A 136,873-nucleotide genomic window follows, 5' to 3' on the forward strand; every position below is an offset into this window, starting at 1 on the left:
ATGTAAATAAAAAGAGGAAACAATGATGTGCAAATTTCATAAACCCATATTTTATTCACAATTAAAAATATCACACACATCTAGATGTTCATATTTTAGGCTAAATCATATTCAGAATTCTTACAAATATTACAAAAATAAGTAATGGTAAAAATGTTGTTTTCTGTAATCCACACAAAACAAGAATCAGCAAAGTATTCTAATAATAAATCTAACCCAGTTGTCAGTCTTAACGCTGTCAGTCTGCCTGCCCTGGACTGAAAAGCATGCACCCACACCGGACTTTCCTGACTCTGTTGATCACGTGATACACTCACTGGTCACTTTATTGCTAGTACCGGGTTGGATCCATTTTTGTCTTCAGAACGGCCTTAATCCTTCGTGCCGTAGATTCAACAAGGTACTGGAAACATTCATCAGAGAGTCTGGTCCATATTGACATGATAGCATCACATAGCTGCTGCTGATTTGTCGGCTGCTCATCCATGATGCTAATATCCCGTTCCACCACACCATTGCACCACCAGCCTGAACCGCTGATACGAGGCAGGACGGATCCATGCTTTCATGTTGTTGATGCCAAATCCTGACCCTACCATCCGAACGTCGCAGCAGAAATCGAGACTCATCAGACCAGGTAACGTTTTCTTCTATTGTACAATTCTGGAGAGCCTGTGTGAACTGTCGCCTCAGTTTCCTGTTCTTAGCTGCAGGAGCGGCACCCGGTGTGATCTTCTGCTGCTGTAGCCCATTCTGCTCAGGGTTGGACGTGTTGTGGTTCAGAGATGCTCTTCTGCAGACCTTGGTTGTAACGAGTGGTTATTTGAGTTACTGTTGTCGTTCTTTCAGCTGGAACCAGTCTGGCCAGTCTTTTCTGATCTCTGGCATCAACAAGGCATTTTCCTCCACAGAACTGCAGCTCACAGGATATTTTCTCTTTTACTGATCATTCTCTGTAAACCCTAGAGATAGTTGTGCGTGAAAATTTCTGAAATATTCAGACCAGCCCGTCTGGCACCAACCACAATGCCACGTTCAAAGTCATTTAAATCACATTTCTTCCCCAATCTGATGCTCGGTTTGAACTGCAGTAGATCATCTTGGCTCTGTCTTTATGACTAAATGTGTTAAGTTGCTGCCATGTGATTGGCTGATTCTACATTTGTGTAAATGAGCACTTGGACAGGTGTAACTAATAAAGTGGCCGGTGAGTGTAAATACCCTTCTGTTTCTGTTCCTTCTTGCTGACTATTGAATCTAGTTACTAGCTTCTCTACCTCATTTTTGTTGTTGTTTTCTTCTGTTACCGACCCGTTTTTGTATTTTTGACTACTCTTTTGCCTTGTCCTAGTACTTATTGTTTATTTTTCCTTTTTTTCTGTTTTTGACTTTTCTTTTTCCTCTAGTTAGTATATCCCGTGTATGATCCCTTTCGTCTGCTCTCTTCCTGGTATGTTGTTTACTATTGCTGCCATTTTGTTACTGACCCTGCCTGTCTCCGACTGTCCCTGTAAGTTTGATCCCTTTATTAATAAATTGTGTGTTTGGTATCTGTGTGTGTTTTTCGCTTGTCAGGCCAACGTGACAACAATGCAAATTCTAAATGTTAAAATATTTTATTTTTTTATGTCCTTTGCATTGGAAACCTTTGTTTAAAATTGTTACTTTCATAACTGATATTGACCTCATTACTTCCCAAATCGTTATTAAACCATAAAAATAACTTGATAAAATAAAGTGTTCTAAAATAGATCAAATAAATAAAAATAAGCCCTAACAATTACTCCTTGGCTAGAGTGCAGCCATGACACACTACAGCTGTTGTTTTCCAGTTTGTGGGGTCAAGCTACTGTTTCATTGGCTGGAATACTGTTTCATTGGCTTGTAAATGTCTTTTTTTGATGAAATACAGGTCTCAATCAGTGTAATAATCTGACTAATAGCACAATCAAAATAGAGCAAGTCCATGTAAACACCTAATTTGGAACAGAGTAGTCCGATAGAGGACATATTTAATAATTTTTTTTTAAAATAATCCGATACATAGAAGAATAATATCCTTATAAACATCTGTACCCGATTAGACCCCCAATCGGAATGTTCAAGTATGTATGGCACATGTACATGTGCAGCACGGCGGTAGTTTACAAAGCTGAACATTACTCTTCACTTTAATCCACTGGTTCCTAATCACGGGCAGTGGGATTTGGAATGTCATATGTGATCGGATTACTTGTAGCATGAATTTAAACAGAGACTTTAATCAGACTATTGTAGAAAGTGTACATTTAAACACCTCTTTAAGATTCTAGAATCGGAAAAAATTCATTCGGATTGAAGGAAAACTTTGCATGTAAACTAGTGCTGGGCGATTTTCACGATTAATACGAATTACAGTTTTAATGTGATTTTAAAATAGAGTAATCCATTGCAGTAATGACATGCAGCCGCTGCCACTCCTAGCTGGTCTGCATCAGGTATGATTGAGCAGCCAGCTGTTCAATAGGTAGCACAACTTGACAGAACACCGGAATACAGACTCAAAGAGAGACGCTACAGATGAGAGGAAGGCTGAGGCAGAACAGACCCTTAAAAGACACAAGTCACAAGTTAAGCGACTAGAGCCCCACTGGGTCAGCAGAGTTATGTTTTGAGTTGTTTTTGGGTGTTGGTGGAGGGCATTTAAACCTAAATAAAGTAATGTTTTGAGTTCACGCAATCCTTGTGTCCGTGTGCCTCCCACAGACTTAATGCGGGCATATTTTTCTAAAAATTAAGCTTGGAGGACTGAGCTCGTACTGAAAAATACACCAGCACTGTTTCAACACCTCCGACACAAACTCACAGTGGGATAAAGCATTTATTTAGTCATCGCTCTCCAGCACTTAGACTAAGTCCTTTAGAGGAAATAAAATATTCTGCACATTTTAGACTTGCGTTTTGTTTATTTGGGTGATTCTTAGAATTTGTGCACTTTTAGAGTCCCGGGTCATATTTAAAAAAAAAATTGCAATTTTGGACAAATACCTCTTTCTATAGAAAAATGGTGATAAAAAACTCTTATAAAAAATTTACCACCTTTTAAATATGATTTTTCAATACTTTTTATCCACCTGGAAGTTCCAAAATCACTATTTTCTCCTTGTCTCACCCCCAGCGTTTCAAACTTCCACAATGAAAAAAAAGGTTAAAATATAATTTATATGAGAATTGTTAATGCAGCTGTAGTAAGGAATACTGAAATAAATAAAATATATAAAAATATTTGATTTGAGTCCACTGTCAATATTATTTTTTATATAAAATATACCTGTCTCACAGCATTGGCGTCATTTCCACCACAATGCCTACTTTCCCTTTAAAAACGTTCTGGTGAAAGATTGTTTAGGTTGTTTCCATGGAAATGTAAAGTGACATCAGAGCACATGTTGGAGATGGAAGCCACTTAATTTTCCACTCACAACTGTTGCAGAAAAAACAAGGTAAATATTGCTTGATCAGCAAATATATTTAAATAATAATAAATATGCTGTAGTTCCATTGTTGTTTTGAAAAAGAAAATTTAACATGAAAAGCTTTATTTTGCATTCATGAAATGCTACCAATCAATTCAAAGCTAATCAGTGAAGCCATCATCCATTTTTTATTAAACATAAGTAGAAATGTCATTTCCACCTCTGTGGTGGAAATGACTGCATGTGGTGGAAATGGCATTTCAGATTATAGATATGAGTGATATAGATTGTTTTAAGTAAATAAATTCATTTAATAGGCCCTATACTTTTACTATATACTATATATACTTTATGCATTTACAATGTACTTTAATAATTGTATTTTATCTGTTTTTAAGATGGCACCAAAGACAAAAAATAAAGCCCTAAATGGGAACAAAACACACACACACACACAGCTGTCTATGACACTACAGTTACTATATAGTTCTTTGTATATTCAAGTTCAGTGTTCATTAAAGAGAGACTCTCTATTGACTCTCAAAAAGAATTAATAATTTATTTGAAGTATTCTTGCCAAACCCTCAGTTTTTGGGTTGTTTTTCACATGTACTGTTACAGTTCTGTGAGAGTTTGAAGATTTTGCCAGGTGTGGTTGGTTTTCACATGGTGTTGTAAATGAATTTGAATAATTTATGTTTTTTCAAATAAATATATCTATGTTTTCTCTATGTGTTTAGTCCATGTCATTTCCACAACACCTTGTCATTTCCATCACCGCACATATTTTTCACAAAATTACCAAAAAAATTAGTCAGCTCATATTAAAATCATATTTACATTTATTGATGACTTGCATTACTTTATGTAACAAAACAAATTATTTATTATTTAAAAGTACCTACCCAAAGTAATACTGCATTCCACACTGTGAAAATGTACAGTTCAGCATTTTGATCCTTAGGACAGTTAAATTAGGTCATTCAGAAATGAATTATTGTTGTAAATAGTAGTTACTGGTACAAATAGTTAAGCTAATGGTTCTAGAAAATTCTAGGATGTTTAAATTATTGCACTGTTTATTAATATGTGTTAAATGAAATGTGGTGGAAATGACATTTGTTTATTCCGGGTCAGATAAAATAACAATTAGTCTAAATTTAGTTTGAAATCTAATGAATCTCAATACTACAATGGTGATTTAAGCATATGAAGCTGTGTGAGTTGAATTTGTATAATGTTTTTTTCACTCAACTTCACAAGGCAAAAGGTGCACATAATCTAAGAATCACCCATTTACAGATTTTTATCATAAAAATAAATATATACAATGTGCCTTAACTTTGCATGTTACATATGGTTTAGTCCAGTAAACAAGCAGTAATTGTGCTTTGGAAGCCTCTGTTAAGGGAACATACACTAGGTGTCCAAAGGTTTGGATGCATTCAGATACATTTTATGCTGCACTAACTGCTGAAACATATGTACATATGTTTGTCTTATTCCTTCCAATAGAATAGGAATTCCTGAGGCAGAAAACGTAATCTTATGATGTCAGAGGAATTCCCTGTAAGTGGTAACGTAATAGAATTCTGGCTGTATTAAAATAGCTCTGTCACATATTTTTATTTTTTGAGATGCCGAAGAAGATTCAGAACGTTTTTTCTTTTTTTAGTAGGTAAAAAAAAACTGTATTAACCAAATACTCATTTTAGGGTATATTTAATCAGTCATGACTACTAATGCCCCATGAAAACAGAGCCATCCCTCTTTTTCACTCATAAGCTTTAACCCAAGACATTCATGCCATCATAGTGTGGAAGGATTTTTAGCGAGCATGTGATAAAGAGATGACACATCCGGAGTGGGGGGGTTATGCTAAGCGGCTCTATTTTCAGTGAGTGACATCTCTGATTGATGCAGCGATAGGCCTCTCATCTAGCACCTCTGATGCACTGAGCAGTCAGAGTGATGACGGCAGCCGGTAAAAGAGTGAAAGTGCAGCTTTTATAAGAAGGCTGGTGCTTCTTCTTCTGACCATGAAAAACAGGCAAAAGCCGAATGTTCCCAGCTTTTCAATCTCAACCACTTCATCCCTCCTCCTAAGTGATCTGTGGGCCTCCACTCCTCTCCTCTCCACTCACACCCCCCCCACTCCACCTCCCCCTTCTCTTATCCAGGCCTCTTTTATCTTCCTCTCTCGCTGTTAACCCTGGCTTTCTCTTAATCGGTCTTATCTTCCTCTCTTCTCAGAGCCCCTTCCCTATCCTTTTCTCAGTTCTCTTCATTTTGGCTGCACTTTCTCTCGATTCATCTCCATCACAACTCAGTGAAGCTCTCTGTTGGTAGATTCTCTTTCACCATCCTCATTGTGATTCATACTGTTTGAGGCAGACTTGTCACCAAAGTAAGCGGTTAATGACAAACCATCAACAGGAGGGGTCTGGCAACGCATTTAGCCCTGCAGTTTTACAGCTTTTTTGTCCGAGGATGATTGTTCCCACCCCCGAGGCTCACGCTCAAGAGCACACTCACTCAGCCTGACAGATTGCCATGTTGGAGTTGCATGATAAGCTAGCAACAAAGGATTCACTGCGTCAAGGGAAAAGAGCTATGAATGTGTGCTTGGTATCTGCACTATAGTAGCTCTATGGCATCTCCTCTCCTCATTTTAACATAAGCTTTCCTGTTCTTTCTGTTTAGTCTTAGTCATAGATGTAAATAATGAATGGAAAAATTGCACCCATTCAAACTTCATCCACATTTTGACTTCCAATATTTTAAACTTGAAATAGGGTTGCGCAGATATGTTTTATTTGAATAACTACTTAATTATTGTCTGCACTAGAAATGATCAACTTTAGCAAACATCAAAAATTCCAACCCTGCTTATGGAAATCCTTTTGTTACCACCCACAACAAATGATAATAGAAAACTTTATTTCCAGGTTTTCATTTTATTTCATTTCATTTTATATTATCGTCCCTATATACAGTGCCTTCCAACCCGCCCCCCCCCCCCTGACCTTTTCAACCTTTTGCCACATTTCAGGCTTCAAACATAAGATATGAAATTGTATTTTTTTGTGAAGAATCAAGATAATACCCATTAATCTAATATATGGGGTGCTGCATCAGATTGAGCATTATCTCATTATGTATTGCTGATAAAGAATTATGTGGTGCACAATATACTGATAAGATCTTGTTTACTGTGTTGCCGCTTAAGGTGGAGTCTTAAACGCTTACATGTTATCGCTCACCATCTCCCTTAAGTAAGTCCATAGTAAAGATTATGAGGCCTTATATTATTAAACTTTATATCTCTAGAGTTTGATCTAGCAGACCTGGTCAAACACCTGGTTTTTAACATTTAACACTTAAAAACAGATGTTTTTTATCATCTTTAATCCTTACCCTACTTTAAGGAACAGTTTGTGTTGAGTGTTGACCTCATCATCAGGAGATATTCCTCTGCATTAAACTTTAGAAAAGTATAAAATCACTTGCTCTTTATGATTTAGTTGGATGGCTTTTTATCCTCTACTACTTGGTGTGAAGTGAAGCCAATCCAGATGTTTGTCAATGTATCCAAGATAATTAGAACATGTGCACTGTAATTAGTGCCATACTTAGAGATACAAATATTATAATTTTTTATAAATAATCAGAGGTTCTTAATCTTTTTTTACGTTGCAAACACATTTTAAGACCCACTATATTGTGAGCAACCCCCATCCGTTGTCAACTAAATATCCATTTTCGTAAAAATATTATGTGATTTATATTTGACCAAAATTGTGGCACAATTAAACCTCATTCACACGTTTTCCTGCAGCACCGAGATACATTTTAGAGACTATAAGAAAAATGCTGGGAAAATGAGTAATGAGTAAATCTTTCCGAAGATGATGTCACTGTGCATCATTCAGCTATTCACTTTACACAAGGAGAGGCTGTATGGTAGAGTAATGCAGAAGAAGCCTTTTCTGAGCACACGCCACAAACAGAGTAACCTAAGGTATGCTAAAGCACATTTGAACAAGCCTGCTTCAATTTGGAATAAGGTTTTGTGGACTGATAAAAGTAAAATTTAGTTATTTGGAGGGCGGAATGGAGGAAAAAGAACACAGCATTCCAAGAGAAAAACGTGTTAAATTTGAGATCATGAGATGGGCATGGATTCCACTCAATATCAGCAATGGTCAAGAATCAGTGAGAAAGTTAAAGTTTCACTGGGGCTGGATACTTCAACAAGACAACGACCCTAAACACTGCTCAAAATCTACTAAAGCATTCATACAGAGGAACAAGTACAACATTAAGGAATGATCATCTCAGTCCCCAGACCTGAATATTATTCAAATCTGTGGTGTGATTTAAAGCAGGCTCTTCATGCTCAAAAACCACCAAACCTGACTGAACTGGAGATGATTTGTAAAGAAGAATGATGGAAACACTCAATCGACTGGGTATTAGAGTTTTGAAACCAGACATTGTCCCACATATGCCCCCCATGTTTGGTAAGTGGAGAGAGCAGTGTAAAGACATTTTAAAGAAGTGTAAATATGTTATGTGTTGTTGGAGCTAATAGTTTTAACATGGTAAATGACACCAATCTGTGAGACAACAGCACATATTGTTATGGTGCACAACCTTCAGGCACATCCACAGAAGCTTGTTGACCTATGATGTTCCTCAGTCACTGTGCTGAGCTAATAGACACGCCTGGAATTGTTTGACTGACGTTTTGTAGTGAAATGATGATTGCATGCAATTATTTTCACATGTTTATTTTGGATGAAAACAAAGAGATACAATAGTCACGTGGCCAACAGAATTAATGTTAAAGCACAGTTTTAAAAATTAATGTTCAGATAATGCATCTAAATAACCAAGACATAACATATTGCAAAAATCAATAAAAATCAATGTTAAATTCAGTAAATAATCTGAAATATGAAACATTTTGTGTGTGTGTGTGTGTGTGTGTGTGTGTGAGTGTGAGTGTGCACACACTTAATGATAAGGGGTGAAGTCCATTATGGAAAAGGTTTCTGTCTTATTCTTTTCATTCTTCTCCTCTCTTATCAGCATTTGCGGCAGGCAAGAACTGCAAAAGAGTCTTGAGAGCAAATCCTTCAAGTGGTATCTGGACAACGTCTGTACAGAAAGCCAAGGAAGTGTGTGTGTGTGTGTGTGTGTGTGTGTGTGTGTGTGTGTGTGTGTGTGCGCTCCTGCGTGTGAATCTTATTATTGTACATTTAAAAAACATTTGCTTCAATTTATTTTCAGTTTGTACAAATATGCATTTGTTTTGGACTATACCATTAACACAATTTGGGTTGTCACAGGTTCCTAAAATGCTTATATTTCTGCAGTAAGACGCAAAGAGGGGAATGTGTGTTTACAAAAACACTGAATGGTGTAATGATGTGATACTATTAAGAAACTAGATGCCAGTTTTTGCATTCTGGTGTAATTTTAACAGTGTTAAACACCTATTTTAGATTATTATTTTGGGCTCTTCAGAAACAATGTCTGCATCATATTTGTGCACAATTAAGCTTAGCTAAGGAATCTAACAGTTAGTTGGTTTATAATGGTAACTGCTGGGCCACAGTGTAATAGGAGAAAGCAATTTCCCAGTTTTTTTTACAGTAAAGTGTAACTTGCTTAGAACTGCAGTGCAGTAACTTTGTGCTGTTTTGTCCCATATAATCAGTAAATATGGAAGCAGGGTGATTTTGTTTTTTAAAATCCTGTATTAAATACAAAACATAAGTTTAACTCCCCTGAAGCAACTGTTAGTCACACCACACTCCAGGAAAAAAAAGTGTTATTAGCAGTCATATTTCTTATATGAAGATTAACTGAATAGACCTGGTCGACAAAACTACACACTAATGATGAGTTACAGGCGGAAGACATGGCCATTATGCAAATAAATGATGAAGAGGTACCTCATTTATTGAGTAAAATCTATAGACTCTGTTTTAGCGATCTATAGGCGAGCCCATAAATGCATACCGCACAGCTGGACTTAGTGTGTGTCGTTGTGTCTTTGGTATCACAAGGGCACAAAAACTACACCTTGCACAGCTGGAAATGCTCAAAAGGCAGGAACTAATCAGTGTGTCACTTGTCAATTCATTTAAGGGACAGATGCACTCTGACTTTGGCGCATTGGCATCTTAACAGTGCAACTGTGTGCGTCTCAGCAGAGGAAACTCATTTGCAGGTTCATGTTCAACGCTAGTGCATTTAAGTAAACAGCAATGTTATTTTATTCTTTATTCTGTTTATTGTTGAGTTAAATGTCAGGTTTGCTCTCTGCAGCGCGTCTGTGTGTGGGTTTAATGAGAGGGCGTGTATGTGCGCTGGGCGGGTGAAGTGCAGATGGCGCAGTCATAGGAATACACTGTGATGATTGACTGTTGTCTAGCTTCATTTCAGTCAGTGGCGCACTTGTGTTTTCCACAGCCAAAATAGCAACACGCCAGAAATTTACCTGAACACACCTCACTTTTAGACCATCACATTCAACAGAGTAACATTATTACTTAACTCTGACGCTATTTTAACAGCGCAGGAGCAAGATGTTTAAATAGACAGCTGACAGGTTGTAAGATACTGTAGGTATGAGCATCACAATGCACCCTACGCAGGGTGTACAATAGGGCCTATGAGTTGTTTTTACATTGTATTTAACAAAATGAAATTAAGTTACACAAAACATCTTATGTCACTCAGATTCATATGGAGTGTAATTAAATTAAAGTGAATGTAAGTATGATTTGTTTCTTTTAAATTTGTTTTACATCAAAGCGTTGGATGCATTGCATAAAAAGCTTTCATGTTTGATGAGGAACATTACTGAAAAGCATAATTGTAATTGTAATAGAAAGTATAGAAAAATAATCAAGTAAAACTTCATTTTAAAATCAGTATTTTCTTGAATACAAATCAAACAGTTCATGTCCCCCAAACCTTTCATTTCATTATGTTTGTCTAGTTGTTATGTCTATTTTCAAACATGCAGGATTTGGGTTGATTCCTGTTTCTGATCTGGAATTATTAAGTGAAGTAAACAGACAACTTCTCTAGTGTTCTGTATGAGATTTTAAAGCCCTCAATTTTTCAGAATGTAAATAACTTATTTTACTGCAGAGAATAAGGGTTTTGTATCACCTACACCTGTAGCCTATATATGGGAAAAGGTATGTCAATAGGTTAATAAAATGTTGTAGAACTTTATTCAACAATATGATCATGTTTTTTCTACTTGTAAAAACTCAGAACTACACTGGAGTTCAGTCAGTTCTGTACAATGACCAAATGTTTGTAAAAGCTGACTTTATGATTTGAACTTTAATTTTATATGCCTGTGTCAATAAGAATGAATAAAACACCCTTATTGAATGGTTAAGAGGTGTGTACAAATAAGTACAGATATTTTCATCCATACTTGTACATGCGATACAGTATGAGTGAACATATAGGTAGATGTAAATAATAAACTTTCATTCAATATACTTTGAAAAAATATCCTTTGGGTATAAATGCATGGAAAATTACCAGCCTTTACAGTCACCCCCGTTTACTGCAGGCTCTTTTATTCTATCCTTAACAGTGGAGCAACTGGAGCGACTGCATGAGTCTATCCTTCCTCTGCCCTCTACACAGGCAGCTACTGAACAAACATGCTTAAGCCCCTCTTTCTCATCTGTCCATTCTGTTTGAGTGCGCTTTTCTCCCCTGTCTTTACAGTTCAGAAGGCTCGCCAAGCCATTGCTCACATGGTCACACCTCCTTTACTAACAGAGGACCATGTGCAAAAATGAAGCAATTCTTTACATTCTTCCCTGTAAGAATGTAATCCTTCTATAAATCAGAGGTACAGTACAGAGGTGCACCATTTTGCATTTTAAGCATTATGTTAATTTTATTGAATGTTAGATAAAATGAATGCTCAGTCCCTCTAAAAAACAAACAAAAAAATCAAAAGAGGCTATTTTACCTACAAATATATCAACATTAACTGTAAGTAGTGCTAAGTATATTTTGACTAATCTGTTCACAAATATAGCACGGCTTGAAAACAGAATAAAGAAAATAGCTTGTTTTGCTTTAATCAAACACATGTTTTTTGCCTTCTACACAAAAATATAATGTATTCACATAAAAATACTATATGCATAACTTCTGTACTCTATAGGGCCCTATCTTACACCCTGCACAAGGCATGTTGCGATCCTTATTGCAATCTTACACCCCGCAAATAGTCTATTTTCATGCCTTGCAATGCGCCTCTAAATAACAAAGAAGTGAGCTCTGGAAGTGAGGTGTGCTCAGATACATTTCTGGCATGTTGCTATTGTGGCAAAAGAAAAAACAGGTGCATCACTGACTGATTTGAACACTATGTACAGTCAATGGTCAGATGTTCATTGCTATCTTGGGAACGCAGGCGCACCACACACTCAATGCACGCACACCCCCGCTCTTTACACACACAACGACACGCAGCAGAGAACAAACCTAACTTTTTCATCAACACTAAATAGAATACAAAGTATAATAATGTGCTGTTCCCATAAAAGACCTGCTCACGCACATTCACACATGAAAACGCAAGTCAGATTTCTCTGCTAAGAATCGCAGAAGCGCTGCATCGTTAAAATACCAATCTACCAAACTCAGAGTGCATTTGACACACCCATGATTAATTAAGAGAATTAGTTTATGCCTTTTGCGCATTTGTATCTGCGCACAGCATATTTTTTATGCCCGCATGATACCAAACACACACTGACACGGCCTAAATCAGTTATTGTGCCTAAATTGTTTTTCATAATTTTTTTGTCAATTGCTTTGCACACAAATTAAATACAAATATGCTGAAATACAAATCTATAAACTAGTAACAGTAATAGGACTTTTTGATTTATTTAAGCAAAATATAGCCTTTGAAATTGGATGAAGGATGAACATATGATAGAATGAAAATTGTTGCACACAGCCAACAGAGAGTTAGCAGCTCAGAAAATGATGCTTGCTCTTACAGCCTAGATCATTGAGGAGAGGATGCTAAACACAATGTAGGATCTTCAAGTTAACCCTTGGGTAGTCTGGGGGTAACCTTTAAACACTGATGGTGAGTGACAGAAACTGGGAGGCACAACCAATATGCAAATATATTGTGTCAAAGTGGTCGATTGCAACAGCCTAAACTTGTTACTTAAACACAAAGATCTCAATCTGAATGTTCCCACAAAATAGTTGAATAATGTTTGGAAATATCCAATTATATTTAAAAACAGACCTGATTTATTTAAGTACAAACTAATTGTGTGTTTACAGTGCAGATTACACCCCATGCAATTATCACGCACCCTATTGTTTATGTTGAGAAACATATTACTTTCATTTACTTTCTAGCATCCATAAACTGTAGAATGAATCAATGAGCGAGTGTTGGGGGCACGCCTATTATGTGAATAAATTATGTCAATAAGAATGTTGTTTATTTTGTGTAATCTAGACATTTATCATAACTAAACTGTACCAATGTTTTTAGTGTGTCTCAGCGATTTAGTGTTGATAACTCTGCCCAAATAGAGTGCATTTACCTATTTATTTTTTAAGCATAAAGTGCACAATGTCTACTAGTATTTAATGGCTTTCCTCAAGTATGTTTTACTGCTGAAAATAAGGTAACAGTGGACACGTGTCCACTAAATGTGACTATTTATTATATATATCACATTTACAGGGCCTATGTCTAGACCATGCCAAAACACTTACAGAATCCACACCAGACCATAAATGTATGTGCACTGCACTATGTATGTATGGTGTCCGTCCTTTATCACAAATTAACTTCATTTATTGTGTATGAGACAACATGTCATAGTGTCATACATGAGTCACCATATCATGTTCCTTTAATACATTAATTATTTAAGGCCCATTTATCGTTTTTTGTTATATTTTTTTTACTCTTCAGAGACCCTCAAACGTAACAGACCCCCTGAACTGAAGCTTTCATGCTCAAATAAAAAAAATAAAAAAATTATAATTTGTAAAAAACAATGTGAATATTCTGTGTATCAAAGTAATTTTATTAGTTGTTAGCAAATAAGGGCAAATATGGCAATATGGCAAATATGACTATAAACTGCATAAACTGTAAACTGCATAATAAAAGAACTACAACTATTATGCAGTTTGCAGTGATAATGTTTCTGGTGTTAATATATCATTAACATTAAGTCTAATGTAACACACTGTAAGACATTCTTTAGTTTGAATATCTAGTTTCAAGTTTGTGGATAAGACAGGTTTGTGGGTTAAACAAACAAAAAAACTGTAAAGCTAAATGACTGCATTTTTACCTGTGTTTTATCTAGCTTTTCTGATTTGTTTGCTGACATGAGAAAACCTCAGATGATTTTCTGGTCTAACTGATGTACTTTCCATTTGGGTATCATTTTCTTATTTAGTGAGTGTAAGGTAAGTATTTTCTAAAGATTAGGTTACCCGCTCTTTTCACTGTTGGCCTTCTGCTTGACAGAACAGGCCCACTGTGGTAACATTATCCTTAATCTTCTTTCTGCACATCTGATCCACCTGTCTAATGCCTGCCAGCAGGAGGCATGCACTTCCTGCAATATTTAGTTACTTATCCACATCTTTATTCATCAGCGAGGAACAGGGAGTACACTGCTCCACATAATCATACTCGTTCTGGCTTTAAGATGTTAGAACAATCATCTAATAGCTGTACAGAAATTGTTTCGAACTATTTTGGTTGCAAATGTAACGTTAGAATTAGCACAAAACTAGTTCTGTCAAGTGATTTAATAAACATTAGTCAGTAACAGCTGCTGTAAAAATGTTATGTTTACTTAGTAAAGTCCAAATAAAATAAAAAAGTATTTTATTTGGAAGTATTTACAGCTGGATCTGATACAGTTTAGAAGATAGCACCCTTTGTCTGAACCCACTGATTCTTCTGTTGAGTAAAAGATTTAGAACATGTGACAGGTGTCAGGTGTGTTTTGTTGCCCATGTGTGTTCTCATACATTGATTTTTCAAACAATAAACAGCGCTCAGTGTCTATGTTCCATTCCAGATTTGGGTTTTATCTGTGCAAAAGTTATATCTTTGTGTCAGAGACTTGATGTAGTTCAAGTAAAGGATTTGCACCTTTATATAATGTCTTGTTCATTTTAATCTATTTTAAAGTTATCTGTTCCAGACCTTTGCTCATAGAAACATTGGCGGGTTCAGACATCAGCTTCAGATATAAATGTTGATCTTTTGTCTCATAATCATCTTTTAATGTCAAATATTTTCAATCAACAGCAGAAATAAAAGGATTAGTCCCACTGTACAATACTGGGGACTTTTATTATGAAGCCCTACAGCTGGCCCTAAAGCTGCTAACTATTTGTAAGTTGAATTAATAGCTGGTGTTTCATAACAGATTTATGTTACTCTGTTGGGTAGATTAGTGGGTTCTGTGGTTTGATATGATATGTAAATTAGGGCTGTAAAGTCTTTAGTCATTGAGCTCAGAACACCAGCAGTCAGCACTTAGCAGTAAAGATCGGAGAATGTTTGAATCAATGTTAATTTTGAACCAATGTTTTCCGAGATTAACTAATTGCTGATTTTGAGATCAGAATGATGGTGCTGGTACTGCTGCTCAGATATGATAAGTTTTATCAGATATGTGTTTGATGTCTGTACATTATTCTGGTCTTCAATTATGAAGGTCAGAAAATTGGCGGAAGCAGAGCCGCTTCATTCACCTCCATCAGGTTACAGTGAGCAGAACTTTAGCACTGGGCCAAAGCTCACCAAAAACAGCAGTTCAACAACCTTAATTTATTTTAAATGCTATTTTTATTTGATTAATTCATCTAAATGAATGCACTAAATTGAAAGCCCTACACAAAACAAATCTATTTTGCATGAAAATATGTTTAGAATAACAGAACATTATGAATGTGTTTATTTGCATTTACTTAAATGTCTGTGGGCATGTACTGCTCTTGCAAATAAATTTACATGTCACTGTTTGCACTGCACCCTATTTGTTTATGTGTGTGTAATAACCTACATGTAATAAAACTGTATAACCTATATATTTTTGGTCCCATTAAGATATGAATGTGAAAAAGAGATGAACATGCAAGCAACTCCAAAACTACCATACTCTGCTCCACCTCACAAAATACAAGTAAGAGCTTGTTCCTCATCAGAACACCGAAATCATCTCCTTCCTGCTGTCACGGCTGCACATAACCAAAGGAGAGTGAAAATGTATCTGACACTTCATAAATCCAATTTCACATCGATGCAGTTAGAGCTCCCATGAGGATGTCCCTGAGATTGGACTGATAAGTATCATCCTAAGTATCATCTTTTAAATTGGGTCTTTACTTGTCAACAGTATCTGCCTCTTTTTCTCCCAAACCCTAGATATATCAACCAAAGTAGTGAATAGTTGACTTTGTGAGTTGTCCTCATAATGTTAATCGTGAACAGTGAACACTAAATAAAGCCCTAATTTCTCGCTTGTCTAGGGCCTCTGTGAGTACCAGCAAGGAAGCAAAGTCTCATGCTCCTGTGCAGGAACGTCCTCGGGTTAACCTCCTCCTGTAAGAAGACTCCCTGAGCAGCATGTTCAACCTCTGGCACACAGCAAGAGAGCTAATTAGAACTATGCTAATTTGTTCCCGCAGGCCCAGCAACCAAAGAATAAAGCAACAATGTGCTTTTATATCTCCTGTGATTCGACAGACGCTGAAGAAGGATAACTCAGAGGCACCGCAGGCTTCGCATGTTAATGCAATATACAGTGGATAACGTTTTTTTTATTCTAATTTGAATTAAAAATGGTGTCAGTCAGGGATACATACAGTGCCATCCATACAGTCAACAGGGGATCAAAACATAATATTCACAAAGCCTAACAGTTATTACTACTGCAAACCCAGACATGTGTGGAAGATTAAGAGGAGGAAAACGCAAACACATTCTTGCATGGACCTGCCTTAACCAAGTAGCTGCAGATGGCATATGCTTAGACCTTCACCTGGTGAAGACATCAAATCTTGTGTGTGTCTGGTGTGGTATGTGCCTGGTCTTATTCTATTTCTGACAATGTGTTGTTCAGCTTGCACTGCCCTTTTGCGTAATTTGGGGTACATCGGTACATATGTCTAAATTTCTCCAAATTTAACACAAAATAACACTTTTAATGACTACTATAATAATCTAAACTGCAGCACATAGAGTGGGTTCATAGTATAAGGAAATGCTAAACCTTAAAATCCTGCTGAAGCTGAAGTTTGAGCATCAATAAATCTCCCAATAAGGAAATAATTTCAATAAGAAAATAATTTCAAGCAATTTTAAACATTTCAGAAAAATTCTAAAAGAATGCTCTACTAATTATAACTATTCTTGCTATGAATGGGATGAGTAATTCTGAAACTGCAGTAGTCATAGTGGTATTGTGTGTTGATTTTGGATAAACCATTAGTTATATTAGTTGTTATATTACTATTTAAACTATTGTTGTTATTGTGTTATAATGAATAGAATAGCCTCTCTAAACTAAAGCTTTTCTATATGTGGAGACTGACCAAACTGGAGGCAATGGGGAAGACAGAGGAAGGGGCAAAAATTTAGAATCTAAAACAGGTGTGTAAGGCTTTTAAATGAGGGTGGCGATGGGTTGCTATGTAAGTGACGTAGCATCAGATTCCTCTAGCAGAACTTTTGATGGAGTTTTTATTTTGCTGGGAAAAAAACTAAAACAATTGTGCTTGGACGAGAAGAAAGTAAAAGTTGATGACAAGCAACAGGTTGATAGAACATAATAGAAATTATAATTAAACCTGAGGATTCAAACACAGATCCTGAAACTTTAGAAATACTATTCTTCTTCTTATTTTTTTTTTTAGCAAAAAACATTTCTCTCCTCACATGACTTCCAAGGTGATGTCGGTCAGCACAGGCATCTGCTAGTTAAATTATAAACGCTTTCCTGTGTTTTTTATGCTAAATTGCAAAAGTATTCAACCTCAAATTTGTGGATTGTATGTCTTATAATTGTCCTGTGGAAAGAATCTCCCACCTGAGCTGTGGATTTCTGCAGCTTCTCCAGAGTGACCATGGGCCTCTTGGCTGTTTCTCTGATCAGTGCTCTCCATGCTCGATCTGTTAGTTTGGGTGGATGGCCATGTCTTGGTATGTTTGCAGTTGTAGGATTCTTTTTATATTTTTGGATGATCGATTAAACAGTGCTCTTTGGCATGCTTAAAGGATGAGATGTTTTATAACCTAACTCTGCTTTAAACTTCTCTACAACTGTATCTCTGACCTGTCTGGTGAGTTCTTTGGACTTCATGATGCTGTTTGTTCACTAGTGTTCTCTAAACAAACCACTGAGGCCTTCACAGAACATGAGTAGTTATACTGAGACTAAATTACACACAGATGGATTCTATTAACTAAGTGACTCCTGAATGCAATTAATTGCACTAGATTTTATTAAGGGGGTTCAGATTAAAATGGGAGGAATATTTTTTAATGCCCCCTTTGTTTTTAAAATTTATATTTAATTAAAATTTTAACAAACATTTTTATTTGACTTCACAATTATGTGCTTTTTTGTGTTGGTCTATCACTTAAAATCTCTATAAAATACATTTACGTTTGTGATTGTAAGAAGATAAAATGGGAAAATTCAAGGGGAATGAATACATTTACAAGCTTCTGTACATCAATGGGAGCTGGAAATAACACAGTGGATGACTTCACATTTGTCAGGGGACATGTGCTATTCTTCACCCTCCTAGTGCTGGGAGCATTGTCAGTAATAAGGGGAGAACTAATGGGTGTCTTGGGTACCTAGTCATCCAAAATGGGGAGAAAACTGTATAAAACAAGGAATAAATAAAAATATAGAAATAATAAAAAAGTAAAACTGATTGAACAATTGTTTGTGTTGAAGGAAACATATGTAGGTATTTAAATTATTGTGCAGCTTTTTCATTGCTTTAGTGAGTAAATCCTGTTCTTGCTAAATGAAAAAAAGTGATTAAATCAAGAGAAGAAAAAGATACCATATTAATTGTGAAGTAAAATCAGCATGAAAAAGTGGGATCTTATAAAGTTTCATGTGACACTATATATATCATCATTTCAGCAATAGATATATCCAATCTAATTTATAAAATAAACATAACTCGTTTTAATGGCACATCTAAGAACTAATTCTTTAATAAAACGTTAAAAACATGGTAATGAAGTTTAATGAAGGTGTTGGGTGTTTGGTAGCGGACAGTGTGGAAGGTGCAGTGTGTGGTAAAGGTGTTTTTACTGTGTTTGTGTTTAGGTACCTGGGCTGAGTTGATGTATGAGCTCATTATGCTCTCCGCGGCTGGTCCGCTGTGTGAGGGGAGGATGAGGGCGGTGGAGGTGCGGAGCTGAGAGAGGAGAAGTTAGTGTGGAGAGGGAAAGAGGGAAAAAGCGCAGGCGTGTGCAGATCAGTCCGCGGTAGGTGGTGCTAAACTCATTCACATTTGGCTGTTACCTCCGCGGGGGGACGGGATGATTTTAATCAAGCCGGACGACGCGGTTCACCGTCAGCCTCCGCGAGTCCTCTCTCAGCTCGGGGAGGTTTCGGGGGGCGAGCGAGAGAAAGCCTCTCAGACAGACAGACAGAGCCTCGCGCTGCCGGGGGAAGATGTAGCTTAGCTTAAACAGGCGACTGGAAACAAGCAACACCAACAAACAGCATGAGGAGGCTGTGGCGGAGGCTGAGTCTAGCTGTGGCCGCGCTCTTCTGGCTGGCGGCGCTGCTGTATTTCATCCTCCTCAACAGCCGCAAATTCACACCTGAGCAGAGACCCGAGCGGCACAGGGACACGGAGGTAAGAGAGAGAGAGTGTGTGTGTGTGTGTATAGAGGTTGTGAGTGTGAGGTGGGCTGAGGTTTATCGTCAGTCCGGACAGGTGTGAGGTGTTAGTGAGGTGTGTGTTTCAGTCTCGCTCGCTCGCTCGTGTTTTGTGGTGTTTTATCGTGTCAGAGACACACCGTTTTTTCCCTCTGTGTGAAAATGAACTGTGGGCTCTAACAGCGACTTTTTATCTCCGTCCAGTCTCTTTAATGTGACTCCAGTTCAAGGGGAAACTTTATTAAAGCTCCTCTCTGTGCCAAACCCGTATCTCCCCATCCTGGAGTTTAGAATGTGGCTTTACCTGTAAATCCCGAGTTTAGATATTATTGAAGCCCCTCTTAATTTACCTTTATCCTATAACCTGTCCGGCGGTCTGCTGATCTCTGCGCACCTTTCCTAGTTGGCTACTTTGTTAAACAGGATCCCTCAGCTCCACATGTGTTTAGACACCTATAGCGTGAAGGTGTGATTTGTAGAGTGGAGCACGGCTATAAGAAGGAAGACAGGATTTGCTTCAGAATACTCTACTGCCTGTGTTTGCAGGTCTGTAACTGACAGAGGGAAAGACTGCTCCCCACAGAAACCCTTCTGAATCGATGTAAAGGGTGTTAGCTACCCGTCACACTGTTTTATCTCAGAACAGAAGCTAAATAAAGGGATCTTATGGTATATGTAGATTTTTTTCAAGATTTATGCCTGTACTCCGTATGACCTAAATCAATTAAAATAAATCTGAAGTAAAATATTGAGGTATTTCAATTTTATTTAATCATCTTTACTGTACCGATTAAACATGACAAAAAAGTAAAAAAAAAATTGTTGTTGTTTTTTGGAAAGCAGGTAAAAGGGTCAAAAGGCATGTTGATTTATGCACCTATTAGAAACCTTTTAACCTGCACATCATATAAATAAAATAACAAAAAATATGTTGAATAACTGTAAAGCTTTTACAGTGTCACACTGTTTAATCAGGTTAACATTGTGTGAGCAGGAACATTAGATCGTTGGTGTGGGTAATACTGGGATGATTACCATACACCCAATGACCCTCATTGCCACCCTACAGTTTTCGTCCTTTTTTGTCTCCTGCGCAGGTTCTTTATGGTGGTAGATGCTGTACTTTGGCATCAACCGTAGCAGGAGCTATTCTATTTATTTAGCAGTCCTGCTCTTTGGTCTAGACTTGCTAAGACAGCCCAACCTGGCCACGGTGGCAATCACATCACAGCAAAAAACATAGTAATTTATGTTAATCTCATTGTTATGGCAATAATCGATTAAATTACATTTCTTTTGTTCTATTGACAAAATGCATACTGTTAAAAGGTAGAGGTAGAGTATATTTGCTCAGTATTATTTGTTTGGATCATTGGCTTTTGACTTGTGGTGAAAAGTCCTGTTTTTTGTTTTTTAATATTGCAATATATATTGTAAAATAACAGAATACCATAGTGTCAGTTTTTTCTAATATCATGCAGCACTACACTGAGATCACACTGTGTATATCAGGTGAAATGAGCTGTTTCCAGCTAAATGATCGTAACATTTGTGTGACATTCACAGTTCTGTTCTTTATTCCTAAAAGTGACAATTTCATAACCAGATGAAAGATAGCAGTGCACAGCAACCACAGCTTGTACTGAATTGTACATTTATGGTGTTCTTTTATTTGACATAGCTGTTTACCACACAGTTCTTCTGGGCTATCAATAATATTATTAGAAGTGTTATCTCTGTGTTTCATCTATTACTTCTGGAGAATTACGTTTCACACCTAAATAAATAATAAATATTGTAATAATCAGAGCACCTTTGTATTAAGGGCAGTTACACACATTAAATAATCAAATGATGGCACTAAATCTGATATTGTCAGTAAACTGATTAATTTGTTTACATGCATTTGGAAATATTTACATTGGTGAGGCTGTAATCAGATATTTACTTTGCAACCAGTCAATCATTTCCGAACTATGTGGCGTAAAGTTCCTGCTGTGGAACACAACACTGTCCATCCTACAATGTTCTCTATATTGCTGCAAAGACAGATTTTTTAATCAGTGTCTCTTGTGTCCGGTTATGTTTGTGTACATGCACAGACTAAGAGAAGTAATCAAAGTAAGCGTATATGTGTGCTGAACATTTTAATTACTGAGCTAAATTTCAGTTCTTTTATGATGCATTATTGGTTTATTTCATAATCATATTTCATGCTGTTTACATGCCCGCTTAAACAACCAGACAGCTGCAGAAATCTGATTACGATTATATTATTGAGTGCATGTCAACGCACTGATGCACATTCCCCCACTGAAGACTACTGCCACTCCTACTCACTCTGCTTTTTTCACCCACACTTTCTCTTAGTCCTGTGCCAACAGGCTCTCAAGAATAGCAGGCTCTAAATCCTTGAATCAGTTGTGGTACTTCTCTCACTGAAATGATATACATCTTATACTTTTCTTATTCTCTGTATTCTACAGAGCCTCTTCTGATCAGGCTCTATTTGTAATTGCACAGTGAATGTCGAAAAAAGCTGTCTTGCTATTAGATAACAGCTCTCATATCAATTAATCATGTATATGCTAAGGTGAAAAGAGTGAACATAAGTATGGGTATTGAAAAGATTATATTATTTATTCTCTTTATCTATGAAAAATGTTACATTTCTAAAAAAAACAAAACAGATTTTTTTTCTAGCTCTGGAAAAATTTGAGACCACTTCAAATGAATCAGTTTCTCTGATCTACAGGTGTATGTTTTGAGTTAAATATACCTTTGATTCTATAAACTACTCACATTTCTCCCAAATTCAAAATAGAAATATTGTAATTTATAGCATTATAGCAGAAATTGAGAAATGGTCAAATTAATAAAAAAAGATGCAGAGCTTTCAAACCTCAAATAATGCAATGTTTTATCTAAGGAAGAGTTCAGAATCAATAATTGGTGGAATTATTATCCAGATTTTGGGTGACCTGATTCGACTACTGGCTCAAGTAGTTCAGCTTTGTTTGATGGCTTGTGACCATTTGTCTTCTTCTTGATTATATTCCAGAGGTTTTTAATGGGGTCAGGAGATTGGGCTGGCCATGACACTGTTTTGATTGGGTGGTCCTTCAATCACACGTTAATTGATGTAGCTGTGTGGAATTGAGCATTGTCCTGCTGGAAAAACAGTCCTCAGAGTTGGGGAACATTGAAAGAGCAGAAGGAAGGAAGTTTTCTTCCAGGATAAACTTGTATGGGGCTTGATTTATGCATCTTTTGCAAAGACCAAACTGCCCAATTCCAGCTTTGCTGAAGTGTCCCCAGATCATCACCGATCATAGTGGGTGCAAGTACACCTCTGCAGGTCTCCATCTAAACATTTTATGGCCAGGTGTTGAGCAAAGCTGAACATTGAACTCATCAGAGAAGATGATTCAACTTCAGTTCTCTATGGTCCGATTCTTTATGATCTTTTGCAAACTTCAGCCTGGCTCTTCTTTGCTTCTCACTGAAGTAGGTCCTTTTTCTAGCTTGAATTCTGCCTCTAAGAGATTGTTTTGACCTGTTCTTTTCATTCACTTCACCCCAGTTGCCATTTGCCATTTTTTTTATAGGTCACTTGATGTTATTCTGCAGTTGCTAACTCAAATAAGCTCATTCAAATAATCAATGATCAATCTTCAGACCTGAACCCCATTGTTAAACCATTGAATGTAATCATGTAAGATGTAAAACAAAGCTGATCTGCTTAGAATAAGATCACCCAAAAGCAGTGTGAAAGACTTGTGACGAGCATGTAAAGATGCACGAAAGCTGTGATACAAATCAGGGTAATTCCACCAAATATACATTTCTGAACATTTAAAACATTAACATTGTTGTTTCCAAATGTACCTTTTTCATTATTTTGACCATTTTCTGCAAATAACTGCTCTAAAAGACAATATTTGTATTTGTGATTTAGGTGAAATGTTGTCAGTGGTTTATCGAATAAAACCGCAATGTCCATTTTACTTAAATATATATCTATAAATAATAAAATTAGAGAAACTGATGTTTTTGTTCTTATTTTTTTCCAGAGCTGTATATATACAGCAAACCTGAATACCATATTTAAATCACTGCAGGAAATATCAACAACTGTGGAGAGTGACAAACAATCAATGTGGCCTTGAAAGTTGCGGCAGAAGCCGTCCGAAATATTTTCCTGCACTTCTTTGCAGAACACCAAGCTGCAGATGGAATATAAAGGAAGTGTCTTTTTCAAATTGCTTGCTGAACATCATGTTTTCCAGTGCTGTCTCTCTGCTGCTTACAGCAATCAAACTGTTTACACCAATAAACCTGACATGGCAGACCAATACTGAAGCAGCTGTAATTGGCAAGATGCAACATGAAATAAGGTGGCCTTGATAGATCAGGCCTGTGTTGATGTGTGCTGCCATGTTGAGGTGTAAATGTTACAATGGAGGGTTGCCAGTGTGTTCAACCCATTCATCAAAGAGTGGTGACATCACAGCCTTATTAGACCTGAAGCTGCGCCTGTAGTACCATTTGTTAAATGATACATTGTCATTATTTAGCAAAGGAAAACTGATTCATGCTGTTAATCTGATTCATGGCGCACATGCTGTGCAGTATATATTACACAAACAAGCTGCCTTATTGCCCTATGCATCCATGTTACTGGTGTCAGATGACATAAATTTGATTTCCTTGTCCTCATGGGTGGCTATAGGCTCTTTGGCACCGGTTCTGAACGATTATGTGCACTTCTGAGCTTCTGGAAACTGGAGTGATATATGAGCTTCCATTTCTGCTGATGGAACTGGTTCAGCCCCCTGAAGACAGAAGTTCAATTCCCTGATTTCATAACTGTAGGTTCAGTCATGTGATCTGGATGTGGTATTATATTACAACTTTATTGCTCTGCGTGGCAGCTGCAGTATGGCACACATCAATATTCATATTTCAGTATGATACAGAACAAAATATACCTACAGAATAATCGACAGGAACATTTTATATTTATGTGCTATGAATTTGCACATTGTAAAATTAATTCCGTTTACGTGTGTGATTGTTGAGATTTGATATCTACTTTAGAAATATATTTATTCCAGCATATTAAATGTGCATAAGAATGAAGAATTGTATTGTTTGAGGGATATTTGAAAAATGAGAGCTTTGCAAATGGTCTCTTCATTGAATAAAAATCCAGCATAATTTAAACAGGACTATAAAAAGTCTGAAACAAAGAATCGTCCTGTATTTACTGTCTTGCTCTGCTCCCTACAGCTCTGACCAGTATGTATGTATTTTGTTTTACCTGTTATTTACAAGTCAAACCAAGGGGGAAAATGTTCCAAGTAAACAAACTAAAATTACCGGAGGACCACAGAGTTCAGGTAATTCAGTCTGTAATTTTCTCAGAGGACGTCTGAGAAAAACACGTACATGGACAGTCCGGACAGGAATTAAATCACAGAGGACCCCCCGTAAAAAAGAGAAAATGACGCCCTGAGAACAGGACCCCCCGAGAAACTAATCCCGACCGGATAGGGCTGAAGACAGTATTCTGTATAAAACCATGACATCTCAGAGAAACAATTTTTAGGTTCTTTTATTAGAAAATATTGTGTAGGCTGTGCTTTTAAGAGGGTTTTACACAGAACCAAAAGCTTCTCTTATTCAAACCTGTAATGTATCACAGTCACAGACTAATATTTTAGAATCGTTTTCCGTGCTTGTTTGCAGCTAATTTGTGATATGTGATGGATAACATTGTTTCCACACTTTTAAACTGCATTCACATGCCTCATCAGGACTTCACTGATTGGAAGATGTTTATCACAGACTCTAATAACTGAATTAAAGTGCTCTGAATCTGTGAAGCATGAGAGTGAGAGTAACTATGAGAGTGAAATTTAGAAAATTGGACCTGCTTGCAAGCTCTCTGAGTTTGTGGGGTTAATGTGTAGTGCTTTGTGCCTTCTATGCAGTTCACCAGTTACTGTTGCTGCATGTGCAGTTTCTTCATGCTGCCGGAAACCAGAAGCTGTGAGTTGCCCATAAAACTATAAAAAGGACATGGTCAGAGCGCAGATGACAGAACAGGGAATATCCAATTACCACTTCCTCAGTCTGTCCTCCTACCCTCATTAGCAGCCAGTGGGAGAGTGCTAAGCCCCAAACGTGGCACAGCTCAGACGGCCCTATCCGTGGGTTTGGAGCAACACCAAGTTAATTATTTCACCAGGGAATGTGAAGCGGGACTGTTTTGGCCCCTCAGGGAAATACATGTATGCTGTAGTCTACAAGTTTTCTGCACATCATGCAAAATGGAAGTTTTTACTCCGTGGATCGATTCACCAAGTGCAGTGTTTTTTTTCTCGTTCATGTCTTGTAAAAGGCAGATTTAGGTGACAACCATCTCTGAATACGTAATGGGATTTTCACAGGTATGAGCATCACTTCCCTTTCTCAATTATAAATGTATCACAACATTCAAAGTGAGTGGTATGGTACCCTATGGTTAAAACCTGAATCTTTGTCACAACATTTAAAACTTAATACAATCACAGTTCTTTTGTACTGCACTGAATAACAAGGCCGCTGAGTCATGATGGCATATTATAATGGAAATATCATATTTGATCCTCATTTTGCTGCCGTTTCGCACAGGCCTTCAGCTGATTTTATGCATAGACAGCCTGGACTGGAAGCCTGGCCATTGTCATGCTTAGCAGTCTATCTTAAGAAACAGACATTTGCAATTACCCACCTCTATTACTGGCTGTAAAGATGCTGTTGTGGCTCTTGTAAAGCAACGGGCTGTGACACATCCTCACTAGGCTGACAGCTCTGCAAAAAAGAGTGCAAGTGAGAGGGAAGCAGTGGGGGACAGGCATCTGCACCACATAGCCCCAGAGTCCCCTGTCTCATTAAAGGGACAGTTCAATTAAAAATTATAGGTTTATTACATAAGGTTAATGAGATTGTGGTATAATGATTTTAAACATTTCATTAATATTGAAAAGAAAAAAAAGACAGATTTTAGGTTTTAAAATTTCAATAACCTTTCATGAGAACTGCCACTCACTGCTACAGTATAGGTGCATGCAGAGGCATCATCAGCCCCCATACTTTCTCTGGGGTGAAATGAGCAAAGTAGTGGCACAGGTAATCACCAACAACAGCCAAACAACCTTCAGGAATCAGGAATTCTAATGTTCTGACTTCAGCAAAAAGAGAAAAATCACCCCCTGAAAAATAATAAACGTGAAAGAATGCTGTTGGTGCAAAATATGAAGGTTTATTAAACTATGATTGATAAGCCTTCATGAATGCTGAAATATAGTCTGTTCAACTGCCTGCATGGGAGGCTGCTTTGCTTCAGTATGCTGAGATATGAATTCATTTTGATTGAGCGTGTGGCTCACTGCAACTTCGGTTCTTGTTCTGCACGGTTGAAAATGTAGGTTGTCAAATGTATCTAATGGTAACATCATGTACATTGATTAAGAGTGCAATACATGTCTGAAGCTAATATTTAATTTAAATACAAAATTAAGTAAATATCAATTATTCCTCCCTTTTGGAAACCTTATTTCAGCATCGTCATGGCAATATATTCGTATGCAACCTTCACATCGCTGGGTGTGCAATAACGTGTAATCATACTACAACTTTTTAGACTCCTTAATAGAAAATGAATATTTATTAGCATTTTTCATTTTCCACAATCTATTTTTCAGAGGCAGACTATGTTTATGTTGTTGTATTACAATGTAATTTTTTTTTTCCGAATAACAGAAAATGGCAAAGCAGGACAGGTGTTTGACCAGAGGACATTTAAATGTGGAATGTGCAGATATTTAGTGAGAAAACATGTGTTGTGTTAGGGTAGCCAGATTCACTGAGACTAAGAGCTGGAGCCTTTTGCCTTTTCTGGCCCAGAAAATATAGCAGCATATTTGGATCAAGTTGATTTTAATTGCATTGCACAGCTGTAACTTATGTTTGTGGATTGCACGGTGAACTGTGTTTACAGACAGTAATTTCTGTGAGTGTTCCTGAGCCCGTGCAGCATTTTTTTTAGTACAGAGTCATGTATGATTTTAAAGCAGTGCCAGCTGAGGGCTTTATGTGTTAAATGTGTTACATTCACCTATTTTACATGTCTGTAAATAAAGGCTTTGGGTATGTAAAATGTTGACAGAAAATCTTGTTTAAAGTAAGAGTAAAGTTATAATTTTTCTGTGTATGTTAAATAATTGCATGAACAATGTATTTTCAGTTAGTATTATCAGCCTTCAGTTTTTTTGTCAGTGCATCCCTAAAATTAATGTATAATTTGATTGTTCCAGATTTCAGACACTGATTGGGATGATCTATTGGAAGAGTTTGAAGAGAAGAACTACCTCACCGCTCACAGATGGAAGCCAGGACAAGATCCGTACAGCCTGTATGCCTTCAATCAGAGAGAGAGTGAGCGGATCCCCAGCAACAGAGCACTGAGAGACACTAGACACTACAGGTAAGGCCTGCATGTGCACCTGGGGATTTCCCGCTGCTTGTTTCTCTGTATTGCCTGAGACGTTTTCTGTGGAGGAGGATGTGTTTCTTATTGAATGACTGGGTTTATATCTCAGACAAGAGTCTACAGCTATTGCAGCTGCTGCTTATGCATTCTTGTATGGATCCTGTTAAGATTTCCTATTATAGCAACTCATCTTCAACTCATTCAGGATTAGAGACGAGGTGATAATCCTGCTCCACTTAAAGAAGCCCTTAAAAAGCACACTAATACTAAATGAATACAGATATTTTCATTGTTTTCAGAAACGCTACAACTAGGCATTTGCTGAGAATGTGATGAGGTTCTTATAGCAAACCAGATTATGAATTTTGCATTTTTTTAGTCCAGCATGAAATGAGCTCAGTGCTCATTCGGTAGAAATTTTCCACTGCTCAGTATTTATATTGTATCCCCATCTAACTACAGCACTAATTATTTTATTTTTCCCTTTTCGCTTGAGGAAATGTAGTATATGGCTTACAAAAGTATTATTACCCCTTGAACTTTTTTACATTTGGTCATTTTACAACCACAAAATTAAATGTATTTTATTGAGAAGTGATGAACCACATAATTGTGAAGTGGAACGATGGAACGATGGAAAAGATACACGGTTTCCAAATAAATTCCAGTGCAATCAGTTGCCTTCAGAAGTCATGTAATTAGTTAGTCCAGCTGTGTAATACACCTGTTCTGTGAAAAACATATGCAAATATTTGAGTATCTCAAGGAGGGTTAGGTTACAAAACATATCCCACAAACTGAGCATCCCAATGAGCACTGTTCAATCCATCATACAAAAAAGAAAAAAATATTGCAACTGCAAACCCATCAAAACATGGCCATCCACCCAATCTGACAGATCCAGCAAACAGAGCACTGATCAGAGGAGCAGGCTTGAGGCCCATGGTCACTCTGAAGGAGCTGCAGAAATCCACAGCTCAGGTGGATGAATCTGTATACAGGACAATTATAAGTTGTGCACTCCACAAATCTGGCCCTTATGGAAGAGTGGCAAGAACAAAACCACTGTTGAAAGATAGACATAAGGAGCAGACATGTGGAAGAAGGTTCAGTGGTCAGTTTAGTCCAAAGTTGAACTTTTTAGAATAAATGCAAAACACTATGTGTGGCAGAAAAGTAACACTGCACATCACCCTGAACACACCATCCCCACTGTGAAACATGGTGGTGGCAGCATCATGCTGTGGGGATGCTTTTCTTCAGCAGAAACAGATAAGCTGGTCAGAGTTGATGGGAAGATGGATGGAACTATATACAGGACAATCCTGGAAGAAAACCTGTTGGAGGCTGCAAAAGACTTGAGACTGGGGAGGAGATTCACCTTCCAGCAAGACAATGACTCTAAACATACAGCCAGAGCTACAGTGAAACAGTTTTATTTGGTAAGGAGACAAAACATGGGGTATGAATACTTTTTTGAGCCACTAAATATATGATTAATTTATCAGAGTTCATTCTAATCAGAATCACATGAGGAATGTAGTTGTTTTTATGTAATTTAGCTTGAGCACCAGAGATGCATTCTTTAGTTGCTTTATTCTGATCTGAGACCATGGCAGTCCACAGGAACATAGCCACATGTCCTCTCTCTGCTAGTAGTTTTGGAGGTCAGATAGTCTAGCTATTCCAGAAACAGCTCAACAGAGGATCCCCCAGCCACTGTTTGCCCATGTAAGTTTCCTGTTTGAGTCTACTGCTTAAAGATGGATTCTGTTTTAGGCATGTGGTGTTGTTCATTAATTGCATCAATTGCAAAAAAACATTGTTGGAAATATTGTATGAATATATTTTTTATATAGAAGCACCTAAAAAAATCATGTATGCATAACCATCATTCAATGCAATTCAATTCAATATTCTTTTCTCTTGTATCACCTTTTTGCCCACTTTTCTCTAATATTTGATGAATAAATAAATAAATATTTATTTATTTCCCGTTGGCAAGATGTCTTATTTTCATAAGTTCTTTGTGATTACCACCTTTCTCAGCTGTTGCAAAGCTAATGCTGTTAGTGATGAACTTTGATGCTAAACACATAGAAAGGGCTGTGATAACGCTGCGAACAACACACACCCAAATTGCTTTACCTGTGTACAACAAGAGAGCTCTTAATACTACAGACCGTGTTCACGTGACAGCATGGTAGAGTGAGGTTAGAGGTCCACAGTAAAAAAGGAGAGATTATTTGGAATTTATTTTGTATATATACAAATATGAATTCTTTATTTGCAGGTAAAACCACAGGCGAGTTGTAAAGTGAAAATGTGCTGTTTTCAGGCTGTGTGTAGGAGATGATAGACCAGTCAGAGGCCTCTGTCGAGGTGCAGTATTAGGCAAAATGTCTGCATTTCTAATGAAATAATTCATGCAGAGTCTGTGTGACAATAGAGAGAATCTCAGATGAAAGGTGAGGAGGCGGCTGATTATGCAGCTCCAGCGTCCCGCTGTTACACTACACTGGCACACAGTGAATCCCGGCGGTGAGGCATCCTGGAGCTTTTCAAGTCAGCTTTCTCATTTTGGAGTGTCTTGTGTGGCTACGTGTCTGTGGGAGAGCATGGCATACTCGTGCTGCCTCTAATTAACTTACACCGAAGTTGGATAAACAATGCACAACTTTCTCTTCAGTTTTTAGGGCTCGGGAGATTACACGACTTGCTTGTTGCTGTCAGTTTAGTTTACTGTACGCTGTTCCTTGGTTCAGTTGTGTACTAGTGAGTTATTTTTCAAGTGGATATTAAGTATCAACATTGAGGAAAAGGGTATGGAAATCCTTGCTAAAATAAGAACACTATAAATTATGACAATAGAAATTACTCATATACAGCATATAATACATAGATTATTACTTGGGCTGCTTTTTGTTTACAATCACAACATTTTGGATTATGCTTAGAATCAAACTGTACAAAATAAACTGCCACAAATAATCTTATTGCAGTAGATTCTGCAAGATCAATAAATGCAAATGACCTTCTGAAGCAAAGCATGATCCCCCTCTTTTGGAAGCTCTACTGAACTCCATGCCTATGGACTCACATAATTTCTTTAAGAAGCCTGGAGTCCTTATAACATATAATTCTAATCTGTATTAGACTCTGCATTGTAACAGTTAGTGAATAATTAGTTATTAATAGAAAACTAAATTATAACTTAAAATTAACCACATTTCCATTATCTGTAGTTTTACTCAAATGATCAGTTGATCAATGCTTTCGCAATGTTTTCATGTGGACAGGCTGTTAAAGTTGCATATCCATCCATGTTGCTTGATGGATACGGGATACCCATTTGCAGCCATTTGTAAGTGAACTGTTGCTGTGATTTAATTGGGTTGCAACTTATGACCGCTCTGTTTAATGACCTCTAAATGGCCTACACTGCAATAGCAAAACTTCTAAATTTGTAAATCAATACTGTATGCAGTAGCCTGGTCAATAGATCTCTGTAATGATAGGAAACCATTATGCTTAGCACTGAAAGTCATTTTTTAACAAAGCAAGGGCAACTGAATTTAATGTGCACAGCTGTAGTCATCCTATCTTTATGTTCTACTGACATTAAATGTGCATCCAAGCTTAAATAATAAACATACATTCGAGAATTATACGTTTTTTTAAATATTTAAAATAGTTTTTTAAATAGTATGCAGTATGCAGTCTATTTTATTACGTACTTCTTCCTTGTATGTTCTCTTACTGGTCATGAGACCCTTTTTATATGTGTACAGGAACATATTTTTGTCCAGCTGCTGTTATGCATAATGTGCATTGTGTTTCATTCATCACTGGCTGTTTAATCTGATCATTTTCCAGCGGCTCATTATTAAGGAAATATTGACAGTGACAGGGTGGAGTGTGTCTGCCTTGCATTGACATTTTTTGCTTTTCTTTTTTGTTCTTGATTGTGGATAAAAGTAAATGTCTCGTAAAGGTCAGCTTTAAAAAGTAAACAGCTTTAGTCCATACTTATACAATGAACATCTTATTGTTTATATGATTACAGCAGACCCTTTATAGCTATTAAACCTTCAACTTTTCTCGAAAGGCTTTCCACAAGGTTTAGCAGTGTGTTTATAGGGAGTTTTGACCATTCTTCCAGAAGCACATTTTTGAGGCTCACAATCAAAAAAGGTGTTGTATCAGGTTGAGGTCTGGTCAAGCAAGTTCTTCCACACCAAACTTGCTCATCTGTGTCTTTATGGAGCATGATTTGTGCACTGGTGCGCACTGAGCTCCTGAGAGTGACCCATTCTTTCTCAAATGTATGTAGTAGCAGTCTGCATGCCTTAGTGAGCCACCAGAATTCAGTTATTCAGATGATTTATGACTTTTTGCAATATAGTGTATTTCCTGTTCAAATCTAAGATTATACAGATTTTGACAAAACAAATATGCATATGCTTACAGCTTGAAAACACACACCTGAACACATTGTGATTTGTTACCTTGAGAATGAGGTAAAACACTGGCATTACCACCCACGCCCACTGCCCACCCATGATCATGCTTGGTGGTATCTGGGTCAGTGTATGTTTTGTCTATTGGATTTTCAACTACATTTTATACTAGATGTTTAAGAAGCTAGCTTATCACTCTGAACGCATGATTTCCACAAACGTTCAAGCAAAGTATGTAATGTCACATTTGCTAAATGTTCAGAATCTAGCTAGCTAATTAGCAAGCCTGTGTTAGCTTACAAGCTAATAACCTATGCAGGTCGTTAGCTATCTACCTGTGATGCCAAGAGCAAACAATGCCAACTGTCTGAGGGGACACATTTAACAACAATGCCAAAACTACAGTATAGTAACAATACACACCTAAAAAATCGTATTTTTTTTCTGACATATAAATTGAATGGCCAAAACGTATATCCCCTCATGCTTTAAGAGAAAGATGCAGTGGACTTGCTTTAATTATGTCAGTGCTCACAGATCTCAGCATGAGAACAGCTGGAATGGATTTCAGTTAGCAGCTGTCTTGTTTTTTTATTTTATTTTTTAATAATAAAATGATTAAATGAATGTTCTAATCCATATTATGGTATCCTCAATAAGTAAAACATTTACAGTGTAAAACATTGACTGAGAAAGTGTGTCTTACTTTGACTGGTACTGTACATGGTATCACAACTTCTCTGAAAGAATTTGACCAAGCTCCAAAATGGGGACAATAAGTAATATAAAAATAACCCTGGGAGAGAGTTTAATTAGCCGTACCATTAAAATAACTTTCAATTATTATGACTTTTTGTTTACTTTTTTGTTTACTTTTTTTTTCAGAAAAAAGAAAAACAGCATGAACACTAATGGTCTTTGCGTGATCGTGTTAGGTTAGCTTGTTAATGAGAAGCACATCGAATCATGTGAATTCTTGTCTTGTCTTGAGGGCTGCAACTTATATTTGATAATAAAATAAAGTTATTTTTGTCATGTCCTTTATCTCTGCTTTCTAGCCAGTGAGACTTCTGTTCAAGTGAATGTTTTACTGCAATATAACAGGTTAACCCTTCTTAGGACAATTTGAGAGTTTGAAGGAATAATCTCACTTTAAAGTGGGAAGAATTATTTTAGTAATTTAGTTCAAAATGTAAAACTCACAGAGTGATCTATTTTTTTCTGTTATTGTTGATTATGGCTTACAGCCAATGAAAACCCAAAAGTCAGTATCTTTCCTGCTGAAAAATGAAATCCGCATCTCCATAAAAGATGGAGTCAGCAAAGGAAAGCATGAAGTGCTGCAAGATTTTCCAGGAAAACACTGTACTGCCTGATTTTGGACTTGATAAAACACAGTGGATCAACACCAGCAGATGACATTTCTCTCCAAACCATCACTGATTGTGGAAACTTGACACTAGACTTCAAGCAGCTTGAACTGTGTTCCTCTCCACTCTTCCTCCAGACTCTGCTCCCTTTGTCAGCTGGGGGGCGTGTGTGTGTGTATTAGTATAACTCTGGATGCAGAAGATTATTTACAGCCAGTAATAATTTTGACTTAATGTCAAAAAGTATGCTTTGAACCTATAATTTCCTTTACGAAGAAACATTGCAACCGAAAATTGAACAGATTTTTTAGCATTAAAAAGCCTAAATCTGATCTTATTTCGGCTGAATACTCCTCAGAGATGTGGAACAGAAGCTCCTTAAATGTCTGGCTTTTGGCCAGGATTATTCTACATGCAGATGTGTATTTGCATATCTAGGTAATGTTGGATCATGTTATAATGATGAAGAGGATCATGTGGTCAGGTAATAGACGATAAAATGCAGCACCGTTCACAGAATGCAGTTATGTCATGTCATTCAAATTATTTCACAAATCTAATAGCGTATACATCTTCCATATTTACATATTTTTATTGCAGAAGTAATGGAAGTATAATATCAGCTCTAAACAGTAAATATGGCCGGTTTTGTTTTCCCCATTCTCTGATGTACCTTGATTTTATTTATAGGTTTATTGTTTCACATCCATCTTATTTGGTTAAATATATATAACATAGCCTTAATGTAAAATATATGATAAATGTTAATTACAAGTAGATTTGCTACAGAAGAATAAAAACATGTAATGTTGTAGCTCTTTAGAACTGAATGTAAACATTACTGTAAAACTTGTACCACAAGCAAAGTGTACAGAGTCCCAGGAGTAAAATACATGTGAAAGGGACTCACAGTTCAACTTACAGATAGACTGCTTTTGAAGACCTTGTGTGGGTTAGTGCAATTGGATGTCTAGTGTGTGTGTGGGAAGAGTGCAGTAGGGGATCAATACCAGAGAGGATGTGTGTGTTCACTGTGAGCCCCACCTAGACAGAAAATGAGACCAGCTGCTTAAACACATCCGTCTCCAGCACTCAGCAGCACACGAGCACTGCTGCTCCAGTGTACATCCCACATTCATAATAAAAAGCATTTATTTATTAGTAAGCTTGTGTCACGTACGAGGGAATTGTCATGTTGAGAGCTCATACAATATGTGCACTAGTTATGTGCATAGTGTCTCATTCTGGATACTTAACATTTTGATTTTAAATATCCACTAGAGTTAACAAATATTAACCCACAAGGAAAAAATGCATGATGGGGTCAGATAGGTATAGATTCTTTAAGACTGTGAACAACCCATCTCTGTATTTTAGTATCAGCATGAGCTAAAATACATCAGAAGTTTTATATTTAGATTAAGGCTGCAACAATAAGTCAACATAATTCAGTGTTGGCAGGCTGTTCATTTGTAACTGGTACACCACAGTACACCAGGGGTGTTCAATCTTACTGCACAGGACCGGTGGTAGCTGCAGGTTTTTTACCCCAGCCAAGCTTCATTGGTTCCCAGGCAACAAGAGGCTGGGTAGAGGTGATGACTGACCCAGATATTTAAAAAAGAGAGGGGTGGAGCTTGCTCAGTTGTTGCCAGATTATATATTGTATAATGACACATTTTATATTAATATATATGTAAATATTATTATCACAACCTGCCACAATTATTGCATTGCAACAAGATTTCTTTGTTTTCCCAAGCAAAAAAAGTACATATTTGCAGATATCCTGAAAATAACACATGGTATGTGTGACTTCTCCCTTAATTACTTTTTAACGACTAATTGATCAATATGAGAAATAATGGTAATTGGGTACTAAAACAATCATTAGTTGCAGCCTTATCTTCTATTACAAAATTTCATCTAGAAATCATTCTAGAAACTATGCATTGAATTTTCTTTTTCAGTACAGTCATAAAAAAGGTGCCAAAAATTACTACTTGTGGTTCCTGAAAGAATGTAGTGCACATAACACACATTAATATGTTTCTTAAAAATTCTCACACATTTTTTAACATAGTTCCTCAGAGTACTATGCAACAGGTTCTAAGCGTACTAAGAAATAAAATAGAAATAAATCTAAAAATGTGCAATACTGAATAAATTACTGGTAAAGTAGCACACTGAATATCAGGTGTGTTTAAAAAAATAAGAATGTTGTTTACTTGTAAACACATTTAGCCCAGGTCTCATGCTTATCAAATCTTTGCCATGCTATTTTTTTTTACCTCGTAGCACACCAAAGACGCATCTTTCATATACATAAACCCTTGACTGCCATAGTTCTATATTTGGTACAAGGTAAAATCAACAACATCCTGAAATTCTCCCTCTTGGCACTTTTTAAACCTTGGATCCAGAATATTTTAAACAGCTGAATATTTTATCCCGCCGTATGCTGAATATATAAATAGTATTAGCATGTTCACTTCTCATAGGTAAGCAGGGATAAGATTTTTTGGTCTACAAAATGTCCTTTTCCCACACCCCATGCAGTCAGGGGCAGAGGTAGCCTGCTGTTTATTTTTAATGAGATCCTCCATAATTGATGTCTGTGCTCCTCCGGGTTCTGCTTTTATCAGGCTTTATCATTCTAATCACATATTCCCATTGTCTGGCCATGATGCTCAGCTTTTGGCCAGTTGCCCCAGCAACACTTCTCCAACACTTTAACAGCGTTCAGAGATTTCACATGATATTACATCACCCAATCAAAGTTTACTAGTGATCATTAAAATGCTTACAAACTGAGCTTTGTGAAGAAATGTAGATGTTTTGTGAGATACCACAGCTATAAACAAATAATCATGAGCAACTTAAACCTATTTATTATGTGTGACTTAGGTTACTTTTCTTGTTCTTTGTGAAATACAATTCTCTCTTGAGTTGTATATGATGCTGCACCTGAAACTCTTCCTCAACCCCCACTGTCTGCAGTAGCTAGTACAAGAAAATGTTCAGAAAAACGAGTGGATCAGGAAAAGCACTGTGTCTATGTCAACTTGTGAATTCATGGCCTCACCCACCTTGAAGCCACGCAGCGTCTCGTCAGACAAGAGCTAACAGTGGAACAGCATGGCAGTTTGTGCAAATAACAAATCAGTGTTATATGCTTTGCCCATTATTTTAGAGCTAAGGAACAAATGGTTAGAATTTGTCTGTGGAGCATGACCAGCAAAGTGCAATTAAGAAAGGTAGGTGTATGTTTAGAAAAGTTCCTTTTTCACTAAAAAAATTAAAACCCACAGCCAACAAAACCCAGGGTGGAATTTTAATTTCTGGACCTGGACTACCCACCTCTGTGATTTTCACATTTTACAGAGACTCTAAGTCTAGATCAGTGGCTGAACTGCACTTAGCAGGGCATTACACATGCTGTAAAGTAACATATGACACTGCGAAGACTGTCATTAGTGTAAAAATGTCTTTATTTTAAATCGTTTCCAACTGTTGTCCGTCTCGCTGCATTGCAGTGCTGTTAACCAATAAGAGCAAGAGCCGAAATCCTATTGTTTCTGCCCCCCACTCCTCCACCGGACTAAAGCAGTGTTATACTGGATCGCCGGGGCACATTTTTTCCACAAAAAACAGCTCACATGACGTTCTTTCATTATAGAGACCTCAACTACACATTACAAAATAAATGAAAAAAACGATGGAATGAGACCTATGATGGAAAGTGTCTCTTATCTCCTTTTGAACTCACCTACTCTTGATTGATGCAACTGTGTCTCATTATTTCAGTGAACTGCTTTCTCTTTTCAGGTGTACGACTCTGCACTATGACACTGAGCTGCCATCCACCAGCATCGTCATAACGTTTCACAACGAGGCACGCTCCACTCTGCTGCGCACAGTGAGGAGGTAAAACAAACGATTACTATTATTATTATTATTATTATTATTAACACCCCTACTTCCAATGTACCCAGCTAAGCTAGCTACAATAGTTTGCTAATAACAGTAGATTTAGATAATTAAAATAGAATGTCAACAGCTAATAGTTAATAATAATAATAATAATACTAACTTTCTGACATGTAATGTACTTTCTCTCAGGTACCTAAACCTGATCAAATATTATGTACAGTCATCTTTCACTTCTGGCATCAAATATTTTCTAAAGTAATGTTACTGTTAAACAGTACTGAGGTGTGTGACGGGAGCTGTGCTGATCTGTGCTGAGCTGTGAAATGGTAAAAGCTTCTTATAAAGTAAGAAAAGAAAATAAACATAAACATTTGTGATGAAGAAACCTTTAGCCATGCATGACTTAACATGAATGTGGGTCATTTTTTTAACCATGTAATGCGCATTAGAGGGGTAGTGATACAAAAGCTAAGAAAGGAAAAAATAAATTAGGTGTTTGATTATCAAAAACAAGTTAACCGAGGAATACCTTCTATTCTGAATGATTCAATAAAAGATATAGAAAACGTTTGCCCCATGTTGCACGTCAAAGGGTTAAACACACCTACTGTAACTGAGCACTTAATCACATTATTTAGAGGCCTTTCATACAGCACAAAAACATAGCTAGAGAGAGTAGACGAGCACATGCATGCTCCCCAAGAACTCTGTAGCAGTTTTTGTGTTTGTCTGATTTTATGTAAACCACTTCATGACCATTGTTTAGGAACTTTATGAACATTCTACAATAACACAGAGAATGAAAAGGTTTACTGGAGTAAAACTGTAAGTTTTTGCTTTATTTTGAATATGTATATTAATAATAAAAAAAGCCACAGCGGTGTAGACATTGTGGTTCATTTACATTAATATGCATTTATTGAGGTCAGTGAACATCATTAAGGTCATTAAGATCATATATGTATGTGTATATATAGTTATAAATATTTGTTTACTATCAGTAGATAATGTAATTATAGTGACAGGGCTACCTTTAGTAATCAAATCAAGTATACATAAAAATGATGCACACACAAACACTTAAACTTACTGTGCCCTCAGAATAACTCAACACACAGCCATCAATCACTTTCAATGAACTATCACCATAATTTATATCAAACGACAGAACCTACTCAATCTAATAAAGAAAACCTACATCAGTGTGATCCCTAATAGTCAAATTGTCATTACTGCATTGCAGCAGTCTGTGTGAATTCTGTTGTGGAGGATGAGTCACCTTAAACTGTTTTGTTGACTGTAGAGGCACCATAAATGCTACTTAAACTTTCACTCCTTGATTAGTGATTGACATTTACACCTTAATATAGTTCATCATAATCAAAAATAAAATCTGTATCCTTTTTATCTTTTTATCATATCAGTATATCAGTAATGAGAAGTAGAAGGACAGTGTGTTGAGCAAAGGTAACTTTTATCTTCTGGGGCCAGTTGTTCAAAGGTAATCTGATCGGATTTTGGTTATCGGATTGGATCAAATCTGGAAAACGGGTTGTTCAAAAGGAAAAGAAGCATTCTGAAATTGGATCAGATCACATAATCCAATCCTAGTTTGTAAATGGATCAAACCTTCAGTTTCTGTTGTTCAAAACTTTTCAGTAGGATTTGGATAACTTTGATCCAAAAAAACAGGATTACCCTGATCCCAACAAGGGGTAGGATTTCAAAGTGGATTTCAGGAAGTAAATGTGGTAAAACTTTAAAATCAAAGTTTTAAAGTAAAAATAAAATACATTTGTACAATTTAGTGTATATACATTTACTTCTGTTTTGCACTTGACCTGTTTAACCGTTACAGTAATAAAGTAGACATTGGCTACCAATTAAGCCTTTTTCTATAGTAACGTAAAAATAAAAACAATCTTGACCCCATTAAATAAACCCCTCAAAACATTTCAATAACAAACAAAAATAATAAATTGATTTTTTTCATCTACGTCACTGTCATTCATCACTGTATATTAATGTCAAAGAAACATTCATCAGATATGAAGCTGTCAAAAATAATTTCGAACAATTGCAAAGAACACCAGAGTTTGTTCTGGTTCTTCAACAGGCTCAGGTGCATCATGAGCATCACAGAGAGGGACATTGCGTCTGGTAGCAACATTGGGCAGGACAATACATGCAAGTGTTATGTTGCATGCTCCCTGTGGTTCGACTCGCAAATAGTTAAGGCATGCAAAGCGTCTCTGCAGAACTCCATTTAAAAGCTCGATTGCTCGTATTGTTTTGCAATAAGCAGTATCTTGTTACTGCAAGAAAAGGAGTCATCAACCCCTGTTGGTTCTTCTATCTGTTTTTTACATAGCTGGTAATCCGGATTAGGTAATCCTGAAAACTGTGTTTCTGGATGAGGTTGATCCAATCCAATATTGCTTTGAAAAACTGGCTTAAAAGTAAGACAGATCAAGTGATCCTGGATAGCAAAAAACGTGATTACCAAATCTGGATAATTTTGATCCGGATTACAATTTTTGAACAACTGGCCCCAGGATTTAAATAATGACTGATAAATATCCAATCTTTCATGATTATTTACTACAAGTGTTTAATGTATGACATTAAAAACCTACTGAAATTCTGAGACATTGCAGAAATTTACATTTTACCCTAAAATGAGTGAAACCCAACATAAATAACACTTAAAAGCATGTGCAAGATAGAACAAAGATAGTTGCCACTTCACAAGTTGTAAGATTGGGTGAGAGTAACCCAGTTATTTGTTGCATGAGTTAAAAGAAAGTACACAGTACTTATACAGTATAAATAAGTTGTAAATTCAGATCATGCCTTCAGTAGACTGTTGTAGAGAGAAGAGTATGACCTGTATGTCTGTTGGAAGAAAAACGTGAGCTGCTTCCGCATTAAGCTTAAAAGGTGTTCTCAATTTTGAGGAAGAGCAGTAATAATATTCATGCTATTTACTTACATCAGTAAACTAGGTTTATGAATCTGAATAAGCAGTTTATGTAAAAAAAAAAGTTCCATCAAAAGTAGCTAAAATACCTCTTTATAAAAAAAGTTTCATTAGCCATATTAGCAGCCAGATTGGTGTTAAACTTTAAAACAGGTCTGTCTGTATCTCGATAACCACTTACAACACAATCCTTAAGGTTCTACAATCTTCTAAAAGTGGTGAAACGTAATGCTATTCTGAGTATCATACCGATGTCATATCTGTGTTAGGAGCTTCTCTGGTCTCTGATCAGCCTGACCTTGGATCTCTCCCAGGGCCCAGTCATCGGCTCAGTTGACATCAGCTGTTTGGCTGAGCTCAGTTTCTGGTCTGGCTTCGCTGCTAAGTGCTCGTGCTTGTAAGGTGGCGCACTCTGAGGATCCTTACGGCTTTTTCTCCAGCTCAAACTAATCACTCCCAAAAGAATCTTCTTCTCTGCAAGTCTTGGACATACTGTGTGGTGATAATTGGTCCCTGTGGATATTGCAAAGGTCTTGTTTTCATGACCTGCAACTTTTAGCAGTCACTGCCTCAATGTAAACATATTTGGCTCTTTGAAACATTTTTGGAGATTTTTATAGTCGGTTCTGAGAAGAAATGACTACATGTGCTCTTGAATCTGAAGGAGATAAGCAAGCATGGCAAGAGTAAATCCTGCAACTGCCTTCTACCAACGGTAATCTCACAGGTAAACAGTAACAGCAACAGCTTTAGTAATAGGCTCTAGAAGATTTTTCTTTGACCTTTCCCACATAGAGGTCACACACATTCACATCAAACATTTCACCGAATGAGCTTTGAAGTACAGCCCAGGGCTCTGCTTGATTGGTGCTGACAGAGGCTGTTACCACAGAGTGGCCTGAAGGAGGTGAGGGGGAATTTTCTGAAATCTTTGGCGAACTTATAGGCTTTCAGACTCTTCTAGCAGCAGCATATTGGGGATAGGTGATGGAGAGAGAGAGAGAGAGAGAGAGAGAGAAGACAGGATGAAAGAGTGTTTTTCTCCTCCCCTCAGGTGTGGAAACATCACAACAAAAAGAACAGTCTATCCACAGATTCTTTTTTCCTCATATATAAAACTAGGAGTTCCCTACTAAGGACACACTTGGTCATGGTTTATTTAATGTATGACATCCCGTTATAATATGAATATGAATGTGATTTTATTTTTAAATCTGTGTTGAATAGGAGAAAACATCAAACCACATGAATTCCATTAAGAGGATTTTTTTTCTAAACCTAGTGCATTACGGGTATTCACTGGGCTGTCCAGATGCTTCCCGCTGTTCGTGAATTATGGCTCCCACAGTCGCTGTGCTGGTTCTGCTGATGCCTACTACAGACAAATCAATTGGGTGACATTCACTGTCCAGTAAATGCAGCCGTCACTCACAGAAAACAGGCCTAGTACTGTGGCTTAATGTTGCTATGCCACAGATAGTAATAATGATAATAAATGAAAGTTAGTACAATAAATCATTTGACTGAATGTTTTTATTCTGAAAATAGGATTAGTATACACTCTATGCTTCATAGTAATGTCAAAACAAGTAGAAACAATAAGCAGAAGGGAATGACTGCAGGTATGTATCTGTATGTATGTGCAAGTCCAGTGTAGAGGCCAGTTTGATGGATGTGTCTAGATGGCACAAAAGAAAAACGGATAAATACAGCCGAGAGCCTGAGAGTAATTCTATCATTCAGCAAGCATGGGGACAAGACTGAGCTGGTTTTATAGTTTCCATCCTATGCAACATCTCTTTGTATCCCATCCAGGAGATTTTGTGACAGATTGATCCTTGACTATGACTTTCTGGCCTGTTTGTTTGGTAGCCGTCATGTTCTCAAATGGTCTCTTTCTAACTCTGAATGCTGAAATATAAATGATAAATGAGATGAGAGAATGACTTCAAAAGGGGGAAAAATGGATGTGCAATAAAGCTGCCTGATTTTATGCAAGAGACTGCCCATTAAAAAAAGGCTTTACACACATGTAACAACACGTCTGTTAAAAAATTTTACTAAAAAAAACTCTAATAAATTTATTCTTTACTAAAATAAAACACATTTTCTTTTTATCTATTTTTTATCTTTTTAACAGTGTTCTCAATCGGACACCTGTGCATCTGATTCATGAGATCATCCTAGTTGATGACTTTAGTGAAGATCGTAAGTAACAGCCGTGAATCTTTCACTTTTCACTTTTCAGACATTTGGGTCAGACATGAAGAGTTTTTTTATTATTATTATTAGCACTGTGTTGGGAGAAGGGATTGGAATAAGTGGAATAATCTAAAAGGCACTTCTCTATAATTTATCATGTTCTTTCTTTCTTCTTTCAGCAAATGACTGCCTTCTTCTCACCAAGTTGCCCAAAGTTAAGTGTCTTCGCAATACCCAAAGAGAAGGTAGGCAAATAGGTCTTTGTCTCTGTCTTTCTCTTTTTGTCTTTCTCTCTCTCTCTCCCTCTCACACTCAGTCTCTCTCTCTCAGTCTTCTCTGTCTGTCGGTTGCTCTATATGAATTAGATCAGGTACTGTCAGTGCTTGAAATGAGTCAGCTCCTCTTAAAAACAGGTGTTTGCTTTTAGCTGTTGTGCTGCTAAGTGATTTAGCAGCAGGTAGGGCCTCACTTGGGGAGGATAAAAACAGGCTTGGATTGCAGTGAACTGACTCTACCTGTAGCTGGAGAGGTAGAGTCTTTCTACAGATGTCTGTCGTATGAAATGCAGAGTACTTTATAGAGTGTCTCCAAAACAGAACCATCGCCTTTGTTTTGATAGTTTGAGGATATTAGAGGATTGAATCTTAAAAAAGAGAGAAAAATAAATGGTCCATTTGATGATGCTCAACTGAAATTAAACATTTAACTGCATGTCTATTAAGTGCAGTTGAGCTAAAAGGTAAAAGTAAATGACTCTCTATTGAATGTAACCAAACATCCAACTCTAATCTTAATATTTTAGAATTGGGTTTAAAGTTAGATTTAAAGTTTAGGTTAGGGTTAGGTGTAGGGTTAGATTTTTAGGGTGGATTAGGGGTTTAGATTAGGGGTAGGTGTAGGGTTATGTTCTATTTTGAATGATTTACATTCAATATATGGTTAAGTTGCAGTTAATATACATTTAGTTGAATGTTAGTTGAATGTCAGTTGAGCAACAACAAGGCCATCAAATAGACCATCCAAGTAAAGTGTTACCGATTCTTTTGATTAACTCATTTAGAACTTGATGGCGAAACTCTTCTTAGAAAAGTTGGGACACAGTGACATAAGGCTGGAAAGGTAAAAAAATATATATATAAAACAAAGAACAGAAAGAGCGATTTTCACCTAACACAACACTGGGTATTAAAATAACATTTTAGACAAACAGAGACAAAATCTCTTGGTAGCAAAGATGAGCAGATATCCCACATTCTATTATTGCAAGGTAACATCAAGAGATTTAGAGAATCTAAAGGAATTCTGAAATTTTGATTTATTTAAATGTTTAAAAAAATATTCCTCAAAAGAGTGTACGGTATTGGCACATTTCTCCCTACACAGTGCATACTATAATTAAACTATTTAAGGAATCAGGAGGAATCTCAATAAGTAAAGAGCAACCATAAACCAAACACGCATGTCTCAGATCGCACTGCCTACAGATCTATCAATCAACAAAATATCTGATAGAATCACATGGAGCTTTGTCAAGCACAACAATGCTTCAGTATATAGTAAAAATTGCACTGCTGTAAGACTTACTGTAAGTTAGATTTCGACAAATACGAACGTGAATTCATTTTTCCTACACCTCAATCCAATCATCTAATTTATTTTACAGTAAACAAACTTTACATGCCCTTATCAGTACCTTACGAGATTGGCTGGTGTAGATTACAGACTTGAAGCTGTGTAGTCTGTAGCACTACATATTCTGTGATTTACTCTGAATTATGTGTCTGTTCATCATTCTGTCACACGTATTCCATGCTTTCAAGGCTCTCTCCGGCCTTCCCCTCTCCTTAAATTTTACACGAAAGATATATTACCCCTACAAAGCGACAAGTTAGGATTATGCTGTAAACAATTTGTGTAACACAGTGATTGGGCGCTTGATATAAAGATTTAAAAATCCATTTGTAAGCAAAGTGTTTTGGCTTGAGCCTAACTGAAAAACACAGGAGGCTTTTAAACGGTCCAGGAAAGTATTGATTTTGCCACTTCAATATGCCCGGCAGCACTCTTACTGCTTACTGCCGGCTGCAGCTGTGAGTGGCGGTCAGCGCCTCAGAGATGGCTGCAGCTAAAATGGGCACTTACTGTTTAATGAAATCCCATTAGTGTGGTTCCCTGCTCTGATATGTTCACTGTTTAGCAGGTTAGATGTCTTAATGGATGATAACCTGCCTGGTAAGTGATGCGTGTTAAGGCTTATGGGCCACACCATGCTGCATTTCTTCTGCAGTCTGAGAAAGTTGTCACAGAAGTGCTCTTTGTAATAGGTGAGTCAGAATGGACTGCTGCTGAAATTAATGACACCAGTGCTGAAATGCTCAGCATCGCTTTCACAATTATAAATTGTAGGAAGTAGAGCTTAAATAATGGTTTGGGTCAGCATTAAAGTGTTAGAGCGAAGAGGGACAAATGAGAATAATCTAAATTGTATAACCAAGAGGAATAATAAAACGTTTAGGGGTTGGGGTGGAGCAGACAGTGGCTCTTTTAAAGGTACAGAAACAGGACGGTTTTACACAGGGGGAGAAGTGTGCTGCCTGATCTTTGTGGTATTTTGAAAAAAACTTGAAGATCCAAGGAAACTGTGTTAACTTGTAAAAAAAGAGTAAAACGTGTCCCCCTTAACATGGATGTGTATCTACTGTGAAACTGAAGCCAATTTTTTCCAAATACTTTAATATTCGAGTGTTAAATTTACTTAATACAAGTACGTAAATGTTGGTTCCAAACAGACAAAATGTGTTCCAACACAAATTAAATGAAGTTACATATAAATGTATACACTATTGTTTTGATGTAGCATATTTTGTGTTACATCATTAATTAATCAAGCAAAATTGACAGTGAGTCGGTGTGTACAATAAAAAACTATTTCGGTTACTTTTTTATTCTAGTTTTTTTTTTTTTTGCAGATGTGTAGCATCCTTGCATAAGGCATTCTGTATAGTAAAGCCTCTAAAAACAATGTCAGTTCCATACAAAATCAAGTGTGAAAATGAGTAGAAAGCAGATTAAATCAGTAAACTGACGCAGCAGTGTTTTCACTAATAACAAATGGCATCAGTTGGCTGCTCTCCACCCCTGTTTATCCCTGCGCTTCAAGGTTCCATTACACGCAGTCACACATTGTCGCTTATACAGCAGTGATTAATGTGCAAAGCCGATGTGCAACCAACTCTATACAGGGGAAAATTGTTAAAAGGTTTAATGCATTTAAACCCCATTGTTGTCCTGGAGCAACAAACAGTGTGTGCTGTTCTGCTATGTTAACTCTATTAGCTGGGGGTGAATGTAATCTCTGCTGCTGCCTCTCCCCATCTGGCCAGCTCATAGTGGAAGCACACCACACAGATATGAGCGCACACACACACATGCGCTCGTCTATACACATTTAGGCTGTCCGCAGCTATGCAGTCGAAAGTGTACTCACTCATCCAGAAAATAAAGCTTTATTGAGGATGAAATGGGATTTTTAATTGGCTGAAGTTGCCGTGCAGTGTGAAACTCAGCAGGAGTCGTGCACTTTAACAATGCCACCGTGCCCTCTGTCATGTGCTGCTGAATGAACTGCTTTGCCTACGCATTGGCATCTCTTGATCTAAGATTTTCATACCCCTAAAAATGTGGCCTTGTCTAATTGGTCCCAGAAATACTTTTCCAAGGATATCAGATCTGCTTGGGTACCATCCAAGTTATGTGGAGGTTTATTTTCTCCACAGATCTACATTCATCATTGTGTTTGGCAGTATCTTAAATGACAGGGTTACTTTAGGACAGTTTGGCTGGTGTAAACTGAGGAAAATCCCAATGTCTCATCTCCTGTAATATCTTTTTATTGATAAAAGTTCTGTCCTAACTAGACTTTTAACAGTGCAGAGCATATATCAGCTCGCCTCGGGTCACTGGATAACTCTCTTTAGTCTCTCTTCGGCTCTGTTCACGCCTCGCATTAACTGGTGTCTGGGGTGATACGATCACATGGGACCACCAAAGCCTTAAATCTGATTTTCACTGGAGGAGTAGCTCTGTGACCTTATTAATGCAACATTCCTGGTTGCAATGCCACTTTATACTCAAAATATTACAACTTTATTCTCAAAATATACATATAGCCCTAAAACATCTCTGTACACATCAGACATGCAGCTTTTGGTACTTAAATGCCAGCAGATCTGAAATGCTAACTTTCCAGCTTATCTAATGGCAGGTGTGAACAGGGTCTTAGACTCACTTAGTTTCAGGTAATTTTTAACTGAAGCTATCTTTAATCTTTAATTATCTCAAATCTAAAATGAGTAAGGATGTATATAATGAGGTGTAGTTGCTTTGGCAGAGCAGAGAAATCATTAATCAGACTGTTCTGGTCTGCGGCCCTTGGTTTCCCACTGCTGGGGCAACTATGCACAGCAGAGAACATGAATACATCAGTTAGGATATAGTTACTAAAGACAGGGTTACATATAGAAATGCCTCCCTTTCTACTACTGCTACTGTCCTACTCAGAACAACATGGAGAGGTTTAACAATAGTCTGTAGTAGAATTGTATTAACCTGGCACCTTAACACTATAAATACTAGAAGCTGAAAGTTTCAGTGCTTTTTGGAACAGGTTGCTGTTTTTTCTCTGTGACTCAGGGCTGATCAGGTCCAGGGTCCGCGGGGCAGATACGGCAAAAGCGGGAGTCCTGACCTTTCTGGATAGCCACTGTGAGGTCAACAAGGACTGGCTACCTCCGCTGCTTCAGAGGATTAAAGAGGTACATTAGTCTTTTGACTGGCTTTCTAGAAGATTCATCAACACAATTAAGGGTGATTTATAATTGAATAAAAAAAGAACCCCAGAGATGAAAAATCTGTTGACTGTATAGTACTGTGCAAAGTGTTCTGTGATGTGTGTCATTAATTATAAAGCTTTTCTTAAGGAAGAACTATTCTCCTCAAGTTTAATTTCCATCCTTAAAGCTACATACAAGGAGGGTGAAAGTGGCTCAAATCCAAGTTTTTCACCGGGTTAGATGTTTATTTTAGGCTGTTACCTTTGTAAAGAGACCCTTATCTGACATTGGTCTGAGCAGTCTGTTTCAGTTTCAGTTTCATCACAGGAGCTATACAGCGTGTGACTTCTATAAAAACCTGCACTCTGCTGTTTGTTTGTTTCATGTAATCACGTTTATTTTTTCTTTTCATCACAGCTTTTTTTCTTCTTCTTCTCAAAACGTAAAATTTGCATGAATTTTGATCTGGATATTCAGACAGAGATGTCAATTGTTCAAATTGGAATAAAAAAATCATACTCAAATGTTTTTTTTATTTGCAATTTTTTGCAACACTGACACATAAACAACAATTTATGTTATTAATGATGCAAATATTATACTGAGATCTTTGTTTTAAAAACCTGCTGCCTCTAATTTCTGCATTACTTGTATGGATCTCTAAGTGTAGGATATGTTTCTTCTCTTTCATCTTCACATCACAAGAGTACTTTTCTCTCACAGGGGTGATGTTCACAGAGCATGAAAGAATTGAATGATGCGGTCAAAGCACCCAGAGTCTGTAGACGATTCAGAGTGTGTGTGTGGGTGTGTGCGTGTGTGTGTTTGAAGCATGTGTGTTATTTATTGTCCGTGTGTACATGACATGTTCACCCAGATAATCCCAATGCTCATTGATTTTTCCCGCTCTTTATATGTGAAGTCAAGCTGAAAAAAGCGATGCTGTTTTATTATCCTCTTAACCGTTACATTTCCTTATGCCTGATTCACTTCTCTTATGCCTGATTTAGAATAATGCCTCAGAAATTCACAAATGCACAATGAGTCTTAAGCCTGAACAAACTGATTTACAACAAGCCTCAACTCATTTCAGGACCCAACCTGTGTTGCGAGCCCCGTGATTGACATTATCAACATGGACACGTTCTCCTACCTTGCTGCTTCTTCAGATCTTCGTGGAGGTAAGAATTTAAACCTGTTCACAAGTAGTTCACAACTTAGTATGCCACACAAATGGCCCAATCGATATGGAAACATGCCATTACTAAATTTCATATTCAGTGTAATTTGTTTTGGTTTAGCTAACAATACTTTATTGTCTTATATGTTAGTTCTGAGCAGTATTTGTTAAATTTGTAAATATAGCGGATCATTATTCTGATTGGCGCAAAAACAAAGCAAATGAGAAGGATATCAAATATAATTCTTAATGTGGTATTAAAAACATATCTTTCAGTTTTAACAAACCCCTTATACTTCATAGCCAATCTGGAGTGAAAGAGGGAAAATGAGGAGAAGGAGAAAGTTTAAGGTTATGTTCATGCAGGCAATGGTATTGTGTTCTCTCGTCTTTAGGATTCAATCAGAGAGTTTTTAAAATTCTGGTCATTTCATTTACTTGACAGATCCTATAAACAATTTGTTGGATGTCTTGTACTGGAATTGCACAGAAACCTCACCAACCATAAGATTGTCCAACCTTTTGATTAGAAGACAGATAAAAAGGAAGAAGGCTCTGTCTCCTCTAATATTTACTGGTCAGGAGGTGGAGAAGGTTGAATCCTTCTGATGAAGTTTCTGAAGACAGCCACCAGTGGGTCAGTGATGTAGTCAGTAATACTTCTGTTCCGCTGGGAAAACTTATCAGATTCTGTTCTTTGTTATGCAGCTGATGAAATGTTGACTATCCAGAGAGTATATGTTACACTTTTACAGAGCTGTGGTGGAAAATGTTCTGATCTTTTTTATATGTGGAATGGAAAAGAGGTGTTTAAAATGTATACAGATTTCTCACACCCAGCTCAGCACTTGTTCAAACTGTTTTCTTCTGGTAAGAGGTTTTAAGAGTATTTTTTCAGAACATCAGTGTTTGTTTCTGTTAGCTATTAGAGTACTACACTGTTTTCTGTTAAATAAATTTGTACGTTCTGTATAAAAGTAAGAAAAATCCTCTGGGTACTTATTTTACCATAGTTTCTTTACATTAAAACTTTATATTCCACTGTATTTTCAATTAAATATACCAGCACACAGCACCCTCCAACGTGCCTCTTAAGTGTAATGTGAAATATATTAAAGCTTTGTCAGCAGAATTTTAATGTGAGCTGTGTTATGTAATAATGTGTTTGTTGGGCGCTGGTTCAAAAGCTCATTTGACACATTAATCCTAAATATGATGACAGGTAGAGATGAAAACACTTGGATTTTTTTCTGTTTACCTCTCTCTCGCTTTGTGCTTCAGGCTTTGACTGGAGTCTGCACTTCAAGTGGGAGCAGCTGTCTGCAGAGAAGAGAGCCAAGAGAGCCGACCCCACAGAACCCATTAAGTAGGTGAAAGGAAGTGCTAAGAGGTGTATTAGAGACCATTAGAGACTTTCTGAGGGAACACCGAAGGGAAAACAGGTGTCTTGGTGGCTGCTATCCTAAAAGAGGTTTTTAAGCTTTTTTCATGTGGCTTTGCGTTAGTTTGTGATTTTCTTGAAGAACACTTAAGTGAAAGAGAAGAGAATTGATCTCTTTCTGTAGAGCAATTCAGTGTTCAAAGGGATTTCAGCCTTGTGAATCCAGTGCATGTTATGATTCCTTTATTACTAATCTTTCTTTCATAGTAGCTTTGTTACTCTCAGCAGCACACTAGTACCAATCTGTCTGTCTCTCGCTCTTGTTGGCTGTTGTAATGAAGGCTGTTAATGTCTCAGATAAGCAGGCAGTGAGGCAGAGCAAGACTGAGGCATCTTTCAGAGCCCACATGCTTCTGCACTGGTGCAGCGCTGCAGACAGCCTCTCAGCAGCACTGCTTGCACACGAGGGGTTAGAGCAGATTTATGTGTGTCTTTGAATAATCGTTTTTAGGTACTCCACAAAACTACTATGTTTTCATTTCTATTGTTCAAAACTGTGTGTGTGTGTATTGGAGAACACAACAGTTGGAAAGAGTGGATATATGTGGTTAAATCATTCTCAGAATGATTTCTGAAGTCTGAGTGTTGTCATCAAACCTTGTCTTGACCTAACATCAGCCTGATCATTTCCCTTATGCCTGTCAGTGTGAGGTGAAGCTCTGCAGGGACAGTGCATTTGCAGTATTAGTGAGTATCTGGATGTGAGTGGCGGCAGGTCTGGTCATATTTTCTTCAGGTTAACACTTATTTAGTTGTTTTTGTTTATTCGCATCACACAGATTTGCGCAGTGGACGCACACAGCAGGCGTGTATCCCCTAATAAGCACAGCCGGGTTCGGTAACGCCTGTAGCCTGCAGTTTTCCGGCGTTGTTCATGGATGATTTCTCTCCCCTGAGCCTCTTTTTATGAACACACTTACTCAGCCTGACAGGCCAGAGGGGGAAAAAAGCAACAAAAGAGAGGGGATTTAGCCTAGAGAAACAGAAAAAGCTCCATGTTGTCCCTGAAAATGTGAGTCACAGATAATACAGCCCAGCTTCTTCACTATAGGCTGCACTTAACACGCTGCTGGCTATTTTGTTATCTATGCCAAATTAATGAATCATCACCAAAGCTTAAAATAAGATAAGATTTTTCACGTAGAGTTGGATTGGAATGCATTATTTATTGAATGGTTATTATGTGGTTATTTATTAAATGTCATTATACATCACATTATTAAAAAGACACAAAATTTAGCTTCACTTCATTTCAAATCCCTTTAAAATGTTAGTTGATATTGATCCATTCTACATTAATCTATGTGTGATTCACTGTGTCTCTCTGAAAATATTTTCTATCAGGACTGAGAGCATGGTGCCCTGTCAAAAGATACCAAAGTAGTGCAGTTCATCTAATTAGAGTGAATTTTGTTTTGAATACTTTGGAAATGTTTGTAAATAATTACTTAAACTTGTTTACCAAAAATAAATGATGGAGGCAAGTTTGTGATGATTTAGCATTCTTAATAGTAATGAGTAACTAGAAAACAGTCATGTCTTGGCTGATCAGCCGTGTAAGGGGGAAGGGATAAAGGGTAGGCTTTTTCAGTGAAGTCAGCTTTAAAATAGTAATTCGATTTCCACATTAACTTCAGTCACATAACCATTTTTTCTTTTGAATCCCCAGAACACCCATCATTGCTGGAGGACTCTTTGTGATTGACAGGTCTTGGTTCAACCATCTTGGGAAATATGACACAGCAATGGACATCTGGGGGGGAGAGAACTTTGGTAGGTCCTTTCACCAAAAGACTTCTGTCGCACCCAGTAAATCAAACTTTTGATAGTAACATCCCTGAATTAAAATGTCCTTAGCTGTATTGTGGTTATCCGTTTCTCCTCCTCAGCACTGATGAGTTATATATAACAGCTCAGGGAACGGCAGTAAAGAGAAGGACACTTTCTCAGGCATGACAGACCCCTTCTTTCCACTGACGTTTGAACAGAATGAAAATTGCACATTCTCCTCATGGAATTAACATGAACTCAATATAGAATGTGAGAGACTGTTTTATAGTCATGATAATGGGCCAATAGTTAACACTGCATGAGGCTCAAAACGAACTCTGGAGTTAATACAGATCAGTGACAGCAGAATTTCACTCAGACCGTATTTATACGAGCCACTGTGCCTATAATTGTGGACGAGCACGGCGCAGAGGAATATTTAGACAGGAGATATCAAGCGTATGATCTAATCTGCACTGCTGTGAGAGCGAGCCCTGCTCTCAGAGGCCTGCTGCAAATCATGCATGTAGAGTTATTTACAGTTACTTACATTTTCCTGGACTATTAGCAATTTTATTTTTGATAATAATCTTTTCAGTGCTCCTTGAAACAAGTTAATGTACTTAAAGAGGCATATATAATCCAGTCTGATGTGTTAACTTGCAATTATAGTTAATCTGCAAATATAACTTAATTTTCAATTAATTGCTCATTTGTAATTACATGTTGTACATATTGAATAATTGACACGTATAATACTTAACATAGCCAATATCCAATGCTCAAACTGCTTAATGCTGCATTTTCATTCAGAAAAAGATACAGAGCCAGTGACAAATTAATTTGTTTTTTATTTAGAACAAACAGAGAACTGTTTGCAAATGTCTGAAAAGTAGCAGTGCATTTTTAGCTAAATACTTTTTTTTCTTGAATTACTTACTTACTTATTCTTATTCTATACTTAAATGATGTTTGTTAAATATAAATATAAAAAACAGAACAGAGCTTTTATTTTTAATCTATTTAAGACCAATCAAATCGATGTATTTGTTATTAGTATGCATTGTAACTAAAAAACGTGACTATTGCTTTAAATAGCAAGCTTAAGACTGCTGCATTACTGGTCCTTGCACATCCCCTGCAGAGATCTCGTTCAGAGTGTGGATGTGTGGGGGAAGTCTGGAGATCATACCTTGCAGCAGAGTCGGCCATGTCTTCCGCAAGAAACACCCCTACATCTTCCCAGAGGGAAATGCCAACACTTACATCAAGTAAGACCCCTTTAACAGTCCTCATACTACCTCACACTCATTTGGCCACTAAATCAATATATATTCTGTGCATCATAGTGACCTTTTGAAAAGAAGTGGGGGCTGACTTCACATGTATCGGAGGAGGCTTCCCCCTCCTGGTGTTTGGGGCATCACTAGTGAGTGGGTTGGGTAATTGGCCATGTAAATTGGGGAGAAAATGAGAAATAAATTAGAAATAAATGTATTTAAAAAATTAATTAATAATAATAAATAAAATCCTTATGGAACAATGGTGTTGTTAAATAGATTAAATGAGGTTGTTGAATAGAAATTTGAATTTGTTCATAGATGTTTTTTTCTTGACTGTGTTACCACAGAATCTGTGCAGTGTTTCCATATATTTAAATCCTCCTTCAGTATTTTTTTCTGATGAGGAGAAATGTGCTGTGTAGAATGTGTTTTACGTTTTGCCCTTGGGGAATACAACTCAGCTCGAAACTGTATGAAATATTAAGTGAACAGTGCAACACGCTTTTTAAATATGTAGGCCTGTGAGAATCTGTGAGTATTTAATAATAATTGGTAGATACATTTGTGCACAAATTTGTGTGTATTTTGAGATATTAAACCCTGGGCTAGGTTTAGACCTAACCCCTTTTAACCCCTGGATGTGTGCAATGTGTGCATAGTAAAGTACAGTTGACTCAAAATAGTGCAGCTCTGTGTTAGCAATGTCACATTAAGGGTTAATTAGTGTTTCCGGTGTATCATTGTAAATCCATGTTTGGTTTCAGGAACACCAGACGCACTGCTGAAGTGTGGATGGATGAGTTCAAACTCTTCTACTATTCTGCACGACCGGCAGCCAGGGGCAAGTCCTATGGAGAGTGAGTCAGACTTTGTGTGCGTTTGTGTGTGTTTGTGTGTGTGTGTGTGTGTGTGTGTGTATGGGTGGGTGGGGGATCGTTGTGTGTTATGATAAGAGGAGACCATTATTGGAAAGGTTCCACTCTCATTCTGCTCTTTCTCCTCCTCTCTTATCAGCATTCGTGGCAGGCAAGACCTGCGGAAGAGTCTCAAGTGCAGATCCTTCAAGTGGTATCTGGACAACGTCTATCCAGAGCTCAAGTAAGTGTGTGTGTGTGCCTGTGCATACGTGTCAGTGCTGGAGTGGCAATAGAGGATTATGTGTGGTTATTCATGTCTTTATTTTTCTGGGAGATGAATTGCTTTTCTTTATAAGCACCTCTTACTCAGAGTGCTGTCCTTACTGGTCTCTAAGGAGAAGCTTTCTGCTCAGTGTGCAGATACTCAAAACTAACGTTGTTGTTTTGAACCCATTTTATCACAGGGATAGAAACCACACCAAGACTATTTCTCTCTCTCTCTCTATATATATATATATATATATGTGTGTGTGTATGTGTGTGTGTAATCATATTCCTTCATCCCTTTGCTGGGTAAACAAGTCTGTTGGGCTGTGGGTCTGGCCAGCTCCTCCATTCCTCACAAGGTGTTCATTTTCCTCCACTGCAGCTGTGTACTGCTGGGTCTGATGAATGGATCTGCCAACCTAGCACTGTACATTTCCATACCTCTTAATATGACCAGCAACTCAGGCCTCGGGCAGTGTGAACACTGCACTGTATTATGCCCTGGAGCAGAATGAATACTCAGCTACAATACATGTATTCTTTGATGTGCCACAGTCTTTGGTTGGCACTGTGAAATATTTCAGAGTGCAAGTGACTACACTAAATTAGAACAACACATTGACTAAAACAGATTTTTGATGGCAACCCATGTTAAAAAAAAGCAACCCAAGAAAAATTTACTACATTGGCAAACGTATTCACTCATCCACCCAGTTCATAGAATTATGGTGTTTTAATCATCTCCATGGCCATAGTCGTATTTTACAGTCAAATTTCCTTGCTACAAAATTTTCCACAGTCAACTGTCAGTGCTACTATAACAAAATAAAAACAACTGAAAACAACTGCAACTCAGACACAAAGTGGTAAGCCATGTAAAATGACAGAGCGTGGTCAGCAGATGGAGCAGAAGTGTAAAGTTTGGTGGCGGTTATGGTATGGGGTTGTTCTTCAGGAGTGGGGCTCAGCCCCTTTGTTTCAATGAAAGCAACTCATTAATTATTTAACATCTTAAGAACCTTTGGACAGTTTCACGCTCTCAACTTCACAGGAACCAGAGCACAAAGCAAGGTCCATAAAGACATGGATGAGGGAGTTTAGTGTGGAAGAACTTGCCTGACATCAGTCCAATTAAGCACCTTTGGGATGAATTAGAGCAGAGACTGTGAGCCAGGTCTTCCTGTTCAACATTACTGTCTGTCCTCACAAATACGCTTCTGCATGAATGGTTAATAATTTCCATAAACACACTCCTAAACCATTCCAGAAGAGTTGAAGTTGTTGTAGCTGCAAAGGATATCATATTAAACCCTATGGATTAGAGTGGGATGTCATTTGAGTTCATATGTGTGCAAAGGCAGATAACCAAAATAAATACTTTTGGCAATATAGTGTATCTGTTATATCCCACTCCTGTTTTAGAGTTCCGGATGATTCGGATGGGAGGTCCGGAGTGATTCGGCAGAGGCAGAACTGTCTGGAAGCTCGTCAGGTGGAGGGGCAAGACCTGCCGGTGCTTGCATTGACCCCCTGCACTGGCACTAAGGACGTTCCAGCTCTAAATCAGGTATGCAAGGGACACCAGTAATATTGTAAAGACCAGTGGAGTAACTATTACAGTCTCAGCTTCAGACAAACTGTGATTTAGTTTTTATCCCCAAATACTAGCCAGTGACTTGTACTAACATTTGCTCTGCCAGTGTGGCAGCAATGAAAAGAGCTATTATTCACAAATAGAGAAAACATGGAACACTGGTTAACCTTCCCAGGAGTGACTGACCTACCAAAATTACTCCAAAAGAGCATGGACTACTCATCCAGGAGGTCACAAAAGAACCCAGAACAACATTTAAAAAACTGCAGGTCTCACTTGCCTCAGTTAAGGTCAGTATGAATGAATCAATAGTAAAAAAGAGATAAGAAAGAGGTGAAAATGGAAGAGTTCCAAGGCAGAAGACACTGCTGAACAAAAATAACACAATGGCCCATCTCACATTTACCAAAAACATCTTGATGATCCCCAGAACTTTGGGTAAATATTCTTTAGACTGACATGACAAAAGTGGAAGGTGGCACAACCACTGTGCCAACTGTAAAGTTTGGTAAAGCATTAATATATGTGGTTGTGTTTTCAGGTATTGGCCTAGGCCTCTTAGTTTCAATGCTTTAGTACAGCACAACATTTTAAACAGTTGTAATTGAATTGTGTAAACAGTTTAGGGAATGCTCTGTCCCAGCATGACTGTTCCCTAGTTTACAAAGCAAGGTTCATGAAGGCATGAGGTGGAAGAACTTGACTGGCACACAGAGCCCTGATCTTAACCCAGTGGATCACCTTTACATCACTCTACTCAATGCATATCATTGTATTTGGTGAAATAACGCTTGTATGCAGCTGCTTAGCAATGGAGACTGCTCACTGTTGATAGTTGAATGTGTTGGAGGGAAACCATTTTATAAAATGGACTTCTTGCAATGGTGTCCTGTGACAGTTCCACACTGGAGTTCAGTAAACTCTTTAGAACAATGTATCCTTCCACTAATGTTTGTAAAGAAATTAATAAAACTCCTAAATTTAGTGATTAAGAGCTGTGTCCCAACACTTTTGCCAGTATAGTGTATGAACAACATAACTTTATTAGCAATATAGCATCTCAGAATCAAGTCACAGGTTTAGAAAGTTAATTCACTCAGATGAATGCTTTTCCCCTTCTTTAAAAGAACAACAGAAGCAATGAATATTGCTGCCCTCCATTCTAAGAATGTGTAACGCATAATACAGTTAGTCCTCACATAGCAGGGAGGAGACACACTAAATTACATTAAACTCTGTGCAGCCGGGGGCGTAATAAAAGGCAGCCTTTTTACAGCAGGGTAATGTGATTTAATTCAGATCACATTTTTGTACTGTGGTGTAATTATATTAAACAGAGAGTTGGCCTTTGCTTCCTGACCCAGCTAATCTGCCCAGCCTCTCTCCTCTGCCCTGTAAACCTACTGACTCTCACTATAAAGTCCTGTACACTTACCATTAATCCGCACACTCTTAATTCCACTGGCCGTCTCTTGGTCCTTCCCATTAATTATGCATTACTGCTGGCCGGTGTCTAAAATCAAGCCTAAGCCTTTTTATTAGTATCAGCTCAGTATATACCACATTGTGTTTCTAACACCATGTGATCATTTGTGAAAACAACCATATGGGAAGCCTTCAGCTCCACATTCTCTCCTGTTTTGCTCTCTCACAGAATCTCTGCAACAGTAAATGATCTAAATATACTGTATCATTTAAGAAATGTAAGCATGTCTTATAAAACAGTTAAGAAATTTAAATATTGGATCTGACATTGAAAGTGCTTTGATTTTAAAACCCATCTGGGCAAAATTATAGTTTGCTAGAGGACACCCAGCACCCAGACAAAGGTCATAACTTCTGGAACAATGGACTGTAAACAAACTAGTCTTATGTCTTGCCCCTTGAATCATTTTCCCTTTCTTTGGACAGCAAGGGTTTCCTCTTTGCATACTTCCAATGAAAATCATGTTTGTTTGGTTTTTGTCTGGTGACAGATGCCTTGACATCAACTGTAGCAATAGCTACCTGCAGGTGTAGGTGTATATGTGTGATTTTTTAACTCAACACATCTTGCCGTATGCTCTTGGGCTTGCCTAAAGAGAACACTTCAGATCTGACCATGGTGGTCCACTTACATCACCTGATTCTAGTTTTAGACATTTTAAACAGGAACAAAAGTAGATATAGTGATAATTTCGATGATACATGTATATATTAATTGAATGTACAGTGCTGGCCAAAAGTATTGGCACCCCTGCAATTCTGTCAGATAATACTCAATTTCTTCCAGAAAATGATTGCAATCACAACTGCTTTGGTATAAATATTTTCATTTATTTTGCTTGCAATGAAAAAACACAAAAGAGAATGAAAAAAAAGTCAAATCAATTATCATTTTACACAAAACTCCCAAAATGTGCGGGACAAAAGTATTGGCACCCTCAGTCTAATACTTGGAGCACAACCTTTAGACAAAATAACTGCAAACAACTGCTTCCAGTAACCATCAATGAGTTCCTTACAATGCTCTGCTGGAATTTTAGACCATTCTTCTTTGGCAAACTGCTTCAGGTACCTGAGATTTTGAAGGGTGCCTTCTCCAAACTGCCATTTTTAGATCTCTCCACAGGTGTTCTATGGGATTCAGGTCTGGACTTATTGCGGGCCACTTTAGGTGTCTCCACTGCTTTCTCTCAAACCATTTTCTAGTGCTTTTTGAAGTGTGTTTTGGGTCATTGTCCTGCTGGAAGACCCATGACCTCTGAGGGAGAACCAGCTTTCTCACACTGGGCTCTACATTATGCTGCACAATTTGTTGGTAGTCTTCAGACGTCATAATGCCATGCACACGGTCAAGCAGTCCAGTGCCAGAGGCAGCAAAGCAACCCCAAAATATCAGGGAACCTCCGCCATGTTTGACTGTAGGGACCGTGTTCTTTTCTTTAAAGGCCTTGTTTTTTTTCCTGTAAACTCTATGTTGATGCCTTTTCCCAAAAAGCTCTACTTTTGTCTCATCTGACCAGAGAACATTCTTTCAAATGGTAACATTCTTTCTTTTGGTATTCTCATGTAAGTTTTGGCAAACTCCAGCCTGGCTTTTTTATGTCTCTGGGTCAGTGGGGTCTTCCTGGGTATCCTACCATAGAGTCCCTTTTCAGTCAGACGCAGACGAATAGTACGGGTTGACACTGTTGTACCCTCGGACTGCAGGGCAGCTTGAACTTGTTTGGATGTTAGTCGAGGTTCTTTATCCACCATGATTTTTCAAAGGGTGCCAATACTTTTTTCCACCCCCTTTTTTATGTTTGGTGTGGAATTATATCCAATTTGGCTTTTTGACAATTCATTTTGTGGTTTTCCATTGAAGTTGAAATTAAATGAACATTTTAATATTAAAGCATTTGTAATTGCAATCATTTTCTGGGAAAAATGGAGCATTATCTGACAGAATTGCAGGAGTGCCAAAACTTTTGGCCAGCACTGTATATATAAATCTAAGATCATAAAACAGAATAAGTGTAAAACATAATTTGTGTAAAACATGAGGAGAGAACAGGGTTTTCTAAATAAGTGAAGGTAAAGATCATTTGTTTATATAGAACCTGACTTTTTTCCGTTTTAGTCTTTTGCCATTGTTAATCATTCTTGGTGTGTAATACAAGTCACAGATTATAAGGGGTTAATATTTAAACAAGGTTGTTTGTTTACAATAATGTCAACATGCCAGAAATACTTTGATTAACATGCAATTTAGTTAATTCTATAAATAATATTGGTAATTCAAATTAATATCAGTCTTGACATTTTAATGGTAAATAAATAGACAGTATTCTGTCCAGTGAATCAGGTTCTTCACTGTATTTTACTTTACACTTCAAAGGTTTTATGACACTTACAGATCAAGCAACCATCCAACCATGACTGTTTTCTGCAGGAGTGGGTCTACACACACGGGCAGCAGATTCTGCAGCAGCAGAAGCAGCTCTGCCTGTCTGTCTCCACCACCTTCCCAGCTTCTCAGATCCTGCTCATGCCCTGCAACATCAGCGATGGCAAACAGGTAATCGCACAACCCATGCTCTGCCTGACAGGCCATAAATCAAGCTTCACTTATGCCTGGGCTGACAGCTCCTAGAGGAGGCTCCTGACACAGCCTCTATGAGTACAGCAAGACAGCTGAGGCATTAGGCAGGCCCCCATGGAGAAGCTTTTTTCTCACGGGAGCCAAAAGCAACTGCTTCCCGTGTCACATTTGTTGCCTTGGAAATGTTGGAGTGATGTGTTTCGAGTGGATGTCACAGGTAGTGGCAGGCTTATCCTGCTGAGTTTTCCAGACAGACAAAAATCAGTTGAAAATCCTGGAAAACAACAGAAAAGCGGCCACATGCAAAGAATGCCGGGAAACAAATGAAAGACACTAAATCGAACACATCTCATTTAATAAGCTATCTGAAACGCTTCTGGATACTTTTATTTAGACAATGCTGGCTGCTTTGCCATCATTCCATCAATCCTGCACACCCCAATAAATATGAATGCATTCAGGCACTTTATATTGCTTTTACAAATGTGCAAATGAACACAGTTTGTCTCTATTTCATACAAACTAAAAACTAATAAAAAAAAATATTTGTGTATCAATAACATGACTCCAGGACTTTCGGTACAGTGAGTCCAAGAAGTATTTGATCCCTTGCTGATTTTCTTTGTTTGCCCACTAATAAAGACACTATCCTTCTGCACTTTTAATGGTAGATATATTCTAACATGGAGAGACAGAATATCAAGACAAAAATCCAGAATATAATTTTAAAGAATATATTTTAATTAATTTGTATTTCAATGAGGAAAATAAGTATTTGATCCCTCTTGCCAAACACACTCAATACTTAGTGGCAAAGCCTTTGTTTGCAAGAACAGCGGTGAGACGTTTGTTGTAGTTAGCACACACACCAGGGGGAATTTTGGCCCACTCTTCTTTGCAGATCCTCTCTAAATCATGAAGGTTGGTGGGCTGTCGCTTGGCAACTCTGACCTTCAGCTCCCTCCATAGATTTTCGATCGGATTGAGGTCTGGCGACTGGCTGGGCCACTCCATGACCTTAATGTGATTTTTCTTGAGCCAATCCTTTGCTGTATGTTTAGGGTCGTTATCATGTTGGAAGACCCAACCACGGCCCATTTTCAGATCCCTGGCAGAGGGGAGGAGGTTGTCCCTCAGGATTGTGCGGTACATGGCTCCATCCATCTTCCCAGTGATGCGGTGAAGTAGCCCTGTACCCTTGGCAGAGAAACACCCCCAAAACATTATGCTTCCACCTCCATGCTTGACGGTGGGCACAGTGTTCTTGGGGTCATAGGCAGCATTTTTCTTCCTCCACACATGGCGGGTGGAGTTGAGGCCAAAAAGTTCAATTTTGGTCTCGTCTGACCACAAAACCTTCTCCCAATAACTTGGTTCATCTTTCAAATGATCATTGGCATACTTGAGGCGCGCCTCCACATGTGGTCTCTTCAGCAGGGGTACCTTTCGGGCACTGCAGGATGTGAATCCATTGTTGCGCAAAGTGTTGCCAATTGTTTCCTTGCAAACTGTGGTCCCAGCTGCCTTCAGGTCATTTGCTAACTCCTGCCGAGTGGTTGCAGGACGATTTCTGACCGTTCTCAGCATCATTGCCACCCCACGAGGCGAAATCTTCTTTGGAGCACCGGGCCGAGGTCTGTTGATTGTCATGTTATACTCTTTAAACTTTCTGATAATTGCACCAATAGTTGTTACTTTCACATCCAACACCTTACTAATCTTTTTGTAGCCCATTCCAGCTTTGTGAAGGTCAACAATTCTGACTCTGAGGTCCTGTGACAGCTCTTTGGTTTTACCCATGTTGGAGACTTGAAATCTGTGTGATCTGTCTGATTCTGTGGACAGGTGTTTTTCACACAGGTGATTAGTGAGAACAGGTGGCTTCAGGTCAGGTAACAAGTTGATTGGGAGTGTCTAACTGGTCTGTAAAAGCCAGAACTGCTAATGAATACTAAGGGATCCAATACTTATTTCACTCCATGAAATACAAATAAATTAATATATATTCCTTAGATTTATTTTCTGAATTTTCTTTTTAATATTCTCTCCATGTAAGTCTCTCCATGTAAGAATACATCTACCAATAAAAGTATAGAATGATCATGTCTTTATTAGTGGGCCAACGAAGAAAATCAACAAGGGATCAAATACTTCTTGGACTCACTGTAAATTCCACATTTTCTCACTCAGAGGTAACTCCTGCTCTTGGTCTTCAGCTAAATGTTTGTGGGCTTTCTTGTGCATCAGCCTTAGAAGTGGCTTTCTTCTAGGAGAGTGACATGTAGACAGAGTTGATGCAGTGTTACCCATCCATTCAGTTTTAGGGTGTTAGCAAACGTCTTATAGCCTGTGCCATCTTTATGGAGATAAGCAATCCTGTTTCTCACATCTTATTGCCATGAGGTGCCATGTTGAATATCTAGTGGCTAGTATGAGATAACTGTAACCAAAACACCAAATTTAGCAGTTCTTCTCCTCATTTACACCTGAGATCTTTTAACACATATGAGTCACATGATACTGGGAAGGGAAAATGGTTCATTGTGCACAATTTGGCCATTTTCACTTAGAGGTGTACTAACTTTTGTTGCCAGTGGTTTAGACATTAATAGCTGTGTGTTCTGTTAATGTACGCTGTTATACAAGCTGTAAACTGCCTACTTTACATCGTATCAAAGTGTCATATCTTTAGTGTTGTCTCATCAACAGATAAAATAATATATTTACCAAAATATGAGGAGAGTACTCACTTTTGTGAGATACTGTAGCTGCTGTAATCCCGTAAGAATGTATTTTCTTGGATAAAGCTGGATTTAAATTGTCACGAGAAGAAGAGGGAGAAATATCATTGGATACTGTGTGCTCCAAACACCAAGAACCAACATACATTAGTTCTTATAACACGACTCGTTAGAGAATGTACACCAACTTTATAGCAGAACACCAAACAGATGCAGAGCAGATGAGATACATTGTCATCTGGGATGAGAATTCCATGGATCTTCTCTGGTCTAACACTGTTTTCATCAGCATCCACCTCCCACCATGCTATCTATTCCTGATCCCCACTGAGGAGTTTTTCAGCAGGGCGGTGGAAGGTTTATGAACTCCTGCCTGCCCCTGTTAGGATGAAGCAAACTGACACAGGGCTATACAAAGATGGCTTCAATGTGTAACTGGTTCAAGCTGAATCAGCTCATATTAAGCCTGAATATGGCATATGGTCATACAATTAGAAATTATTGTATTTTTTTAAATTAAGTCTTTTTTTTACCAGATGTCTGATGTGATCTGCCACTTACGTGTACAGCTGTTAGAAATGTTTGTAAAATTGTAATGACCTTGGCTAAAACTCTGAGACACGTTTACCTTAGCCTCAGTTATCCAGGCCTTTGGACAAGATATAGTTGTACAGTACTCTCTACAGTCATTACATTTCATACATTTTAGAGCTCACAGAATTGTAACCTGCAGTGTAATATATGGTTTTGAGTGCAGTGCTTCATTTTGTAACATTTTTGTGATGTTTTGACAAAGTATTGAACTCTTAAATTTGTGATTGAGCTAAAATTCTTTGAAATGTGTTTACCTGTTTGTCAATAGATACACCTTCTAAACCTGTTGGCACCATGCCTAATACTAGGTAGGGGCTAGAGGGGTATAAAGCCCCCCTAGTATTAAATTGTAATGCAATGTAACTTTGTTCTCTGGAATGATGGAGCTCCATGATTAACTTTTGAAATGAGTAGGGAAGTTGGGGATGAGATGCCGTGGTGATCATCCATCATCCTTTCCTCACAAATACCCTCTTTAAAAATCATAACATAATATGATGGTACTTTACCGCCACTCTCCAGCCTTGTGCTGATCTTTTTTTTTTTTTTCATTTTTCTCTGTATGTCATTGTTTGTGTGTTTGTGTGTGTGTGCGTGTGTGTGTGTTTGTGTGTGTGTGTGTGTGTGTGTGTGTGCATGTGTTTGTGTGTGTGTGTGTGTATGTGTGTTGTCTTGTTTGCCTTTTTTCGGTGTTGAAGCGCTGGCAGAAATCCGGCACCCACCTGGAGCATCAGGCTTCACACTTCTGCCTAGACAGTGAAATGGCCCTGGACGGCCTGGAGAGCAGCAGGATGCTGGTGATCAGTCCGTGTGAGCCGTCAGCTCACACACAGAGATGGGAGATGCCTTTCTCATGATCCTACTGCAATCAAGCCTTTCCTACCCAGAGAGACCCAGAGTGGGAGAGAGGGAGAAGCTGCAGTGTGCACTTCCAGGAGACCCACAGACATCCTGCTGACTTCCTCCATTCACTCGCTGATAACTGTAGCTCATATGAGGTAATACATTACTGCAGTGATTAAATGGCTGATTAGAGTATTCATTATAAAGACACTGCACCAGCTTTAACTCAGCAGATGTAAAACAAACACGGGTTACTACAGAGCATTTCTGATTGGGTGCCAGGCTAGGAAATTTGCTTCTAAAAGAAATACGTCTCATGCTCACACTTGGTGTAAGGCAACAACACATTGTGGTGATGGGTGTTTGCCAAAACCAGACTCAGATATGTCTTTGTGTATGAAAGACATTTGCATATTTGTATAATATTCAATAATTCAAGAAATCAGGAGGAATCTCAGTATGTAAAGGGAAATGGCACTAGCCTATGCTAAATACCCATAATCTCTGATCTCTCAACATCATTCAACAAAACGGATGAGAGATTAGTCTTTGTGAAACAGTACAATGCAGGGTTACATTCACAAAACCCCTTAAAGTCTTTGGTTGACCATGTCTAAACATCTCAATCGTTCACTAATCTGTCTTTCTTAATTTTTATGGTTTTATGGGGCAATTATTGATGTGTTTCTCAGTGCTTGATTGCTTCTGATGTTTTACTCTTAGGATCCCTGGAGTGCCCACAATGCAGAAGAGCAGCAGGACACATGCAAGCTTGCCAGGCAGAAATGCACAAACCTGAGTGAGACCCTTAAAGTAACACTGGAGAACTACGCACAAATATTTTTTTAACCTTTAAATCATCCCAAAGCTAAGCACTTGTGTACTGAATCTGCTTGCACATCAGTATTCAATAAATGGCCTATTTTTCTTAGAGACGTGACTGCCTCTTGCCTGTTCCTGTCATGTTAATGTAATAACTGTGTTGATTGCTGTGCTGTTGGATTTGCCAAAATTCCATCTGATCTACTGCGGCTCCACCTTCCACCTGAAAGGCATTTAAGGATTTGATGTTAATGTCTTGATGCCAGATACCACAGGGCATATTCGTAGGATTTTTAGAGTGAGATGTTTTGGTAGCACACAAACAAATAGCACCATACTAGTCTGAATCTACAGTGCATCCTGAAAGTATTCACAACTTTTCACATTTTCCACATTTTGTTACATTACAGCCTTATTCCAAATTGTATTAAAATAATCTCTTTCCTCAAAATTCTACACAAAATACCCCATTATGATCATGTGAAACAAGTTTTCTGGAGAGTTTTGAAAATGTATTAAAATTAAAAAACAAAGAAATCATATTTACATAAGTATTCACAGCCTTTGCTTAATACTTTGTAGAACCTCCTTTGGCAGCAACTACAGCCTCAAGTCTTTTTAAATATGATGCCACAAGCTTGGCACACCTCTTTTTAGGCAGTTTTGCCCATTCTTCTTTGCAGTACCTCGGAAGCTCCATCAGATTGGATGGGAGACGTCTAGGCACAGACATTTTTAGATCTCTCCAGAGATGTTCATTCGGATTCAAGTCTGGGCTCTGGCTGGGCCACTCCAGGACATTCACAGGGTGGTCCTGAAGCCACTCCTTTGAGATCTTGGCTGTGTGATCCTGACTAGTCTGCCAGTTCCTGCTGCTGAAACACATCCCCATAGCATGATGCTGCCACCACCATGCTTGACTGTAGGGATGGTATTGGTCTCGTGATGAGCAGTGCCTGGTTTCCTCCAAACATGAGTTTGGTGTGAACTCTTTGGCATTCACACCAAATAGTTCAATCTTTGTCTCATCAGACCAGAGAATTTTGTTTCTCATGGTCTGAGAGTCCTTCAGGTGTTAGGCAAACAGATAGTAGAAGAGGAATGTGGCATGAATAACATAATTCCATTGACCAAAGCTGCCTTGTGTGACCAGTACAGGCTAGTGGAGGTGGTGTAATGAAGTGAGAAATGGTTTTCATGGCCAAAATGTACTCTTTTTTAAAAGCTAGTAGCTAGGATTTTATTAAAATGAAGTTCAGTGTCCTTTTGTGTACTTTCCATTCACCGAATCAGAATCAATAAAACATCTTCAGGATGTGACAGAACATACAGAGGTTTTCATAAATCTGCAAAATAATTGTGTCAACAAGGACCAGAATATCAGTGAATCTGTCTTTGAAGCTGTTTATGAGACAAATGAAGCAATATCCAATAGTATATACTCTTCCTATTAAAGTAGCATGTGAGAGAGTTAAAGGTAGGGAAAAAAGAGAGATATTATGAGTGTTGCTGGACAATTGATGATTAAAAGACAGTTTTAAATCATGTGACAGCTGCACACTCTTGGTTTGTGCTGTGAACCACTATCTACTCCTCTTGGTTCAGAGTATTTGAAAGAAGCAGGCTTTAACTACACCAAGTAGAGGAGGTCCGGATGTGTCGCTATGCTGTGTACTCTGTGCTTTTCCTCTGTTCCCCAGACAGAAGATGCTGTTTGCTTAAAGCCACTATATAAAGATCAGACACAGAGCCACACCAGCTAAGACACCAGGACAGGGAATATCCAATTACCACTTCCTCTCTCTGTCCTCCTCTCCTCATTAGCAGCTAGTGGGGGAGAGCTGAGCCCCCAACGATACACAGCTCAGACGGCCTGATCAGTGGCTTCTCTTTTCCTCCCACTCTGCACCAAGCTATTACATCCAATCAGGCCTCAAGGCTTCTCTATGGGATGTTTATATCTTACAGGGACATGCTCGGGTCCTGGTAATGATTTAAGAGCCAGCGAATTCTAGACTTTTCTAACAATAGAATAATTGTGCATGTTTCGCAATTCGCTGGATTAATTAAATTTTTTAATAAGACAAATTTATGAGATGAAAGGATAAGCCCCTTGAGAAATCCTATTTATTTGATGTGATGCTAAATGCTGCCTTATAAATCCAACAGTTTGAATCTAGAAACTGCAGCAGGCTTATAAGCCTTCTGTCAGGTTAGTATTACAAACAAACACTCATGAATAAACCGGAAAATAATACACACAAACTGCAAGTGCTCCCAGAGTCTAATGACATGTCTGGACACTATGCACTGTAGCCATTGTAATGCTAAACAGTCCTATCTTAAGAAACGAATGCCTGCAATTACCCATGTCAATAACAACATGAGAGAATGCAGTTTTAGCTGCTGTAAAGCAGTGTGCTGCTGGCAAGACCACTTTAAAGAGGAATTACAATTGCACTACAGAAAGAGAAAGTCACTGTTCTATAATTGCAACAATTAACATGAAAAGTGTCCTCTTTAGCTTGTGCTCTCTGATTCTGTTGGTTGTGCATATAATGTCTTTTGGGTGGCCTTATAGTGACACAAATGTGCAAAGTGATTGAAACAATGCACACTGTTTGCTTTTTCAAAAATCAGAGGTGGAAAATGCTGGATCTTATTGTAGCCTATGTAAGATGTGTACATTACTAAAGTACAATGCAGCCTTCCCATGTGTTGTGCACCAAACTGGCACACACTGTAAAAACTTTTAACAATAATCTTTTCACCCCCATAAAAATGAATTAAGAAAACCTTATGTAAAAAAGATATTATTTGATCTAAAAGTAACATTTCATGTGATTCTACACAAAATGACTTTTGTATTGTGACATTTAACTGTTAAATACAATTCATAACTGAAAATATAGTGAATGTAAAAAAACAGACTTACAGTGACACAAGAGTTTCCCATGATGCTCTGGGGTATGTGATTTGTATTTAGTTCCGATGATCCGGTATAACAGTGCTTTAGTCCGGTAGAGGAGTGGGGTGGGAAACAATAGAGTTTTAGCTCTTGCTCATGAATATTCATACATGCAAACATATCACCTCTGACTGGTTAACAGCACTGCAAGGCGGACAACAGTTAGAAATGCATTAAAATAAAAACATTTTTACACTAATAACTGTCTTTGCAATGTCATGTTACTTCACATGTGTAATGTCCTGCTAAGTGCAGTTCAGTCACTGACCTAGTCTTAGAGTCTCTGTAAAACGTGGAATCCACTGGAGATCCTATGTAAACCTATGTAAACACAAAGAGATGGGTAGTCCAGGTCCAGAAAGTAAAATTCCACCGCAGGGTTGGCTGGGCCAAACAGCCATGCTGTTTCTAGCACTGTTAGCTTCTATCTGACGAGACGGTGTTGCTGTCTGGCTTCAGCGCTGCCTGTGTTCGGTTGCAAGCCAAGGTGGGCAAGGTCATGAATACTAATTAATGGGTTGACATAGATACGGGTGCTTTTCCTGATCGACTCGTTTTTCTGAACATTTTCTTTTACTAGCTACTGCAGACAATGGAATGTGAGGAACAGTTTCATATGCAGCACACATATACAACTCAGAGATACGTATTGTATTTCACAATGGATTTTAGCAGAAGCAGACCTTTAAAAAGAAAAGATTTTAAACACATTTTTATAGTATTGTGTGTTTTTTTATATGTTTTAAGTAATCACCATCATGATGAAAACAATGCTGGCTTACTGGGATTTTCACGCACAACTATCTCTAGGGTTTACAGAGAATGATCCGAAAAAGAGAAAATATCCTGTGAGCTGCAGTTCTGTGGAGGAAAATGCCTTGTTGATGCCAGAGATCAGAAAAGACTGGCCAGACTGGTTCCAGCTGAGAGAACGACAACAGAAACTCAAATAACCACTAGTTACAACCAAGGTCTGCAGAAGAGCATATCTGAACCACAACACGTCCAACCCTGAGCAGAATGGGCTACAGCAGCAGAAGATCACACCGGGTGCCGCTCCTGCAGCTAAGAACAGGAAACTGAGGCTTCAGTTCACACAGGCTCTCCAGAATTGTACAATATAAGATTGGAAAAACGTTACCTGGTGTGACGTTCGGATGGTAGGGTCAGAATTTGGCGTCAACAACATGAAAGCATGGATCCATCCTGCCTCGTATCAGCGGTTCTGGCTGGTGGTGGTGGTAAAATGGTGTGGGGGATATTTTCTTGGCACACTTTGAGCTCATTAGTAACAATTGAGCATCGTGTCAACACCACAGTCTACCTGAGTATTGTTGCTGATCATGTCCATCCCTTTATGACCACAGTTACCCATCTTCTGATGCTACTTCCTGCAGGATAATGCTCCATGTCATAAAGCGGCAATCATCTCAGACTGGTTTCTGGAACACGACGATGAGTTCTGTACTGCACTGGAACGACCTCCACAGTCACCAGATCTCAATCCAATAGAGCAGCTTTGGGATGTGGTGGAAACGGGAGATTCTCATCATGAATGTGCAGCCGACAAATCAGCAGCAACTGCGTGATGCTATCATGTCAATATGGACCAGAATCTCTGAGGAATGTTTCCAGTACCTTGTTGAATCTATGCCACAAAGGATTAAGGCAGTTCTGAAGGCATAAGGGGGTCCAACCCAGTACTAGCAAGGTGTATCTAATAAAGTGGCCGCTGAGTGTGTGTATATATGTATATACAATGAAATAATTGCTGATGTTCACTACAAGTCTTTAGTTATTGACCTCAATGCTAGCTAACAGCTGAGGTCAGCAGTAAAGATTGGAGAATATTTGAACCAATGCTTTCTGTTTTCTGAGATGAACTAATTGCTGATTTTTGAGATCAGAATGATGGTGCTGGTACTGTTGGTCAGATATGAAGTTTGATCAGATATGTGTTTGATGTCTGTTCATTATTTTGGTCTTCAGTTATGAAGGTCAGAACATTGGCACGGGACCACTTCGTTCAACTCCATCAGGTTACAGTGAGCAGAACTCTAGCACTGGGCCAAACATGGTATTTTCGTTTGAGTAATTAATCTAAATTAACTTGTTAATTTGACAGCCATAGTTCATATATTTGAATGTACAGGAAGGCATGGGGTAGGTTGTCAAGCCCTTGCTTACACATGTTGAATTTCTGTGGTTTGTCATATGAACCAGCCTTTACCAGCACGTTGTGAAGTTAATTGTTCAGCGCCTCACATTTTCCAGCCCAGTTATTTTCAGAATTTAACAGATTAAACTTTCACATAAATATTCCTCAATATATTGCTGCCAAGTTCCTCTTGGAGCTCAGGGATACACACTCACAGCTTAGCAATACACTTTCTATTACTTCATTATTTCTGTGAATGCTGTTGAAGCAGGGATCTGTACGCTGGAGGGCAACTAGTAAAGAGGTTTGCTCTGGAGTGTGTGGGTTTGTGTAACCCAACTGACTTCTCAGTGCTGGGTGCTCAAGAGGTCACATAGAGCCACCATCTTGTTGCCCTCAATGATTTTTACTCAACGCCTCGCTATCAGTGCAGCCAAGATCTCTCAGGATTACTGTTCTTCTGTGTGGCATTTGTTTATATTCTCTAAATGTATTCTAAACTATTAAGTTACACAGTCTTTGGCTGTGTATCTGGAAGAGTTTACCCAATATGCATGTATGTATTATGAGTATATATTATCTAAATTGAACAACTCAGACACACAAAAAATAAAGTAATGCCTACCTAACTTACATTACACATACACGTACACATGCATATTTTTTTTATTTGCTCCTGGCATCAATTATTTGCATAATAGACGTGCCTGCTCACAATCTTCACTCACCATTAGTGTGTTTGTATACCTTGGGTATACAACTATATTATAAATAAAAGTTGTCACCTAGCCACAATGTGGCAGGTTATAGGAGCAATTCATTATTTTCTTTATTGCAAAATGAGACTTGACCCACAGTCACTTTGAAAGATCAGAAGCTAAAGCTTCATTACTGCTCCAGTGCTTGTCTACAGGTTTGCTAGCATATGTTATTTGCTAGATCAGTGATGTTAACTCTGCCAGTAACTACAGTGTGCACAAAAGAAAGAGAAAATGAGAAATGTCACTCAAAGTGTGATAAATAATGTTTGTGAAATCTGCACCTGTCCTAACATAAAAAAACAAAGCAAAGAAAGCTGCAATGGAAGAACTGAGGCAAAAGGTAGAGCCGCATATTTTGGCCGTCGCTCGACTGCATGCTCACTTTTCTTTCCTCATTTCCACACATTGATCTGTGCCATCAGTGCGTATCGTTTAAGTCTTTCTCTCATTGATTTCCCTCTACAGCATCTTGTCGCTTGAAGAGGCCAGGCAGTATCTCTTTGGTCCTGTGTGTAACACGACCGACTCGTTCCACTGGTGCCCTTCTGACTGTCACGATGCCATTCATACTCTGTGTCTGGACAAATTAGAGACATTCCAGCCTGTCCTTGTCCTTGTTCCAGCTGATTTAAGCTCTGGTGGGTTATGCCTGTCTTCAGACCTGATACAATCAAGCTAGGAATAAGGACTCCAAGTGAGAAGAACAGATTCCACAAAAAGAAGTAGAATAGGATGCCTGTAAAGCAACAACTGAGCAATACAACTCTGAACTTCTTGCCATTTAAGTGAATCTCCTGGTACCTCGGAAGTATGCTCAGTTTAATTCCATGGAATACCTTCTTAGAGTATAAACTAATACAAAATGCAAAATGTGAACTACATCATTTTGTACAAGCTTATGTATGTGTTTCTTCTTTTGCCTTCAAGGTAATCTTAGTATTCTTCAGAAATGCCTTATTGTGATGTTGTGTACCATGGTATTTAAAGTGTGTAGCTCAGTATGTGCTCCCCACATTTTTTGCCAGCCTTCCTCTCAGTCAGCCATCGATCTCCATTTGGCCGTTGTGGTTTTGTAATTACACAGCAAACGCAGGGCACCAAATGAGCTGAGTGTGCTCTGTTACCTCCTGGGCCTCTCTGACTAATGTGGTTTTGAAGCAGGCTAACCGCTCAGAAGCCAAGTCAAACAAACTCATCATTTCAGAATTAAACCACAAAGTGATCGGGCTAATTTGTCATCCACCTACATTTTGAGTTTCAGCCACCCTCATCCACATTCTCTCAGGACGCAGCAAACTGCAAACAGCAGGGAATAAAACCAACGGTGAGGGAGGTCATGGAAAGAGCCATACTAACTATCTCTAAAGTGATAGATGATCGTTTTTAAATGGTTTCTCCTGGTGAATAGGACGGTGCAGCTGGTGATGAGGGAGAGTAGGTGAGTTAAACTAAAAGGAATGCGTGAGAAAAAAGAAGAAATGTAGGTGCTGACTCTATCAGCAATGAGGCGATGGTTGTAGGTGGTGTTAAGACAATATTTTTAGCCTCAAACCACAAAACTCCTTCAGTATGTGCCACTTGTAGCTGCCAAAATTCTCTATATAGCCAGTAGCTTAATGCTGGGTATGTACACAGAGTGAGAATATTTCAGGCACAGCAACAGCATGATAAACTCAAAGGTATTCAGTGGAAATGCTGGAGTTATTAAGTTTTTAATACGCTGTTCTGCTCTGCTGCGATCTGTTGAGACCTTTTGTTATCTTGAACCATATGTTACTTGTGTGGATAATAAATATGATAAAAACTGTGTATTTCAGATTCAGATAAGATTCAGGTTGCCCTCTATGTCCTCTATGGCATGAGGTAACTATACCACAGTCTGTAATTAAAATAGCTGTTTAAAGACTTCTAGCATCTGTTCCCATCATGCTCCTAATATACAGTCTTATAAGTAATGTCATAGATAAACATAAATAACCCTTCACTGGTTCAAGCTTTAAAAGAAACTAAATGTCCTGAAAGGAACCATTTACATCATTTAAAATTTTATACCACATTTAGAAACAAACGGGGAACATCAAGCAAGCAATATATATATAGCACATATTTTTCACCATAACAGTCACATAGAGGAGAAAGTGTCTGAGACAGAGGAGGTTAAGGAGGATCCTCCTCTGATGAGAATGAGCCCTTTTCTGTAGACCACCTTTTTGTTTCTCAACCAATAGCAAACAGACTACCTCTAAAAGTGAAAAGTTATTATGGTCTGTAGGATAGATTAAGTGGCGCTAATGTCATCTGAATAGTTCCAGGTTTCACCAGAAACACTGTCAGACGCGCCAAAGAAAAAAAAACTGTTTTTGCGTTCTTCAGAACACCATCCATCCAAAAGGATATATTACTTTAGATTATATATTTAGGGGGATGTGTTTAGGGCTAGTTGAAAAGATTTGGATGTAACTCACATGCAAGCCTACATTGCGTTGCTCAGTTTGGAGAGAACAAATCAAAATGTGAAGCAACAACAAGTGTTTGGGCTGCTGACAGAGCCAGCACGTCTCTAAACACTGTCCATGTCTGCATCATGGCAGGACTGGTGAGAGCTTAATAAATTTACAGCAATATGGATGTATAGAACAAGTCGTTTCAAGAATTATCCTTTTTTTTACAAACCAGACACTCTTGTGTCCACTCTGTGGATGAATTTTTGGTTGTTTGTTTTATCTGTGGTCAAATTAGCCCCAAACATAATACTTGTTACTATTAATAACATACAATTTTTCATTTTCAACTTTTTTCATTCCATATATATTTTTTTTTTTCAAATATGTACTTAAAAATAATATAAAGCCATTAAAACACCAAAAAGATCTGTATTTTCAATTAAAATCAATGAGATTTTATAGTGATGTGCATATTTCTCCATATTCACATTACATGTATTCTGTATGTAAAGGGTAGGGTGGGGGTAATAATTTAAGGCTATTTAAGTAGTCAGCAAATAAACATAGCATGTGACATAAATTTGAGTAACAATTGACCCCAAAGACAATACATGTTACTATTGTTGATAACATAAACTATTTTTCATTCTAAATGTTTTATATTACAAACAGTTTTATTTAAAAATAATGTAAAGACATTAAAATACCAATAAAATCTCTGTTTTTAATTTTAGGTAAGTGAATGAGATTTAATGGTGATGTGCATATTTAAAAGGTTGCATTACATGTATTTTGGTTGTTTTTGAATAAAAGGTTATTATTATATAATCCTTTTCTGTAGTTTAAATTTGCTGGGGTCAAATTGACCCCAAACATAAAAGGTATTAGTAAATTTGAACATAACAGGAGGGTTAAACTTATCCTCAACAAGGCCCAGTGTTGGTAGCTACCATTACAACACATGGTTTAGTTAACCTATCCGTCTTTCAGTAAATCCACAGTTCTGCTGAATGCGTCGGCTATAAGCATTTCTAAACAACCTATAAGAACTCAATTACTTTTTTGAAAATGATACATTATTGTTACATTTTTGTTATCCCTGTGCATTTTAGTGTTATACTGAGTTTAAACAAACTGGTACATCGTTTAAAATAATTTGCAATTATTAGTACTCTACTGTATTCTATGAACTGTATACATTATAACCTTGCCTTTATTACCTGTATTACACAACACTTCATAATATTTTGCACAAAATCACATTTTTGTGATCATATCATTTTGATTTTATTTTGTTTTATTTTCTCCTATTTCTCAAGTCAGCATTAATAACGGTTCTTGTATCTAAAATGGGTAATTTGTGTTTTGAGTCATGTGATTCTGATTGAATGTAACCATGAAAACATTTACTGTGTAGATGAAAACAGTCATCCTGTACGTATATGAGCCTAAACAATCTGAGATTTGGAAGGTAATGGAATGTTTTTAAAAAGCAGTTTTTATTGAAGGGAACAATTTATGATCAATTTTTAACGAATTTTCAGGTCTATAAGAACAAAAAGTGCCAGTGTTTAATCCTTATCTCCCAGCTCCTGAGACTGCAGTAGTATCCCTGTAAAAATGAACTATATTGCTCTTCCAGCACAGAGAACAGCAGACTCCAGCATAATCACAAACTCTTTTTTTTTTTTGTTATTTTGCAGTGCACTTAAGATTCAGTTCAGCTATAACATTCTCCTTCATTTGAACTTCTGAGGATATTGAGTGTGTTTTTCCTTTAGATCAGGCAAGTGGTCTTTGGAGATGCAATTAGTGTCATATATCATATTATCTCATCATTTCAGACTTTTCTCATGCAGCTTAGTGAGTGATGTTACTTATGAATAATAAAAATCGCTTTCTTTTTGCCTATGCACTTTTTATCTGACAGTGTGAATGTGTCATACTCTTCATCCAATCAGATTTGTGAATATCTTTGCCAAATGATAATCAATAGTTTTATAATCAATACCATTATTTACAATGATTTTTTTATAATACTGAAACTGTGTGTTCTTTATTATTCTATCTTTTTCACCCTCTTTCAAACAAAATAAATTTTTATCCTGATTACAGTTCCCCACATACTGTACATGGACATGGTGAAGTGAAATTAAAAGCCCTGTCAATTTTAATGCCTTTAAATTACTGACTGTCAATTCTTTTTAAAGATCTACAAAAATATCTATAAATGAAAACTTCATAAATAAAATAACAATAAAAAATAAATGCCTGTTATGGTAAAGCTCGGCCATTCTTCTCTTCACCCTAGAACACTTTCTCCAGCAGTATAATATTAGCATGTCTATATTTATCCACAGACTTGTAGAGTTTATTGTAGTCTCACTGTGCTGCTAACATTCATGATCAAAATTGAGCGATGAGGTGCAAAAGGGGTGAACTAAAACTGACAAATGCCAAATACATTTAGTGGCACCTTTAAGGCTATTACAATCAAGATGTTATTCACAAACTATTTACGTCATAAGGAATTGCATATGTATGTCAAATTAAAGAGCTTGTACTAAATGTGCTGGATTGGTCTTTCTATTTTGCTCTAACTACTCTAGTTGGGGTGGAGTTTTAGTTGAAAAATATATATTAGTTAAAAATATATATAATTTTTGTATTAACAATATTAATAATAATATTGCATATCAAATTTTGCTTAAGCTAAACACGAAGCAATGTTTTGCACTTCAAATGCATTCACTCCTGGTAGTCTTTGGCATAAAACCAAAAATGGCAACAATTTCCACTGGAACTAATGTAATTTCACTTCTCAAAGGACCAGCTATGATTGTGCCTAAAGGCTTGGATGCGTCTGTCCGGAACACCTGTCCCGCCGTTTGTTTCAGCAGGGAAACACTGATCGCCTCCGATGTAGCTTGCAGGTCCTGTCAGCTCGGTGCTGCTCCCCGGTGCAGGGAGACAGATTTTCAATGAGCTTTTTCACTGAGCTCAGAAAGCCTTGTGTTGTATGATTCATACCCTGCTCTCACCGAAGCCTTTCAGTGTACATACGTGCACCCTCTTCCTGTTATTTTATCTACACAAAAGTGTGAGGAGCGTGCGTGTGTGCGTACCTGTGTGTGTTTGTGTGTGTGTGTGTGTGTGTGTGTGTGTGTGTGTGTGTGTGTGTGTGTGTGTGTGTGTGTGTGTGCGTGTGTGTGTGTGTGTGTGAAAAACACCCTCTGGCATTTTAAAATGAGATAGGGAAGTGGCAGGTTGCTCTAGAACACCATTTGGTCCTGGCATATGAAAGAGGCCCTCAGAGACAACAGAACAGACAACAGTGTTGTGGAGCCATTGCCTGATCCCAGCACTGCAGACGGATCTGTTTGAGGAGCCGTGTCCCAGTTTTAGCCATGGAAATAACATTCCTTGTTATTTCTGGTGCTTCTCATGGTTTCAAACCATCAGAATAAACACTATTACACTACTACAGCATGATTACAGCAAACAATTGTAAAATTACACACTGATGTAATTTTACAAGGAAATTATAACAAAAAAATTACTGTTTTAATCAAAAGATGTCAGAGTTTCCTTATTGAAAAGTATCATAATATTGTACTGCAATTTTTGGATTAATCACATCAATTAACTTCCTGTATGGGAAATTATCTTCAATTATATATATTATAATTTATAATTACAAATATTTGAATAAAATGTTATCTCAAATATGTTAAATCGACAGCCATTCTAGAAAACAATTAATTGCAGTCTATTATACAGTGGAGGCACAATTAAAATAACAGACAGATGCTGGAGAAACTGCTGCCAGTTAATTACGATTATTTACCAAAAGTATTTCTACATGCAAATTGCTTGAATAGCTCTATAAAACAAAGTAACCCGATTTACGTTTTACTAAATCCGAATAACAGAGGAGTTACCATGCCAAATACCAACAAAGCATGCTAGAAAGATGTTAGTTGACTTCTTTTTTCTGGACTTCACCTCCTCTAACTACTTCCCTTGGGTAGAACACTTAACATAACAGCTTTCCCCACAGCTGTTGTTAATGTTCACACAGTATGTTGATAAATTAGTAAAATTGGGTGACAAACTCTCCTGCATAGCTAACCTAAAGTAAGCTTTCCTAAACTAACAACAGCGATGAGACATTTTTTTTCCTTCTCAAGAAGAAAAGTGGAAAACCATGACAGGTTTTCAAAGATTCTTAAATAATTTAAAGAGTTAAAAGGTTCAAAGACACTCCTACTTTGTTTGAAATTGTCACTGTGTATCTCTGCAAAACTGGCAGCCTTCTTACTGAGGCAGCTGCCTAACTACACACATCTAAAAAATAGAAAACCAAAAGACCTGAGAAAACACAGGCAGCTCCTTAAAATATCACAAATAAATGGAAGGAAACTGTGTAGATGTCTGAATTTTGAGGCTGGTGGAAATAAATTCTATATTTAGGCTTGAGCTCAATGCATACACTTACTATCACAATACACATACTCATGTTCCTGCTTTGAAAGGCTTAGAAACTGACCATTTCTTTTTATAATGGTCTACTGCAGTATGGAACCACCTAATGTGCTTCTCCCAGCAGTGGAGAAAAAGAACCCAGCTTTATGGCAATCACCTTGTTGGGTGTTTGTGAGAATATACAATATTCATTTTCTCAAACCCTCTGATGCACTGCTGCTAAAAAATACACTATATACAGTACATAAACAGTTAGGGTTGGCAATAGAATGTATAGCATTTCTCATAGTAAATCAGCCAAGCACACTCTCTTAAAGAGAATCCCATCTTCCTACGGTCAACACAAAAACACACAAATTCCAAAAATGAATTATACAGTATGAACAGCTAGAGATATATGAAAATACATTATGTTACAAAAGTGAGTGCACCTCTCACATTTTTGTAAATAGTGTTCAGTTTTGTGGAAACTGAAGATATGACACTGATACAATGTAAAGTACTCAGTTTACAGCTTATATAACAGTGTAAATTTACTGTACCCTCAACAAATAGCACACAGCTATTAATGTTTAAACTTCTGGCATCAAAAGTGAGTACACCCCTAAGTGAAAATGACCAAATTGTGCCCAAAAACTATTTGCAGGTTTTTCTGTGCATCAGCTACAGAGGAGGCTTCCTACACCATCTTTATAAAGAGGAACAATTCTATTTTTCACATTATCAGAGTTTTCTTGCCATAAAGTTGCATGTTGAATTTTAGGCAAAACACCAAATTTAATAGGTATCCTCCCCATTCACAAATTTAACAGAATTTAACTGAAGTATGTGATTGCTGCTACCTGCAGAGTTACTGATATAAGGAAAGCAGGTATATTTATTTTGTGTATTTTTGGAGGAATGAATAAACTGGCTTTAATTCAACCTGTGTTAATTTACAGGGTTCAAATAATCTAAAGTAAATTAAAAGGTTAAAACATTTAAACATGCATCCATAAAAATCTGCGATTTAAAAATGATGATTCTAAAAATGACTCTCTATGCTAAAAATATCATTTTTAAAATAAAGATGAATTTCCAAAATTTCTCACATTAGTAAAGTGATATACAAATCTAACTGCAGATTTTTTAAGCACTTTGAGACTTAAAGGATACGAGGGCAGGGAAAAGTGAAACCCTGCAGCTCTGTCTTGGCCTGCACGTATTAAAAGAGAGATTTCTGAGAAGTGATGTGTGGCACACCATTAACGCCTGTGTCAAACACAGCATCTGTGAAAAGGAAGCCTACTGCTGTGCACTTGATGTCTTACTAGAATGATTAATGTGTCCTTGAAGAGTAAGAAGTGCTCCTCTCTTCTAATTCTTGTAAGACTCTTCAGACTCAGCCGTGTCTAGCTGCTTTCCAGGAACATTCTAAGAGTTCTGGGAAAACATGTACTCAATTTAATTCAGTTCATTGTTTCACTGAGGACTGTGGGCAGAGATTTAATTAGAAATGTTTTTTGGGTGTGATGTTTTTTGCTGGATAATACAAATATGCCACTGAATGCAGTGTAGTCCTGTCCACACAGTAACCTTCACACACATGGGATCTGAGTCAACACACCACACAACAAACTCTACAGGCCCTATCTTATACCCTGCGTGTTGCGAGCCTCAAATGAGTGAAATTAGATTAAGGGATTGGGGACATGTCTTTCCCAGGCTTAGTAGAACACAGATTATTTTACCCTATTAATTTCCACCAAGCCTAATCATTGTACACATGTAGAACAGCTGCACAGACCTCTTGCTGTGTCCTTAGTTTATTCCTGGCCAAACGTCATCTATAATGTTTATTCTCCACTGAATATCCTTCCCAGACCTGGGCATGGTTTCAGCTGAGAAACTGCTTCTTAGCACTTATTCTGCCTGTTTCATGATTTTCCTCAAGGTCAGCAGATACTGCTGATAAGACTGCAGGTCTCACAGTGGGTCCTGTTTTGTCATTTCATCAGGCATGGTGGTTTAGTGGGCAGTCAGCTGAAGCGTGCTTTTCTCGCTCCGTAATTGGCTGCCGGCGCTGAGCAAAATGTGTTTCCTATACAGGCATGTTCACATCAGCCACAGACAGTGGTAACCAAATGTGATGTTTACATTATCGCTAAGAAGAGGACAGACACGCGGTAAAGTGGTGACACAGTGATTCAAATAGCCCATTATTGAAAAAGTGGATTTGACAGTGACTTACCCTCCACAAACAGATGTGTGTTAAACCTGAAACTGGTCCAGCAGGCTGAAATACATTCAAATATATATTTGGTTTTCCACTGAATTAGCTACAGAACAGTTTTAATCTCAATTGTCCAGATACCAAATTTCCTATATATATATATATATATATATATATATATATATATATATATATATATATATATATATATATATATATATATATATATACGTGTGTGTGTATGCATATAAAACTACAGCAAAAAATAAAAAATAAATGCAGCCTAATTAATGTCTTATTTTATATCACAATATTTTAAGGATATTCAGGTCATTCTCAAACAGAAGATTTCCAGTTGAACATAGTTAAACACATGATTTACAAGATTCAAGAGTTTTATTGTTATATACACTGTACACAGGCATGAAATCAATGCTGAAATCCTCCACTAAAAATAAAAGAAAACTGATCAACAAAAAAAGACTAAACACATTTATACACTAGAAATATCTCCTGTATTTTTCTGCACTGAGGGGAACATTAGCCAGCAGCAGGCTAGGTATTCGTGGTTGTGTGGCTCTAGCTTTTAGCTTAGCATGCAACCCCCCTCTCTTACCACACATCTTTCCAGGATTGTGGATATAGTGCCCTGAGGGTGTACAATCTTTACAGAAATGGGTCATATGCCAATGAAAATTCAGGAAACAGCTTCTCCTTGTCTAAGTAATTGTGAACAGTGTTGAAAACAGTTCGCTTTCCCTAGATACTGCCCTGAACTTTTTTATATTTAGTTGGTTGTATTTTTTTAATTAGACAAATGAAGTTTAACCACAAACAGATTATTGTTATTTAATGTCTGAAACCATAATTTTTGATCAAACTATGCATGTACTTAAACAAGTGCAGTCTTAATCTTTTGTAATGTCCTTTTTTGTAAGGTTGAAATGTTTCACTGACCATTTTGGTAGAGGATCTTACTTAATGCTTAAATATTTTGGTCAAACAGGATCCTGTCACACGAAATGTCTCGACAGTTTTCTCCCTTTGCCAGTATCCATCTGGATTAAAAGCTTCAGAGACGTCAGGACAAGCTAAAGTAGACAGCTTGTGAACCCACATAAAAGTGTTTTAAATCATTTGTAAATAATGAAGTTTCACAGCCTGACATGATAGGTGTGACAGGTTCAACTGGAGGATCAGTTAAATAGAAATACATAGCCTTCATGGATGGTTAGCAACAGAGGATTCAAAATACTTGATAAATATCAATTTATTCCAAGTCAATGTTATTACTTTCTCTGTATACAGAGATGATTTCTTATATAACACGTTTTTCTTAGCTTATTGTTCATCTTCTGAAAATTATGTAGAACTCCGCAAAGTGGCAGCAATTTTCGAAGCAATGCCTGAGTACCAAAGGCCCCGAGCACAACACAGAACACTCTTCTATCATTAATGAGATCTATTGATTGCAAGTGCCTCTCAGCACTGTATTGATTTACAAATATTTCAATTTCACAGGATTGCTCAGTGGCTGTGTTGAGCATTTAGAAGCTATTAAACAGATCAGTCATAATTTACACCATAATTGGGTTTCAGCAATGTTTTTGCTCACAATTCACTGTAACAATATAAAACCACTTTAGCCTTCAGCAAACGCAAAGCTTTTTGTCCAGCTGAAAGTGCCTAGCAGCCTTAAACATTTACTACATCTCTCTGCTGTAGCTGTTTTAAACAAATAACATTCTTTTATACTGAATTCAAAATTACACCCACAGTACTGGCACACTGCGGGCTGACCTTAACCTTCATAGAACATTCAGAGCCACAAGTAGTCAACACACAGGATACTTCCTGTAGTGTGAAGAACTATGGCTACATATCTGTATTTCTCCTCCAAACCTTTGGTTTCAATTTGAAGCAGATCGAGTCAAAAGGACACAGCGTCCCCATGATGAATGTTGCACCAAAAAAGCTTTGTTCTTGACAAGTGCCTTGTCCTTAAAGCGAGAGGCCTTAACTATCTGTTGTTCAGCAACAGGAGGCGGTTTTGGCAGGAGGAAACGCATTTCTGACAAGTCACTGTCAGGCAGCTGCTGCTGGAGTCTATGTAGGTGCTGGTAGAGTCCTCTGTCTTTTCTTAAAACAGAAGCAATGAATCTGAAAGGAGCTTTCATACCTGACAGCTTAGTGTCCTCAGTGACAAATCACATCACAAAGCCAGCATAACAATGCTCTTTGCCAGCAGGGGATTATATGGAGGTTCAGCTACCTGGAGACTAATTTCAGATTTACCTCTGCATTCAGTCTTATCAAAAAACCCTGTCCAGATACACACAGAGAACCTAATAGAGTATTACATTTTACAGGCCAGAGCAAACAAAATGGGTTGCTGTTATTTTTCTAGATTTTGCTTGGGCTTTGGGGTTAGCACTTTAGTTCATGTGTACTAATACAGGTCATGGTTAGCCTGCTAGTCCATGTTTACAGCATTAACTCATGATTCAAATGTAAGCTAACATTTACACCATTTACATATGTTTAGAACATTCACTCATATGCATTGTGCAGTGATGTACAGCAAGAAAATGTAAACACACAATAATACCTTTATAAAAAATATAATTATACTATAATGGCTGACATACTTAAACATCAGGTGCATGTGTTGACACTCAGGGCTCACCCTAATATGAGCTATTTTTATGGAAAATGATTTGTTATGTTAGTGATCTTGATTTGTTAGTGACACTCTAAAACAGGGGTGTCAAACTCATTTTGGCCGAGGGCCACATTGGCATATTGGCTGTCCTCCGAGGGCCAGATGTAACTTATAAATATAAGAAAATGTAACCAAATGTAATATATGTAAATGAATGTAATTACTCCTTAATGTTAAATAACTCTCAATATATTATTTATTCAATCAAATATTACAGTTGCATGGAAAAAATGTTTGCTTGTTGCTCTATTAACATAAATCCTGTTATGAAATCCAAAAACTCCATCAATCAAGAACCAAACTATACAAGTGAATAGAAATGACATAAAATACAAGTTATATTAACTTTGATCAAAACGTTTGATACTGAAAAGAGGCTTAATAAATATAAAATCAAAAATTGTGAGCTGTGACAGATTTAGCATTTCCTCATCCAACCACTAGTGGGAGCTGCAGCAGCACAAGCCCACAGTCTTTACTGAGTCAGAGCTACAGCCCAGCCACGGGCTACAGGACTCAGCTGAGCCAGTCTGGAGCGTTTTTAAAATTTTAAGTTCTTCTGTGTATGAAATAAAATAACCCCACTAACCGGATAATACAGCTCTCTACAGTTCATCTTTCAGCCCAAGCAGCTAACAGCAGCAGTTTAGAGCAGCGTCACGGAGTCACTGCTCGGATTACATTATAAACAGGTCAGTTATCGCGCTGCTAACCTCAGGATGTTTATAACTACGGAGTTTAGAACACACCACGGCTGCAAGGTTAGACTGCTGAAGGCTACTGGAGACTATTAAAGGCTATTGGAGGTTATTGAAAGGGTTATTGGGGGCAGAAATCAGTAAAGGCTGGTTAGATAAGTGATTCACCTCCTCGTCCTTTGCTGAGGTGAAACGGTGATTAGCGCTGTCACAGTGATGTTTATTAACCTCATTAAAACAGATTTTATCAGCTATTGTCTTATAAATATTTACACATAATTTATATCTCTTCTAAAAAGCGTTTATTTTGGTCAGTAACACAAAATGCATACCGGTCTTTCGCCTTGAAGCACAGCCGTCCGTCTGCATCAACTTTTCTTTTTCTGGATATTATGGGATAAACATGTCTCAATTCCACCCGCGAAGTTACACCTTCCCTCCGGCAGGGTTTCCACATCAATGACTACACTGCCGTGTAGTGGCAGTAAGCCGTAACTTTGCGGGTAATACAATCGACAAGCATTGTGGGAAATTTATTTTTTGGTCAAAGAACGCTTCTGACCTATTTATTATAGACACTAAGATTTTACAAGCTCTCGCGGGCCACATAAAAAGACGTGGCGGGCCACATTTGGCCCACGGGCCTTGTGTTTGACACATGTGCTCTAAAACATTTATCTCAGCCTACTTAAACTACTGCTATGTTGCATGATACAAGCTATTTGGTAAGATATTATATTTTATCCATTTATTTGTAAAAAAAAAAACATCCCTATATTTATAAAAACATCCCTATAACGAGCTGGTAATTTATGACATCGGTAGAATCAACTACTTTTCCAGCACTCAGAAAGAAAACCACAGTGTTGTCCAATAAACTCTGTCACTATAACATTGGGTTGAATGGATGTAGATTTCTTAGTTTAAACACAGAGCAACCGGGATTTCACTATACTATCAAAACCACCATTTGTTATTCTACAAAAGACAAACGTAAAATCTCATGAATGTCTCCTTTGTTATGCATTATATTGTATTTTCAGGTATTATTATTATAGTGTATATATTGTTATATTATTAAATTAAATTGTACAATTATTTTACATTACTGCATTATTCTTTACATAGTATAAAACCTTGTTAAACCATATGTTCCACATGGCAATGTGATATATTCTTTGCAGATTTTTTTTTACTTTTTATTCCTGAGATATACCTCATTAAACACTGCCTCCATCTGTACAGTTTTCAGACCTTGGGTATTTAGAGTATCCTGTTATCTGAAATACTTGTCATGCATGTGCAAAGCACCTTTGCCAGTGTTAAATTCACACTGTAAGTGTTAATTAACACTGTGAGTTTACAGTGTTAGTGTTACACTGACAAATATACACTGTGCTGTACCCCTTTCAATGTTTAATTTCTGTTCTCCCCTTTTTTATTGTGTGGGCATGAAATTGCATGAAAATGGCTTGAACGAATTGTACTTTTAATGCCCACATAGCACATTTCTGGGGTTCAAAAAACTGGAAGTCTACAACTTCAGGAATTGGCTTTTGACATCAGTTATTATAAGAATGGAAATGTCCCCTCAAAACCCTCACTCACCATCAGTGTGTAGTCTTGCCCACCAGGGCTACCTACTCTTGGGTGTTCAGTTCTCTGTGGCTGTGTACACACTGTGATGACACTGTGTGATTTACCTATCTTAATTAAATATCAACAACAGTCTAATAATGGCATCTAATTCAATATCTAAATTCTTTTGCTGCATGTGATGTTTTTTCATCTCTTCATCACCATTTTATTGCCGTGTTGGATGACGCATGTTTCCTTGTCACTGCTTCTCTGTGGGAGAGGGCTTTGCCCTCTATTTATTGCCTTTTGGCATGTTTTAATTATGGCTGCCAGGCTACATCACAGCTTTAATTATAAACCAACCCAGCCTACAGTCCTGGAGTTTTTCCTAGGGGAATAAAACATACACAGCTTCCACTGGAGCTTTAATCAGAATGCCTCTATCTGTGGCACTACACACATACAGAACCTGGTAACAGTGTAGGTGTGGACAGGGCATTTAGCCTGTGTAGAACTGCAATGGAAAAGTGGGGTAAAAGCCCAACCAGTAATAACTCTATTAACTTCTATTATAACTTCATCTAACTTCTATTATAACTCTATTAACCCTAGTGTACTGCTAAAATTTTACAACTGTTTCACATTCTGTAGTGTACCACACCCCTTAAAGCAAGTAACATCTAACTGTTCTTTATCAACACTACACTTTAACCAATTCCTGTATATATTTACAATACATTCATACAATAAATAACTGTTTAACAATCTAATGTTGTAAAACTGTAAAATTGTAAAACTCAATGCATCCTGGGATGTCCTGTAAAAATAGCTGCCAGCTGTACTCACTGTAAAATCACAAGTTTAAACTTGGTTTGAATAAATTAAGCTATGTTTTAATTAATTTAAGATATATCCAACCATTACTCAACTAATTTAAATTAGGTGAACATTGCTAGGCACATATACACTCACCAGTCACCATCACCACCATGTAAAATGATTGTCCCCTGATCTTGGGTAAACTTGTAGATCATATATTATGATAACTGCCTGACCTCTGTGTTGTAGGCTGTCAGAGCAAGCATCGTTTCCTGAGCTGCTAATCTGTGCTGGTTGTATGATATATTGTTTTTAATATAGCATTTTCTTTCTTAATCTAATTACTTATTAGATTAAGATCGATTTAATCTATGAGTTTCAAATCTGTATTTTACTTAAATGAAATGAAAGAGAAGACTAAATTCAAATTTATTTTATTCACCTGACCATAACATTCAAAGTACAATTTTTTGTGAAAAAGCAATTGATATAACAAAAATATATATATTTTTTTAAATGCACTTTTTGGGCATAATAACTAAAAGTCTGTAGGTTTTTTTTTTTTGAAGTTTTAATTAACTATATAATATAAAAAAAAATTTCGAGATTCCTTTTAAACATTAAACAACACAAAAACTAAATCGGTGACATATAAAACCAGCTAATAGGGCTAGCTATGTTATGTGCATAACCTACCAATAGAAATCTGAACGTACATTAGCTTACCTGTTTCTAAATGTCTTGCTGATGATTCCTCATAAAGGTTGCTGTGTTTTCCGCTGATTTTCTTCAAAATATTTCACAATGAGTTTTGTTATGGTATGCTATGGTAGCATAGCTGAACTTTTCCTCCAAAAAAGTTCTATTCTATGCTGACATGCTGTGTGAATTAGCTGCATGGCGAGGAGTCTGGGGAAGGGGTTCAGGGGGAATGCCATTGTTCCTACATCCATGTGGATCGGCTTTGTCCCACATCACTGGTCAACAAGAAAATTTTGTGCAAATAAATTCCCTGTTCGTCAGTCTTTCACATTTTCATTAGTTTTTGTTTGTTGATGAGAAGTGTAACACATTTTATCAAAGTTTCCATTTCCAAGTATGATTTTTTTATTTAGTTCCTATCTTGTTTTTATTATAAAAAATAGGTTGTCAACTAATACTTTTCGTCATAATTTCCATTAACTAAACTAACACTGGTGTTTAGAGCACTGGGCCTTTGATAATAAGGTTGTGGGTCCAGGGCCTGTGGTATTGCACCAATGGACAGATGCACCAATGGACAGATGTGCATCTGTCGGAGCAGCAGGGGTGATTCTAGGATCAGAGTTTTAGGGGAGCTGAGCACTCAATAAGGCCAGCCCCTCACTTTTTTAACAAAAAAAACAAAAAAAAAAAAAAATCAATTTTAACATAAATTGGAGCTATCCTTTAACTTCAGAAGACAAGCCACACATTTTTTCAGCAGATAAGAACCTAATAATATTTTTTTTTTATTTAGAGCATTTATTTGCAGAAAATGAGAAATGGCTGAAATAACAAATAAGATGCAGAGCTTTCAGACCTCAAATAATGCAAAGAAAACAAGTTCATATTTATAAAGTTTTAAGAGTTTAGATATCAATATTTGGTGGAATAACGCTGTTTTTTTATCAGTTTTCATGCATCTTGGCATGTTCTCCTCCACCAGTCTTACACACTGCTTTTGGATAACTTTATGCCTTTACTCCTGGTGCAAAAATTCAAGCAGTTCAGCTTGGTTTGATGGGTGTGATCATCCACCTAACTCTTGATTATATTCCAGAGTTTTTCAATTTGGTAAAATCAAGGAAAAACATCATTAAGTGGTCTCTAATTTTTTTTTTTTTTAATATTTTGTATATTCTCTTATTTTGCTGTATGTGTGTAACTTTGTGTGTGCGCAGAGGGCAAGTTGATCATACCACACTGTAAAAATTAATATGTTGATTTTAGGGAATTTAGCTGTTATTTTTAAGATGTTTACCTAATGTCTACTATTTAAGTGTACTAAGGAATTAAACAGGAATTTAAAGTCTCATGTCTGTTGTATTTATTATAGTGTTCTAGTTCTATGTTGCACATTTGCACTTTGTTTATATTGTACTTTGTCTATATTGTGCTGTATATCCCATGTTGCCCCATGCCACTGTGTAATGTACTGAGATGGAATTACAATAAAAACCTCTTGACTCTACGGTGCACTTGCACAGCATTTTACATGTTATGTTCAACTATTTGCTTCATAAGGCTTGGGCATTTTTCAACTAACTAAAGGCAAACTTCAGTTTAATTTAAAAAGAGATATATACGCCTATGCTGTGTGATGATGTCAATAGGCTAGACCCATCACCAGCACTTTCTATAACACTGTATTAATAATTGATTGTAACCTGTAATACTTACCTGATAACTTTCCTTAGGGGACTCGTGGTCTGCCAGCTCTCTCCTGAGTGATCGAAGGGCCCTCGATTACTAGTGGGGAGGGGGGTGAGACTGGTGCTCCGTAAAACCTGTGGGGGAAAAAGGGAAATGTTATTAATAATATGTTGTGTAAATACTTACCGGTAAAGTGTATTATTTTGGGGTTAAAACATGTCTATAAATAACTGATATCAGTAGTGTGTACAAATTAATGTTGTTTCTGTATGTTTATATGTATGTTTTAGTCACCCCCTAGTAATGGTAGCGGCCAATTGTTTGGTGGGTGGGGCTACAGCCTTAAAAGGGGAGGCGTGACTAAACTTGGGGCTCCTCTTTGTATTTAAAAAATGGGGTTGTTAGAGGGAGGTAGGGTGTTTGTGCAGCAAGCCAGCTGTGACCCTTTACTGGCTGATGTGAAGTCAGGTAGCCCTCATTACTTTTAAAACCCCTTTCTTTTCATTTTTTGTACAGTTTTTCTTTAACTTTCTCTAACTTTTCTTTATTTTTTCTGCGTGCTGTGAACTAAAATAAAATCACTTGGGATTTTGCACTTATCTCGGATGTGTTCGTCTCTCTCTTGTTGGTGGAGCCCGCCTTCCAGTCCTTACACTCCTCCACACGTAAACCCAACAGCAGCAACATTCACAACCCGTTTATAATAATTCTTCTTTAATTGCTTGTGGGTGGACTCTTCTTGCATGGGCCTTCTCAGTCTGCTGAAGAGGAGAGATTTTTTGAAATGCCCTACAATTATTAAATGAATACGTTAGTAAAAAAAAACAGTGCTGCTGACTCCAGAGAAACTAACCTAGTCAGAATTGTTCACAATGATGGTGACAGGAACCAGACATCAGATGTAGTTAATGCATATAAGCCTTCTTGGCTTCTGAGCTAAGTCAGCGAGTGTATGTCCGTTTGCCCATTTGTAGGTGGAATATGAACTCAGCCATCCATATAATAAAGCGTTATTGAGGGTGAAATGGGATTTTTAATTGGCTGGAGTCAGAGAGCCTGTATGGTGCCAAGCCAGCAGTCCTGCATTTTTACAATGACATTGCATCCCCTGGCAAGCTCCACTGATTCAATTGTTCAGACCTGTGATATGTCCTTCTGTCAGTAGAGCCCACCCGGCTGAAGCCCCCCATCTACACTGTCATATTTGCACACACAGCTCATTTTGTATCAGTACTGTGGACACATAAAGATTTAACTATACTGTTCACATGGCTGACTGCAGTATATTTCAGGTTATTAAGCCTTGTTATTTAGGAGCTGCTTTAATATCATTACTGCAGAAAATAAACAGTGTCTGGTACAACTTACTGGTTCCCTGGTAAATACTGTGATCTGTTATTTGATTTAATAAGCTGAATGACGTACGCAAAATATTTTGATGATTTTTACAGACATTAAAATAAGTTACAAATATTGTGGAATAACAAGATAATAAATCATGTATTAAATTCAAGTTTCACTGTAGTTTCTATTATTTACATTGATTTTGTTATGGTCAAATTGGCTATATAAGTTTTAAAATGCATTGAGTTTTAAAACGCAATTGTTTCGAGAAATTAAGTAAAAAAACATCTAAATAATAATGTGATTTTAAAACGTGGTCTCAACTGGTGATTGTAATCATTTTTTTACATTTTATAAAAATACACCGAAAGTATATTTTTAATAAATACAATTATAATATAATTACATTACTTTGAAATAGAACCAGACAATGCAAAAACACATGCTGCACACAGTAGAAAGGCATGGCAGCAGAATAAGATGTAGTGAACTGGATGGGTCTGGCTGCTGTGTAGATCTGTCTCCATTAGGGAATGTGTGGAGAATTTAAAAATGACACTGTTTAAGAAAAGAAATTAGCACTTCATGTTTGTCTAAGTGAATTAAATACAGATGAGGCATACAATCGGTGCGTCTGCCTGCCGTTTAGTCAAAAACATGTTTTTTTTGGACAGGGATTTTTTTGGACAATTTTTGGAATAATTGAAACTGGGTATTTTTAAACAGTACATGGCTCAATGCTAACACTAAACAGATGCAAGGCTTTTCTTTCTGAAACATCAAGTAACAGGACTGCTACTGTCTCAGCTGTGAGAGACATCAGTGAGACTGTTCATCTGATTGAATGAGTTGGCAGGTAGCCACACACACACACACACACACACACACACACACAGCCAGCACATACACCAGGTACAACAGGACCACATCGTCAAGTTTGCAGAGAATATCAGTGATGGGACTCATCAGCAACAATGATAGAGGAAACGAAAGAACCTGTTGTCTGGTGTGCAAAACGTCCAACCCCCAATCCTCACAACTTCCTACAGAGGCCCTACTTAGGCCTCAAAACTCCCACTAACACCACACACAACATACTGACCTATCAGTGCTCTTACACACAGACCATCTGAACACAGTTAGAATTTATATGCTATTTTTGTGCAATGATTGAATGCTTTTCACCATTTGAGCTCTATATCAACATTCAACAATATCATTTACTTCCTGTATAATTTGCAATAATATCACCCACTGTACCAAATAACATTCAATGTTCTATACAGATACACTATTTTACAATACATATAAAAATGTATATCTATGTATATTTTTTTCTTTCACTATACATATATTTTATGTCTGTCAGTGCTATATGTCTGCTTGTGTGTTCTTGCATTTGTGTTATATTTGCACACGCATAGAGAAATGCAATTTAGCAAAAATTAAAAGACAAGTTCACAAGTTAGTACATTAAAACAGAAAATGTAAATGTAAAGTAAAATGATTTTTTAAACATGTTTCCAGTTTCCAACTAGATCCAAGATGAAAGGAAAGGAAATGAAAGAGGAAGACAGTAATTAATAGTATGGGAAATACTATTATTATGGGAAGGGATAGGAAAAGATATAGAAAAAAGTACAAGAGAGATTAATAGTATGGAACAATAAAGAGAAGAAAACAAAGGGAAGAAAAAGAAAAGAAAAAGAAAAGAAAATACTAAAATAAGTCAACATGCCACCAGTTTTTAATAATGATAAAGTGAGAGCAGAATAGATAATGCTAAACTGATTTTTTCATGCCACGCATTTACAGCTGTTCTGAGATCTGTTCATTCAGGACTAAAGACTCTCTGTGAAAATGAGTACAAAAAAGATCTGATCTAAAAAGAGCAAGCTGATATGGTCAGTAGTGAATTTGAAGCATTTTATTTTTACTTGTTTGTGATTTGGGTGGCTGCTCAAAAGATTTGTATTCCAGCAATGCAATGAAAGCGTAACATCTCCACACCATTCAGGGCTTCGGAGTTCCACACAGATGAGCCTCGTGATCAATAGGGATAATAGCCCTTGCTACCTCCGAATTGATCGGTTTAATTATTCATGCAGCCATAGCTCATAACGCGAAAAAGATTGGGTGCCAATAGTGCGACATCGACCCACTTTGCCTCTTGGCTGCTGACTGCAGCAGAAATATCATTGTACTCTACATTCATGCATGCTGGGCTTTACTCGGTCTAGCGCACTATATGCACAGTTACATACAACACTTGGAAGTGGAAGTATTAAAGTATTACAAGTTGTACTTAAGTATTAAGTATGACAAGTAGTTTATTGTAAAATGTAATACTTGAGTTCTGAAAGTAAAAGTAGAATACTGTGTTGTTCATTTATTACAGAAAGCAGTAGAAAGTTCTCAGAGTGAAAGGCAGGACAGGAGCAGTGAGATCAGCTTGATCTCTTGATTCACTCAGTGATGAGAAGCTTAATCAAACCTGCTCTGGCTTTAGTGATCATGTGGGTTTGGAATGATTCCTAACATTTTTATAACTGTAATGATTAACGATGCAGCACGTGAAAATAGATTAAACTCATCTTAAATATGTAGTGAAGTGGCAGTAGGAGTAAAAATAATACTCCAGTAGATACAAATAGAGCATTGTAGTATTTAAGTAAGTACAGTGAAGTAGTTCTACTTTGTTACTTTACATCTCTAATTAAATATATGCTCTATATTTATGTGTGCATGTCTGCAGGACATTTTTTGAGGAAGGATCTTCATTCCTCCCCAAGTCCTGGATATGTGTTTCATTTGAGGAATTTGGTTATCACAGGAGTACAATGAATAGTGATAACTGCTAATTAATTATAGTAATGGAAGCGACTTATAAATTACTCTTGTTAGTCTTGTTTTGGAATCATGCTAGGATGGTTTAGGTTAGCTAATGTTAACATTAGCTGTGCATAAATTGTCAAAAAGCACTCTGTAATGTCAGATTATTTATTTAAGATTTATTTAAGGTTTAAGGTTTATTTAAGACAATTAGCTACTATTATCTAAGAATATTAATACATGCTTGTAAATTTGCTGAACAGATTGCCATCAGATTTTCTGTGTGTATGTAAATGCACTTAGTTGACAAATTATGGGAGCCTTATATGATGAGAAGTAGGAATGAGAGAGCAAAAGGAATGGCAAGATGCACTAAGATTAAGAGACACCAGTGAGACACAAACAGTTTGCGAAGCTTTGTTAATCTCATCTACTTCTACAGAGCAAGGAAGAGAAATCGAACTCATTTATTTAACTGAAGTCATTCCTCCTAGATTGCTTTTTCACCCTCTGTGTTCTTCATTCCTGTTATCATCCTTTTATCTTTTTTCATTTATTTGCCTTATTTCTCTGCTCTAAAAGGCCTCACAGAACAGCATCACTCGAAACACACCAGGGCAAGCAATGTCCCACTTGGGCCTAATTTCTAAATTTTAATTTGCATTCTGCAGAACTGCATTAGGTACATATAGATTTGCAAACAGAAGCAAACCTGTCTGAGCAAGTAACAAAGGTTTGTAATTGCCAGCAATAACCGAGGAGTGTTGTCGACACATCCAGCCTGTGTTTTATTGTGGCATCCAGGAATGATTTCATTTCTTAGTGCTCTCCTCTCACAGACACACTCACTCAGTCTGGCAGATGTGATATTGGAACAGCAAACCCGCTACAAATGCTGTTTTGTCCCAGGAAACAGAGAGGCATCCCATTATTTTTTATCACCAGACCAAACTGCACTTTGTTTCTTTTCTTTTTCTCTTTGCTATAAATTGCCCATTTATGTAGGACAAGCTGAAGAATTATGGAGTGGTTATGAGTTTAGCAGCAATAAATGCCTCCAGTGATGCTGAATATTAAACTAAATGACTTCAGTAAGACATTTTTATTTCCTATATTTCACATGGGTGTTTCTTTTTTACCATTATTATTTTGAATACTGCCATCAAAGAACACTGGCTTTGTGGATTTTCTTTTTATGGCATTTGTGTGTCTACAGTAGTCATACCTTAATTAATGACATTAAAAATGGGCCAACAATCACAACTATGATGTTATTGATTACAAATATTCACCATGACCAATACTTTTTCTCCATTGCTGAATCCTATTGTTAAAATGTAACATTTCTCAACTTTATAATGAACTGATTGTCAGCTTTGTTAAAGTTTGCCCCTACCTCCTGTTCAGGGCGATATTTGCCCATAAAAAATCTGCACACTAATAGCAACTGTGTATCCTATGGCCAAAGCATTATAAATTGTTTTTAAATATTTTAACCTCTTAAAAATCCTCAAACCATCTGTTTTATCTCACTCTACTTGACTTGGACATAGCTTTGCACATACTTACTAACTTAAAGTTATTCTTGTAGAACTGCATTTCTATTAGTGTATTTTCCATAATGTCTCAACAGTACCAGTCAAAAGTCTTGAAAGGTGAATCTCTTTCCCAGTCTCAAGCCTTTTACAGCCTCCAACAGGTTTTCTTCCAGGATTTCCCTGGTGAACAAGGCAGGTGTATTTATACCGAGACTAAATTACACACAGCTGGACTTTAAAGACAATTGCTCTGAATTTTATTTAGTGGTTTCAGAGTAAAAGGGGCTGAATAAATTTGCACATCACACTTCTAAGATTTTTTATTTCACTACTTTGTAGTGTGATAGTGTGTCACTTAAAATCTCAATAAAATACATATAGGTTTGTGGCTGTAAGGTGACAAATGTGAAATGCTTTTCAAGCCACTGTAAGCACGTATGTATTACATTCTGACCCTTATTAATAAGAGGGCAGAAATATAGTTTAAAAGACGTTGCTTTATGGATATAAACACAAAGTGTTCAAAATATAAAAACATAAGCTCAGAATAATGTGGAAATGATGTGATCTAACCCAATTCCTTCCCTTTCATTAAGCAACAATACAGACATACTGAAGATCTTAATCTCTACACACATGTATGAATACACTATCTGTTCCTACATGACTTTGCTGAGTAAGCAAGTGCACCCAGCTGTAAAACTGGCTATCATCCATTAGTTACAGGGTGTTTTACACCTCACCACTAAAGCTGTGTGTCCTATCTGAATTAAAGAAGGGATCTGACACCTTAACTCAATTCATCATAGTTAGTGTAGGCTGGTGCATCTCTTTGTAGTGATGCTTGTGTACATTTTATTATTTAACAATATTAAGAAAATTGATCATAGTATCATCGTTTATCAAGTACTCATATATAACATATACAATTAGGGTATAAAACAAAATCCTTTTTTCCATATTTTGTTGTTTTAGGATAAAATAGCTCATTTGATCTGTTTGGGAGCGTCAGTTAAGCACTGAATAATGTAAATTAAGCTATGAATTGTAAAGGCCACAACAAACAGAAAATTAAGAGTTAATTTGATTCTGTCATTAGGAGATATATTTGATACTTTTACTATCGGTTTCATTGAACGTTATTTTAAAGGCACGTCTCTTTTCATACCTTGCACCTGCATCATTTAGCAACAGTGCTTGTGAATATACCTACGGCGATGGCAGTGGTGGTCTAGAAATCAGATACATTTCTAACATATAGCTATCTTGGCAACAGAAACACAGATGCACCTATAGTCTAGGTTGTGACTTAATACAATCTAGACTTCCCCAAGGCATGTACACCCCTGCTTGTTACGCACATATGGACATGCAGCAGCACACAAACCCACAGTGCATGCCTGTTGCCAGCTAAGCTGACTTTTACAGTAAGCAGAATACTAAATAATATAACTTCATTACATCCACAAAAAAATATATATGACATTGTTATATTACTTAAATGAGCTGCTCGCACACAATCACAGTGTGAATGAGCAGGTCAGTATCCCCTGCTGAGAAGCGTAGAAGCGCTGCAGCTTTAAAATAGTAATGCTCCAAAATCACAGCAATGGTGGTTCTGGGGGGCCAACAGGGGGCCAGTGCCCCTCTCACAACACGCTTGGACTCCTAAACTGCAAGAACTGGAAAAAAGGATACAATTTTTAATCATAGCAAAGACATTGACATGTGATCATTTGTTAATGTGTTTGTATGACCTGACAAGTATACAATTAAGATTGTATATGAAAACTGTATAAAGAAAATGCTAAATAATATTAAATGCATACTTTTTCTTAATGCCTGCAATTTACTATAAGCTAGAACATAATGAGACCCTCTAACATAACCACTGACCCATAGACTGCCCCCATTGAATTGGTCTTGAACCTGAATGGCAAGAGACATGCTGATTGGTTTATTTCACTTTACAGCATGAACACACCCACGATTAATTAAGAGAAATAATATGTGCCTTTTGTGTTTTTAGAGCCACACAAGATGTACTTTTCCTATTGTTACGACAGCAAAGACACACTGATATGGAGGACCAAAACTGCCAAAATTAAAAATAAATACATAAATAAATAATAACTAGTAAATCACTGAATAAAAGTAATATGGTAGATAAAAACGGTAAAAAAAATAATTAATGTAAAAAATAAATACATTTACTAAAAAAGAAATGTCTTAATACATTGTTATTTATGGATTTATTAATTTACATTGTTTAATTTGTCTTTTGATTTATTTGTTTATTTATTTACATGACTTTTTATTTATATATAGTTTTGGTCCTCCATACACTGACACACCATAAATCATAATCCTATGTGTAGCAACAGGGTAACAGGGTGCTAGAACCTCTATTCTGTTGCACATTTTCCCCTGAAAATGATGTTGCTCCAATATTGTAATCACATTTATTTTTGTCAATAAGTTTAATAACAATTTCCAATCAAATCCATTTAAATAAGAGTTGTGGCTGTGTATCGAGTCCTGTGAAAGTAATTCAATCACTTTGCTGTCTATCTTTTTCAGCATCAGAAATTCTATAACAGTCACAACAACTTTCTCCAGCAAATATATCTCCTGACATGCTGAAATATTCTGAATGTTCAAGGCCTGCACCACAAAATAAGGTATTGCACCCTTCATCTCTCTATAGCTGCCCACACAGAACATATCTTACTGACATTGCTGGATCCTCATCTGTGCTATTTGGTCCTTTGGTCCTTTTATGAGATTCTCCCACACACAGCGCAGCCACCTGAGCTTCCAAGAATATCATACAAGAATATCATAGAAGATGCCTCAGTCATGAATAAAATATTTAAAAACATTTCAAAATAAAGAGTTTCTATATATTAGGTTTAACTCAATCATGCCATCAATTAGGTTATTATCTCCCCCAAAATATTTTCACCTAGATTTACAATATAAAGAGATAAAGAGTGTTACCGTTGAATAGCATTGTATTGCTAGAGTCTGGTCTTGGCCTTCAGACCATAAACAAGTGTTTTTTTCTTATTTTGGTCTCAATATTATTAAGTGCATCTGACAGCTAATGTTTTTTTTAAACTAAATTAAATAATCAGTGGTTTAAGGTTGTACAAATCAACATGTAGCAATGGCACATTGCTGACTGACAGTCATATCTACCTTATTCTGCCACGCCCACCTTAAAGAGTTTGCTTCTTCTGCATTTGTGTTAGAATATCCTGTCAGTTTATATTAAATGATTTTTGGTCGTATCGTATTTAAAGTAACTGCAGTCTGAAGTAGCTACTGCTGTGGATAGTAATCATAAAGTAGCTAGCTATGCTAACCCAACAGTCCAACAGGGCGTGCTTACAGCTATTCAGAGGATTTGTGGGAATATAGCTAGCTAACTAGCTAGAAAACCCACCACCTTCCAGATAAGTGGAGCTGTCTGTGAGAGAAGGAATTCAATTTAAAACATTGTACACAAAACGTCTGCTGTACACATACAAAAGGATGCTATGAGAATCTGATTAAATCCCATGAAGTTGTAGTAGAATTCATTGTGCAACTATTTATTGTGAAACTATTTCACTGTTTATGTTAAATATTTATGTTTTATAGTTACTATAGAGCCCACTTTTCTATTGGTTTTTAAATGCACTGATAAACGTACCATACTGCCACACTGTTTTAATGTGATGTCTAAAAAACTCCACCTGCCAGGGCCCTGTACACACTCAATGTCAGTGGGCCCCTATCCATGTCAGTACACAAGGAATGTCAGCGGGAAAAAAACAGGATTTTTAATGGGCCCCTCTCCCTACTCGGGCCCTGGTAGCCATGCTACCTGCCAGATGCCTATGAAGCAGCCCACATGAATAAGAGGAAAGTTATGGTTAAATAGACATAGTTGTCATATGTGGGCCTGTGTGCAAAAGGGTGGTGGCTGTCCAAGTTGATTTTCAGTCACCGTGGACAAGGCACATGGACCAGTAAACAGGAGCTGGGGTTTTATGTGGATGGGTTAGTTGGGCTCTTGGGTCTTCCACTCTGTAGATCCTGTTTAGACAGAAATTTAATTAAAGAGCTGTATATTAGCATTTTATATCTATATGAATCTACAATTTCACAATTTTTTATGTTAACAAGTAAGTTCTCTACATGAATGAAAATACAAACCTATCATGACATTGCAAACAGACCATATATTAGGTTATCATTATTTGCGGTTTTACAGAAAACTCAGTCTACACTGTTCATGTCTTTCTATGATTAGACTGCAGATTTAGCTGTAGGTCTTCTGCCTGAACACCAGGGATTCATGCTAGATTACCATTCAGTCAATACTGCTGAGCCACCAGAGGCATGGTAAAGACTAACTACAGTGGCTGTGGGGTAATTATCTTTTAATTCAGACCGCATACTTCAAGACCATGGCAGAATCCTATTAAACAGTAAGATGGAACTGGCCTTTGCTCTTGGCACCAGTGATCTTTTCCCCCTCCCCACCAACTTCAAATTTCAAGTTTGCTATGCTGTTAATGTTTACACATTGATCTGTACTCTGTGCTCTGTATCTTCTCACACTGACCAAAATTAAATTAACATTATAATTCATTAAACCAATAGATTCATGCTTAATTGTGTCATAATGCACGGCAAGTCCAGAGCATGAGCAGCTCCCCAAATGTCACGTTAACATTTCATGGCTCTGCTTTATTGCCATAACATGCTGAAGAGTTTCTGCTCGCTGCATGGCGTAGTGGGGCATCAGTTCTCAATAAAGAGGTTATTATTGGGAGCGAAGGCTCTGAATGACCTTTTTCTCACACTGTCCTTGGGGGAATGAAAAGCCTGAGAAATGCATTTCACACATCGGGCTGAATTAATGGAGGAGCTCTGACTATCCTGACCCACTTTTCAGCTACACCTAGACTGCCTTGCTGTGTGCTCATCTGCAGAGAAATGTTAATATTTGATGTGTGTTTTGTCAGAGAAAAAAAGAAGGACAGATGAAGCACAAAAATGCTGACTTTGAGGTTTGTTACAGAAGGCGAAGCTATAAGATGCTGTAAATTTTTATTCTTGAGTTCTAAGTGCTCAAAAACACAAGCCCAAATACTTTATCCAGTAAAAAAATAAAGAGCAGACTAATCTAAGTGCTGTTCACTGTTTGCTAATGGTGTCGCCTCAATCATTACTCTTCTTTTATGCCATTAGTATAGTTTTATTATACTCTGCAGCTTATTCACTGATTACCAGCAGCTTGTTTGAGTGCTTTTTTTTGACTCCCTCTTCTGACAGCACTTTCTGTGGAGGCATGTCAGGTTGTCAAGTCTACATTCTCAATTTTTTACTGCTTTAAACTAGCTGAGTTTGTACTCCAGCCTTATTCTTTCGATTCAAATGGCACTACTCACAAACTTCAGAAGAGAATATGCTGTTGTGTCTGTGAAAGTGATCTTTAAAACCTGTAGAACTGTTACTTTTCTGGACCTACAGCATATCCACACAGGCCTACAGTAGCAGTAAGTGAGCAATGAGAGCAAGGGGTTTGTGTTGTGCTAGGACGCCTCCTGCTGTTTAAATTTTGTCTCATAAAAGAAGGGATCAGCAGCACTTGTTTAAGTTTCACAGAAACCATAACAAAGTAAAGAACCCTTAAATGAGTGGTTAACCTGCTGTATATGGTTCTAAAAACATTTTTTGGCTCTATTCAACACCACAAATGCTACTATTGCAGTTTATGCAACATTTTGCTATTAAGACATGGCTCTTAAATGGGTTCTTAGGGACCATCTATGTGTTTCCCGTTAGATACCTCTGGCTGCCCTCTGTTGTACAGTTTTTAAAAGTAGACTAATAAACAATAAAAAATTATTTAAAAAATAATAACAGAAGCGTACAATAAAACACAGACCACTACATTCTGTAGCCCTCTGTATGCCCCTATTCAGTGTTCCGTGTCTAAGTTGTATAAACTTCCTTCCTGAACATTACGAGATCTTTTAGGAGTCATAATAAAATGTATTATTATTATTATTATTATTATTATTATTATTATTATTATTATTATTATTAATGTTATTTATTATACTACAACTATTACATTATACTACAAATGAGTTGACATCACGGTGCAGCAGCACCCAATGCTAGCAGGCTGGCGAGTGTAGAGCTCTGGTAGTATGACATTTTGGTTTAATATTCTTCTTCAGAGGTGATCATTCAAGTATGATATGAAAAATGTTGAGCAGTGTAGTCTGTGTTAGAGGTGGTAAAAGGCAGATAAGAAGAGCAGGTGAGCTTTAGCTGCTCAGCAGTGCTTAGTGGTTCTCAGTAGCACTTTCCTGCTAGACCATCAAACAGAAATTATGTCATTAGTTGTGCTGGTCAAGAGCTAAGTTACTCAACATGTTTACCAGGGTACATACATTTTTAGCTTCCCAGTCACTTATCAGTCATCAATAGAAGCTAGTTATCAATAGAAGCTAGTGTTTATCTGGATTTTTCAGCAGGGACATAATTAGGGTTGCCAAATGTCAAGGTTTACCTGGATTGTCCTTTTTTAATAGTCAGTCCTGGAACAATTATTATCTATAAATGTCTTGATTTTGTAGGTTAGTTAATTGTCTACAGTGTGTCTGTTAAATTGACTATTTGGATTTACTCTGTATGTTCTTTAATTTTTTCATTCTTATTGGTACTGTCTGTGCAATCACGTGACTTCACTCTTTTAATAGTGCAGCTGTTTACCTTCTGATGAGGTTACTTATATAGGAGTAAAATATATAAACACTAAGAAATATAAGTACAGATTTGTACTAAAAAGAGGATAAAGCTTGTCTCTGGGGCTGTACCTTATATTGAGGTACAATAGAGTACCTTTCAGTAAAAGTTTTTTTTGTACCCATGTTTTTTTGTACCAGTAAAGATTATAAAGATTATAAACATTATCATCAACTGAATATGTGTCAAGAACATTATGATCCATAATTAAATTTAAAATACAGAATTGTGATAATGTACCTTTTGGCTGGCTCAATAGTACAAATATGTACTTTCTGAAAGACACATCTAACCCTGTAAAGATCAATATTATACCTTTGAGGGTATAATTACGAAAAGCGTACCTCTGGGTACAAGAAAGTACTCATATCGTACCTCTGTTTCTAGTGTGTAAGAGATATTAGAAGTTTTTACTTTTACTACATTAAGCTTTTCCTTATAATAAGTTTTAATGAAAAGAAAACTTATGTTAACGTATTTTAAGCCTTTTTTACATTAAGTGTTTTAGCCTCTTCTTTTATTGGTTCTTCATCTAGATAGGTAAGTACCACTGTCCTGTATGTTTTAGTGTTTCCCTGATGTAATTTGCCCAGCTCGCCTCACTGAGAGCTTGTTAGTTGATTAGTTGGATGATGTGTTGTATATATATGTAATAAAACTCCGGAGGTGTCATATCACCAATTGTCTGCTTGCGTTCTAAGCTGCTGTCCCTTGACGTCAATTCTGTGCACAGTGGTATTAGCTTAATTGTACTGTTTTTCTTATTACGACTCCTAAATTATCTTGTAATGCTGTTAGCTTGTAGTGCTGTTCAAAAGGAAAATGTACACAGCATAAAATGTACAGTGCTCTGAACATATTTACTTACCACAGAATGTGATAGAACTTTTTGAAAAGCCCATTCATTCAGCCTATTCAGAAATTCAGACACGGAACACCAAATATGTGTATAAACAACATGGCTCCGACAATAAAATGAGGACAATGTGTAAGTAAATGGGCTCTAATACTTTCCTAGTACAAGGAAATATTGTGCACAGTAACTGGCCATATGTCTGCACACAGACATTCAGGCATACTGTTTTAAAACCTAATTACTAAACCAATGTGCAGTACCTCCAGATTACTAACAGTTCACTAATTCATCAGCACAGAGTGAGCCATATGGGGTTTAATAGGGGGTTAATGTTTGATATATTTTGAAGATGTTGCTCCGAAATGTCTAATAAGAAATAAAAAAGACAGATGGGAAAAAAGAGCATAACTTGGCCTTAAGGTGAACAAGCAAATTAAATGGAACAAGAAGGACATCTAGTGGAAGTATATATTAAATGTAGATTTAAGAATATAGAGTCAAGTATCTTGTATAATCTACTTGGATTTGTGGTCTAATATACTATACATCATCAAATTCGAAGAAATGAAAATAAATATATACTTTTTTTAAAGTAAATGTAGAATGAAAAGAGGATGAATCTATAGTTTAATAAATGTTGAAAAGTAAGATATTAACCTTTCAAATCATAATCTACATTGATTCAACCTTGTTGTATGATGTGGCTTCAGTGAATAAATGTTAACATGCCTTGATCCCCCAAACAATTAATAGCTGCTCTGTGGTGGTGCTGTGGGGTCTTGTGGTTAATAAATATACAGAGAAATGGCAGGTGTTATAATATTCAGACTAGACTATGTATTGTTTTGTCTAAATGCTTTTTACTGATTTATGGGTGGTTTTCACATTCCAATAAATAGTCATTTGCACAGGTAGTATAGAGATGACTTAATCTCATGCTAGATGAGATGATAAAAAGAGTAGGACAAGGTCCCAGAGCATTTAGAAGCTCTTTTGTATTTTTATGATTTAGCTTATTAATATAGCTAAAAGCAGTAATTTTAGTTTTCATAGTGTCATTATTTTGTAGTTGGGGGCATGCTGTTATGCAGATATATCGCATTCTGGGTATAAAAATCACCTCTATCATGTTAGGTGGTAAATATGTAAATATACAGAATCCTATATAATTTGTTCCTTGCACATTTTTCTCCTGTACATGGATTGTCATTGTTAAAGAGTCGTAATGCTAATATTGCTGCATGTAAGCTGATGCTACTGCTCATCATTTAACTTTAGTCATTCCAATAAGACTTTTTAAACAGCGTCAACAGATCTACATTTGAACTATAACTAGTTGTAAAACGAATCACTGGGGACTATGGTAAGGTTTCAGCATTAATAGCTGGTCTGCAGTGTGGATTATGGAATAACGATATATATAAATGTATAACTCCCTGCACTTCAGGTGCACGGTTTGTGTTTTATTACTTACTCTAGCTCATTACAAAGAGAGTAGGGCCAAAGAACCTAGAATAACCATTTTAGAAGCTATTCGTTACGAGCGAGTCCAAAATGAATGGGTTCCTATGGAGCAAAGTACTTTATACTTTACATCGTTCTCATTTCCTCAGCAAAGAAGAATATCCACTGTTTTACCGCCGTTATAAACCGAATAAACTCTCTACATATCACTCCATCATCAGCTCACCGACCAATCAGCTCACAGCTGCAGTGACGCTAGAGACTCTGTAGAGGAGAGTGTACTCTGGGCGTGTTACACCACTAGAGGGCGCCCTCGAATCAGTCTAAAATTATTCCCATCATAAAAAACTGAAAAAAAATTATAAATGTTTGATCATTTTATAATTAAAATGTCCTAATTTCCTGATAAATACAGAACTCTCTTGTCTTTTAAACTCAGCATCAGCTCACCACCCAGTATCAGCTCCCAGTAGCAGTGATACGCTTTTACTGTCTAAAACCTGTAGAAAACTGAGACATACAGGTAAGTTTCTCTCAGTTATCAGCAAATAATGGATATTAATTTTCTAATATCCAGGACAAGTAGTTATTATTTACTAATAATAATTCGAGCTTTTATCCGTTTAGCTCCGCTCACCCCGGTTCATTTTGGACTCACTCGCGGTGCGCAGTCATTTTTTGCTTTTTTTTTTTTGCACAACATACAATCCAAAACACAGAAGAAAACACAAAATTAAGTCACAAAGTTCGAACAACTATTATTACAGAAATACAGCTATATACAGCTAAAAATAAGCTATATTGGACATATGGATTTATGACATTGTTTTCTATTTTTAATTTGGCGAAAACTAGTTAATAAATGTATATAACAAACAAATGTTTGGAATCTTTTTATCAAATTTTGTATTTAATAAAAATTAAACCTATAATTAAATTATAAAGTGGGCAGGCTCTCCTGAAACCGGTAATTTGGCACAAACGCAAAACTGTTCCCTTCGAGTCTCCGTAATGACGTCACCTGTGAGGGCCTCCTTGTTTTGGTTACATGTTGCTAGTTAGCTTTAGCGGCGGTGAACTGGGGCGATTTTACCTCAAGCCCTCTGCTGTGACTATTACTGTTATTATTAGTGTTATTACTGCTGCACTGACCGCGTAGGGATGGTGGTGGGAGGTGGTGGGAGGTGATCGACTGGTTGAGAGGACTCCTGTAGGTCTATGTATCGACACCCAAACATAAGCTATGCCGGTTCAGCTGCAGCCCCGGGGTGAGTCCAGCGCCTCGGCTCCGCTCCGCTCTCTCAGCGGCTCTCTAACGTTTAGTCGAGTGAGTCCGTTAGCTAACCGTCTCGTCTCGTTACCCCCTGCCTCTACCTTCTCCTAACTCTTAGCCCGGTATCTGGCGCTGAATGACCGTCTCAGTATAACAGTTTAATCTTTAGCTGAACTCTCTGTGGGGGTCTGTGGTCCGCGTGACCCCTTAGTCTCGAGAAGGGCGGTTAGTTGTTCTGTACTGGAGGAGACTGGATTTACCATCCTCATACATTCAGAGAGAGAAAAGATTAATACACTGATCTCTATTACTCGATACCTGATGGCAGTATTCAATATTTACACTATTTTATGTGCATGTCTGCTGGTTTATAAATATGTATGTAAGTGTAAAATTGTGGACTGTATTTAGCCCAAATATCACATTTACTCTACAGCATTAAAACAGTACAATTGATAAAGTGCATATTTTACATTCGCATTATTTCCACATCGTGTTCTTCTTAAGTTCAGTAAATATGCCGTTAAACATCCACTAATATTATTGTTCATCACTGTCTTCACTAAAGCAAATTGTCAGAAATGTCTGGAAAAAATTCTGAGTTTCTTCTCTCTTACAGTCGACCCATGTTTGTCCGTCCTCTGAGCGTAGTGGGCTCTGCTCAAACTCAGCTTATTGCCGGTGTGTGGAGACCCTGGTATCAGCCCACGTGTTCATGGTGGAGTGGTCATCCATACCAACAGCAGCCCCACTGCCTCAGCATCAGCAAGAAACACTCTTCCTTTAGCTGGAGAGAGTGGAGGCGACCCAACACTTTTCTCCAAGGCGGCCTTCCTCTCTCTACTGGGCAAATGGACCAATCAGATAAAGACCCCCCATTTAAAAGGAGGAAGAGCACTGAGGAAAAGGTAACAGGGGAACAGGTGAAAGTACAGCGCAGTCCTAAGCGCTCAGTACCAGGTGAAAACCGGGAGCAGAGTCCACCATGGCTAAAAAATGTTGTTGGCGTGCCGCTGAAACCTGGGAAATTCCCACCAAGTTCCGCGAATAAAACAGGTGATGAAGCAGCATAGTAACTGATTCACCACTTTTTCATACAGAGTACATATACCTTTCACATATGCTCATTATCCATTGTAAGCAGGGTACTCAGTATTATATAACTACTGTCTGTATCCCATCAGTTTGTATGCACACTGCCTGCCCTGTTCAACAACAAATATACCAACACTGACAAGATATTTTGGTGGTTGTATCATTCAAATTTTATCCCACTTTCTAGCCAGTTTCAGAGGCTAATTACCCAACCCGCTTATTAAAACTCCCTGTATCACTAGCAATGCCTCCAACACTAGGAGGGTGAAGGCTAACACACCCTTAAACAACTTATCAGACACTGTCCCCTTCCCAACTGCCTCTGATGCAGCATCACTGGGTAGCCTGCACACTTAGAGGAAAGCACAGCAGCCCAGCTCTAATACATCTACAGACACACATGCTGACCAGAATCATGTTGTGAGTGATGTGAGGAAAGAGTGCCATCTACCCACCCATTGAGAGAATAACAAATTGGCAAGTGGCTTGTAAGTGTGTTGTATATAAGGAATGTTTACTTACAATTTGTACCAACAATTGTCATGTACAGAAAAATACAAGTCACTTGTACCACTAGAGCACTCACTCAAATGCTATTACTGTTTTGGTGTCACAGCTGTGATGAGAATTATCAACCACTCAAAAATATCTGGTCAGGGGGGGTTCTGTGGCTAATCTTTCCACTGATAACTGGTTATGAGGGTATCTTATACATAGTGCAGCAGTAGATGGAATATAGACAGCTTGATTCCTGTGACAAAGTAAATAGATGAAAAAAGTAATGTAAAATAGATTTGATAAGAACTAAGTATTTATTTGTGCATACAGAGTTAAAGCGACGTTGGGAGGACCTCTCTCTACCCTATGGCTGTGGACCACAGGCAGACGGAAGCATACATAAGCAGACCTTTGATTTTTCAGTGATGTCCTACAATATTCTCTCCCAAGAATTGCTCCTTAGCAATGCTTACCTTTACAAACACTGTAACCCACGCATACTGGAGTGGAGGTACAGGTTCACCAATATCATCAAAGAGCTGGAACGACACAATGCAGATGTAAGTGAATTGTGTATTTTACCTGTAAATAAGAGGTTGTGTTACACATGCTATCATTATGATGTGGATATTGCATCCTTTATAAATTAGCCACAAAACCTTTGGTGTCTTCAAAGGAACATAAACACTGACTCTGGTCAGTTTTTTGTGTTGTCATGATTTTTATTAAATTACGTTTTGTCTCCTTAGATTATGTGTCTTCAAGAGGTGCAAGAAGACCACTATCAAAAGCAGATCAAACCCATGCTAGAATCTCTAGGTACTGGATGTTTTTGGACTTTAGAGAAGTATTATGTACCACAATGTAACAACATAACTCTTATGGCAGAAATACATGTGTATATATAGAAATGTGTAATGTTGTTCTCATTTTAAGGCTACCACTGTGAGTACAAAAGACGAACTGGCAGAAAGCCCGATGGCTGTGCTGTGGTCTTCAGGCGTGACCGATTTTCCCTACTCTCCTGTCACCCTGTGGAATACTTCCGTCAAGGAATCCCTTTGCTGGACCGGGACAATGTAGGTTTGATCCTCCTGCTTCAACCTGTGGACCCCTCAGGCTCTGCCTGTAGCATTTGTGTGGCCAATACACATCTGCTATACAACCCCAGGCGTGGCGACATCAAGCTTTCCCAGCTGGCCATGCTGCTGGCGGAGATTAGCCGTGTGGCCCGGCTAGCTGACGGAGGCTCCTGTCCTGTGTTGCTCTGTGGAGACTTTAACTCCGTGCCCCAGTCTCCCCTCTACAGATTCATCAAGGAGAGCAAGCTGGAGTATGTAGGCATGCCTATTGGGAAGGTGAGGAATGCCATTTAAGATCTAACAATCTGTTACATTGTTGCAGTTTTTTATGTTTTAAGGGGAGCTGGGAGTGTGCAAAAATGGTCTTTGTAAAATTAATTAATTGTAAAACTTGCATAATACATATCTCATTGTTTATTATTTTTATATTTAGGGAACATGTGGTAACTACTAGAAGTAAATGTGTGGCGTGTGCAATTTCAGATTTATTAGTAATTAGATACCATACTATTAAATATCCAATGTTGCTTTTTCTGCTACTTGACTTGCTATTTATACTGGGCATCAGTAGCACTACAGGCTATCACTAATATCCCACATGGTAATGGTGCATAAATATTTCTCCAGTCTCTCGGTTTTGACTTTTATCCAGTCTCTGTTTTAATTCATTTATCTCCATCTTCCTCTTGTTTTAATAGGTTTCAGGACAGGAAGAAAGCTCTAGAGGGCAGCGTATCCTTGAAGTCCCCATTTGGCCTCCCAGCTTGGGCATCTCTCAGCGGTGCCAGTATGAACTCCGGTCCAAAGGTGATCATTAGCTTTAAATCTGAAAAAAGTTTATTAGTAGCAGTAAAGTTTCTGATTTTGTACAAATATGCTGGAACATCTTAATCTAAAAACATGTTTTTTGATTATTTCTCTTTACTTAAATAGTAGAAAGGACTGGTTCCCATACCCATTCCTGATATTATAGATATTAAGACATCTAAAGTTTGCTTTCTGATTGACTAATTTTCTCTTTTTTGGTCCCTCAACACAAAACATATAGAAAAGAATTTGCAGCAGGAAGCCTCAATCAACAGGTAAAATGATTTTAAAGTATCATTCTAAATTATTGCTTTAAATGTATAATTTATAGCAGACATTTACAACTATGCCTTTATATGTTTTAACTGACAGTAGTACCTTTTGACATTTTTCCTCTTACTTTTTCTTTTGTAAAACTTGTCAGCACAGCTGTTCAGTCAGGTTAACATGAACGGACTGCTCACAGTGCCGTGTGCCATGTCTAGTTATTGACTCGCCACTTTCTTCACAGTGGTGACATAACCATGTATAAAGACATTCCAAATGACTTCTTCTCTGCCCCCCCCAACACCCCCAGTCTGAACAAAGCCAGCATCGAGCACGGTCTGAAGCTAAGCTCAGTTTACTCACACAATCTGAAAGAGAATGGGCAGCCTGAAATCACTACCTGTCACTCAAGGACAGCCATCACTGTGGATTACATCTTCTACTCGGCAAATCAGAAGGATGCCTCTGGTCAGACAGGTACGGTTTGCAGCAGCCGTGGCACATTTGTAAAAATAAAAAATAAAAAATTACAAAATACATTGCTGTCTTGTTAATGCTGATGAGGCTGCTTAAGACATGCTGTAGGCAGTATAATTTCTAAACGTCTGTAATTTACAGCAAACAATCACTTCAACAACTAACAACTGAATTGTACATGAAGTGCAGCCTACCACAATACACATTCTGTATTTTAATTCTTGTTTGTGTATTGACGTGTGCTTTCTGGTTGCCATGCCTCTGTCTCTTTGCTTTCAGAATGCAGTGTGCCGGCAGAGCGAGGTCTGCAGCTGCTAGCCAGGCTGGCCCTGGTTACCGAGGCCGAGCTGGGAGAGGTCAACAGCCTGCCCAACCAGCACAACTCCTCTGATCACCTGCCCCTTATCGCTCGATTCCGGCTACACTCATGATCCAGCGTTTAATAAGCTTTTAATAAGTTTGGACTGATTACACTGATCGTTAGTTTCTGCATTATGGTGCAGCAGATCTAAGGGGAGAAAACAGAGACATTTCACTTGCATATGTATTCCCCTAATTTGCATGATCTGTAGGACTAGTAAATGTTTTTTCCCCCAAAGTACATTAAAATTTGTCAAACACTGGCAGGAGATCACAGGATACGTAGAGTGCATTTTTAACATATTTGATTTAATTTGTGGTTTCTCAAGAAAAAAGTCTGTTTATATGTACATTTTATAATACAATTTTTTCATAGTATTGAAAGCTGACATTTTAAGTACTAAAATAAATTAAATAGTAATGGCACCAGGAGTGACATAATTGTTGTTTCCTACTTTTTAAAAACTGTACAAGAAATAAATTGATTGGTGCTACTGAAGTCAGATGCAAATGAAATATACAACAATATACAGTTTCTGTCCTTGTATTTGTTCTTGTTTATTTACCTTCCTTTTTCATCTTTTACAGTTCAAGGAAAATAGAGATTCTGTAGTGAATATGTCAACCTATGTTAATAGCTGCCCCACATTTTAAACTGATCAGCTTTCCTTTATACTCAAACATGTTAATTAGTGTTTAAAGGCGAAAGTTGATTGTAAATCAGCACACTTTTCCTGGCAGACGTGACCTCTGTGGAGTCATGATAACAGCCTTCTTTTGTGTCTGTGTAAGCGCATTAGTAAGCACACCTATGCTTTATTTTGAGAAATGGAAGCCACCATCTCTTGACAGCTAATTTTCCCCATCTGCTAGCCCAGCGCTTTGTATTCTCTTGAGTTACACAGCTATTCACAAAGTATCTGCCAAGCAGGGACTATTGCTTTTGAAAACAAAAAGCTTTGGACACTCACTTTGATTCTCCTCATTTGTAGTAGTATTCAGTATTGAGCAGTGTATTAGGAACAGCTGTACAACTGCAGGGGTTGGACAATAAACTGAAACTGAAACACCTGGTTTTAGACCACAATAATTTATTGTCCCGACGGACAGTTCTGGTGGAAACAGGAGAGTTGAGGTAAATTCTGCTGTGATTTGGGCAGCCGTTGTTTTTTGGATACAATCCGGGTTAGCACCCGAACATCCCTTTCAGACAGCTTCCTCTTGATCGCAAACCTATGGATGGAAACACTGTGTTGATAAAAGAGTTTAATAGAAAGGGTCTAGACTGGATCAGGATGATAAAAAGGCTGTGGTAGATCACCGCTCTGTTTAAATGGTTAACAGAAAAGCATTTTGGAATGTGCAACATGGTAAACCTCAACAAAAATGGACTATATCATCAAGACGAGTGCAAGTTCTACTTTTGTCAGGCAAGAACTAAATGCTGAGGCTGCACAGGACACATTCTCGCAAAAATGTACACCTAAACATTAGGAAAAAAAAGTAAAATGCACAAAGAAATTGACACCAACTAAACCAATGGACCCAACCCACCTTGTGCTCACATTACAGGCTGGTGGATGTGGAGAAGTTTACTTGGCACAGTTTAAGCCATTTATGTGAATCAATATTAATAATCACAATTTAGCCATCTATTCGCTCCACAGCTGCTTCTGGCATGATGGTGGCAAATTTCAAAGTAAATTCAAACTGGTTTCATGAATTGAAGAATGGGTTCAGAGTTCTTTAGTGGGCATCCTATTGACGAATTCAGAATCCACACCTTAAGAATGTGGGAGAGCAGAAGATCACAGCTTAAAGGATGTCCTTGAAATCTGCAGGAATTGTTATGCAATCATGTCAACCTGGACCAGAATCTCAAACAAATGTTTCAACATCTTGTGGAATCCAGGACATAACAAATAGGTTGGTAGTGAGCAATCTAAGTCCCTACTTAGTATAGCATTCCTAAAGCTGCATTACAAGGTAAGTGTAAGGGCTTTGAGTAAAATCAGCATTTTGAAGTGTACATATTCTACATTTCTTATATTTCTCATACTACTACAGATACTGTACATTACAAATGTGGCTATAAAAGTTTATTTATATATTTTTAATAGCAAATTTTGTTTACATCATTTACAATTAACAGAAGGTTTGTGTCACTGTGGTTTTAATACTGATATTTATAAAGTTTGTATGTCTTAATTGGCTGCTTTTCATAAAGCAGTTAAAGCTAAAACACTGTAACTACTGGGATACATATGGATAGGTTTTCTTGACCTTACACCGTTTTTATACTAATCATTTTTGCAGCTTTCTTTTCATAGTGGACTTTACACTGGAAAGTGAACGAGTCTCCGTAAAGTTAAGAAAAAAAAAATCACTTTACTGTTTTGATGATTTTTCACCACTGGCTTTCTCATCTGCACTCCTGTCCACATTTATTACAGCAGTGATTTTGCTTTATGCTTCTGCCAGGTTTGCTTCTGTACATTATGGGGCTCTCACGTAATCTCTGCCTGTCAGCATCAAAGACACTTTACAGCTTAAAACAGCATGGAAGGCAAAAGAGCTTTTGCTGACAACTGTTTTTCCCTTGGACTAACTTTAGCCTAGTATTTAGGTTGATGAGTGTTTCTTATAGAAGAATCAACCCACACAGGCAGACTCTCCTATGTCCCATGTTCAGAATTATTAAAATTTACAGTTGAACACTTGATTATGGAACCAACAAAAGTGCTTATTCAAAAATCTAATATAAACTATTGCTACATTAACTTATTTTATAAATTAAAAACATGTTGACTTCTGTAAAGCAAACATTTCAAAGATACAAGGTTTTGTTCAGACAGTGACAATAAAAATGTAACATCTGAACAGAGGACAAAGGTGGACGCTCATCATGTCTGTCCGGGTGGGTGGAGATCAGATGAGAAGTGAGAGATTAATTTTGGTAAATCCCCTGTATCTGGTGCAGTGGCAGTAAGAAGATTATAGCAGACTATGTTACCCCTGCTGCAACTGAAGGATTCTCTCACTCAGGGACACAGATGATCAGGAGTATGTCTGTGAGGATTTAGGGAAATTCACATTTAGGGACCAGTATTACATCACAGCTTGTTTGGCTCAAATAATTTCAGTTCTTTCAGTTAACATAATTCATAAGACTTAGAATGTAAAATTTGATTTCTCCGGTACCTTGTTCATTTACCCAGCAATGCAGTTCTGATCATGCCAGCAGACTTATAGTCTCTGACTCTGCTTTTTCCATTTCATATGAGACATATTTGCACAAAAACTGGGAAAAAAAGCTACTTGGACACTGTGGCAAGAAGAAGCCAAGAGGACAGGTAAGAAATGAGAAAAATCACATTAGAAATAATTTCAAAAAAGAATGTGTAGAGCCTGGTACAGTACTAAAACAACTTCAAATATTTATTATACCACAGTTAGTTCCAACCCTGCAATGTGATTGAGAGGCTGAGAGATGTTCTATGAGTGCCATTATCAGCCGGTAATGCACTGTAACCGAAGCTCTCCATGTATTACTCCGCCACATACAGGTAGCTTAGCAACGATGCAGCTACAAACAGAGCAGCAACAACTGTCAAAATGAATTACAGCGATTTCATTAAATCAAGCATTTGTTTCAATCTGAAACTGGAGGATGAATATTAATGACTAGCCTGATACCTCCAATAAGCCAAGGAATGTCACATTTACAAACAATGATTTGGATGAGCTGGAAATGCAGAGAAAGTAAGTTAATACAAAAAACAAACATCTTGTTATCTTAATGTATTTACATTCTGGTTAAGGAGCAAAGATATTAAAGGCGATTTTAGTATTATAAACAAAAATTAAATGAATCAGCTTCTACAACGTTTTTATGTATCCATCAGAAACATAAAGGGAGAGTTATATAGCATCAACAGCTTCACTTGGTTAAGAGCTGTAGTTTAAGCAGCGAGCCATTGAATGGAACTATTTTAACTCACATTGTTTATAAGAGATCGTATTTTCTTTTTCTCTTTAACACAATATCTTTCAATAAACGGTGATAATGGAATTGTGGTATAATAACGTGTAATATTGGCACTGCTGTGCTGATCTACGATCCCAGCACAGCCTTGCCAATATTACATGTTAAAGCACTCCCTCTCATGTATTACTGCATAAAGTAAATGCATTCTTCTGCACTGTTAAGATGAACAAGCAAGATACAAAGAGATACAAAAAACAAAAACATACTTTTATTATTACAACATGCTACAACCATTAAAATCAAGTTACAAGAAAAAAATATAATTGAGGGGAGCAGGGATGTATTTTCCGCTTCAGGAATAAAATCGCTGCAGAAAAACATGACGAATTAAAGCCATAGAGGCTTCAGAATGACTATTTCAGAAAATCCAGTCAGTCAGAATATGTTTCAATGTAATAAATCATAAGACAAAAAAACAGACCCAATAAATGCATTCAAATAATTTACCTTGTTTTTGATAGATCTGTGCACTGCCTGCATATTAAGACAGTAGAGATGCATAAGACAAAAGTTTCAACCAATGAACTTCTAAATATAGCCAGGTCATCAGTCATGGAGCTTTAATCACTACTACCTAACCCACTGGTGTGCTATAGTAATTACTATTTGATGTGCTCTTTAAGCAAAATGAAAAGAAAGCTTTTAAAATATTTAATTGCTGCCATAATAAAACTGTCTCCAAAAAAACTCTCTTACAGAAAAATCCTAATCGGAGCAGCGTATCAGGTGAAATTTTCAGCTACCAGACTAGGAAACACTGTTACATTAAACCACTGATTGAACAGAGAACTGACATTTCAAAAGAAATGTGAATGTCTATATAGCACCTTCAGTCAAAGCTTGTAGCTTTTCAGTAACAAATTCAACACAACATCAGAAATTGCCTGTTCATAATTGTCACCCTGGAAGGACATGGTGTACTGAAAAGAAAGTGGGTTGTTTTGTGGTTTCTTTTGTTTGTTTATTTTTGTACACAGTAATAGTGCTGAAGTTCTTCTCATCAGTATAGGTTGCTGAATATGGTGCACGAGGTTATGGGTTATGTAGACAAACACATCAAGGTAATGGTGTGAGGAGGAAGGCAAGTATAATGCTGTAAATGGTCTGGCACTTGTGTGGTTCAATAGCTTTTGGAGGGGATACTTCACCCAAATAGGCTAATGCTCTTTATAATGAATACAAAGCAGTCCAAACCAGTAAGCATTATACAAGTCAGCTAGTGCTAACTTATTGCCACTAGTATTTCCATTCATTCTTGCACTTTTTGGGCAAAGTACTCTTTAGGATTGTATAAAGCTGGTGTTAACTGGGATCCAGCTGATTTTCAAGTCCGCACAGGTTTATGGCTGCAAAAAAAGAACCACTGGACTAGTCCACCACAGACTGTTAGCTACAGTTGTTAAGCTCGGCTACTGTCAGGGAAGACAGATTAGGGCCTTTGGTAGGCCTGGCAAATGTGCATAGCTTATTCACCTATACAGTGAAGTCAAACATGATGTGATAAATGCAGGATATTAGAATATTGATGATCTGATATGATTCTATGTCAAAGAAGCTATTTGAACGACCTTCTGAGAGTAATACCAATGTGGAAAAAATAATTATATAGTAAACATCCACAATAAAACCTTGCTTTAAAAAATTGCATTCAAGCATGCCACATTGATATTGTGACATTTTTACAATGCTCCTGCAAAAAACTTGGTGGTATTCCTAAATCGCCATCATGCTTACAATAATACCAATGCGTAAAGAGCTTTGCTCAAAATTAAATTTAAAACAAATCGTGTACATAGAAAAGTCCATCTCTTCTTCACAAATCCCCCAAAGAGTTAAACTGTGTTTAAATTTTATTTTAAAACTTCCATCTAAAAATATTATTTTTCATTTACTTATATATATTTTGAGGTCAGGTCAAGAGTTTCTTAAAAAAAACAATTGTTTTCCAGTTTCAATTGAAATAACATCAATGTCTAAAATGATTAAAATGAGTTGATAATCGTTTCACCCTAATGTTTTCTTCAGTTTAATACAAGCCCTTGACACCGTGGCTCTCTAGATGCTAATATAAAAACTTTTAAAAAGTCACAAGTATCAGAAACTTGCCCAAATACAGTGTCCTCTATATGTACTGAAACATCTTTCTTTGTTTAGTTTTACTGATGCTTGTGCTTTATTTTACTTATGCTGGTTGGTCATCATTACAACAGTTACAACAAAATTACTATACAGTACATGGTGTCTCAAACAGCAACTGAGACAGGATCCGTTATATAAAACACGCTGCTGGGAAATGGGGAGGTCTGTTGCCTGGTTTGGGGGAATGAGAGTGGGAGAAGGAGAACAAGCAATCCAGATACAGTGGACCTTTAGATCCGGATCTGGTACCCATCGCTGAGGGTGCTGAGCTCTGCAGGTTTTCGATCCAGGGCAGCAGGCCTAAACACACAAAACAGTTTATGAGTAAAAGATAATAATGGCACAATTCATGCAGAGCTGTGTGTGTGAAGACTACATTTCACAGCATTCATTAGAACAGACTATGGCTTTTAGGGTAATTTATGTGGCATCTGTTTTATCCCTGAAATGAAAGTGTAGCATGGGGAGAGATAAAAATGAGGGAATGACAGGGAGAGAAAACAGACAGCAGAAAGATTCATAGTCATCATTTTTAATCCCAAAGGGCTGTCATCTCTCTCCCCTCACAGAGAGACAGAGCCATCACGCACCCAGGATGGAGAAATTCGCTTGTGTAGCATTATGACATAACTGGCTTAAAAATCCTGTCCAGTGGAATCATGTAAGCTTTAACTCATACATGGCACTGCAGTGATATTAAATTGCAGTTTTTGTCTTTAGAATGTCATACAAATGTGATCTGAAGATGTATGTTTTAAAACCAGTACCAATTAACTAGTTTATCATCATTACCATCATCATGTCTAAAGTAATTAGGCCTTAAGTAACAGCTGGATACAGTTTAGCAGTCTGCAGGATACAACAAAACACCTGATTGGATTTTGTCTGCATTCAAATGTAACTTAGAGTAGCTACACCAGGTTTAATGTTAAACAGGGCCAGTCTGGCCTAATCTGGTCAGGTTGTAAACTCACGAATACGAGGCTGTTTTGGGCTTCATACCTGCACAAACATCTCATACATAAATCTTTTTTCAAATTATTAATCATTATGTTTGTTCAGAATATTGTGAGAAGATTTAATCATAAAGCTATTAAGTATTTTCATGCTAATTAAAGCTGCTGACAGTTAACATTTGCTCATCTATTACAACCTCAACTCCAAAAAAGTTGGGACAATGTGTAAATGTATATAAAAAACAGAATGCAATGATTTGCGAAAATCAGACAATCATTTCTGAAAGTTTTTCTGAGCTCATGCTGTGATTTTCAGTGGTTATAATGCAGTGTTTTATAATTATATAATTGCATTCTGTTTTTATTGTATTTAAAATTTCACACAGCATGTCAACTTTTTGGAGTTGTATAATATTGCATTCTAAACTATAATATAAAACATAACTACTAAAGATAATCTATTATTTCAAAACAGTCTTCCAACTACAAGAGATCAAAAACACTATCAAGAATGCCAGTGCTGGTTAGTTTCATTTTTTGGGTTCCAGTTTATAGCAGTTGAATCATGATCACAATATAAGAGTCTTATAACAATGGCTTAATAATTAAATTGTTTCTGGATAGCAAACTGCAGTTTATGTAATGGCATTACTAGAAAGCAACCCATTCGTGCAGGCTCTTCCAATCACTGAAGTGCACTCACCGTGTTAAATTACATTTCAATCAATCTGCTTCCTGTCTGCAGAACATTAAAGCAGTACATCTCCAGCATCTCCCAGACTGATACTTGGTCACTCACACACTGCCTTCAGCACCCAGGCCAGTACGCTACCCAATTCCATCCTGCTTCATCTGATTCTACTAAGTTGAGCTGCCTATGAGGAACAGACTATTCAACACTGTGAGGCGTCCAAAGACTGAGCCAGTCCAGACCCACCCTGCTTAAAGCTCCCATTCTTTATTACCAAACTGCAGGGGTTGGCAATATGATGTGGTACTAAAATTACTAAATTTGTATTAGTTTATTCTTGTTTATTATTGTTTTGTTAGATGCCCTGAAAGGATTGAAGCCATAAGGTTAATGGCAATTCAATTATAGACTGGTATGCAACATCAAATTCCTTACATGAGGCTTCTGAGTTTAGGGACTAACAAAACAGAAACAAAGCCTGCAGTGATGTCCTTTTCTGCTTTTCTGAATATATAACATTTTTTATCCTCTCAAAATTACTCACACACAAACATAGCTATATGGGTACCAGATACCCAAAGGTGCAGATGAGGACACCTGGGAATGAGTTTAACAATGGGCAGAGGGTAGAAGCAGTGGTGGCTTTCAAATACCAGCAAAAACACCCTTCACTCTGCAGAACACTGGCAACAAGACAAGATCAACTTATGTCACTTTTTCTGTAAAGATGTAATAATAGAATTTCAGATTTTTAAGGCTAAAATTACATTACATTGCAGTGATTCAAAAAGATACAATATGTTAAGAAGCCTTCTTTGTCAATTCCACAATGGTTTGAGATTTGCTGAAGAATACAGAGATTCTGTTCTTTAGTATTAACATCAGGTTGTCAGCTGCAAATTTTAGTTGAGGATAAAGGTGTTCATTTTGCAGCCAGGGGTTTGGAGCTTTTCAGTTCCTGATGATATAAAACTTGTCTGAATATAAACATTGAGACTAGTGCTTTGGTTGTTATTAGGTTGTTCGTGACTATTTAACCCAATCTAAACCAATTTCTACTTAGCTGACTGTGACAGGTTAGCTCTTCTTTCAGACGACAAGACTCGTGCACACCTTCTGTTTGAACTGAGTCATAGGCCCAATGCCATTTTACCCCATGGTCCTATCCCTTACCCCTACCCCTATCCTTTACCCCAACCACCCTGTTTTGTGCGTGCACGCCGAGGGGTAGGGGAGTCCAAATTCTTGTTAGGCTGGAGGGGTAGGTTAGGGGAAGGGATAGGTCCTTCAAACAGATTTTTCAGATGCACACTTCAAACAAAGAGATATAAGAATCACTGGTAAGAAACACACAAATATAAGAATTTTCTTTCTTAAAAGTGACGATTAGCAGTGACTATATTAACAGTTTTTTTGGCCAAATTTTTCATAACAAGCATAAAACATTGCTAGTAGTTTGTCTCAGTTTTGTCTAGCTAGCTAACTTTTCCATTCCTCCTTAAAGATGGCAGTGGCTGCAGAATTTAGGGCGGAACAGATAAATAAATATAAAATAAAAGCTAATCAAAGCTAATTTTAGCTCCCCTTAAGAAATGGACAATAATTAAACTAGTAAGTTAAAAAGTTAACTAGTTAACCAGCAGCTAGGTTACTGAACTTTAGCACTCCCGATGACATATCGGGTGCTTGAAGGGTTGTCCCATTTCTTAAGGGGAGGATTTCACCCCTTCCCCTTGTAACTCTGGTACACTCTAAAAGAAAGAGTAGCGGTAAATGGTAGGGCCAAGGGGTGAAATGGGATTGGGCCTTAGATACTCATACTGTCCCAGAAAAAAAAAAACTAAATAAAAAGCTTTAAAGCTTTAAATCACATAAAGCTGAGTATTGTTCATAACGTAACATTTCATGACATACAGGTACAGTACATAAACAAAAACAATATGTGGGTATTAAATAAAGGTTTTTGCATACACTATAACTTGTAACTTAAGTAGTGAAATAATATTATAAATAAATAAATAAATAAATAATATTAAATCTGTAATGGGTTAGGGAGATTTAAGGAGATCCTCCTCATACTACATTTTTCAAAAGCCTAAACTGCAGGGACAGTTAGACAGCTGTTCAGTCCAGTCAGGGCTTTGCATAAGGCGCTCTGTCAGTTTACGCGACTGCTGCCCACTCTTATACAATCACAGCAAATGCATTATTCATGTTTATCCAGACAGGACAGCAGGGGCATCCTTTCTGACACTTTAATCAGCTTAGGCTTTATTTATAAAAAAAAATGGTTGTGTGCTAACAAAATGCAATGGCACTGTGCTTGAGTAAAAAATCTCTCTTTGAAAGAGAGGTAAGTTTTTCGTTTACAACCAGCAAACTTAAATGTATTTTATTGAGATTTTAAGTGACAGAACAACAAAAAGTAGCACATAAAATAAAAAACTGAAAAGTGTGATGTGCAAAAGTGTGCAGCCTGCCTAGATCAATAACTAATTAGAGTCACCTTTCACTGCAATTACAGCTACAAGTCTTTTAGGGTTTGTCTCTACCAGCTTTACACAGCTAGAGACTGAGATTTTTCCTCTTTCTTCTTTATAAAACAGCAATGTCATGTCTTGCTACAGAAGTTCAAAGGGATTTAGGTCACATTTTCCAATGAATATTCCTTGATCTAAACCATTCCACTGTAGCTCTGGCTGTATGTTTGGGGTCATTGATTTGTTGGAAAGTGAATCCCCTTCCCAGTTTCAAGTCTTTTGCAGCCTCCAATAGGTTTTCTTCCAGGCCTGGCCTGTATTTAGATCCACCCATCCCTGTCCCTGCTAAAGAAAGGCATCCCCACAGTGGGGATGATAAGTTGAGTGATGAGCAGTGTAACTTTTTCCGCCACACATTGCACTTTGCATTTAGGCCAAAAAGTTCAACGTGTTTGTTGTGTCCCCTATATGGTTTTTATAACCTATCCCTGCTCTGAACATCTTTACAACTTTATCCCAGACATGTCTGATAAGTTCCTTGGTCTTCATGATGCTGTTTGTTTACTAACCTTCACAGAACAGGACTTACACACCTGACTAAATAATTAAGTGACTTCTAAAAAATATTATTGCACTGGATTTTAAGTAGGGTTTCAGAGACAAGGGGTATGAATACTTTTAAAATTTTTATTTGCTAAAAAATTTGAAAACCATGTATCATTTTCGTTCCACAATTATGCGCTTTCTTTTGGTCTATCAATTAAAATCTTAATAAAATACATTTAATTTTGTGATAAGGAGACAAAATGTGAAAAGGTTCAAAAGGGTATGAATACTTTTGTAGGGCACTGTATTACACACAGGAAAGCAACATTTTAAGACATTTTGACAAGTTTCATGTTAAATTAGTATGGCTGCACTTGCAACGGTTTTCTAAAAAAATCTATTTATCAAAAGTTTTTGCTAACCCTGCTTCCTGTCTATGGGTAAAGGAAGCAAAAGTAATTGTAGGTGTGGGTGACAGTAAAATGGATGGTGTGTTCTGCTGTGTAGGGATCCGCAGCCTTACACTTCACAATTAACATCTCCAAGAATGTGACAGGCTTGAAAAGAGGGTGTTAAAAGAATGAACCAAAATAGCACCAGTCAGAAAGTGGGTGGTCTATGAACTCTATGTACTGAACTTGTTTAATAGTCAGAAATGTTAAGGCTTTCATCTTTTCATCTTTAATTTTACTGTTTATATAACAGATTGACTGAGATACTGTGGTAGTATTATTGACCACTGGGTAGTAGACCAGAATAGACCATACCCAGTAGAATAGAATAGAAAAGACATGGAAATTCACCACACAGACCTGACCAGACTGAACCTATCCTGCTACATGTATTTGCTCAAAATGCAAAATCAACTGAATCCCTATGCACAAACCAACATAGAAAAACTCCCACAGACACTAGCACACTATAATAAACTGCTATGATGCCAACACCTACAGTACCAGTCAAAAGTTCGGACACCTTCCCTTTCAATGGTATTATTTTTTTCCCTGCATTGTAAATTAATCCTTAAGCCACACATAAGAAATCATCTAGTAAACTTTTTATTTACGTGGGGTGCTGTTAACTTGCAGTTTCTGAGGCTGATAACTTTGATGATCTTATCCTGTGCGAGAGAGTTCTTTCTTTCCTGGGGTGGTCCTGATGTAAGCCAGGATTATCATAATTTTTTAATGGTCTTTGCGACTGCCCTTTCAAAGTTCTTGTTCTTTTTCTTTATTTAGTTGAGTATTTCTTGCCATAATATGTAATATGGATTGAATCATTACTCAAATATGGCTTCTTACTGTATACCTGTATAACTCTACCTCTTCACAACTTTACAACTGATGCTCTCAAAACACAATAAAAACATATTCTTTTAGTTTACTAAATAATTCCATGTTTTCCTTCATAGTTTGGATGACTTTAGTATAATTCTACAATGCAGAAATGTTTTGACTATAAGGCTTTCTCCTGTTTAAATTCTTCTCCAAAAGAATTGGAAGGGCAAAAACCGAAACTGAAAAAGATTGTATCTGATATCACACCAAACCTTAGAAGAATATATTGTGTATCATAAAGAAATTTTGACATAGTGCACAAGGAGAAAGAAATCAAGAATAGAACATATATTCATTTACAGTGTGCACAAAAATACAATTTGATTTTCAACATCCTACAGAATGAAAAAATGGAGGTATGCATGATAGTACGTTTTGTCTTTAATAGCTACACTACAAAGTGGTAAATGCTTTACCCTCCCAGCATAATTGGGAATGTGTTGCAGGCCTGACATACAGGAATGGGTGTATATTAATAAATGAAATGAAGTTGAGCAGATTTATAAAAAAAAAAAGATATCTTGTTATCATACTGTCTGCAGTGAAATAAAGGTACATATTTTCAAATTATATTTTGATACACTTTTATTCTCTCTGCCTTACTCCCTGTGTTTAATCTGAGCTGCTCAGAGCCTAGGATAAAGCTACACCATTACCAGGTTAAAGCTCCAACATGACAAGATACAGTATGAACTCTGAACTCATCAGAAAGAGATTAGCGCATGAGTCAAGGGTTGCCAAAATCAACTGCATCTCTTATTCTGCATTCAGATCCTGTTTCAAGGGGTGCCAGGCTGGTGTTAATGCTAATGAGACTGATGGCAATGTAAACTAACTGCAATACGTTTTTTTATTAATGTCAAAAGCAAGGGTATGACAGCTTTAACAGGCAACTACAGAGATTTTGCAAACAAGCATTTACAGCCTCTTGTTGTTTTGGCCATGATATTGTTAGCAATTACTATGTTCTTTTGTTTAATGTGTAATGTTATCCTAAAGGCTGTGGTGTTTTTTTTTGTTTGATAAAGTGTAAAATAAGTTAGGTAAGGTTAGGTGTTCCTATTTAAACCGTGAACTGTAAGAACAGATTAATTCATTGTTTTTGCAGCTTGCTCTTAACTGTCTACATGCTGGATCTGTTATGAACTCTGTGTGAACTCAAAATAACAATTAACAATAGAAGTGGTAAAAATTAAGACAAGCCAAACAATGCACTAAACCAAAATGACTGTTACCAATAAAACAAAACAAAAAAAGCCCAATAAGAGTACCTTTTATGATACATTAACATTGTCTAACAACCTACAAATATTGTTTATCAGCATGGCACAAAGAAAAATAAACATTACAAAGTCACATAAGACCACTATGGACTTCTGTTTTCTACTTAGAGTTCCATCAAAGTGAGCAAGCTCTACAGGTACGGGTACATACGATTTGTCTCTGCGGTGAAGGTGCTGTCGTCTTTGAGGGCTTATGCCTTGTCGCCTTCGAGGTGATAGGGACTTCCCTCTGGCTCGTTCCTTAATTGGAGACTGGGCACTGGATGACTTAAGAATCTGCGTATATAATTAATAATAAAAAAAACAGATGGATGTAAAAAAGTTCAGATAGAGAACATCATATTACTATTACTATATTATAATCTATCATATTTACTATTATTAACTCTATTGGAGTCCAATCCAATGGACTAATTAAGCCATATGCAGTTTAATAAATGCAATTAAAGCCAATAAAGGTTCCCCACGCATCACTTTCTAGCAGACGCATACTAACCCATTTCCCCTATAGAAAAAACAATATATGCTGATGCACACCAATGCTATGAAAATTTCCAGTCATATAGTTCAACTCAATTATCCCAATACATTTATAATTGAAGGCATGGTGCATCAGATTTCCACAGAATGTTTTGGATGGTTCATTTTTAAAAGTCAATTCAAATCATGTTGTGTATGTAAAATGAGATAAAATTCAGATGTGATACATTTCCTCAGATGAATACATGGAAAAGGAAGGCATTTTCTTTTCAATGCACCTCCTCAATTGTTCATTTAGCGTACTGGGGGTGACCTACAAAATATATGGTAATGTTTTGGGGGCTATTACATGACAAACATATCAAAATAAAAACAATGCTTTAATCTTCCTGTTGGTCAGTATAATCTTTGGACTGCGCACGGGGCAGAAATTCTTCAGGATCTATAAAAATAAACCTGCACTATATACAGTCGTCTGGGGTTCAGTTTTCACTGACTGATCATGTGATCTACACAAACCAAGCACAGATGACTGCGGTCAGCAGCAATGCTCTGATTTAGGAAACACATGGCCTACTTTTCATTCCCTATTGTCAAACACTTTTACCATAACATGGCCACAGCTGCTGATCCCAGAACAGTGTGTGGATATTATTCTTACTGAACAAAATTGAAGTTATAAAAAAGGAATGAAAAATTTTGATTCAGAGCTTGAACTTTGGTCCTTTATTACAGTTTATTTAGGAGCTGTTTGGCGGGCTGTGGTCCAAATGAAATGACATTCATGAGAGGCAATCTGACCTAAATTAGCACTGACAACCCAAGTAAGGGAAATATATAAAACTCGTTCTTTATAGGTCACATGACCAGGCAATTTCTCACCTTCATCCTCATGTCACGGCCGTGTTTCTCTAGCTCCTTCCGCATGTCTTCACGGCCCTGCCTGCAGGGGTTGAGCACCAAGTACTTCCACTCAATGGGCTGGAAAACGTGTGGATTATGAGGCACGTACAGGCCAATCTTGACCTTCTTTATGGTGTGCTGGTAGCGGCGGTAGGAGTCCTCAAACTCAAAGACCAGCTCACTGAGTGTACGAAAACTCAGGGACTTGTCCATCAGGTCAGTGCGTCGGCTCATACCCAGCGTACCGTAACGACCATTGCAGTAGACACCCAGCACCACATGGTGAAAGTGGTGACCGGAGAATTGCGTTTTAAAGCTAATGGGGAAACGCTCCAGTGAGGTCAGGCCATTGGTTAGGTAGCTGAAGATGATGTCAAGGATTTTTATCAATAACACATTTGCAAGTATAGTTTAAAGTATAGTGGAAAGAGGCAAATCTTTACTTTGACTGTTCAGAAAGCTGTTCCTACAGGATGGATACTATCATTAGAGCAAGTCAATGTACACTGCAATTATTTTCTCCATGCACACGCAGTTGGGTAGCCTACTCTTCCTAGTAACATTCAATAGCACAGAATGAATAAATAAGTAAATCAATGGAATCAGTCTACTAAAGCCTAATATATGGCTCACCGATGTTTTAGCTGGCATTAAACAAAAGCACAAGTCGCATTACAAGCTACATGATCATTTATATAAATGCTTATTCCAAAACACATCAGTTCACATCAGTCACATATACTGCATCACTCAGTTTTACTGTCATTTTAATTTTGAAATCAACATCACATTTTATTCTATTTAAAATAAGTTGTCATTAAAGGTCTGTTTAGGCATCAAACCCTTTGATCAAACCTTTTCCAATATGTAACAAACTATAAAAAATGTAAGAAACATTAACTATAAGAAATAACAAAACATTGAATAACAGGATTTTTTTGTACCGCCAAATATTATTATACAGGAAAAAAATAGTAGTGGGAACGTGACTGTAGTGGGTCAGTAGACACCAGGCTAGACAGCTCCTTCCCTTGGGCCTGGTGCTGTTCTGTCTGCTACATCTTGCCCATGGCCTTATGTAACTACTGTCAGCGCTCACTGCAGTACGACTGCACATGATGCGGCAGCCCTGCCACGAGGAATAATCTGAATGCCGAGGCAAAGCTGGGTGAACAGAGTTATCAGAGGATGTTCCCACCAGGGTTTTTCTACAGCAGTGGCAAAAAAACAGCAAGTACAAAAAAAGTTTAAACTTTTGTTTTTGCTTGCTTTTTAACACCTGACAAATGCTGTTAATTAGCAGTGGCAGCAGACCTCATTTATATTCATAATTTTATCAGGCAGATAAATGCATAAAATTGTGCTAATAAAATATTATATACACTAGTTCTCTGCAACCTCACAAGTAATAATAATAATAATAATAATAATAATAATAATAATAATAATAATAATATTATGATATATAACCAACAAATAAGAAATGCAGATGTATGTAAATCAATTAAAATAGCTGTGAACTCCCTAAAAAGGCAAGATTTCAAATTATTGGCATAAATAATATAAATAAGTATATGTATAAATATTTTTTGAAAATCTATTAAAATATTGATTCAAATATTATAATTGATAATATTGATAAATATAATTGATCTTTTTTTTAATAGTACTGCAGTGGTCCATACACCCATACAAGTGTTGCACATACTAACAGGTTATATTAAAAAAAGCTTGTGTATTTTCACTCTGAACAAGCAGAAGCACATGACTAGACAAAAGACAGCTTGCAGCCACACTGATCCATTGTGCTTAAGCCTGGACACCCTATGGTTGCTGACCTCAATAATGACCATTATGTTTTCATTAGCAAGGAAATGAAACAATGATTTTATTTAATTTATGTTAATTTAGTTTGTTTAGGATATTAAGACTTTGATATTCTAAATATTCTTAGTAATTTAATGTTTATTGCTCTTTAAAATTTAATTTCATTATTATGATACAATATCAGACCAGTGGCATAAAATCACAATAATAACAATAATAATAATAATAATAATAATCACAATTATTTTATTTGACAGTATATTGTTCCAACAAAAACTGTTATCATGAAAGGGTAGTGCTGAACATGGTCAGTGGTGCTCCCTTTTTAATGATGGATGGGGTAAAGGGTTTCAGATAAAGTGTGCAACAACAGATGGGCTACAGTCAGTAACTGTACACCTATAAGGCGTACTTACATAGCAGGTGTAAAATACCCAGTAAGTGAAAACAGGCAGTTAGTTAGTGAAGGTGGCAGGCAGGTGTATGGCAACACAGTTTAAACACAAGCTGCAGTGATATCAAAAAGGACAACAGTTAGATCACTAGTTCTCCTGTACAGTGTTGAAATGAAATACTGCAGGACTGCATGTCATGACATTTGACATGACTTGACATTTGAAGTGACAAAATGCTCCTACACCGCAAGCTTCAATAAACAGCCACATTTGTTACGTGTAGTCTATCTGTCTGTGTTGTTTTAGTGGCTGTGAACTAGCTGCTAATTCAGGTCCGTTCAGCTAGAGTGTTCCACAACACATGGGCCTGAATGGCTTTACAACACCACAGCTCTACCATCTGTTCTGGCTATATGTAGTCAACAACTCTGGGATTGCCTGCAAGTGTGCACATGTACACACAGACACACACGCACAGACACACACACGCACACAGACACACACGCGCACACAGACACACGCACGCACACAGACACACGCACGCACGCACACAGACACACGCACGCACACAGACACACGCACGCACACAGACACACGCACGCACACACACCCAAAAACACACACCCAAAAACACACACCCACAAACACACACCCACAAACACACACCCACAAACACACACCCACAAACACACACACCTTTTCTGCACACATACAGCTGTGGGTAATAGAACAGATATTACTAGGTCTTGCATCCAGCTGACAGCTAATAAATTGAGGCCATCTTGTTTTAAACAGATATGCAAGTAGTATGTACATAGGACCATCCTTCTACAGTAAGAAACATGCTAACTGTAAATTTGTGTATACAGATATTGTGAGAGTTGTTCTCTGTGTAAAAGCAGCTTGCAAATTTGTCTCCTGCAGCAAAGTAAATGTGCACACGCTCCCTCACTTCTGAATGAGAGTGCTCCAGAGGATCACATTACTGATCAGCAAAGACACGTGGTCCACAGGGCAGCGCTGCTGAGAATTTCAACATGCTTATGTGCAAGGCAGGCATTCCCTCACCTGCTGGGATTTACAGTTTCCATAGAAATGGCACATACGCCCAAATTAGTGGCCCTGTCGGTATTTACAACTTATGCTCTGCGGAAACATCTTTTCTAACAAACCACAGTTCAATACGTACAAGTTAGAAAGCCAATTACTGTTTTATTAATTATTTATCTATTTGTAAGTAATAGAGAAGTGCAATTTGTGGGGAAGTAAAATCAAACCTCCAACCCATGTGGAGTGCATTGAAGATTGTGTGGTTAGCAGTTTCTTTATAACAAAGCAGTGTTAATCTGTTTGAGTCCCTCTCTGTATGTATCTGAACACTGGCCTCCTTGATTTAGTGTTTTTGTTTTAACTAGCAAAATAAGGCTCTTTGATACATAAGCTACTGTGTGCTGCAAGCAGCCTGTCTGTGCTTGTATTGATTAATCAAAACATACACTCCAAAAGAAACATTTACCTCAAAACAATGCTGATTTGCTCATGTTACACAAAGGCCTTCAGCAGTGCACATCTGAGTATACAGTATAACAGCAACATCATGCACACCATACAGCCATTCTACTACAGACCTCCAGTGCTCCACTGCACAGCGCAGATGCCTTTCAGATGTCATCCCAAAAGCTTTAGCGACAAACAAACTAAAATCACCTAAAATCAACCAATCATCTAAATTAGCAGTAACAGGTTTAATAAAGATTTAAGCTTTCACCAACACTAAATGGGTCTATCTGCTGCACGGCAAACCCGGCTACTCTTTCCTGCATGAGCCGACTCTACTGTCACCCCGACTCCTAGTTTCCTAGCAACAGCTGAGCCTGAGAGGCCTGCAGCTGGTGTGAACGGGTAGGGGGTCCATGAAGAAAGGAAGAAATGGTGATTTTAGGTCTTAGAAAATCTGACTGCCCTTTAAAGGCAGGGAATATAATATATTGTTATCTCAAAATTATGTCTTAAAGGGCTTCTTACAGGTATTGCATGAATCATTATTTTTTTTCAACAGCTAAAATTATATTTTTGATATCTGTATTTTTACAAACATTCTGTAAATGATTAATTAGCTTTTGTTACTGTTTTGCCTGAGCTATTATTAGTTCCTTTTATTTGTACACCATGGCATGCAAATGTCAAGCAACAGTAATATTAAAATCAACATCAATAGAAATACATGGTTAAATTCATATTTTTTTGGAAAATATACTCAGTAAAAGGATACATTCCAAGGATAACTGCTTCAAGGCATTTGATAGGAAGGGATTCTCTTATCATTTCTCTGGCAGTCTCCATCAACCTAAAATAATAAGAAAGGGAGATTATTGCAACTACCTTACTAAAGCAGCAACATCTACATAATTGAGGTCATCATGTAATCAAACACCTCACCAATCGTTAAAAGAACTTTATGTGTAAAGTGAAAATGTGTTACTTTATGTGTGAACTTGAATGTTATCATCATGTTATTGACAAAAGACAAAAGGAAACAAATTACCCTGAGATCAGTCACAGTTAAATTTCTATCTTCAACTGCACACCAAGAAGGTCTCCAGACTCAGGTTGACATACAAATGGCTGTGACAGGCTAAGGACCTGGGGGCCAGGTCTTGACCTTTTACTCTTTAAATGTTACAGTTTAAATTAGGCCTACATTTGTAACATCACGAATTTGAGATGGAGAAATGGCCAAATTTGCAGCTGAAGAAAATGTGAAAATGTTAAAATAATTGAATAAGTGAATATAATTTTTTAAGAATGTATATTAGCCCATTCATGAGATTGAGTTAAGTTGTTCCAAAAATAAACTAAATAAGAAAACACAACTAGATTCATTATAAAAAAAAATAATTCATTATAATTCATCCCAGATGCAATAGATTAGATACATATCTGTATCTGATGTGTGCTTCATTAGTCATAGAATGGCAGATGATAGGCTATGTTGCTAATAAACACTCACTTAAGCAAACAAATCTCATGTCAAAACCTTAAATTACACTATATGCCCAAATGTGGACACCCATTTTAAAGAATGCTTTCAGCTACTTCTGCAGATTGCAAAAGAATAGGACTCTCTTGAGCAAATAAACATTAAGCTAGTAGAACCATACCTAATGGCAGAAGTGCAGCAGGCACAAGAGTATAAATGTGAAATGATGGAGCTCCAGCCAATACTTTTTGGATGAGTTTACAAGTGGCTGTCCCAATACTATTGTTTATATAGTATATTTGTTCAAAAAATTATCAAAAAGCTAAATTAACAATTTAAAAAAGAAACGAATGAACCTTATTTATACGTTGGAACTAATTGTAAACTACATTCCATTTTGTAGTTCTGCATTTGCTACATTCAGCTCTGAAAAACGTTTTCCTCATTTGTTTATTTCCATTTCAACTGCATTTCTAGTAGAATTGACATAGATATAATTTTACAGTGTAGGCTACAAAAAAACAAATCTTCTTATTGTTCCCAACTACCACTACAGGTCAGAGATGTATGCTGTATCTGTATCTACTAGATTATTTGTTTTACTCCTACTTCCACTTTCACTTCATTACATATTTAAGATGGGTTTAATACTTTACACTGATCATTTTTTAATTGCTGCATTGTAACTTGTTACAATTATAAAAATCATTCCAAACCCACAATATCAGTAAAGGCAGAGCGGTAGATGATCTGCACTGTCACTGGGTTTGATGCTCACTGAGTGAATCAAGTGATCAAGCTGATCTTATAAGAAGACCACGCTGCTTTCCACTGCTTTCTGTAATAACGTACTCTACTTTTACTTTCAGTACTTGAGTACAACATTTTGAATACTTTAGTACTTCCACTTAAGATTGGTGCCTAAAGTACACTCAAGTCTACTCAAGTCACTTGATTTTTGACAGAGCATTTGTACTTTTACTTAAATCTGGATCTCTAGTACTTTATACATGTCTGCTGCAGGTTATCCCAAATTCTCCCAGACAGTTTGGAGGCATGTTCCTTTCAGGTATGATTTGCATGAGGAATAAATTCATGGAAATTTAATACACAATGGCTTCCCACAGAGTTTGAGTCTAGTTTTATGATGTCTGAGTCATATAGAAGAGTATAGAATAAAGTTTTATTCTTTTAACAGTGACTGGCACATGATCATTTGTTGTGATAATTGATAGTTATAATTATTTTCAGATATCACCCTGTACTACCCAGAACATTTTGACATATAGAGGAAGATAAAAAAGCTGATGGGAGTAGGGTAAAAGGTGATGAAGCCAAGACAGGAAGAGTTACACACAGGAAATAAAGGATAACAAACATTCCACAGTGATGAACTCACTTACCCACACAATGGTCTGGTTTTCCGAATCTCAAAGAACTGTGTTCCTGTGTGGTTGTATCTGTCAGCAGTTAAGGAGGTACACGAGGTGGAGAGGAATGCAACACTCATTTGGCACTTGATCCTTAGCATGTGCATTTACCGTGACTCATTTGTCCACAACTGAAGACAACATTAATTGTTCTATTTCATACTGGAGTGAAGAGTGAAAAATCAGACCAAGTATATTTTATCTTCCTGTTTAAGCTTTGCTGGCCACTTCTTTTATACCTTTGCTGCTTAATGCAACATACATAACAATATAGTGCAAAAAACATTGGGGCCAATATATATAAGGTGCATTACCAGCAACTTTTATCTTTATTTTGAGTTTCATGTGAAGGATACTGCAAGTTCTTCATGTAGTTCTGGACAGCATGGAGCCAGTCAGGCACGGACATGGACGGCTTGAAATTTGGGACCAATGGCACTGGCTGCTATAAAAAGATAAAATTAGTTAAAGGATTGCATTAGTTTAGTTGTTATTTACACACATGAGCTCTGTTACATAAAAGAAAGTAGGAGAGAAAGTGGGGAGGAAATAAATATAAATATCAAGGAACTAAGAGATGGTTTTGTTTTGAGCTGCCTCTCTTTGTTGTACCCTCAAGGAATTACAATAATGAGTTAAAGACACAAGTAGTCTCGTGTTGATACTGAAAAATCCCTGGAGCAAATCTTTTTCATGTCATTACTCCCACTTACTCTTGGTCTTGAAACAATCCCCAACTAATGACATTTTGGCACTGACAGTCACTTTTGCAACCAATTAGATTTCAAAAGCTTGAGCAGTTATAAACAAAGCACTATCTGATAAGGACATGATTGCACCCAATAGAGAATACTGACAGCTGAGAAGGCAACTGCTCTTCCACGGGGTCAGAGGATCCCTTTCTTCCTCCCCCACCCCTTGTCTCCAGAAGAGAGGTTGATGCAAAAGGCTAAAGGCAGTTATTCTTTTCTATTGCCAACTAACTTAATACTCAGCTTCTCATTTGCTTAGAAGCAAATGCTCTTTTGAAGCCTGAGGAGGTACACTCATCAAAAATGCAAAAGACCACACTTCACCAACCACCACTTGAACTTAATTTCATAATAACAGAAATATAACTGTTGCCACCACATCCATGTCAAAATTCAATTACAGGGCTATTACTTAGCAATTTATCAATTCATTAAAATCTCAATATCAAACTGTCAAAACAGACAAATCTGTGCAGTAGCCTTCCACACATTAAAACATAAGTCTAAATGACTATGTTAAATACCAAAAATAGAATGTGCTGTAGAAACATATAACTAAATACTTAATTCTGTTATAGTTCACAGAAACAGCTGTTACTTTGGAAAAATGTAGAATAAGCAATAACAGTAAAGTATAGCATATTGGTACCAACAAAAATAATAGGTTAACTGTATTATTAACAACAACAATAACAACGTCATACTATGATCAGCCATTACATTAAAACCAGTGAACGGTGAAGTAATTAACATTATCATATTTCTCATTACAGTGGTACATGTCCAGGGTTTACGTATTAAACAGCAAGTAAAGTGTCAGATCTTGAAGTTGATTTTAGTTTTCTGAAGCAAGCATAAGAACTGTGATGGCTAGACAGAAGATCGCATGGGGAACCACGGGACAGCAGGAGTTACAGCTAGCTTCTCTGCTCTGATCCCACAGAGGATTTACAAATTGCTACAAATGTTGCAGGCTGTCTTGAGAAATGCATGCCTCAGAGTTCTGAGCTGTTTTGTTGAAAGGAGGAGGGCTAATCAACATGTGTGACCTGCCATACTGTACACAGGATGCTTACTTCATATTGGGATTTTTTTTGTTTTATTCTATTGTACCAAACCCTTATTAAAGTGAGATGTTGTGATCTGATTTCCATGCACAGTTCTCCTACAAAATGGTTTCAGTCAAACAAATTAAAACAGTTCAACATTATATACATCATAGAAAAGAGCGTCTTTTTAGCTGTTTAGGCAGAGGCTAAGCAGATTGTCTCTAGTTTCCAGTCCCAATATTGATTGTGCTTGTGTCAGTTCCCTGCAAGTGGTTTCATTTACACCCACTCTACCTTCCCACTGGCCCTTGGCTTGGAAATGAAACCATGAAATGGACCGCAGCCCTCTAGGTTGGCACAATTAGCTGACCCTTGCTGATCCCCCCCCATTAAAAGGCTCATACTCTATTTATTATATATATTATATATATTATATATATATATATATATATATATATATATATATATATATATAATATATATTATATATATATATATATATATATATATATATATATATATATATATATATATATATATATATATATATATATATATATATATATATATGTTTGTGTGGGTGTGTGGGTGTTTACTACACTGTATCTGGCTGGTTGTACATTTGTTGATCTCCAAGATGTTTTAGACATGGGGAGACTGGCAGAGGATATTTCAAGCAAGTCATAATCTAGTGAAATGTCCATCTTCCATTGTTGATCGGTATGATCTTCTAAACCTCCAGAAAGGCTAAAAGCTGAAAGCCTGTTTTGTTTTATGTAAAAGCACAAGATCAGGATAACGCTGCTATAATTAAACTGATTAACAACAAATATGTTGCCAGGTTTTGGATTATCTCAATCCTTAATGAAAAAAGGACTTTGTCCCACAAACATAATATGAATAAGATTTTATATATTATTTATATATTCTATAAGAAAAAAATAGTGTAAAAACATCCTAGCTTTATATGCTGAACTAACTGTTTAATGTGCCCTCTCTTTCTAGTCTATCATGTGAGCTTGCCTACACTGTCTGACACAATCCCTCTGTCTTGCCCTCTTACATCAGCTGTGACCTGCTTTAACTCTGACCAATCTTCTTAATGAGTGCACAAACATGTAAACCAGCACAACCCTAGCCAGCCAGGTATACAGGAAAGGCCCAATGTAGGTCACCAGAACATGTATAGCCTGTGAAATGCATTTGTGGTCAATCAAGAAGTTTTTTAGTCACATTCTTGTATACCATAAGCATGGTATACCCTTCAGGGATGAGTTGCTAGTACTGGCAGTGTCTTCAGGGAGCTTGCAAGGATTATACCGTCACTGACTAAGAGTCACCTTATCCCCTCTGAGATACTTGTATTAGACTATCAAGCTGTTGGAATTATGCTCACTACGTGAGCCTGGGATTCTGGGTGCTTTCTTCTGTGTTAAAGCTTAGGGTCAAGATATTAATCAGGATGGAAAATCTTATAGTGCTCCTTTCTTTAGTTCATGCAAAACCAATGACTACTACTGGCTGTATTAACTGAATGTGTTGTGCTGGTATTAAAAACTAATGGGAAGTGCTAGCTTGTGGTTCACTTTAATATATATGCAGTACAGACATCTGAAACCCATGCTTAGGGCTGTCTATTCACACATCCTAGCTTGGGATAACACCATGACCAAATGTACTGTACTGTACTGCTACAAAATAATGGATCTGCACACATTCACTGCACATAAACCCGCCCTCATTCTCTGAGGTATGTGCTGTTTAGCTTTGCTCGTTGACATCAGTTCTCGGCCATGCCTGGCTCGTAATGAACGGTGGTTGCAGGCCAATGCGGTGTCCCGTCAGAGGCCAGGGGATGAGCAGAGTCAGTCAGTTCTCATTCCTCTATGTTAGAAAGCAGGTCGCACAGCCAGGCCTTTAAATGGGCGCTTGTTCCAGTCCGACACTGTGCTGCTGAAACAAAGAGCTGTACACCAGACTGTATGGACTTTTGCAGAGTCAGTCACCTGTATGAGGCCTTACTGAGTTTCACCACTAAAGTCTTTTTCAGAGTGTGTAAACAGAAAAGAAAGAGGCTACTAGAAACTGACTTAACTAGCAAAGGTCACGTGAGATCATTTAACTTAACAGGGCAGACCAGCAGCCGTTCTGAAGGGTGGTGGTCCTGGCGTTTCCGTGAACTAGACACTACCGTGCTTTCCTAACTTAATCACACGCACTCTGTCTGGTCCAGGACAAGATTTGTTTATTGTGAGACCGTTTGGGTCACGTGTGTTTAAGCAGGTAAAACGCCATGCAGGTAACAGGTAGGTTAGCTAGCTAATATTTTCACAAAACTTCAACTTACTTTGGGCAGGTGGGCTGCGTTTCGTATTCTGTCCACCATTTCTTGACCGTCTGGATGAACTTTGGCCACGTGAGACCACATCCTCTCCCAGGTCACGCTCTCTATGGGGAAACCGGTACGGTTCACGTAAAAGGGCACCCCGCCGTCCTTCTCGTCCTCCTCCCCGGAGGAACGGCCGGCGTTGTTGGCGGTGGCCGAGGGGGCGGACTCCAGCCCGCTCCCCTGCAGTGAGCGGCAGCAGTACGTGCTGGTGCTCTTGGAGCGCCCGTGTCGGACCACCTTGGTGGCGGTGCTGGAGCTGGAGCTGGAGCTGCTCGGTCCGGTCATGGTTGGGCCGGGCTCTCGGCGCTCCCTCTCTCCAGCCTCCTCAGCGGTAACAGACGGCGAGTTGACCGCAGCTACGCTCAGCTAACGACGGGCATCGCTAGAGACGTGTTGCTGCGCTGCCTGATAAACACTGCATAGTAATTCCTTTAGTCCAGCCGACCTGTACCGAGTGAGTCCATTCAAATCGCCGGTCTTTAACGGTCAGTGAGGAGCGGTCACATTATTAATGAGGACCACAGCTGACCTATATTCATTATATTACTTGTTGAACGGAAACCCCGGGGTGGGAGCGATCACAGCTGAAGATAACCCACCATATCCTATCTGTGCTCTTCTTCTCCCTCCACAGTAAAACTGAGACAGAGAGAGTCCAGATACGACCTGACCCAACTTCAGCCCCCCCTCCTGCACAAAACACTGAGGGGGCGTCGAGCTGCCACGGTCACAGAACGACACCGCCGCACCCAAAAGAGCTCTCCCCCCAGAGCTCTAACACCCTGAACCTCCTCCTTCACCGTTAGCAGCTCCGCAGCTCCCGTTTTTCAATTCAAATTAACCGTTAATCCGAATCGCATTTGGTGCTGTTTGTTCTTTCATCGTAACCGGGCAGCCAACTACCCTCGAGCTCAGTTTTCATTGGGCGTAGCAACAAAGAGGGGCGTGGCTAACTCCATATACGAGCACAGTGCTCCTCAGTTATTCGCTGTGAAATCTGAAGTGGGCGGGCATTTGGCTTTGTTGACCAATGGGCGTATTCACCTTAACTTCGGTTCACTGTTTCTCTTAAAGGCACACAGGTCTCTCCTCACTGTTCATCAGAGCTGAGCGCAGATACGGGGATTTAAATGAGATTAAAATACGAATACCGAGTCTCTCTCTTGTTAGTGACATTTATAAATCAATGGTTTGCTTATATATAATTTTCTTTTTAATGAAGTTCTTACTTTTCTGTATGATTTAAGTTGCAGCGTTTGTGTAAATTCCCTTAACATGACTGAAATAGACCTTTAAACGCTGCTGCCCGTGTTTCCCTCGTGGCGCACAGAAATTATGTTAAAGTAAATGAAAAGGCGACCCCTTCTGACTGTATCTGAAAACTTCAAAGGGACGTCAGAAAGCTTTGCAGTACATTTACTGAGGGCATGAGCTACAAATCAGATAAAGCTGAGAGCAGCAGACAGGACATGATTTTTCTCTCAGAAATTAAAGTGAAATTTTATTTTATATGTAGTATCGATAATTGTAATCAACCCCCCTCCAATAAATGTATTATTATTTGAAATAGATGTTCCTTACTTAGCATTGGACATAGGAACTACACTAGATAGCATGGCATGACCCGCGGAGGCGCTGTTTCTTTGGCTATTGACTATGTGCGGTTTTCGTGGTGATGATGGTGTAAAACCTGTCTATTGGGCCAGTGTGGCTGTAGGTTTTTCATTCTTAACCATCAAAAATCAGCAGTTCAACAATTGATCACATGTGCTTTTGCTGGGCTGGAATGATAATCAGCAGTCACACTCTGTGGACAGATTAAACACCCCTGCACTAGATGATCCAGGGTTTCCTGACCAGGTACCAATTTGTAGTCTGTGTATAAGCTAAAAGAAGGAATTTAAGTCTTATCTGTGTCTAAAACCAATTATAAATTTTACTAAATGGTTAAACATGTGACACCTTTTGCTTCTCTAAACAACCATGAAGAACATAAATATTAGTTTTTTTTATTACATTACATTACATTACATT

At 37.5% G+C, this 136,873-nt stretch overlaps 3 protein-coding genes across 5 annotated transcripts; 2 read left to right on the forward strand and 1 right to left on the reverse strand.

The window, feature by feature from the left end:
- Positions 1–18,993: 18,993 nt before the first annotated feature.
- galnt14 (UDP-N-acetyl-alpha-D-galactosamine:polypeptide N-acetylgalactosaminyltransferase 14 (GalNAc-T14)) lies at positions 18,994–65,322 on the forward strand. The gene is made up of 16 exons (XM_049480446.1): positions 18,994–19,412; positions 27,799–27,968; positions 37,633–37,731; positions 42,858–42,925; positions 43,099–43,164; positions 47,612–47,733; positions 48,845–48,932; positions 50,213–50,297; positions 52,042–52,145; positions 53,287–53,413; positions 54,190–54,282; positions 54,440–54,523; positions 55,972–56,116; positions 60,060–60,185; positions 64,243–64,542; positions 65,111–65,322. Exons 1-15 carry the CDS (start codon positions 19,278–19,280, stop codon positions 64,399–64,401), a joined length of 1,671 nt encoding a protein of 556 aa, XP_049336403.1. The 5' UTR covers positions 18,994–19,277; the 3' UTR covers positions 64,402–64,542; positions 65,111–65,322.
- Positions 65,323–104,309: 38,987 nt separating this feature from the next.
- angel2 (angel homolog 2 (Drosophila)) lies at positions 104,310–109,689 on the forward strand. 2 transcript variants are annotated; one of them, XM_007245479.4, is made up of 9 exons: positions 104,310–104,563; positions 105,188–105,624; positions 106,492–106,721; positions 106,911–106,980; positions 107,098–107,519; positions 107,942–108,050; positions 108,292–108,325; positions 108,628–108,794; positions 109,074–109,689. In XM_007245479.4, exons 1-9 carry the CDS (start codon positions 104,514–104,516, stop codon positions 109,223–109,225), a joined length of 1,671 nt encoding a protein of 556 aa, XP_007245541.2. In that variant the 5' UTR covers positions 104,310–104,513; the 3' UTR covers positions 109,226–109,689. The 2 variants fall into 2 exon arrangements, with proteins under 2 accessions (XP_007245541.2, XP_049336432.1); XM_049480475.1 differs by lacking the exon at positions 104,310–104,563 and adding an exon at positions 104,604–104,622.
- Positions 109,690–113,388: 3,699 nt separating this feature from the next.
- On the reverse strand, positions 113,389–135,761 carry vash2 (vasohibin 2). Of its 2 annotated transcripts, none has more exons than XM_015604845.3 (7): positions 134,798–135,761; positions 131,006–131,091; positions 130,623–130,679; positions 128,512–128,586; positions 123,997–124,378; positions 122,786–122,910; positions 113,389–115,641 (listed from the first exon to the last, which is right to left on the reverse strand). In XM_015604845.3, exons 1-7 carry the CDS (start codon positions 135,122–135,124, stop codon positions 115,572–115,574), a joined length of 1,122 nt encoding a protein of 373 aa, XP_015460331.3. In that variant the 5' UTR covers positions 135,125–135,761; the 3' UTR covers positions 113,389–115,571. The 2 variants fall into 2 exon arrangements, with proteins under 2 accessions (XP_015460331.3, XP_007245538.3); XM_007245476.4 differs by having other exon boundaries at positions 131,006–131,094.
- Positions 135,762–136,873: the final 1,112 nt, after the last annotated feature.

The sequence above is a fragment of the Astyanax mexicanus genome, chromosome 1 (assembly GCF_023375975.1).
Source record: "Astyanax mexicanus isolate ESR-SI-001 chromosome 1, AstMex3_surface, whole genome shotgun sequence".
Classification (NCBI taxonomy): Eukaryota; Metazoa; Chordata; class Actinopteri; order Characiformes; family Acestrorhamphidae; genus Astyanax; species Astyanax mexicanus.

What these genes read in the sequence shown, in the direction of transcription:
- vash2 (XM_007245476.4), bottom strand. Translation starts at nt 135,124, where the DNA reads ATGACCGGACCGAGCAGCTCCAGCTCCAGCTCCAGCACCGCCACCAAG. An exon ending in ACGCAGCCCACCTGCCCAAA is followed by an intron (nt 131,095 to 134,797) that starts GTAAGTTGAAGT and finishes ATCTTTTTATAG; the next exon opens with CAGCCAGTGCCATTGGTCCC. An exon ending in AAAACCAGACCATTGTGTGG is followed by an intron (nt 128,587 to 130,622) that starts GTAAGTGAGTTC and finishes TTATTATTTTAG; the next exon opens with GTTGATGGAGACTGCCAGAG.
- angel2 (XM_007245479.4), top strand. Translation starts at nt 104,514, where the DNA reads ATGTATCGACACCCAAACATAAGCTATGCCGGTTCAGCTGCAGCCCCG. An exon ending in GTATGAACTCCGGTCCAAAG is followed by an intron (nt 108,051 to 108,291) that starts GTGATCATTAGC and finishes CAAAACATATAG; the next exon opens with AAAAGAATTTGCAGCAGGAA. An exon ending in CAGGAAGCCTCAATCAACAG is followed by an intron (nt 108,326 to 108,627) that starts GTAAAATGATTT and finishes CAACACCCCCAG; the next exon opens with TCTGAACAAAGCCAGCATCG.
- galnt14 (XM_049480446.1), top strand. Translation starts at nt 19,278, where the DNA reads ATGAGGAGGCTGTGGCGGAGGCTGAGTCTAGCTGTGGCCGCGCTCTTC. An exon ending in AGCGGCACAGGGACACGGAG is followed by an intron (nt 19,413 to 27,798) that starts GTAAGAGAGAGA and finishes TGATTGTTCCAG; the next exon opens with ATTTCAGACACTGATTGGGA. An exon ending in AGGGGCAAGTCCTATGGAGA is followed by an intron (nt 54,283 to 54,439) that starts GTGAGTCAGACT and finishes CTCTCTTATCAG; the next exon opens with CATTCGTGGCAGGCAAGACC.